A 144,179-nucleotide genomic window follows, 5' to 3' on the forward strand; every position below is an offset into this window, starting at 1 on the left:
CAACTGCAGTAAGCAAGCACAGTCACTAAACTTTTCTAACTTACGTCAGTAGCCAGGGCTGGCAGAGAAGCATCTTAAGACTCAGAGAGATATAACTCATTTCCTCATACACTTTCCCCTCATACCACATAAGGGTACAAGAAGGTATCTGGGCTAATATCTTTAGCTTAGGTCAAGAGCCTGAGAATTTGAGTAGCATAACTTGAACACAGTCTTTTAAAATGGTCTTCAAATCTCTTTTGGATTTAATCAAAATTGATCAATCTGCCACTCTCTCCCCTGCCCCAAGGTAATTCAATGCTTTTATCTAGAAAGCCTACATTGGAATTGAAACCCTACAGTATTTGCACAGATCTCAGAATAAAGCAACGGGATATAACTCAGCAGGCACCATGTTTGTAATTGTATCGTCTATCGCTACTTGTATATGTCATGCAGGTCTTTAAGTTTCTTGTTCCTTATACACAGCATTAACCTGCATTAAAAACCTTTAATTTCTTAATACATTCTTTTGAAGGTGCTACATATACTTCATTTTACCTGAGTACAGACTACTGTAGTAACAAAATGTTTTAAATTAATAGGAAACAGGAACAGTCACTCTTGGGAAGACCCAGTTTGGAAAATACTTTCCCCTCACCCTCGTACATTGAGCACAAATTCTAACTGAACTTGAAGGCGCTTAAATGTCGGGATTTCCCTTCCTTTATTCATGCCTTTTTGTTTCTGTTGGTGTGATTCTTGTATTGCAGACATATTCACATTAGCTCTCACTGAGCTAGCACATTAAAAATAGAAGCATAGCCACAGGAGCACGGGCAGTGGAGAGCTGCAGCATGGGCTAGCTGTACAAATATGCCTGAACCCATGTGTATGAACTCTGCATGGCTAGTCCGTGCTGCTGCTGCTGTCTATGCGACTCTGGCTACACTACTATTTTCAGCGTGCGAGCAAGATGAGGAGTAGTGCCAGCATGTCTGTGAAAGCTGGGAATCATACCCCTAGCTCCAAGTACAGATGTAGCCTGTGTTCTGGTTGGGACAGGAACCTGAAATGTCTGAACAACATGAAAAATATTCTCTTGAGATTTCCAGCCCAGTTTTATGGGCTCAGGAAATTTAGGACCAGTTGGATTAATCTTTTGACAAACATCACATTCTGCAGATGTTTAGCTGAACCAAAACACAATTTTGAAGGCTTTGAGTTTCATCCCTTGCTCGATGAAACCAACTGTCATTTGTTAGCTGAGAAGTTTGGGGCTAGATTTTCAAAGGCACTGGGTATCTAATAATTCCCATGCGGACACCTACGTGAAGTGGCCAGATTTTCAAAAGCAGTAAATACCCATTGATTTTTATTGTTCTCCATGGGAGCTGCTGGGTGATAAGCACTTTTAAAAAACCTAACCAATTCATTTAGGTGCCTAAATAAAAGCTGAACTTTTGAAAATCTGGTTCTTAATTAGGTTTATGTTTCAAAATGAAACGTTTTTTTATTTTACTGGAAAATTAATCTCTCTGAAAACCCAGTCAAGTACAATAGCAATTCAGTTTATAGCCTTGTTACCTCCCAGACTCTCTCTCATATACAGTTATACCCTTAGTCTGATGAAGGTAAATTACCCCTTTTCTTCAGACTTCAAACTACTTACTGTGCACACATTAGATAATACGTAGGAAAATCTTAATTCTGTGGCACTGGAACCTCCTTGAACAAATGGAGGATCAACTGAATTAGCCAAAGGAGCAACTGGTTTGAAATATGTTCCCCGACTGGACAGTTAACACGCTACTATCTCTATAACAAAAAAGAATAAAAAAGTCCTGAATGAAGAATGTCACTATCTGTCAGACACTGAAATACAGCCCCTTGAAAATCTTATCAGAAAATTGATCTGTAGAATAAGAAAATATTTACAATAAAGACAACATAAATTACAAAAGGAATGAGTCAATATTCCCATCAATCCACCCACCCAGCTTCTTATAACTACAGGAACAAAGACATCTTTATTTGTAAGATATTTAAGGTACAGAATAAAGGGCCTGATTTTCTGATCTCTTCCAATAGCGTAAATCAGGAGAAACTCTACTGAAGCAAATAGAGCTGTAACAATGTATCACTAGTGTGATCTGAGATAAATTGGAAATTTATCACCGAGATGAATACAAAAAATGCTTCATTGACTCTCCATAGTTTCAGATATTTTCACATATATATGCCTACCAGTCACAAAAACCTGCATAAAAACCCTTACAAACTCAATAATGTTCTAAATGTAATAGGTCTTAAGGGAACATTTTGCTGAAATTATTTATGCTTATGTACTGGATAATTATTTTTGTTATGTTACATATATATATATATATGACTCTGCATTGTGTAGCTCTAAGGAATTAATATGAAATTGGAATTAACCAACTCAGATTATAGCATATGCTGTGCCATTAGAAATCAAGCTGATATATGATCTAGCAGAAGAGAAACTAAACCCCAAAGAGAAAATTATAATGAATTATAAATATGAAAGAGTATTTTACAAAAAAGCTGGATGCATGATGTAAAGTTCAACCAATTCTTTTTCTGCCTCAAGTACCTAGTACCAGGGTGAAACACAGTCCCCATCCTGCCCTATCCTGCCCCATTTACCAGGAATGACATTTTTCAAATGCTAACACTGGCACAAAAATACTTCAGAGAATACTGTCATGTTGTACCAATGTACAAAGACTGCAACAAATTGCCAGCATCAAAATGGTTAATTTATAATGAGCAACTAGAACTTACACTGCACATAATTCACATAGTCACTGTCCTTGGAAAAGAATATGGTTTTATGGTACTTTTAATAGTCAAGATATCTAAGATTGGTTTGATGGATAATGAGTTAATAGTAGCACAATGACAGTGCATACAAATGAAGCAGCATTATATATGGGCCCAGCAATAGCTCACTCAGGCTTGGATATTAGAATATGTTTTATTGAAAGAGGGAATGTTGCCCGAGACCCTGGGTTATCTCCAACTCTTAAAAAATGTGTCATGGGATCTTTAACTTACATTGGGGTTGCTCATTTTAAAATTAAATTAAAATTAAAAAGGATACCTCCTCTAACAGTGTAACAGTTGGTGGAATCACAACAGTATCCTAAAAAACCAAACTCCAATGCAAGACCTGTGCAAGCCCCACAGGTTACTGGTTATAAGGGGCGGGGGGGCTAAATTTGTACTGATCAATTACAAAACTGCTTTTTTAGTGTCCTTTTACAGCTAACTGTCCATCTAGGTATTTCTAAGGTGCATACCTTTGCAGTATCTAAGGTAAATGTGCACCTGCTAAACAGTCATAGCTATATAACAGTAATGTATTCTGATTATACAAATATTCTTCCAATGCTAAAAAGAAAGTGTCTTTTGTAAGTGGGTTTGACAATGGCACCTACATTCTGACACATAAACAATAATTTACAATGCTTGTGATGTTCTCTGCAGCATCTTCCTCTTAAATAATAAAAAGTACATCAAGGAATTTTTCATTAAAATTCTGAAACCACTGAAGCGAAAAAATATCTTGGGCAAACAAAGTATATACAGTACAGTACCCACAATCCTAGCACAGTCTATGTTTCTAACGGTAAGATATTAAGGAATATTCATTGGGCTCTGTCATTTGGAAGCATGTTTTGTTTATATTCCCCTTCGTTAAGAAATGCAAAATTCTGGTTTTGTATTAAATATTTTATTTATTTTTGAGTGAGTTTTGTACTGCCATACTGACAGCTTTTGAGACCAAAGTCCTCTTTTTATCCCCAGAACAGGCATAGCAAAGGCAGAAATAGTGCATGTTTCCTTATACAAACCCACCTATGTGCCACATCTGTTTTATATGTACTTGCTCCAGAAGAGAACAGCAATCTATTTTCCCTCTACATTCAGGCTCTGATTCAGCAGTACCTCACTATTCAGCAAAGGAATTAAGCCCATTCCTATTTGAATTGAAACCTCAGTCTTTGCCCTTTGGTGAAGATGCTAACAAATGTACAAATTAGAACAAAAATGTTGTGGTGGATTTTTGTGCTGACCTGTTATGAGAGCTGGAATGACATGACTGATTCACTTCACGTAAGTCACCCAACCACCTTCAGATGCCAATGACTTTTTGCTGCTACTGACTTGGGGAAACTGGCTTTAATTAGGCCAAACGGTAGAAGGAGCTGAATGACTGAAGCTCGAAATGAAAGTTAATTCAAGTTTAATCTGTACAGTGTCATAACATAGTCTGAAAGAATATTCATCTTGTTCAGGATCTAACCAAACAAAATTGTGTACTGACTGCAAAGTTATTTGAGAAATCAGGAGACGGTAACAGAGATCAACGTTTCATATATCTTACAGACCTAATAATGGCAAGGATCAGAGCTAAGCAATCTGTGTAACTCTGTTCAGCAATTCATCTTGTCTGCACCTCTCGTTTTATGAGGAAAATCAGATTAAAGAATGGCTAAAATGCTGGATAGAATAAACTTTATCATGAGTTGAAAACATCACATGTTAAACACATCACTATGGTTGCAAAGGAATAGTACAGATACATATGGTACTTCCCTGGAAAAAAACACTACCTAACTTAACCCTGACCATACCAGCTCTAAGACTTCCTTTTTGTGGTTTTGCACAAAACTGATCACTCTAACATCACATTAAAAGCAACTGATCATAGCAACAATCATAGAAAAACTAAGCCCTTACTTATAAAAATGAACTTTTGGAAAGCCCAGGTACCATGCATGCTGCTGGAGATCACAATGGACCTGGAGGGTTAATAGACTTAAATGTCTCATGAGAGAGACAGAAGATGACCCAATGTGTATAGAGAGAACTTACAGACTTCCAAGGAGGGCTTCATCTGGCAATAGGGAACAGACAGAAATCATGACTTTCATGCGGTCTGATTTCAGTGAGTCACAGTCCTTGCTTCAACCAGGAATTTAATAGAAATCAAATGTATTAAAGAAGGAATCTATATTGTCCAGACATGGGAACAAATAGCCAGGCAAAAAGGAGCCCCTTCTTACTGATCCAAAATGCTTTCCCGGAGCTGAATATTGAGGCAAATTTATTATACCTAGTTAAATTTTGAATAAATACGGGGATATATGGCCTTTTTTTCAAAGCAGTAAATTTTAGGGTTTTTTAATTTATTTGTTTTATTTTTTCCCAAAATTGTGCATGTTCTTTACATTAAACTTGAACATGAAAATAATCAGGATTGTTGTCCCCTGCCTCCAAACCACCACCACCACCACCACCACCACCACCGTTTCTTCACCACCCATTGTCACTTGCAAAATGAAATGTGGGAGCAGGGGTCTCCTCAAGTCCACTCCAGATCACACTTTAGGCCCTTATACTGTCTTTCTTTTCCCCCAGTGGTGGATGCCAAGGGGATCGTTTGAGCAAACAAAGGAAAAGTTCTCCCCACTCATTTCTCCCTTATGGGAGGGGGGTGGCTTGTGTGGGAAAATAAAGAGAAGTAAGGGTGACCTAGAACTTCAGGCAGGCTTCCTGGGTCAGTCTGTAGAGCTTAGTCTAGATGGAGTCAACTTTCAGCCCCTCCTCATGGGCTGTGCTTCTCTGAGGCTGGGTTCTACAGCTATGGGAACAGTGAGGCTTGTTGCTGGCTCCCTCTCGGCAAGCCTGTCTCAGGCGGGGCAGTCCTCTTCCCCCCCACAGGTGGCAGGTTTTCTCTGTTAAGCTCCTCCCTTCCTCCATGCCAAACAAGTCTTGAAGGAGCTCCTGGTTGGTGTTGAACAGACCCAGAGGAGCTTGTCAGTCCCCTCTCTGTCGGCGTGAAGGCACGTCCCTTCACAGGAAGGACGGAAAGGAGAAAAAAGGGGAGAAAAGATGAAAAAATGCTGGGGAAGAAGGGCCCAAAAACTGAAAAGTTGGATTTTTTTTAAATAAAAACTGTCCCTTGTTCACATTTGTGAAATCTGTAGAATGAATATTTAATTTTTTTTGAAACACAACAACAACACAAAACAAAAACAAACAACCTTTACCATTTTTCTATCTGATGTAATGAAAGTTCTTGAAGAGAAGATTCAGGAGACACAGATATCAAATGTTTGACACAGGCACTTACAGAGGGTAACGAAAATGAATTTCAATATTGGAAACCAGAGATAATGAAGCATTTTATGAAAAAAGTAATATAAAATTATGAAGTATAATCTAAATCCTTACAAGGTGAAGAATCATATTTATTTTTCTTTTTTAACCTTTAGCTGAATTTCAACCTTCATATTATGTGTGTATATATATATACACACACATACATACACACACATACATACACACACTATATTATATTGCTGTTTAAAAGGCTTCTGAATTCTAAACTTTCTCTTTTGCCATCAACATTTCATAAAACAGATACATTACAATAGCTTCAAATTTTGATAGAAAGCGAGTTATAAAAATAATCTGGAGAAGGACATGTCATGTGTAGTTTCTTAATAAAAAACCTTCATATCTTCAAAATATTTCTCATAACTCAAAACACATGTAGAACACTTTTACTTTCCCCTAAGTTTTAATTATCAAACATCTATATTTTTCCAATCAAATTAAGAATAATTAAAGAACGGTGGTGAAATTCTGCACTGCACCTTTAAGAGCCTGAGTGCAAAACTCACAACACAGTGGGAGGAGAGCTCTATGCCACCATTGCACTGCCCTGATCTTGGGCTGTTCCAGGGACTGGACAGGCTCCCAGCATAATTTAGACAGTCCTGGAGGCCTCTCTAAATTATGGTAGCCTTCCCAGGCTGCCTATGGGCCAAAGCGTTGCCCAGAATCTCTGCGTTTGTGTCCTGAGGCCCTGCCCTCAGACCTGCCTCCAGCATATCCCCAATGCCAGGACATGTGGTGGCTCCTTAGAAGGGAGACTTACGGCTATCTTCCACAGTGCCAGTGACAGAAGAGTCCTCCTCCAGCCAGAATTGGAATTTTTAGGGCTCCTTTCTGCCACTGTGACCCTTTAGTTGTTGTAAAGGAGACAGGAATGAGGCTCTCACCCCAGAAATATGATTTTTTCCTCTCACTTTTATGGCACTAGGAAGTTCGTATTGGCACCTTTCAGTAAATATTTTCAAATGAATAACTGCATGCAGGTAAAGGGATGGAAATTCTGATTGTTTTGATGGTTCCCTACTTTGAGTATGACTATGAAATTATATATATAAAACATCTAGGGCCCAGAGGACAATGGCTTGGTCAAGCCTTGTTTGCTGGAGGATAGCTCACAAGATCAAGTCTAGAGAGAAAAACAAAGTAAGCCTATGAATCTGGCTATCCAACAACAAACAGAATAAACTCCAAAGCTCAGTTTATTCCCTCCTTTATAAAAAGAGCAAGAAAGAGTTGCACTGAATCAAAATTTTAAAGCATTGGCTTTTTTTACCCGAGACGATGGAGATTCCATAGGCAATTTGACAATATAGGCCTCTAACAAAGAATAGAGTCTATTGTGAGAGAACAGAAGATCAATATATTGATCTGCTCTTTGCTCACGCTAACCAATAGAAAGTTTGACTACCAATGATTATCTGCCTGAATGAAGCATAGTTGTAATGAAAAGGCACAACCAAAGAAGAGAATGTGATTAAGATGTTAGATATAGATAGGACAACTACATGCCTAATCGCCCATAACCTGCACGTGCTACCACACTTGTTTTTCTTATCATATACCCAACATGCAATATTTTGTTATTTACCAGACATAACACCACTAGATGTATCAAGGCAGTAGCATTAACCATGATGATCATGGTGATCTGTATAGAGCTAACAGTATGCCAGGCACTTTACAAACAGGTATAAAATGAAGACAAATTTCCTGCCAAAAGGTTACAATCTAAATGGACACTTTAAAAACAAAAGGAGGAGGATGTGAAGCAATTAAAAGCTGTGTAAATGAATGGCGAAATCAAACATATGCCTGGTTGGATCTGCAAATTCTCCTCCCTGCATACTTCACCTTTTTCCGTTACAAGGTATGGAGTTTATGATTTTTAGTTGGCTGTTTGTTAACATTTCTGTGCAGGTAGGTGGGTGATGGGGAGAAGGGCAGTACTCCACCAAACGTTACAGCTTGCATCATAATTCCATAGGGAAACTGTAGGTAGAAAGTAATCTATGTATTAAAAGGTTTACACTATAAACATTTGTCTAGTTATAATCTAGTGTCTGCAGGGCTAAATTTGTTCACTTGATCCAGTGGGTGATTAGAGGGGAAAAGCTCTGCAGTTCCTTCATATGGAATTGAAGTAATGGTGTTATCCCTGTGTAACAGAATCTGATCCTGCTATCAGGCTGGAGTCTATCCAACACCAGAAAGGATAAGATGCATCATTCTTTCTGGTGTTGGATAGACTCCAGCCTGAGTAATGTTTATTTGTGCGCCCATGTGAGTGATGACTTATGGATGAAGGATCTCTTTTCTTTAGGCTCACAATAAACCCCTGTTCCCAAAGACGTGCTTAGGCTCTGTATGTTTCTGATTTAACTTTTCTAAACAGGAAGAGTCTGATGAGCTTGTTGTCCAGGAACAGGTATATGTGAGTGATGTGTGATCTGAGAACCAAAGCTTGTGTTAATTCTGTTACTTAAGAAAATAGTTCAAAGGGAAAATGTACTAGAGGTGTAGATCATCGTATGTGAACCTCAAGAATTGGCAATGGCATTGGCTGATGTGTAGGTGTGCTTTTACCAAGTTGATTGACATAAAAAAATCTGTTGGGGTTATAATAGCCAAAGTCAAAGCAAAGGTCTCCATTGTTAATTTGGAACTTAGATTTTTTTCAGTATCTCATGGAACCATTTGGAATTATCAGCAATTGATCCATTCTGGCAGAGCTACAGCAATTATGCATCAATAATCCTGGTCTGGGCTGTGGAGATGTAGAAAAGCCTGAAGGTACATTTTTTTTTCTGCATAATCCCCTAATTTGAAATATTTGAGTACACTTCCTTCTTGCAGCTTTGTCCATGAAACCAGGCAACGTTTGAGAGGTATCAAATGAGTCAAAGTTTATTATAGAGTGAGTGAGGGCAACTGGAAGCCCAGAAACCTTAGGTTTGTAACAATGAATGTTTTAACAAAAAGATGAAAAGAGGGGATGAATGTTGAACATTTGGAAGCAGAGGTATCATTAACACTGAATGTACTTCATCTATAAGCTGTGCATGTGCTAGAGAAGAATAAAATAGGCTTGTTCAAACTTCTTTCTTCATTAGAAATTTCTTTATTGATTTTAAAAAATGATAAAGAAAAAAAATGTGGACAAGCAACAAAATAACCAAATTCTTAGAAAATACAGTCCTCCTGAACTACCTCTCCCCGATAAAACCTCCCTAGCAATCATATGAGTCTTACTCTCACATCTGGTTTTGCTTGGGACATAAAACACATTTTCCATATCACATAGTATTCTTCAAATTTGTCATTATTCCTGTCCCTATAAAGCAATTTCTGTAATGGCAACATACCAATTTTTTTAAAAGTGTGACAAAACAGTCTTTTGCGCCTTCTAAGAATCAATCTTTTTGCATAACCAAGGGCACATGCAATCCATTTTTAAAACAATTTGTAGTCCCAAATATTGAAAAATGATGTAGCAATTATATTTCTGACTCAACTGGTAATTTATAATGCTGTGCTAATTCTATTACTTTAGAGCGAAAATATCTACTATTAAGACACAGGCACATAAAGTGTGTCAAATTATCACCCTGATTCCCATGCCACCAACACACATTTTCCAGGCCACATTTTAACAAGCATACAGAAGTAATGCATCTTTGCATCTGGGCAAAGTGATGTTGGGGTAAGGAGGGTTGAAGATGGCTGAGTGTACACCACTCTGATTTTAGGAATGGCGAGGGGCAGTTCATTCCGCTTAATGATTTAGAGCTCTAATTTGTACCCACCTGTAGCAACTACCAAGGGACTAATCTGGCAGCTGGGAATCACTAGAACTCAGCAATACACTAGTCAGGGTGTGACAGGCTTTGCCAGTTCTACACGTCTGGAGGATCCTCCTATATTAGGGTAATCAAAAGTTGGCCATTTGAACTGTTTAAGTCTGTTTTATATTGCTATAGCAGCAAAGGGATAGATCCTCTGTTCATTTTCTATATATAGGTGATGAAAATCTCACATTTCTTATTCCATTCACCTGTGGTCCATTTTGGGTTTTGGAAAGCTGAATAATTGTCAATGCTACAGTGTCTGATAAGGAACCAGAATATTCTTCATCCATGATATCAAAATGCTCTTAAATCCTTTTGTTCATATCTTGCAATTTAGATTACAAATGAGATTCCAAAGATGGAAGACCATCGGGCCTGATTCTCAGTTATGCTATGGCCCCTTTATTCTACTCTAATAACATGAAGGGTATTGTCTAAATGTATTTTATGTCCACATAAAGACTACTTTAGGCTTCCAGAGCACCAATAAATAAATCACCGAGCTTCAAAGTCTCACTACTGTCTATATCGGTCCCAAAATTCTGACTAGAAATGCATTATTTAACCTTTGCAGTTTTTTCATTCATTATTCACCATTTACCTATTAATTTTTTTTCAGTTGTCCAATCAGGGAGCAGAACCAATGTCATGTGATATAAGTGACTAAATACACAGCAGGAATTATCGGGTGGAATTTTCAAAAGCATTCATTATAGGTCTACCTCTGCTTCTACTGAAGTCTGTGGTAAAACTCCCATTAACTTCAGTGTGAGCAGAGTTAGGCCAATCCAGAGCACTTTTAAACATCTCACCCAAAGTGAATAATGGACAGTCAGAATGGACATCCATGAACTATCTATATAGCTTGAACGCTGTTTAGATGAAATATTCAGTTAATATTTTCAAATAGCAAATACATTTGATGAAAATCAGGATTGATTTGCAATGGACTGACTAATCAAAAATAGATTCAAAATGAATATTACTGATAATAAATAGTTGACCTAGCTCTGCTGAAACAGACTTAACTATGCAGTTTCTACCAATGCCACCATAATACAGAATAAATTCAAGCTGACTAGCAGTAAACTGACTTATTTCCATGATCCAGAGTGGCACAATGCATGGTCATTTTGCCAAGGTAAGAAAAAGTGAAGTGCACGTTTTTGGTTAAAAAAATGTAAAAGTGTCAGAATTGTAAATGGGTGAGATTCCCTTATCTCATAAATAATGAAATACGTTTTATCACAAAAACTTTTATTGCATTCACCCCCCTTTCACCTTTGCTCACTACCCCAGTAATAACAACCCTCAGTTAAAATACATTTTTAAGCAGTAAAAATACAATAACCTCCTTATAGTATGGCTGAAAAATCCTATCCGATTTATAAATGTCATTATTCTTCAACAGAATACTTGTTGAAATTGGGAGAGTTAAAGATTCACAACCTAATGATCAAATCCTCTACTGCTGATGGACATTCAAATTACAGAGCCTGCTGTCCAGCAGCCCTAGATAAAGACAAGCAGAGAAAAAGGAAGAGAGAAAGACGAGCGCACCTCAGGGACTATAGTAGCTCCAAATAAATCACTCTTTTATTCTGAAAGTTAATCCATGACTCAGCTGTCTAATGAGCAAGAAGACCTTGACATATATGAGATGGGTAGAAGCTTTTCTTCTTTCTTTGCCTTCACCTTCTCAGATACTGATGCCATTGGATTATTATAAAAGGTTAAAAAGCACATGCCAGCTAGGAACTTGGAAGGTATTCTAATACTGACAAGGAACCTAGGAAATAGGCTAATGTGAACCTATTTAAAAAATAAAGCAAGATAAAATAGTTTCGAGTGTTCATACTAGTTCCTGCATTTGGCCTTCTATTTTCATGTTTTTGGGACATAGCTCATTCTAATGCTGTGTGTGCTACAGAATTTGATTTGTACATGTAAAATGTGATAAACGCTTTTGCTGAAATATCTACACGTATGTTTGTGCTGCTCCATTATTGTATATAGCATCCACTTCCTCCTGTCTGTGACTCCCTAGCACTGCCGCTACAGGTGGGCAGTTTATCAAAGCACATCAAAGTGCACTTGTTAGGAGCATACACTTAGCTGTCACAGCTGCATTTTCTTTGATGTGCTTTTATTACTTCTGTACTCCACCATCATCATATCCAATCTGCAAATACCCAGCTTGGACATTAAATTGGCCCCCAGCTTTTAGGGGAAAGAAATTTCCTGGATAAAAGATTGGCAGATGACAACACTAATTGATTGGCGCATTAGTAGTTCTTTCACATTCTCCTGGCATGTATAATACTAATATGAAGGGAACTTCTCTGACTGACCTAAGGATGCCTTGTTAAAATAGCCTTTTAAAATTTTAACAAGTAGGAAAGGAGGTCAAAGATTGAGCTCAAATATAAACTGGAGATAAAATAATATAATACTGAGAAAAGGGAACTTTCCGACTCTATATTGGGTCAAATTTTAAAAAGCAGCCTCTGACATTGTGACTAAGTTTTTGCATGCCCCCAAACTCAGCTCTCTGTGCACAAGGCGCACATGAAAGCCAGGGAGATTGATTTCTAAGTCTCAGATCTCTGCTTTCAAATACAGAGTATACAGGCAACTTTTTGCATGCAAATTTTTGTCCCTAAATTCTATGCAGCTGAAAAAACTTGGGCATCTGAAATAGCATGTAAAAAGACTTTCTGAAAAATATATGCTCTATTAAGTATATAGGGAGCTCTGTGAGCAAGATCCTGCAAAGTGCTGAGCACTCTTATGAGATGATTCCCATTAATTCCAATGGAAGTTGAATGGGCTCAACATCTTTCAACATCAGGCCAAAGAAATATATTCTTATATCCATATGTATGCCCTTATCTCTCACTAAAAATTATCTGTAAACATAAATTGTTGTCTAATGAATAATTACCAAACTACTACATAGTCCAGCCTTCCCCACCCCCTCAGAGGTCATACTGAATTGATCATGCATATATTGAGTAAAAGGCCATTAAAGGGTTTTTGTTGTTGTTGTTTTGTTTTTGCCATTACAGATACATAGTTATGAAAAAACTCAGAATTTAATGTCTTCCAAGTTACCAGTTTTGGTGGATAACCTGAAATCATACAGTTAACTGAACATATATTTCAGTGCTCATATTAAACAGCTTAAGAAACAATGTGTGTTATCTAGAGAGAAGAGCTTTCCCTATGACCTGGTAATCCAGTTAACGAGATGTTCAAGTGCCTAATTAGTGTTCAGGATGGAAAATAATTGACATTACCCACATACAGGTGTTGGCTACCTATCGGGAAGTAACTAAATTATTACAAATAAAACTGATCTGGGTGACCGAATCTACTGTGAGCATGTATTTTTTCTAAACAATGTCACTTTTAACAGTGTCATACTAATCTTGGTAGAATAGTACCATCCTGCTTCTTTCCCTCTTATTGTAGGACTCGTTTTTGTATTGTCTTGCTATTTTTATTACATTCTTTATTCATCCACAGATCTTGTCAGACTCCCTTTCTTTCTTCTTCTTTCCTTCCCATTTTACACCTCTCTACTACTTCATTTCTCCCTAAGGGCCTGATGCAAAGTCCACTGAAGTAAATGGAAAAGTTCCTATTGATTAACATAGGCTTTGGAAAAGGCCCACATTTTCTCTCTAACCTGAAGCACTTTCCCTATGGGTAGATTAGTCCATAATTTCTCATTAGTGGGTTTTCTTGTATCTTCCTCAGAAACATTTGGTACTGGATATCGTCAGGGAGGATACAGTACTGGTTGGACCACTGATGTGATGAAATATAGCAATATTTATGATCCTATGTTCTTATATGCCATACATTTTTGATTCAGAGTTTTTTAGTTCCACTTCTTTTTTGATTACTCTCTATCCCTCCTTTCTCTGTTCCCCCTTACACCTTAATGAGTCAGCTACCTCTCTCTGTTATATATCATCTCAGAGAGACAAGGTTGGTGAGGTAATATCTGTTGTTGGACCAACTTCTGTCAGTGAAAGAGACAATCATTCAGCATTGAAATTTTATCAGCACATGCACAGAATTTACTAGCACCATTTTTACCAAGATGATTTATACCAATGAAAAAACTAAGGGTAATTTGCCTCACATCAAACAAACAAAATAAATACTTGCTAGGAAAAAGCGAGAAAGTAGAATTTTGCAGTCTTGATCTATCTTCCTTTCTGCCCTCCGTATAGTCCATCCTTTAATTCTTCCCCTTACTTTAAGGCTTAATTCACTGCAGGAACTTGGATAGGCAGAAATGGCAGCTGTCTGTATAACCTTAGCAGGCATCCTGCATGGGTACAATGGCTATGGAAACATCTAGGTTTTGTGCAGTGACAGATACTGTACTTCATCATAAGAAGTAGATTTTTGAGAGTCCCAGCACAGGTCAGCAGTGATGCAGTTCCAAGTGTGAATTCCTGAGCTGGGACAAGGAGGACATGGCTACTGGCAAATTGAGTGTGTCAGACCTTCTGGTTATTCCACAATCTCTTCACATTCAGTGAATGTACAACAGTGAGAAAAAGTCACTGCAGATTAAGAACTAGAATAGCACATGTTGCTTCAAGAACTAGCCTATGTAAATGCAGTAGATAGGCCACCTATAATTTCACAAGACCAGCCCTTTCCCCTGGAGTGACTCACCAATTGTGCTGACAGGTACAAACAAAAGCTAATTCAGCAGTCTATTTGTTATTGACACAGGAGGCAGATAGAGTGGCAAGCAGACCCCAATGAGTACTGTACAACATACTGCCATCCTGCATACAAAGTGTGTTTAGATTGGGGATTTTTTTAGAATTTTACCCATCCAAAATATGCATCCTCTTTGCCATTCAGATGCACCCTAAAGAATCAAACTGTAAAAATTATATCCTATGTACTTATGCCTGATCATCTCTTCTTATATTAGTCTCAGTTTTTCACATTATCTTTTTTGATTTATTGCCTGCCTGGTTTACAAAAGTACACTACAATATTCTACAGTAACTGCAATGGCAATACTGTTCTGTTATAAACCATTATTTCTGAATACTGTATTATCATCATAAGAGGTATTGCCAATCTCCTAGGTCTACATTTGTTCCAATTGCTGTGTGTGGTATTTTTGTATATTTTTATTATTGACAATATCCAGATTTCCTATGTATTATTATTATAATATTTTAACTCTGAATATACCATGCTTTATATTTTTAATACCACAAGGGCCAAAATAAATCCATTAAACTGAATTTAATACGCAGCCCCCATAAGTCAATAGAGAGAAAAGTTGAAATTCCCACCTGGGAGAATTGGAATAGATGCATGTTTCCAAATTGTCTGGTAAAAGCGTCAGGGTGTCTTTAGTTACATGCAGTTTCCTGTGAAGAAGGGTGGGATAGAGAGAGCGAGATCACTACAGTTAAACTGAAACTGATTAATAATTCATTAACTATTCACCTCAATTTCACCACAACTAAAAATATCTGAGATTAGCTAATAAGGAGCGAGAGACGGTTAAACATTTGATTCCCAAATATAAAAATGAGGTTGCCCTACAAAACCACACGTTAGGGTGGAAGCTAACGAGATACAGTTCAATTTTATTGGGGGTTTTATTATTTTTGTATTAAAAATGAGGGGAGTAGAAAAAATGTTCTCAGGTATCTCCAATGCCTTCTATCTTGCAATTATATGTTTCAGCTTTAAATACTCATGGGCGATTTAATCCATATTTCTACATTAAGCTCAAACATTTTCTTTGTGAAATTTTATACATAGCAATTGGCTTCACTGCAACTAAAGCACTTTTGACTTTACAGTCGGTTTCTTTGGGTAAATGCAAGTGAAAGACCCAAACTGCAAGAAAATCTGTATCAGCTAATGCTAGTAACTAGAAATCTGCTGAGCTGTATAAAATGGCATGATTTGTGAAAAATTGATAGTTCTAAGCCTATGGTAAGATATAGAGTGAAAGTAGAGAGAATTCTCAGCGTTTAATAACCATGAAGATGGAGCTCTGTGATGGTAGAAAAGGAAAAACAGATTCAAAAATCTGTTCTCTATACTTGAACTAGGAAGTCCCAACTGCTTTATTGTCAAACTAAAGGATGGTTAAAATTTATTGCCCATCAGAGGGCCTGGCAGAGATACCTCTAAATAGACCTTAGCATTATAACTGACCAATTTTCTCCAAACAGAAGGTGGTACATGAAACATTTCTCTTTAGACAAGCATGACAAGATCAGGTGGGACTCTGACCATCTTTACGTAAGGTCGTGCCAGCTGAACTCAAATGTGGGTTTGCTGTCTTATATTGTGAAATCAAGATGCAAACTGTATAACATTGTCAGCCAAGCTTCTCAGAGGAAGCACTTAGTAAATCAGAACTTACACAGGACACAGGTTAGCACATTGAATGAGCTACGGGAAGTGGTAGAATTTCAGAACAGTCCAAGCACAGACAATGGCAAACATATGTACCACCTGGGTTCTAGCAGCAAACAAACCTATAGTCCCAAGAGGATGAGTCTCACAGAGACAGACTCGATTTCAAAACACTTTTCAGAAGACACAAGTTGTGGATCCCACTTAGAAGGTTACACAGTTTTGCCAGCATTTGGAAAGAAATATCATACATGTGCAAGAGAAAACACTTCATGACACAATGTCTTTCACAAATAACACAGTTCAACCCCAAATCAGGAATAAAGACTTCCACTGTGGACAAGATAAGCAGATAGACAGGTACAAGAAGTTCAGGTTGGTCAGGCAATGGTTATCAGAGAAGACAGTACTGATTTAGAGGAAACTGAACACATATACATAATGGGAAAACACTAGCTAATGGCCTCCCAGAACTACACTTTCCTGAATTAGAAGCAAATGAGAGCTCTCAAACTGTAACAGCAGCATTGCCAGGAATGTGCTTATGCTTTTTAGAGAAATGAACAAAAAGTGATTCTTGAGGGAAAAACCCCAGCAACCACTGGAAGCTAAAGTGAATACATTGGAAGATGCTGCAACAAAGCCAAGTTAAGATGTCAAGCAGCTGCACGCTGAAAAGTGTGCTTGGAAGAGACTGAAAGGCGGCACATAATGGATTTATAAAAGGGAAGACTAAAGATGTGAAAACATACAGACACTCAGAGTGCAATTGAAGATCTGCTGGTAAATATAGGGGAAATAAAATGTCAGTTGCAGGAACTGTGGATATTCACTGACAATATTATAGAGACGAGGCAAAATTGTGAAGGTAAATGCATCCTGCCTTTCGTTCCAGGTTATTCAGGGATACCAGACAAGAAAAGAAGCAAATTCTTTATAAAAAGAAAAGGAGTACTTGTGGCACCTTAGAGACTAACCAGTTTATTTGAGCATAAGCTTTCGTGAGCTACAGCTCACGAAAGCTTATGCTCAAATAAACTGGTTAGTCTCTAAGGTGCCACAAGTACTCCTTTTCTTTTTGCGAATACAGACTAACACGGCTGTTACTCTGAAACAAATTCTTTATGGAAGTATAAAAAAGATGCTGACTATTGTTAGGATATAGATATTCAGGCCTGTCTGTAAAGGCCTATACTCTAAGAATTTAGGTGTATTCTTATCACTTGGCTAATTATAAAGGTATAAAAGAAAGAATCAAAATCACTGTCTGCCAGTTGAAGATCCTTCTCTTACTGTGACAGTCTGAGGCCCTGTTCTTAGGCTAAGGCCTTTGCAAGGCAGCAGAGGCAGCCATAAGCTGGGAAGCGACCGGTCACCTCCTCACATTCTAAACTAGTCACACTGAAATAAGGTGCTATTGGGCTGTTAGGAATACAATCCTGTCCTGATAGTGCCTATCACCTCCAGAGAAAGGGAAGTCCCTAGAAGATGTACTCCGAAGTTCCTGTTAACTGCTGGAAATGGCCCACCTTGATTATCACTACAAAAGGTTTTCTCCCCCCAGCTCTCCTGCTGGTAATAGCTCATTTTAAGTGATCAGTCTCCTTACAGTGCGTATGATAACACCCATTTTTTCATGTTCTGTGTATATATAAATCTCCTCACTGTATTTTCCACTGAATACATCCGATGAAGTGAGCTGTAGCTCACGAAAGCTTATGCTCAAATAAATTTGTTAGTCTCTAAGGTGTCACTAGTACTCCTTTTCTTTTTAGTTTGATAGCATCCTGTCTGGCAAGAACTCACTTATCAATAGCTGGGATGTGAAATCCTCATTTCTGTGTTTGTTCTATCACTGTAGTCCCCATTTCCCTATTGTTTGTCTGTATAATCTCTCTCTGTCTGGTTCTGTGATTGTTTCTGTCTGCTGTATAATTAATTTTGCTGGGTGTAAACTAATTAAGGAGGTGGGATATAATTGGTTACATAATCATGTTACAATATGTTAGGATTGGTTAGTTAAATTTCAGGAAAATGATTGGTTAAAGTACAGCTAAGCAGAACTCAAGTTTTACTACATTGACTTCAATCAATCAGGAAGTGGGTGGGTGTGTGGGAAATGGGAACAGGGGTGGGGAAACTGGAATCATGTTTAGCTAAAGGGGGAAATGGGAACAGGGACACAGGTAAGCCTCTGTGGTGTCAGAGCTGGGAAGGGGGACACTAAGGAAGGAAACTGGAATGATGCTTGCTGGAAGTTCACCCCAATAAACATCAAATTGTTTGCACCTTTGGACTTCGGGTATTGTTGCTCTCTGTTCGTGCGATAAGGACCAGGGAAGTAAGTGGGCGAAGGAATAAGTCCCCTAACAACTATATATGGTTTTATGTAAATCTGTTGTTGTTTCAAACATTCAATAGTAGCCCATTAGAAATGTTTGAAAAGCAAATCTCCTTACAAACTGAAGATTTCTAGATATTGCATATGTAAATGGGGGAATAGTCCGGCTATTGTGGGGAACTTTCTTGGCTTCTGCACTATCCCAGTGAAGTGGGCTAGCAAAAGGATCTGAGTCCTCGCTCCCACTTCCTTTACCCAGTGGCCTCCCTGCCCTTGAGGACTCCCCTTCCACTCTCCTGTCTGGCAGAGTCCTCGTAACCCCAACAAGGCTGGGCCCAGGATTCCTGGGGTGCTCGACCACCAACCCTGCTGGGGTCACCTAGGACAGGGACTAGGGTGTCCCCACTCTGGGGTACTTTCTCCGCACTGGGCACTTCTCTGACCCACTGATTATTACATACAATTTGAAGCAAATGCAAGTTATTTAATCAACTATTAATTTTAAAAAGAATTAGGGGAAATGGGAAAGGTTAAAGGAAACACATCACCCCGCTCTGTGCCAGGGAACATCACAAACAGTGTCTCTGGAATGTCAGGGCAGTTCACAGTCTGTTCCTTGAAAGTCCCAGGCCTCCTTCTCAGGCCCTGGCTGTACTGCAGGGATGCTGTGGGTTGGACACTCGCTCTGGTGGTGGCCATAGGCTCTAGGTGGCAGGGCCCTTCTTCCCAGCGTTGCCTCCGCCCTGTCGGGGTTACCAACCCCCCTTCGAGTCTGGCCTGCAGAGCCTCCTGGCTGAGGCATCTCCCTGTGCTGGGCCCACCGCCCAGGGTCCCCTCTCGCTCTCCTCAGCTGCTCACGACACCCGACTCCGGACTGCTCCAGCCCCAGCTCCAGCTCCACTCTGTCTTAGCTCCAGCTCCACTCTACCTCAGCACGGCTGCTGCTCTGCCTCCAGCTCCCTGGGCTGCTTCTCTGGCCGCTGCAGCTCTCCTCCCAGGTCAAGTCTGCTCTCTCTGGGCTGTGTCTCTGGCTTTGGGGCTGCAGCTCTGCTCCCAGGACAGGGTCTGCTCTCTCTGGGCTGCTTTTCTGGTCCCTCTGGATCTGGCACAGCTCTGCTCCCCAGCTCAGCTCAGCCCCACTCTGTCTGACCCAGGCAATTCCAGCTCACACGGAGGATGGGACCTCCCTGGCCTCCTGACTCCCTGATTAGCCTGCTCGCCCTGTCATTCAGGCTGACCTGGAGCACTGGCCTCTCCCCTTTGTTCCTGGGGACTGTCAGTCTCAGGGTCCTGATTCCGCATCAACCCTTCCCCTTTGAATACTGGGAGCTAGCAACTAAAACACCGCCACTGAATGTTAGTAAGGGGGCAACCATCCCCTTACACATACATTAGTGGGAAAGCATTATTTTGAATAAGAACATGGTAAGAAAACAGACATTGAAGAACTGCACTGCAATAGTATTTTGTATGAAGATAAAATTAGGGAGGTATGTTTATTATCCAATGGTTATGGAAAGCAGAAGGGTTGTTATGAACTGTCCCTTTAAGACTTTTATATGGTAGACTGAGAACCCCATTTCTGCAGGAAGTTGGTCTAACACACAAGATGTTAACAGACTTCTAGAGTTCAGTTAATGAAAGCATTAAGCCTACATGGCATGTGTGGTCCTCTGACATATTATTCACCGGGTCCTAGAGAGGAAGACTGTGATGGCATGTACAAACACCAGACTGGGCCTGAAGGAGTTAAAGGGCAATACAAGGTCCAGGAAGTGCCACCCCCCTGGGCCTGCAGCATGCTCCAGCTGGAGGAGCAGGTTAAAAGGAGCTCAAGAAACCCAGACTAGTTGAGGTTGGTGTGACAAGAAGACAAGCCCTTCTGGAAGTTAGGCAGAAGGTTGAACCTGGGATGGAACACATTGCTGGTAAGGCCCACAGACAGTGCCTTCTCCAACCCCCCTTTGAGAACTGGCTTATTGTTTGGACTATAGGGAACCAAGGAGAGTGTAAGTAGGGAGTGGCCCGAAGTACTGGATTAGGAGTTTCAGTGGAGAGGACTGTGTTGGTATGGCTCCCTAACAGGACCCTGGGCCAGGACTCAGTGTAGAGGGAGGGTCCAAGTCCCCCTCCCATGCCTGGCTGAAAGCAAGGCTACAGATTGTGATGCCCAGGGTAAGTGGCAGACATACCTCCCCCACCATCCTTTGCCTGGGATGCAAGTGACTAGAAACTGGGTGCAATGCCCACTAGGCAAACTGGCCCTCTGAGGACTCTATTACAAAGAAGAAATTCCAAGATTTCACGGCAAATACTTTCTTTATATGCAGCTTGTATTTTCCTTTGCTCACTTTTATCTCAATGCATTTAATTACAGGATGCTCATCATCATCAAATCCCTTCTCCCTCCTTGATGTTTCCACCCTCCAGATACAGTAGTTGCACAACCCATTCAGCCTTTACCCTCCAGACTCTTAGTAAAAGTATTTATCGACAAGGTTTTCATTATTTTGTAAGGTTTGGTCTACACTAGAAAGTTTTATGAACACACCCATCCTAGTGATGGGGGGCGGGGAGAAAGAGAATCACCTCCCTAACCAACACGGTTATTTCATCAAAACCCCTAGTGTAGATGCAGTTATACTGGGGGGGGGGAAATCAATCCTTTTGCCAGTATAGATTATTCCTTTCATGAACTTGGTTTAAATTATACTTTGCTAGTTCTCTAGGGTGTGCCAGTATGTACTCCTATGTCTATACTGGCAAACCCTTTTAAGCGTAGATGAGGTTTAATGGTGCCTATCTCTTTCTTGTTAAAGGCAGATTGAGAAAACTTCAGTGTCTCAGCCATTTTAGAAGCATAGTTGATTTCAGTTATTAAAGCATCACTATTTTTCCTTGATATGTTTGTAAATGTCTTTGTACCCTTGGTTTAGCTCTTCTATTCTGCAACTTAAAGAGGCTACCCTGTGCTCCCTCTGCTAGTGGAATAGTACAAGTTAACAATATTTCTGTCTATGCTGACATAACAGATGCAATCATCAATGATGCAAATTCAGAAAAAAGCAGTCCTATTCATGTTGATTTGCTTCTAAAAGAAACAAAGAAAGAAAATCAATTTTTTGCTAAATGCAAAAGACACAACTTATATGGGGAAAGCCAGCATTAGGTTTTTGGAGAAGGATAGTGAGATGCCCCTATTCCTTTCACTAATTGACTTAAATAAAGAGGGGTAGCAATCTTCTGCAGGAGAATTGGACCCCAGCTGTGTGTACATGGTTCCATACATGTTAACTTCCCACTATGGTTGAAGATCAGCTTGTGGTTGGCAGGCCCAGATTAGCGCAGGGGCTTTAGGGGCTGCAGCCCAGGGCACCGGGATAAGGGGGCCCTAGCGCAGCAGGGCTCAGGCAGGCTGCCTGCCTGCCTGCCATGGCCCCATGTCACACCCAGAAGCGGCTGGCTGCTGGCACATCTCTGCGGCCCTGGTGGGGGTCGGGGGCGAGGTGGCTCCTCAAGCTGCAGGAGAACCGGCTGGGAACTGACCAATGGGAGCTGTGGGGGCAGCGCTTGTGGGCGCAGGCAGCGCATGGAGATATACTGTCCATCCCCCAGCCCCAGGGGCGCGCAGAGACGTGCCAGCAGTGGGCCATTTCTGGGAGCGGCGTGGGGCTATGGAGGCAGACAGGCAGGCAGGCAGCCTGCCTGAGCCCTGCTGCACTGACGGCCGGGAGCCGCCTGTGGTAAGCACCTCCCGGCCGGAGCCTGCACCTCACACTCCCTCATGCACCCAAACTGTCTCCCGGACCCCGCACCTCCTCCTGCACTGGCTCAGAATCCTTTCCTACACCAAACTTCCTCCCAGAGCATGCACCCCTCACCCTCTCCTGCACCCCAACTCTCTGCCCCAGCCTGGAGTCCCCTCCTGCAGCCAAACTCCCTCCCAGAAAGAAACTAATATAACAGCTGTTCTAAGGTAAGAAGCAGGCTATTTTGAATTAACTTAACTAAATTCTACATGTTTTAAGACTGAAATGTAACCACAGAATGGCTTCATGTTAATTAAAGACAAGTTTAGTATAGCATTAATAGCCTCGATGCCATAATTGTGATAATTATGTTTTAAATTAGGAAAAAGACTTGTATACAGGGGCCCCACAAAATCTAATAGCGCGGGGCCCACAGGAGAGTTAATCTAGCTCTGGTGGTTGGATGGGTACAGGTGGCAGTAAGTCAGGAAGTCTCTGTCCTTCTTTGTGGATGCGAGCCCCAGAGAAAGAGGCCAAGCTTAGGGATCACAGATAACCAATCATTTGTTTTGGAAAGGTCTCCATAATGAACTTTCACCAAAAGCAGTTGCTTTGAAGGCTATAGGCTAAATTATGGCTGGCCATGTGAGAGTGTACTCAGTGGGAGAGGGTACAAAGAGGCTCTTTTCCCACACCAATGCACACAATCTGCAAGAGGCAGCCATAATTTCGTTAGGAGTGCTCTGGAGCACAAAGGGCGAGTGGCAGGTTAGCATTGTTGGCACATCTACTAGAGTGGATGGTGCCTACCACACAGGGCCAGCAGAGGGGAATAGGTTTTGAAGATGAGGCAACATCTGCTCCTTTTTGAACTCCGCCCCCACCCTCCCTCCCCATGCTTAGAAGCATTATGCTTGTATATATCTCATAATGGCTCCCTTTACCATTGTCAGTGGTGGAGTGGTACTGTTCCTGGCTTACAGAACCTTACAAAGGTATAATTTGGAGCTATCTTTGAAAAACAAAGGACTAGAAAGCTACCTTTGTTTAAAAATGAAAGACTTGATTCTTAAAACATCCTGAAGATCAGGGGCCCCTGCAAATTGTGGGTTTTCAAGGCCTAAAAGGCCAGTTTGAAGCAGGCCTACTAACACCAATTCTGGGCCGCAGGGCCCGGGCAGTCCCTGGGGGTTGCAGGGCCTGGGGTGGAAGTGACGAATCCATCACTTATGGGACTCACCGCGCTGGCCAATCGTGCCAGCCTGCCCCCCCCCCCCCCAAGTGCACGGCCCAGAGCTAAGAGCCCTGCGGCCCACCCGGGCCATTTAAAAGGGCCTGGGGTTCCCAGCCACCACTGCTATGGCAGCAGCTGGGGCTCCCGGGCCCTTTTATGTTGCCCGGGCCCCTGGGCAATTGCCCCCTTTCCCCACTCCCCACCAGCAGACCTGGCTTGAGGTATAAATATAGAGAAAAGGAGGTGTTACACTCTAGTTTCTACAGACATATCTGTTAGAGAGCAGATCACTAATAAAGTTACTTCATAGTATCTCTTTTAAACACAAGAGCTCACAGAGAGAGGAGGGGTTAGCAGAAAATAAATGAGGAGCAGTTTCTGCTCAGTCAACACAGAGTTTTTCAAATGTGTACAGAGGACTCCTCTTAATATGTAGATGTGCATTTGTAAGTCAGATATCAGAAATGTTATACCTTAAGTGAAAGGGCAGAGAGCTGTAACCACACCAGTCTTGCTATACACAAATCAATCTAATTCTGAAGACCAACGAAACAGCTACTGAATATTCTGACTGGTTTAGATTTTCCACTTGAAAAGTAATTTACAATCACTTAAAGATAATGTAATGCACCCTGGATAGAGGTGTATTGTTACATTCTGAATAAAACCAGTGATCTTTATGACTCACATAAATTAGGGACTTGACTCAGGGATAATTCATGCAGACATTGTAATGCTTCAGCACCAGCTTTGAGATACACCATGCATCACAAGGAGTGCACAGAGAGTAGTGAGGGTAGGGGCAAAAGCAGGTTACTGTCAGAAATCAGTTGTTCTTCTAAGATTTCTGCTGCTTTAGATATGGAATCTAAATCCAAATTCTGATTTTTTATTAGTGGTAGGATCTGGAAAATGTCCAGATCCCAAAATTTAATCCTGGTGATGTCCAGATCCATATCAAAACATCATCACTATGATGCATCTCTGTCAATGCTGGGTGCTGGTTCACTGATGCTCAGTGTTCCTATATTAATCTTGGCAGTACTGGGAAAGATTAATTTCTTAATTCTATACAGTAGGGGCCAGATTGTTCCTGCCCCTTGCGTGAAGCAGGAGGAACAGAGGAAACAGGCTCCATATACACCACACTTCACTTGATTCATTCCTGATCACCCTTGGTCCAAACTTCGCACAGGTCTATTTTTATTAAATGGAAAAAAAAATTGGCTTCTTTTTCTTTTAATTGAGCCATTGCACAACACATGGAGTAAAAAAATGTAATAAGAAAGTCAATTGCAATTGTTTGCCTTGGGATTTCAAATGTGTGAACTCACAAGAAGCACATTTTGGCACTTCTTTTGGGTACATCAGTTGGAATATGCACATCAAGCACTTACTACGCACAGTCAAGTGGATTAGCAGAAAGATAATTGCTAATAGCAACAAGTTTGATTTTAAAGTACTAGAGGAATCTATATTTAGCACTGTTAGAACATTGCAACACACCTCAGAAAGTTCTGTTGTGTCTCTGTCTCACAGTAGGGGTCAGTATCCATTGACTCTTGTAACACCAACACCACCCTTCTCCTCCATCCGGATTCCCACAGAAAAGCGTCCCCCACTATCTAATTAACCAGTTCCATCTTTGAAGTCAGGATTATATAACCACCCCTCCAACAGAAGTTTCAGGAGTCCAACTGGCTGACAACCATCCTAAGATCCAGAATTTGAGCCCATCTCCAAGGTTTTTGGTTCTATCCAGATTCAAAAATACTGTTCCTCACTCAGCTCTGTCTGTAACCCAACCTCCCCACCACTTTCATTCTACTTCTGTCCTTCTAGCCACACTAACACTGGACTCTTATTGGGGTAGGGGCAGGGAGGAGAAAGAGCAGGAAAGCTTCTCCCCCTTTCTGTTTCCGTGATTTATTGAGAAGAGTTTCCAGACTACTAGGGAGTGACCTCGTTCTGCTCCCTTCTGCAGTCCACCAACTCTACGGCTCAAAGGATAATTCCGACTCCATGTATTCTCTTGCTCTGTAATCCTCTGTGCTGAGACAAGCAACAACGGTGATGTTACCTTACCCACTACACCCTTGAAACAAATACAGAAGCTCATTCTCAATTTTTAGCTTGTGCTAGAATCCCTTTGACATCAACAGTACTTGAACATATGCATTAGTGGTTTTGTGAATCAGGATCTAGGAACTTTGTTGAGGCCACTGATTCATTTCTCACTAGTAACTAAATATCCCTCAGATGGTAATGATTTGGCATCACTACTGGCCTGGGCAGAATTTAAACTGGTGAATTAAGGATCAAAGGATTGATTTCCTATTCCAAATCTCACAATCAACCCAATTCCTTGGCAGCATAAAATAAATTCTTGTATACACGTAGATTTGTGAAGTACATTATCCTAGCATGGCATCCAAATACATCGCAAATGGTACTTTCACAGTAGATTATGGTTTGGGGGTTTTTTTGTTTTGTTTTGTTTTTTTAAGAGAACTCGCCTGAAGGTTTTGGTGTTCTACAAATCAATAGTAGAAGTGGAAAACAGTCAGAATTTCTTGACTAATGTCTGTTAAAGTCAAATTTGATTAATGACAAACACTAGATGCCAAAGAAGAATTGATTAGTTGTCTACATTTCTTTCCAGATTTGTAGTCTTTTTCAATTTAAGAAATTACTAGCATTTAACATAGGAATTGTCAAACAAATCAGACCAGCGGCCAGTATTTGTCTCTGACAGTGACAAGTAAAACATGCTTCAGGGAAGGTGCAAGAAACCACTTAGTGGACAGTAATGGAATATCTTGCCGCTGGGGAAAGTTTCTTTAAATCCTGCAACAAAAGGGTTTGTATACATCATAAATTTTTATCCTAATATACCCGGTCATAAAAATAAAGGGAAGGGTAGCCACCTTTCTATATACAGTGCTATAAAATCCCTCCTGGCTAGAGGCAAAATCCTTTCACCTGTAAAGGGTTAAGAAACTAAGGTAACCTGGCTGGCACCTGACCCAAAATGACCAATGGGGGGACAAGATACTTTCAAATCTGGAGGGTGGGGGAAAAGGCTTTTGTCTGTCTGTGTGATACCTTTGCTGGGAACAGATCAAGGATGCAAGCCCTCCAACTCCGGCTAAGTAAGTAATTTAGCTAGAAAATGCATTAGGCTTTCTTTGTTTTGGCTTGTAAATTCGCTGTGCTGGAGGAAATGTGTATTCCTGTTTTTGTGTCTTTTTTTGTAACTTAAGGTTTTGCCTAGAGGGATTCTCTATGGAAGATAATCTTATAGGCAGTCAAATTCAAAACATTCTGATCTTACAGAGTTGTTCTCTTATCTTTTTTCTGTTCTTCTAATAAAGTTTTGATTTTTAAGAATCTGATTGGGGTTTTGGGTCTTAAAAATCCAAGGCTGGTTTGTGCTCATCTTGTTTATTCTCAAGCCTCCCCAGGAAAGGGGGTGTAAGGGCTTGGGGGGATATTTTGAGGGAAGCTGTCTCCACGTGGTCTCTTCCCAAATTCTTTGTTAAATTCCTTGGTGGTGGCAGGGTACCAGGTTTTAACCTAAGCTGGTTCCCAAGGAAGAAAGAAATCTGTGCCTTGGGGAAGTTTTAACCTAAACTGGTAAGAATAAGCTTAGGAGGGTCTTTCATATGGGTCCCCACATCTGTACCCAAGAGTTCAGAGTGGGGAAGGAACCTTGACATACCTGTTCCTACTAATCATATAATGTTTAATTCTTTGTAACCCCATTAACCTCTTGGCCTTAATGATATATTGAGCCAGGAATTCCAAAGATCAATTATGTGTTCAATAAATATTTCTCTTTCATCAATCTTAACCTTGCTGCCTTTCAGTTTCACTGAACGGTCTCCATTCTTATATTTTGAGAAAGGAGGAAAAGGAGCGCCCATTTGCCTTCTTTGCACCATTCATTGTTTTATGTACCTCCATCATGTCCTCTCATGTCAACTTGTCTCTCAGTTGAACAATCCCAATCATTTCACACTCCCTTCATAAGAAAGCCCTTCCATATCTCTGTACAATTTTGTCCTAGATCTATGAACTCCATCTGTTGTCCCAGATAAAATGAACTGCCTGGCTTTAGCAGTTCAATGCCTGGTTGGGACCGGAGGAGCAAGGAAGGGTACTCCTCTCAGGCCACAGGATCTTGAAGGATAGCCAGAGATTGTTGTCTGCATACATTTTCCATAACTGCATTTGCAGGGAGAGAGAGGACCGAAGAACCTTAATCTGGGATAAGGGTGAAGCTAAAGGAGCCAGGTAGGAATAGATCCAGAGAGAATTAGCAACTAATTGAATGAAACAGTACATGGCTGCTGTTTATAGGATCCATAGCTGGACCCCAGAGGAGTAAGCATGCCTGAGGTAAATTGGCATAAACCCCCAAAAGGGGACAGGACTGAATTTAAAAGGGTCCAGAGCTGGAGTGGAAGACCCTAGTGAGGGGGAAATAGTCTGTTTATTCATAGGCCTCTTCAGACTTTTTTGATTTGGCTGGAGGGCCAAGTTACTGACAACCCAACAAGGTGAGCTGACAGCCTGCAGGAGGACTCATGGGTGAGAAAAGGACTGATACCACACCCCCACCACTGAGAAGCTCTCCAGAGGTGAATGCCCCATTATAGTGCATTACCATACTTTTATTATCATGCTGCCCATTCACCTTACTTTGTAAGATCCCGCTAAGGTTCCTCACACTATTCTTTCATCTTCACTGTCCTAAATGATTGTGACATCTGCAAATGTCTCCTCTTTCCCAGATCACAGGTTGATAGCTGGTTCTAAGAACAAACTTGAACATGCCCCACTGTCCCTGTTATAAACTGGCTACTTCTCCTGGGTTTTGGTCTCTATTTTAGCCAGGTGCTAATCTATGTTAGTAATTTCTCATTCATCCATGACTCTCAACAAAGGATCTACTTGCTTTGAGAACATATAGGGGTTACATCTGAGATATAACTAAAATCTCCAGAGAAGAGACTCTTTCCTTCTCTGGGTTCCGTGTACTGGGGACAGCAGTTGTAGTGAAGTGATTCATCTGTTCTTCAGGAATTATTCTTCTCTCATCAAATTTGGGATAAGGATATCAAAATCTGAATCTGGCTCCAGATCTGAATTTTACTTATGGCTCCTAATGTATATGGGTAATGGACTATGCCCAATCCCTCCTCTAAACATCTTGAGCTTTGGGGACATGAAGTACAAATCCAGATCTTAACCTTGCCATTTAGGAGGATATCCACAATGTGATCATAGTGCTGTAACTGTGATCCCATAGAGTGATCTGACTCAACCATTTCTGCCACAATGAACACGTCTGCTGTTAAATGGACATTCACATAATATCAAAGAGAGCAATGAAGGAGTTAAAATACATTCGTAGAACATCTATTCTTAAGCCAATACTGCAAATGCATTACAACTTCCATCAGCTGCCTCTACCAGACTTAATAATCAAAACAAGGTGGTATGGTCTATTTGTGCACACAAGACAGCTGTTTTGTGGAGTACTTGCTATGCCTGCAGGGAACTGAGTGACCAGAGCTACCAGACAACATTAGATGTAATCTAACCACCTACATGGATTCCCTCTAAAGCAAGACCTAGCATGCTACAGACAATACTAGAAGTATTCAATGGGTTTTCTTAGAATTCCTTGGAAAACGTTTGTTAAAATAGAATTCAATCAGCAAAACAAACAAACAATAAAAATCACTCCATTCCACCCTGAAGAAATACAAGAATGGAATACAGGTTTACTCTTTCAGGCTTAACAAATCTGGCACAATGTAAAATTCACTTTATTCTCACCCAACATATGTCTAACTCAACTAACCAGATTATAGGACATAAAGCTCACAGAATGTTCAAACAGCTAAAGATGCATCCAGTCACATGCCTCACATGGTCAGGAATCAATGCCTGCAGCAGAACCTGGGACTAGATAGTTGATCTATAGCTGGATACCCTGATTGGCCAGACCCCCGACTGGCTAAGAGGCATCACCAGGCCTGCTCTTTAACCCAGCAGCCAAACCAAGCCAGCAGCTATTCAACGCTTACACCCACAGCTGCAATTGCTCCCGTGTCTGCCTTGCTCTTAGCCTTACTCCAGGCTTTCTCCTGTCCTCTTCCATGCTCAGTTTCTTACTCTTGGTTTATGGCTTTGACCACTAGGCTGACTGCCCATACCCTGGTCCATGACAGTTTGCGTTGATCCATGCACCATATTCTCCATTTGTCCTCAGTATTCCCCGGTTCATTGACCTTGATACACATATCCACTGGCAGACTGGCATGGTATGCTTTAGTTCACTATATGTCTGGTAGTCTTACCTCCTGAAATCCAACCACAGACCCAGAATCCTCTGTCTTTGTCTCCAAGGGCATTTTGAGATAGAAGGGGTTAGCCTGAAGTGATTCTTGGCTACCCCCCGCAGCTTCCCCAACAGCATTGCCAAGTACCAAGACTTTGCCAGCTTGTTTGATAAAAAGAAAGCTGTCATCTTACTGCCTCACTAACTATGGATGCCCATCAACCTCCAGCCTGCAGCAGAAGTCCCTTTTGAACATATCTATTTCCACTCAGTGCCTGAATTACAGGCTTTCCAGAGCTATCTCCAAGAAAACTTGCAAAAGGGATTCATATGTCCCTCCACATCTCTGGCCAGGGCTCTGCTTTTCTTTTTGGGTTAGAAGGATGGCTCTTGCCATCCTCATCTGGATTACTGGGCATTAAACAGGGTTGCTACCTGGAATTGGTACATTTTACACCTTATCAATAAGCTATTTCAGAGCTTCTGCTCTATCAAGGTCTTCACTAAATTGGACCTTCGTGGAGCTTATAACCTGCTTCAGATTCCAGAAGGAGACAAATGAAAAAACATCTTCTGCACATGGTATGATATTTTGAGTACTTGGTTATGCCATTCAGCCTGTACAATGCCTCCAACATTTTCCAACTCTTAATGACATCTTTAGGGACATGCTAGACCAATTTGTGATTTACCTCAATACCCTCATTTTTTCCCCATGGATCTGGTTCTTCATGATCAACATGTATGTCAAGTTGCAGGGAGAGTCGACCAAAATCGCCTTTACGTAAAGCTTGAGAAGTGTTAATTTGACTTGGTTTCCTTAGGTGTATAGTCTCCCTGAAGAGACTAGCAATAGACCCACAAAAAGTAGTGGCCATATATGAATGAGTGTCTCCAAAAGATGCACAAGGGGTACAGCAATTTCTGGGCTTTGCCAGCTTTTACTGGGGGTTTATCAAGGGATTCTCTAGCTTGGTTGTCCTGATGACTGTTCTCCTGCAAAAAGCAGCCTGTTTCATCTGGTTCTCAGAAGCCCAATCCATTGTCGATCAGCCAAAAAGGGAGTTTACCACAGCATCCATAATTATCTACCCAGATCCCACTAAACCACACCTGGTGGAAGTTAACAGTAAAACTTTGCCACCAGTGCAGTGTTATCCCAAAAAGTGGGCCCCCACAGCCAACTTCAACCCTGTACCATTTACTCCCAGACTAACCCCTCAGAGAGAAATGATATCTGGGACAAAGAGCTGTTAGCCATCAAAGTGGTTTTCAAGGAATGGCCTCATCACCTGGAAGGAACCTGGTTTCCAGTCCATATCTTTACAGACCATAAGAACATGGAGTATGTCCAAACGGGTAATCACCACAATTAGTGCCAGGTCCCCTAGTCCTCCTTCTTTGCCTGGTGTGACTTTATAGTAACCTATCACCCAGAATCCAGAAATGGAAAGAAGGACTGTCTCAGAAGGACTAGCATCTTGAATCTGTCAAAGAACCTCCTTCCACAGTTCTTTTGGCATCCAAATTTTGTCAATGGATCAATAGACAGTAGCCTGATATTCTCTGCTATATATCCGGTGATCCATTTGCAACCCAGATCTGCCAGTCCCTGGGTGATGCAGATGTTCAGTTAGACTCAGTGTTCAGACCTCAAGATGGTGTCCTCTATCACAGGGATCCCATCTATGACCAGCCTAGACTTCAGGTCTTAAAATTGTGTCATGACATACTGCTCACTCACTAATCACGTTGGCCAAGTCAAGACATGGAGTCTCTTTTGGAGGAATTTGGTAGCTAGTTCTACATGCTTATATCAAAGAGCATGTAAAGTCCTGTGACCTCTGCTCTTGTACCAAGAGTCTTTGCTCGAAGCTGCTCAGCTTCCTCCAGCCCTTGCCCATTCTACCCCAACCTGTCTACCATGTCTATAGACTTCATAGTGAAACTGCATTAGTGTCATGGACTAACAATGATCCTAGTCAGAGTTGATCTCCTAATAAATGTGGCACACTTTGTTCCATGTTGTATGATTCCTACTTCACTGGTAACAGTATTATTATTCTAGAGCACGTCTTCCATTACCACCGTTTACCAGCCAGCATCGTGTCGGACCAAGGCCGCCAGTTCACCTGTTTTTAGTGGGAGTTTATAAAACTTTTTGGCACTGAGTCTTTCACCTCATTTGTCCCCTATGAGTTCCTTGGTACCTGCTGTCGTGGACTTGGCTAGACACCTACAAGAAGTGCACGAAGAACTCCAGGAACATTTGAGATCCACTAAAGAGGCTTACAAGCATCTTACTCACTAAGGCTGCCAGATCATCTCTAACCTTCCATAGAGGCAGAGTTTGGTTAACCAACCAGAATCTTAAATCAGCCATTCAAGATTTTGGAACAGGACAACCTAGTAACATTGAAGCTGCAACAACCCAAGTCCCTAAAGATCTATCCTGTGTTTCATATCTGCCATTTAAAATGTACACTAAGAACCCATTCTCAAACAGCTCCAGCCCATTGCCATTGCCCACAACTGTTCAAGGGCAGGAGGGATGCTTGGTCTGATGAATTCTCGACTCCCAGTGAGTTAGGGGTAAACTCCAGTACCTGGTGGACTGGGAGGGCTATGATCCAGATATCCTGTCCTGGGAGCCAGTGGAGAACATCCACACCCCAGACATCCTACCGTCGAAAGACATTTTTTCCATTCTGTAAAAGTAACTTGATTGTATTGCACTGTAGGTCCCCATCATCCAGGCTAGTCAGTGTTCACTTGGCATTTTATCCCTCATACTCTTTCTTCTCTCTCAGTTCATTTTCTTTGTTTCACATGAACCTTTTAAAATTCTCCAGATTCTTCCTCCTTTTCAATTTTAATTTCATACAGAAATTGATCAGATATTAATTTAATATTGCTAACCTCAATTAAAAGGATACTCTCAATTTAATTATTTTGCTCTTTTTCTCAAATCATGAAACACTCCCAGACCCAGCTGAAACTTTAAATGTTTCCCTTTGAAATTTTCCACTCATTGTTTACTCACAGTGAGTTGAGTTTATTTGTCTAGAATTTGTCCATGTGAATTTTGCAGTACATTTATGAAAAAAATAATAAAGAGAAGGAAAAGAATGTGCTCTTTGGAATGCAGTAGCCAAGACATTATCACCTCCTACCACTTGAGGCATAATTGAATCTGTTAAGCATGAAATGTCAAGCTTAAAATCAATTTTCCTTGCTTTTGCTGGTTTATCTATCTGCTTTAACTCAGATGATTTGTGCAATTAATCTCCCTTGTCTTTTTCACAGTTACTTTTAAATGAAGAAATATTACCACAAAAAATATTATGATCAGTTTGATCTGTTGCTGATGTTGCCCTGACTAAGGCTGTTTTTCAGCCCATTGGCTTATGTCTACCTGCCTGCTGCCTACTACCTGTCACTCTAGATCCCTTCTGGATGCCCCTGCATCCCCTCTCAACATTTTAATTATAAGTATGCAGTGTGGCCGAGTGACCGACTACATGGCAGGAGCTTCCCAAATAGAATGAATCTGCACTAGGCACTTTGTGTGCTTTAACCAGCTCTACCACCTTATTCTTTGGATTCTTTATATATAGACAAGTATAATTTTTGCCTATTCAGACATATCTTCAGTCTTTAGCAGGAATTTTCTTGTTTCTTGCAAACTGACAATCCCTTCCTTTAGAAACATACCCATTATCCAGAAAGATATAAGGCAACTCCTGCTGGACCCTGCCAATACTGTTACTGAGAAAAGGTCATTCCCAACCTCAATCAGAAGTGATAATTATCTGGAAGTCCAAGAACAGCCTCTCAGTTGGTAGCACTGAGCACCACCCATAGCTGCTGTGCCATGTGCACAAAGGGCAGCATGTATGGTGAATAAATACTTATGAAAGTCATTTCAGTAGAGTTTCAAAAACTAAAGCATCGTGAGGGCCGAATGTCAAACTCCACCATTTTCACAATGAAGTCTTTTCAAAATGAATCGTTTGAACGATGTGCATTTAAATGGTCAAATATTCATTTTCAATTGCAAATGGCTAAACACAGAAATTTCATTTCTGATCTTACAACTTTTGTGCCAAGTTTCAATCCTCTGTACATTTTCAACACCCTGAATAACAGGGCTGATAATGGAAACACTGACACCCTTGTAACTATAGATGTGCTAGCTAGTACTACAATAATCAGCAGATAATTGCTTTTAGCTTTCCACTCAGTGAATTGGGACAGATGACATTTTTCATTAAAAGAGGAGTTTTGCTGCAAGAAGGTTCATTCCAGGACATGTTCGCAGTAATAAATTTACTGCGATCTGCACTGTGGTCTGTTTTTTTCCCCCCTTTCTTTTTAATCTTGAAGCACCAGTAAGAATGGGAGACAATGGTCAGAATGCAAGAGCTGGCCTTTAGGTGTGACTCTAACCCATCCATCAAGCACTCTTCATGAGTGTGAAGTGTTAATGCTACACAGGACTGTGTGAGGAGCTGAAATGAACTGAAGTGATGGATCAGCCTGTGTGGAGAAGAGCCCTGGAGACATCCTGAAGATGCTCTGTGGGAAGTTTCACTTAGAGTGCCTCTCTATTGTACTTCAGTGTACGCTCCCTGCTGAAAAAAATATATATTGGACAAAGTGGAAAGCATTCAAGTCAGACAGTCTGTTATGCTAGGCTACTGATTCTAAGACGCATCACTTTAATTTTGAAAAAAACAAAAAAAAACCCAAAAACCAACCACCAGGGCTACAATATATTAAATCTCCAAAATGGTTATTTAAATGGTTAAATATTCACTATTGTGGGACATTTTACATTTTAGTTTTAGCTTTGCTATATTCAGAATGTGGGTAAACCATTCCTTTCCTAATTTTACTTTTTAAAATGCAAACTATTTTAGATCTAAATATTATTTGAGATTTTTGCTTTCAGAATATGGTAAAAAATAATCACTATATAATTGCGCTGATTGGGGAAAAAAACTGATACCATTCATGTAAATTAATAGGTGTTAACTTCACATATGACAGCTCTCGTAGTGTGCCCTGTATGCAACAGAAACACATTAATGGTTACTAAGAAATAATTTTAAAAAGTACAAATTGCAGGTCAGATCTTTAGTTGCTGTGTTTTAGTGAGGCTCCATTGAAATCAATGGAGCTATGCTAATTTACAAGGGTGTGCGAACACACACGCCCTTTGTAAATTAGCATAGCTCCATTGATTTCAATGGAGCCTCACTAAAACACAGCAACTGAAGATCTGACCTGCAATTTGTATGTGTGTGTATATACACACACACACGTGTACATTAGTAACTTTATTCATGTGAGTAGTCTCATTGAGATCAGGATCAAAATGTATAACCCAGTACATATCAAACTGTATGCAATATTTCTTGTAAATTTAACAACCTCTTCTTTAATTTCCTGTTTTGCTTTTTCATGGAGGTGTGTGTGTGTGTGAGAGAGAGAGAGACGGAGGGAAAAAAATAGACCTTTCAATCTGTATCAAAACAAGAGGAAAACGTATTTCTGGATCTCACTCATTTATGATCACAAATTAAAACAGGATTGCAATCAGTCTGGAGTTTGGGGCCTATCTGAAAAATGTAATTTGCAGCCATCATTCAAGACTCAATTTTTCAGATGAGTTAGTTCTTGCACTCTAGCTATCCAACAAAAAAGTAACAGGAAGTTTTCTATGCCACAGAAGGAATCAAGTTGAACCGGCTTACCAAAGCACTGACTTTGATTTAGTTGGAATATTTTTTACTCTGAAGCAACATATGTACATTGTATCTGTGGTATGTGCGTTTCACTGTATTGAGACATTTAATTTTTTTCCTGAAGTCCAATTTGGGTGACAAGGATAAAAAAAAGCATCCACTGGAAATATGTTGAACTGTCAGTCAGTCAACATGCAATTCATTAAAAGATGAGTCCTGTTTACGTATTATGTGGAATTGGAATTAAACCAGGAACAAAGTTATATTGAAAATATTGTCCCTTTTTTCAACCAGTTCTATTTATGTTACCCTGATGTAGCATAAGAAACCTATCAAACGTAACAAAGGAGTGGGATAATTGTGTGATTGGGTTTTGTGTCAATTGAGTTTGATGAAGTGGTGAATTTCAGCATAGTTTACCTCATTTAAGACTAGTCTGTAACCTAGCTACATGTGCCAAGAGAAAAAGAGGGTATGAGAAACCTTCTCTCTTCCTGAATTCCTGCAGCAGAGACTACCCTGACCATGATGAGAAGTCATTTTATTCTTGGGGCTGCTGAGCGCCCTCAAATCAAAGACTTTTCACAGGATCAAGTTATTGGCTTTGCAAGGCTATTGCCGATCACAGTGCTAGCCACCCCATTCAAGGTAAGAAGGGGACAAGCAAAGGCCCTGGTGTCACCTCTACTGGAACTGTACAGCACAGCAGGCCTGATACATCATGACACACATGCTGTGATGTTTCAAGCAGCATAGCAGGATCAACTCAGAACCATGCTCCCATAGTCTGAGCACTGCCTACCTCTTAGGCTTGTGGCTTAAAACCACAATTTAACCCTTAATTTTGGTAGCGTAAAAATGTGCAGACCAAAGGATTATGAAACAACATTTGACATAGAAATCAGGACCTAAATTTTCATAACATTATTAAGCAGATGTGAATGAACAAGATAAGTGGCAAATGCTTGAAATAATAACTCACAGAAGAGGGATCATGCTACCTATCTTCTATTGAAACAATTATATGTGAGAGATGTGCAACATTTGTCAGTATCAGGATGTACCACATCCCCTAGAATCTATACTTTTTGTTCACCCTGAAGTAACAAAGAGCACATCCCTGTATCAGTGATATGAGAGAGAGAGAGAGATACCAGGTTTGTCAGGAGAAATGCTAACAATATTGAAAGATCAGATTTGGTCACATCATGATCTGGGGCCATTGTCACCACCACCACAGAGTGAATCTATGTTACTTTGTACTATTGTTAGCACCATGCCCGCATTGCACAATGCCTTTTGATTTATGAAGAGTAATACCAAACAAAGAATGCATCCGATGAAGTGAGCTGTAGCTCACGAAAGCTTATGCTCAAATAAATTGGTTAGTCTAAGGTGCCACAAGTACTCCTTTTCTTTCTGCGAATACAGACTAACACGGCTGTTACTCTGAAACAAAGAATGATTTACTTGGATGTTGAACAAAAAGTTAAGGGAAGCGGATCCTCGTGAACCTAGAATTAGAAGCAGCATCACCACCACTAGAACTTTGATAAATTCCTATTCAAGACAGTAATGCTACTCCAATACTGAAATCAAAGTTGTAATGGAAGTTGATTTTTAGCAGGTTTCCTTTCGGCAATACTAAATATTTCAAGCTTCTTAGTCCATCCATGCTGAAGTCTCCCTTTGATTAGAATTTAAAGGATGTCACAACAAGCAATACAATGGGACTGAGATTTTCAAAAGAGCCTAAGGGAGTTAGGTGCATAACTCTCACGGAGTTTCACAGGGGCCATCCGATTTATAAATAGTGGTATCAAGCAAAGTTTAATTGATTGCTGAACAAGCAGTCCAGGAAAGGAGATATGCTAAGTTCCAGGACTGAGTTTCAAAGGGAGTTGAACACCTACCTCTCAATGCTCCTTAATCCCATCCTAGAACTTTAGCCAGAGAAGGTGCATGGCTAATCAATTCAACACAAAGCAGATGGGATTTCTAACTTTTACTGAATGTTCTCAGCAGAGCTGTCTGTACTCTAGCTTTTCCTCAGTAGAACATTGAGACCATAAATGCAACACTACTCATACGTGTCTGATACTACCAATACACCCTATAATAATCAAAATAAATCAGATGCCTGGCTTTCATGAGCTCTCATTTCCTTCTTTTAATCAACCTGCTGTGCCAGTTCCTGAACATTTGCCGCTAGTTACCCCTTGAGAGTAAATTTGCAACATGCATGGGGATTTACAATGGCTGTGATTCCCATTCACATTAATAGAGCACCATACTGAAGTTCCACTCAATTGCAGGAATTATTCAACTTTCTTTAAATTTGGTGCTAGTGTTAAAGAAGGTGGCATGTCAGTTTTAAAGTGGCCAAATTATTTAGCCAGCTGAGCTAAAAATAAAAGGATAGATAAATGTCCCAGTGTATTAATTCCACCAAGTATAGACAATGTACGTCATAATCATCAGGAAAGACTGACAACACTGCAGTGTTATTACTACAGTAATAATCCAGATAAGGTTTACATTATGAATTACATTTTGATCATTAATAATTTTCATATAGTATACAGCAAGGTTTCAACAAAAAAGCCTATTTGCAGACTGTCATTCATTCACTTGTACCAAGTTCATCCACTTGCATGGAGTAAACAACAAGTCTTTTGTCCACTATATGTATAAAATATATAAAAGGGAGACTGTCTGTACTATTTTATACCTTAGGATCTTTGACCTTGGTTTGGAAATACATTTGTTCAATTAAGGCTGCCATAACTACTAATGGAAGTAACAGTACTAACTAGGGAAAGATTTTAGTAATATCACAAGTGAACACACAGAATAATTCTTTTACTGAACTAGACTGAGTTTACATAATAATGTATATGGGTTACTCGCCCACAGGCAAGACAGGCCCACATTTAGTCATGTACCTGCACAGTTGGGGATTTGTGTGTACATGCATTTAGGTATGATCACATAAGGCTGGAACATATTTGCACACATGCAAGTACATGCAACCTAAGGGCTGAAAATAGCCTAGCTGTAACCCAGCTGGTTTCCTACTTCCTTGTTGCACTTTACTGATTCTGGCCCATGTGTCACTTCCAAGCTCTCTCTTTGTCAGTTCCTCCACCCAAATCTCTTTTTATGTTTGGTTAAGAATTTGAGTCCTGATCTTCAAAGGTATTTTGAAATCAATGGGAATTAGGTGTCTAAATACCTAGGAGGAGCTGGGCCTTGGTGCCATAGTGTAATCTATGACCTAGATCCGTTTCCCACTAAAGGTAAGGACAACATTTCCACTGATGTCACTTAAAAAGGAATAAGTAACCTAATAAAAGCTAGAGTATCAGACCCATTTTCCCTGTGATACACGATCATATTAAAGCTGGAAGTAAACAGTCCTGGAAATTATGAATCTAAGTTTATTATTTGACTGTTGTTGCTAACTCAGCTCTTTTTACAGAAAAAAAATGGACATGTTTCTATCAAACATTCCGAATCTAAATTAATAAGGATATATATCTCAAAGGTTAATAATGACTGCTTGTAATCGACAGTGATACTGTGCAACTGTTATTCAGTGTTGGCTAAAAATAAAATAGAAAAGAATGAGTAACATACAGGGTACATTATTGCATTTTCATAATGCAGTTTAATTTTGCAATCCTTCAACAATAAAAATGATTCAAGTTTAATAGAAAAACTAGAATCAAAGTGAATGAAATATCTTACTTTTTTACAGCCATGGGAAAAATTCATAATGTACAGAATGCAAGTGCAGCAATAAGGTATGAGAGAAAAACTGACAGGAATGAAATTTTATAGTGTTAGATCAGTTCTATTTTTAGCACTGAATTACACTCATTAGAGGAACAGTATCAAGCTATACTTGAAATCATATTACCCAAATTATTTATATGCTGAATTAACAAACTATGATGTGTGTGGTTTGTTTCTTTTGCTTTCCTCTCCTGTGTGGTGGTGTGTGTTGTATTGTTCTCTATACACAAATGTTGTGTGGTCAAGAAGAAAAGTGGGCACAATTCAAAGTCCATTGAAGACAATGCCTAGTATTGAAACAAGCCATTTATTAATTTATTGGAATGAAGAACTGTAATAGATTATTCTGTTTGGAGAGCCTATGAGAGCTCAATTTTGGAGTGGGTGGGGACAGAAAAGAGACCAGGACCTGAGATTCCCATGTACTAAGTATCTCTGGGGAGATGCACATTACCTTTCAACATCCATTGACTTCATTGTGTCAACTGCATTTTGCAGGATCAGTAGTTCAAGAATCTGAGTGACTTCAGTGAGCTTTGGCTCAGGCCCCAAGTTAGGCTCAACTGGCTTTTGTTTAAATTGACTTTGTAACCAAAAATAAATAAATTGCAAAAATGCCTAAGTCACTTAGCAAGCTAAGTCCCAATTTCAAAATAGATTTAGGCTCCTATAGACCAGTTTTTCAAGAGTATTTAGGTGCCTAAAAATACAGCTAGATGCCCAGTGGGATTTTCAAAAGTGCCTAATTTTGAAAATCCTACACAAAGCCCCTACCTGAGTCTTTAGACAGCAAAATGTGAAAATCTAGCCCTTGGGAACCTAAGTCCCTTTTAAAAGCCAGTATAGTAAGGCCTAAGGCCAGAATTTGAAAGGGATTTAGGAGTCTAAGCAAGCAGATAGGTGCCTAACTCCACCATGTAGGTGCCACTGATATTTTTAAAGTTGCAGCTGAAGCACCCCAAGGAGCTTAAGTCCCTATTTCTGCCAGTTGCCATTTTCAAAGCAGCCTAACTGCGGCTGACACCCCACAGCTAATGAAATGCTTGGAGTCCTAGTTCTAGCCAAAGCCAAGGAGGGCCGAAAGTGGGCATTTAAACTAAACAGGGGAATGCCTAGCTTGTCAATGTGGCCCGATACTGTTGGCATTCTCTGAACATGCCTAAGAAGATACCTGTCAGCAGGCAGGCCTGATGCAGGTCTCTCTGGCAACACAGAAGTCAGTTGTGGGCACAGACAGAGAGAGCGTGAAAGGTATTGAATGTAAGCAGGAGGCAACAAGAGAGACTGTTTCAGGTGAGAGGACATGGGATACATAAGCAGCTGACCTGACTTAGATGCTTAACTCCAGGGGAGGATTCACGAATGAGGATCCCATCTGGAGGGTGACATCTGATTATCACAACAAAAGTTTTTTTTCCTCCTGCTGTTAATAGCTCACCTTAACTGATTACTCTCATTATAGTTTGGTATGGCAACACCCATTTTTTCATGTTCTGTGTATCTGTTTATCTTCCTACTGTATTTTCCACTGCATGCATCCGATGAAGTGGGTTTTAGCCCAGGAAACTTATGCTCAAATAAGTTTGTTAGTCTAAGGTGCCACAAGTACTCCTCATCTCTCAGCTATCAGCCAGGAGAACCAGTTCAAGCCCACAGAAACCTACACTCCACCTTGACATTTCACTGCTGGCTCATTAGGTGACTTTCCACTCAGCTGGCCATTTTTTAGGTGCTTAAGTATCCCCATGCATTCCATAGGAAGCATAGAGCTGCTCACCTAACTCGAGTTTCAAAATTCCACTAGGTGTCAGGCCAAGTTCTTTAAAAATCTGACCTGTGTGACTCGGTCACTACTGGGTTTCAATGAGACACAGGCATCCAAATGCCTGAGTCACTTCTGAAAATGAAATTTAGGCTTCTAATGCTATGTGAAGTAATGTGTAAATACTAGGGCTGTCAAGTAATTTAAAAAATTGCGATTAATAACGCAATTAAAAAAATCATGTTTAGTCATGCGATTAATTGTGCTGTTAAAAATAGAATACCATTTAAATATTTTTGGATGTTTTCTACACTTTCAATTACAACACAGAATACAAAAAATGTACAGTGTTTGCTTTATATTTTTTTTTATTAAATATTTGCACTGTAAAAAAATAGTATTTTTCAATTCACCTAATACAAGTACTGTAGTGTAATCTATCATGAAAGTTGAATTTACAAATGTAGAATTATGTAAAAAAACTGCATTCAAAAATAAAATATAAAACTTTAGCGCCTATAAATCCACTCAGTCCCATTTCTTGTTCAGCCAGTCGCTCAGAAAACAAAGTTTGTTTACATTTTCAGGAGATAATGCTGCCCACTTTCTATTTACAATGTCACCTGAAAGTAAGAACAGGCATTCACATGGCACTGTTGTAGCCAGCGTCACAAGATATTTATGTGCCAGATGCACTAAAGATTCATATGTCCCTTCATGTTTCAACCACCATTCCAGAGGACATGCGTCCATGCTGAAGACGGGTTCTGCTTGATAATGATCCAAAGCAGTGTGGATTGACACATGTTCATTTTCATCATCATGAGTCAGATGCTAGCCGCAGAAGGTTATTTTATTTTTTGGTGATTCCGGCTCTGTAGTTTCCACATTAGAGTGTTGCTCTTTTAAGACTGCTGAAAGCATGCTCCACACCTAGTCCCTCTCAGATTTTGGAAGGCATTTCAGATTCTTAAATCTTGGGTCAAGAGCCGAAGCTATCTTTAGAAATCTCATATTGGTACCTTTGTTTTGCCAAATCTGCAGTGAAAGTATTCTTAAAACAAACATGTGCTGGGTCATCATCCAAGACTGCTATAGCATGAAATATATGGCAGAATGCGGGTAAAACACAGGGCAGGAGATATACAATTCTCCCCAAAACAGTTCAGTCACAAATTTAATTAAACACATTTTTAACATCAGCCTGGAAGTATGTCGTCTGGAATGGTGGTCAGATCATGAAGGGGTATACGAATGTTTAGCATGTCTGGCATGTAAATACCTTGCAGTGCCTGCTACAAAAGTGAAGAGGCCTGTTCTCACTTTCAGATGAGATTTAAACAATAAGCAGACAGCATTATCTCCCGTAAATGTAAACGAACTTGGAGTAAAATTATGTAACAAAAAAAAAAATCTACATTTGTAAATTGCACTTCTACTATAAAGAGATTGCACTGTAGTACTCGTATGAGGTGAATTGAAAAATACTGTGTCTTATTTTTAGAGCGCAAATAATAATCAAAAATAATAAAAGGTGAGCACTATACACTTTGTATTCTGTGTTGTAATTGAAATCAATATATTTTAAAATGTAGAAAAACATCCAAAATATTTAATAAATTCACTTGGTATTTTATTGCTTAACAGTGCAATTAAAATGCAGATTATAGCAATTAATTTTGTTAATTGTGATTAATTTTTTGGAGTTAATTGCACGAGTTAACTGCGATTAATTGACAGCCCTAGTAAATACCTATACAATTGTGGCCCAGGTTTTTTTACATACATACACACACACACACTTTATATAACTGAACTTTGAAAGATTTTGGATCAGCTACATATTACGGAAGAGAAAACAATTCCATGGAGATTGCAGACATCTGAAAGATATTATGAGTAATAGATGATACGTATCCCTGGGTTGCTTTGTTTAACAACTACCTTATGTAATGTTTGGCACTGTTAGATTACTCTACTGTGGAGAAACCTATGTTGCATGATGAAAAGATGAACACCTTATAAAGGCTAAGAAGAGTGATTTCAGAGAAACATTGTGTGTGTTGACATTACTGTGTGTCAATCTTTAGGGTGTCTAAAGCTCTAAAACAAGATGACCATTAAATCTCATTTAGTGCTGAAAAAAAATGAATTTGTTTTTCTTTTGAATACTTCTTACTCAATTTAGATTTCTGTCCTTTAACAGGTCCTTATACAGTTCCTCATTACAGTTCCTCAGAGTGTCTTTTTCTAGGATGTAAAAATTCTCAGTAAGTAAATAAATAGGTAATAGAATACATTAATTATATTATCTGTGCTGAAGTGACTGAATTACTGAATAGTATTCCTTGGGTATGACACCTTTTTTAACTCACATGCATATGCTAGTTCTAAGGTTTCTATGTTATACTCATCTGGCTGAACTCTTTTTTGTAAATGGTATATACATGGTATGTTACCATTCATGCAAAAGACAAACTATCTTGAATAAACATACAACTCTTAGGTGAAACACAGGGTTTGAGTGACAAATATTTAACAAAAGGAGTTCATTATCTTTGATCAGCTCAGTCAATATTTTTCATATGAGAAACAGAGGTTCCTTCTTATCAGTCCTCCCTCAATAAAATGAGGATCTCCATCTTATTATTGTTAATTTTATAAACAAACAAGAATGGTACCAGATTGATTACACTCAAACCTGAAGTTCTTTATGTTTCAATAGGCTACAGCGGTACTACTCCCAGCATTGTGCATCAGCTATGTTATGCAGGCTCTCTACCTCTAAGTGTGGAAGGCAAGTCCAGGTTTTTTTTGCTAAGTTTGCCAGAGGTGAATTGACCTAAATTACGCTATTCATGTAATTGGAGTCATTGTAGTTTAGGTTGACTTACTGCGGTGTCTACACCTCTCCTGTTGACTTACCTAACTCCTTTCATTACTGGTGGAGTACTGGAGTCGACCAGAGAACGCTCTGCTGTTGATTCAGCAGGTCTTCCCTAGACCAGCTAAATTGACCCCCCCCCCCCCGGTGCATCGATCACAGCAGAGTTGATCTTGCAGTTGTGTAGACATAGCCTGAGATCCTTTCTGCTCATGTATGCAGCCAAGTGAGAATTAAAAAGCCTAAGGCCCTTATTTAAAAAGAGGAGAAGGATGAGTGTGAGATTCTGACCAACACTTGTTCTCAGTAAAAACAGTTGTTATATTCATGCACTACTGTTGATTACATAGAGGGGAATTTTCAAAAGGGATAATTTAAGCATGCAGAAGGGAATTTGAGAACTCAGTTTTGGACACTGGAAATCGCAGAAATTTTGAAAGGGGAAGGTAGACTCTGCTGAAGTTTTGAAAATCTGCTTCCAGTTCTAAGTGTGCTGTATAAGTTGTCTGCGTACTCTGGTTCTAGCTGTGCACTCAGAAACCAGGATTTTCAGAAGGCAGCTGTCATGTGAAGTTATAGTACAAAGCCCAAATGCCACATAAGTCCTTTTCTATTCATTATGGATCCTTTTTGGTCTATATGGGAATATTTCCAGGATGTATACCAGCCCCACATCTCAACCAGTCACTAAGAAATTCTATATAGACATATTATCTTCTCTAAGTATGGGGCCAGTTATGACAAATCAACTCTTTGGGCACTGCAGGCAGAACTATGCAGAATTCTTTCAGATTACTTGACTCTAACATCTTCACAATGGAGTTTGAATCCTGGGACAATCACCAGTCCCAGAGATACCTGAACCATTGTGTGTCACTTTGTAAAGATGTGGTGACTCACCCCTGTGGCACCTCCTGCTGGTCATTGGGAATTAGCTTTTTTCCAGCATGGAGCGTCCTCTGCAGGCTGGTGGTCCACCACAGCGCTGGCTCCAGTGTCCCTCACAGACCCTGGTACCCCTTTCTCTGGGGTTCTGCCCCCTGGCAGTACCCCCACACTCTGCCTCTGGGTCTCCCCTTTCTGGGGAACCCCCAACCCACTATCCCCACCTTGCCTCAGTCTGGGCTACTGCCAGGCATCACCAAGCCCTCACTCCCTGGGGCAGACTGAAGTTTAAAGACCACTCATCATAGGCAAGGGGGTTCGGTCCTGCCGCCTTCCTCTGCCTCCCAGTACCTCTATGGGCGTTGGACCAGGCCCTACAGCCTGGGGAGTTGCCAGCCTGGAGCGCTGCCACTCAGCCTGCTCCTTTCCCAGCACTGCACCACCCTCAGTACCCTGTCAGGGAGGCAGCCAGGCCCTGCCATCTCCCAGCCTGGATAGACACTCCTTGGGCCTCTGGCTCACAGCCTTTTTATACAGGCCAGCTGGGGCCTGATTGGGGTGTGGCACAACTGTGGCTGCTTCCCCAATCAGCCATCCCGAGCCACAGCCCTCTCCAGGGCTGCTTTTAACCCCTTCTATTTTAGGAGTGGGGTAGCCACCCCACTACACACTCCTTGAGGCCAATAGCCAGGGACACTGGTGATATTCTCTGAGAATCTTATTCAATGCAAAATGTCTGCTTTGAATGACGCAGCTACCCACAGAGGTATGGCCACGTAGAGGTCACATAGGGTGACCGGTTAGTCATATGGATACTGGTGATAAGGTCACTGATATGCTATCACCAGTTATTTAAAACTCCAATGAATTAGTTTGTGGTCCAGTTTTAGTTAGGACTCTTCCCTATGGGAATATTGAAGGACTATGGCAGTGCAAGCAATCTCTAAAGCAGTTCATGCTACCTGTTCCATTACCTGCAGCATAAAGGAAGCAGGTTGGTGCTGTAGATGGAGCACTAGCTTGAACTGAAGATCTAGGTTCTATTCCCAGTTCTGCTACTGAAGGCTCTTGAACACAATGGGTGTGAGAACATAGACAGAAGACTGTTGGGATCATTGATGTAATTGCTCCTATTTTTCCATCAACTTTAAGGTTGGATTCCACGTATAAGTTGCTATTTAAAGGATATCTATTTGAGCCTTAAATTCCACAACCCCTGACTGGTATTGCCTAGTACATCAACTCTGGACAACCCTCCTCCACCCCCCGATTTAGTCAGTTATGTCCCTTTTTCCTCAAGGAGAATTTTCTCTCTGTCACAAACCAAAGAATTAAACCACCAGAATGAAACAAATAGCAACCCCCAATTGGGGAAAACTAACACCCCAGCTTGTGGGTTCAGAGACCAGTTTTCTTCCACTCAACCTGTCCTTCTAGTCCTGTAGTAGCAGCTTTTTGAACCCCCCTGTGCAGCACCTGTATGAGCCCGAGTTGGCCTTAACTCTATTTGCCAGTGACAGGAATAGTGACTGCACTCTGCAACACTGTTATATTGCTATGCTGGTATTTCTGTACTTCAAATGGAGATATAGATTTACATTCCATGTTTATTTTGGATAAGGCTTTTATTTTCTATGAAGTACCATATATCACTTTCCCCTACTATAAACAAGAAAACCTCTAAAGTTTTATTGAAGTGCACTTATCATTAGTTATATTTAAATAACTGTATAATGTGTGACATAGGTTTAATATTCTGCATCAGATTTTCTCAATTCGCTGCAATACTTTAACATACCAGAGTAAAACACTTTGATTAAAAAGTGAATTTATTACATTATTCCATCCTCATTATTCTAAAGAGCCCATATTATTGCTTCTCTGTTGCCTTCCAATTTAATTCTATCTATTGTGCAAGCTCAGCGGCCATGTTGTATGTAATTTGCTTGCTAGTTTACCTATACTCAAATGCATACACTGTGTATATAGACTATGGAATTAGAAGTGAGCTCTATAAAAATCAAATGTGAGTCTATGCTGCAAATTAGGGAAAGGGGAATAGTTTCTGCACTATGGGATCATTACTTACTAATGCTTTGAACATACACAACTGGATCAAGAGATTATTAAGTACAGAGCTGATGGCTGGTAATGATGCTTCAAACAGATTTACAAATTTCTAGAACCTCTGCTTGAAGAGTTATCAGAGAACTGTAGCTAAGTTGTAATGTACCTACCTATATTCACCGATCCCTTAAATAGTTCAAGTTACTTAATGAAGCTAATAGCCCCATCAAATGTCTTCAAAATAAATGGGGAGAAGCAGGCTTTTTGACATTCCCTATCATTTCAGCACATCTCATTCCCTTAAAATCCTGCTGCATGTGTTTGCCACCTCTTCTCCTTATAAACTTTGTCTTTTAAGGACAAAATCCTGGTCCCACTGAATCAATGGGGTTTTTGCATTATTAATTCCACATATTTATTTGCAGTTACACAAACTAACTCCCTCATCCTGCAAGCCCCACTGAAGTTAAGTGTCTGAATTCTCTCAACAGCTTGATAAAATGAGATGTTATGCACAACTTTTATTTTACCTCTCAGCCACAATGAGACTTGGTGTGATATCTCAGGATCCATTATAATAATATCACACTTAAATACCTCATTCTTCAAGAATATCTTTTCCAACCTGTACTATAGAAAAGCTAAATAGCCACTTGATCACCTGCATTTGCAGCCTGTTCTTCAACCTAAGCATGCAAAACTTCTACTGTTTCAAAATCTACTGACTGATGCCAGCCTGGTTTTGCCACACATTCATTTTGTGCCTACTATATGGAATAAGCCAATTTTCATGTTTAACATTGGCAAACTACTAATCTTTTTGCAAATGCTTGTGGCAGAAAGTTAGGCAATCCCAAGGCTATAACCATTCTGTGCTAACCTTTATTTCCCAGAAAAGAGTCACAAGTCAAAGGTAGAATACATTTCTGAGTCAGCAGCAGTGTTATAGCACAGATAAGTGTACCTATGAAAAGAAAAGTCTCTGGAAAATACCTCTCAAAACTACCTCTTAAGAAGTAAAATATCCATCCAGGGAAAGATTTCTGGGGAACACAACTCTAGACAAAATACCCACAAAATATTCTGAGTTACAAGCCACACCTGAATCCCCTTTGATTAAAGCCTCCTAGCCCCTCACTTTCCAACTCACCTCCTAAAGTGAGGCTTTTATAAATGCAGGCAGAGCCCAGATAGCCCACAGGTGAACCAAGCCCTCCTATTACTCCATCCCAATTAGTCCCCAACAGTATCCTTTAAAAAAGTGGATTCAGCTACTTTTTTTAAGCTCTTTTGGCTTATAAATGACTATATTACTACTATAGTTCACTTAATGTCAGCATATATTTAGAAATACACTTTGTTCTTTCATTATAATGTAACAAACTAAATTATAGGCTCTTGCTTTGTACATTTAATAAGAGATCTGATAAAGGAATTCATTTCTCTATCAGTATTAGTGTGTTATTCTCCAACTATATGTTCATGGATGTGCTTTGGCTTTGCATTTCTTTGCCACTTGTGCTGAGAATGCTTCTTTTGTAAAATGGCTGCTTATACTGAATACTTAACATGTCTTGTACTGACCCTTTGCTTCATACTGTGACAGACTACATACTTATTGCAAGCAAATTGATCTCTGCCATTTGTTTATCATTGAAGTCTGGGTACTTCAGCTCTTTCACGGCCAGCTAGCACGGCGATTTGTGAAGCACAGTCACCACTAGCTCTGCAAATGTCTCCTGCTTTTTGCAAGGTCAAGTCCATTTCTCACAATAACCTTATTTTGGCCTGGTTGTCAGTCATACCACAATGAATTTTATTTCTAATCAGTTTTGATTACCATTCAAGTTCACCTGACATAGCTTTATTATTCAGATCAACAGTCTCCCCTGGTCACTAGTGTCTTGTTAAGATAATAGGACTTTTCCAAGTGACATTCTTATGGGATGCAAAGTATTGAAGTTTAAATGGAATTTTTTCTACCACTTTGTAGTACATTTCATGGTCCCTCTGGAATGTATTCTAGAGCTCCAGTGCCCCAGGCTCTTACATAGGTAGCAGTTTGGAGGATTTCACCCCATTCTATTCTTTACATTACCACTTACTTCCAGAAAAATTTTGAAATGCATCTACTTTCCATCTCCAGTTCTCTGCCCAGTTTCCTTCTTGACAAATTCCAATGCCTTAATTTACTCTATTTTTGCTTTAGTTTACATCTGACGCCATGTGATAAAGGTGTGATAAACAGGAGTGTTGGTAAAAGACTAGTTTTTATTTCCTGAACCTGGTGACATGCCATGGGTCAGTGTCTCCAGAGGGACAGTGGTATATCCCTGTCTCAGAGGAGTCAATATTCACTGACTTCAGGGAATATGCCAGCCAGGTAAGGTAACCAAGCTATTCTTATGTATGCATTGTGCAGCACATGCTAGCCAGTGTGCATGCTGCTTTTTCATACTAGAGAACAAAAGTGTGAATTTACACACAATTCACCTAGCCCATCCTTCCCTGCACCATCAGGATGGTTCTTGTTATGCTCTTATGATTTTTTATGCATCACAGTCTAGTCCTCCATTCCCTGCCTGGCTCCCAGTAGTAAAGGCAAGATTAAATAATGAATTCCAAGCCAGTTTCATACAGTAACATTGTTCTCACCTACTAATATTTGTGCGGTGTGCACCTGGCACTGAATTTGGTTTACATGTGGGAGAGCCCCATATCAAAGTTAATAATGTATATATTATTCTCCTTGTCAGCTTCTATGAGTTTTCTTCTAAACTTTATATAGTTCTCTGTCCTTGTCTAGCTATACTATCAGTATGTTAAGGAACTACTATGCCTCTTTGGGCTACTGTAAAATATAAATACAGAAAAAAAAAACCACAGGTGTGATGGGTTTGGTCAAAAAGACCCCCTTGGGACGGTCACCTGATGTGCTGAAACTACCTGTGAGTCCATTTTCCCTGCCAGTCTGGGATTCCAGACCCCTGTCTTGTTGAGCCAGACATGCTACTGTGCTGCAACACAGACCCAGAGTCTGAACCATGTCCCCAAAGCTGCAGGCTTTACCTGAACCACACTCAGCAGGTACTCTTGTCTCCAGCACCCAAGCGCCCCCCCCATCCGTTTTATTCTCTATAAAGCTTATACAGGGTAAACCCAGAAATTGTCCCTCTCTAGAAGACTGATGGAGAGAGATATGCACAGCTGTTTGCTCCCTCAAGTATTAATCACTTACTCTGAATTCAATAAACAAACAAAAGTGATTCAAGTAATAACAGACAGAATAAGTAAGTTACCAAGCAAAATAAAGCAAAAACATGCAAGTCTAAGCCTAATACATTTAAGAAACTGAATACAGGTAAATCTCACCCTCAGAGATGTTCCAATAGGCTTCTTTCACAGACTAGACTCTCTCGTCTGGGCCCAATCCTTTCCCTTGGTACAGTTCTTGTTAGTTCCAGCTCAAGTGGTAACTAGGGGATTCCTCGTGAGGGGCAGCTCCTTCTGTTCTGTTCCACCCCCTTTTATATCTTTGGCACAAGGCAGGAATCCTTTGTCTCTCTCTGGGTTCCCACCCTTCCTTCTAAATGGAAAAGCACCAGGTTTAAGATGGATTCCAGTACCAGGTGACATGGTCACATGGCCTGTGAGACTTCGTTACTCACTGGCTGGCACTCACCGTATACAGGAAGGCTTACAAGTAAATAGAGCCATTTACAACCAATTGTCCTAGCTGATGGGAGCCACCAAGATTCCAAGCCACCATTAATGGCCCACACTTTGCATAATTACAATTGGACTTCAGAGTAATACTTCATATTTCTAGCTTCAGGTACAAGAATGATACATTCATACAAATTGGATGAACACACTCAGTAAATTATAAGCTTTGTAATGATACCTTACAAGAGACCTTTTGCATAAAGCATATTCCAGTTACATTATATTTATGCTCATAAGCATATTTCCATAAACATAAAAGTTAATAATGTATATATTATTCTCCCTTTTGTCAGCTTCTGTGAGTTTTCTTCTAAACTTTATATAGTTCTGTGTCCTTGTATAGCTATACTATCAGAATGTTAAGGAACTACTCTGTCCCTTTGGGCTACTGTGAAATATAAATACAGAAAAAAGAAACACAGCCACATACATTTTACAAAGAGAGCAGAAAAAAGATTCTTTAATATTTGCTCTAAATTCAACAGGCAACTACTAGATCACTCACCAAAGGCTAATATGAGAAGATTTGTACTCTGTTAAACCATTTCATAATGGAGCAACAACGTAATTTAGCAGAGATTTTTTTCTGTAATTGTGATACAGTTGGGAAAATGTAATGTGGTTCAAGGATGCAAAATCCTAATGTGTCTACCTGCAGGGAATTCTAGCATTAATACATTAAATTGTGATCTACAATACACTGAAATATTCACTCATTCATGAGGCAGTACTGGCTACTCTGATATACCAGCTCACCCACTTCAGCTTGTTTTGGTTTCACCCCTTGTGCACATTTGTTTATTTTGGTGTATCCACTGCTTTGGTATTTATGAAGAATAATACATATTAAATGGCAGTGTGGTTGTTACCACGATACAATTGTAATTTACATGTTGACTAGTAATCTTATTTTTGAAATGCTGACAATGTGACAGACATAAATTGGATAGGGTCCTTGCTGAGTCTAAAGGGCATTGACTTCAATGGAGTTCCATCTGCTAACATGAGATGTAAATTTGTGCTGAAGTTTTTGAACTTAGGCCAGTCCCTATCTCCCTGGTACCTTACATAAATAGGTTTGAAAAGGAGGTGATTCTGAGGGATGTGCTACGAAATCTGAATCTAAGTGAATTTTGCCTAAATGGCAAGTCCCTATGAATGTCAATAGACTATGTGTCCTTAAGTTTGGAATTCATGGCTAAACAGTAAAAGAGGTGATTAGAGACAAAAAGGCATCCCTTAAAAACTGGAAGTCAAATCCTAGAGAGGGAAATAGAAAGGAGGATAAACTCTGGAAACTCAGGTGTAAAAGTATAATAAGGCTGGCCAAGAAAGAAATGAAGAGCAACTAGCTAAAGACACAAATACTTACAGATCCTGCTGTACTGAAATCAATGGGAGCAGGATCATACCTTAGATATTTGAACTGCCCAGACCCATGAAGAATGCAAGCTTAAAGCCTTAGGGCTGCTGTTGCTCTTGCAAATAAAAAAAGAGGGATGAGAAAGCTGTGGACTGAAGGAGAGTGACCCAGAAGAGCAGAAAACAACGTAGTTTGAGAATAGGAAGAGCAGTGAGAGAACTGAGTGAGGAAGATGAGGGCAGCAGTGAGAGGTTATAGAAAAAAAGTGAGGACCCGGGGCTGCAGTAGGGCACTAGGATGAGAGGGACAGAGAATGGGAGCAGAAAAGCAACACAGGTGGGTGACTGAGACAACGAGAGTCCTAATTTATGGGGCAGATAGTATCAAGAGACCTGCAATTTTTGTTGTTTTCTATGAAAAGTAGTCTAGAATATGATGTCTCAGGAGGGAAAAAGGTAGGTGGTTGAAGTTCATGAATGGAAAAAGTATGAGAGCCCCTTGTAGGGAACTCTGAGCTGAGGTGAAATTCCTTTGGGCTCAGTTTCAAAGCATTCTCCAGGTTTGCTAGGCTCATAAACAGACATGTTTACTGAAACTCAATGGAGCATGCTAAAGTCAGACCAAAAAAGCAGACTGATTCAGCACAGGGGAGACCAGAGTGGCTGGATGTCAGTCATCACTGCTTCTCAAGGTTATCAGGAATGCCATGAGAAAAGTGAACAGGGAATTCCAATGAGACACAACACAATCATAGAGAGGAGTCATCCACCCTCTTTCTTACAGCAAAGTTGCTAGCTCTCCAAATCCCTCTGCCTGGTGGCTTTTTTCTGTCAATGGCAGAATTATCAAAAAGTTGCCCCCTGAGTATTTTCCATGCTATAAGCCATTGTATTTCTTATTAAACCTACTCCATCCAGCTATTAACTTGATGGGGAAGACCCAAGTTTCAATACATTCAACTTCAGATGCTCATGTGTCAATCCTGATGTGTGCCCAAAGACTCAAAATCAGCCATGGGTACTCACATTGGGAAATGGAATCACACTGATTTATATCAGCTGAAACTATGGCCCATTGAATAGTACCTTATTCTGCAGAGTGCTGTTGGTTTCAGGCCCTTTGCATTTTGCTTTATAACCCCTTTGTAATAGTACAACTTCTGTTCTTTATTCCCAATGGATTAAAAAAGCATAAAAAGAAGAAACACCAAAACAGAACCAAAAATACTCAATAATATACCATGTGTACCATGATTAAGCACTGTAGGATGTGCGCACACAGGTAGATTTTAGCAAACACAAGTGTTCATTAAGAATTCAGTGTATCAGGAAAATAGGCACAGAATGTGAAGGCTGTTCAGAAAGTGATGGTGAGGGATAGAGAGATGAAAGGAAAGCCCTCAACCCACAAACCCAGAAACAAAACTCAAAACAAACTACAGTTTGATCCAAAACAAACTTCTATTGTTTTGGGGAATTGTTAATTCTATATCCTGAGTTTTTTTTAAAAATGAATCCCCTGCATTTCATGGTTCTGTGAATACTGGTTGCCTTTCTAACAAGACTGGAAGGATACTATACAGTAACAGAAGAAAAAAAATTTCTTACAAAAGTCCCAGGTAAACATCCAAATTGCTGAGTACTTTTCTGAGCTCATCCTGAAAAGAAAACTTCTTGAGATTAGGCCAGAAACTCTTGCAAAAACTAAAATCATATTAGACAGCACATTGTGCTAAATTTTCCTAACATATATTTGCTATTTTTAAGTGTTATACGTTTTCTGGGAAAACAGATGGTGGGAGCTCATAACCAATGACTCAGACCTTGTAGTCCTTGCTGACAAAACTTCCATAACATTCAAGAGGAGTTCTGCCAGCAATTTGGGACTGTGTAAAAACTAAGTAATAACTTCAGGATTTCGGTCCAATGCATTGTTACAATGCTGTTGCTTCCTCACATACAGAGACAAATTATAAAGTTGCTTGCTAATTCTTTTTTTGTTTGATTAAATCTAGGAAGCCCAACCAACTAGTCAGGTACATGGGCCTGATCAAAAGCCCACTTAACTCAGTAGGAGATTTTCAGTGACTTCAGTGGGCTTTGCATCAGTCCCCCATAAGCATAAGTACTGAAATAATGTGGTAAACAGTGTTCTCACACAACATTTGACTGAGCCTGAACCATAAAACAGCAGAAGTCTAATGAGAAAACTTACTCCTGTGAAAATTTCCAGCCCAATTTCTAGACCAAGGATTTGGATAAATTCAAGAAAACATACATCTCATCATATAGAGGATTCAGACAGAAAAATGAAACGTTATAAGGCAACATCCTGATATTGTCAGAATATTTTATAAGGGGATCGCTAACTGAATGTGGTTAGTCACTGTGTGACCCACAACTGAATAAATTCTTTAAAAGTTATAAGTATAATCTTTAGAAAAAGCACTTAATTTAGCCATATTTCTACCATATTTCTCTGTGGTGAAAAGGAAAAAAAAGGCTTCCAAAGTTTTCTTCTGCAAATGTGCACAGAATTTGAATAAGTTGAAGACGAAACACAACAGGTATCCTGTGTTATCACTGTCCCTGATAATCCTTAACAGGACTATCAGTGGCCTGGCCTTCGACTGGATCATTTTATTAATCCATTTGTGTCACTATAGGTGATTTGAGGTCAGGTTTGTTGATTTATTTTCCACTACCAGTACCTGGAGTATTTTTTGCTATGGGGCTGATCCTGTTCCAATTACAGTTAATGTGTGTTTTTCCATTGACTGCAATGGGAAAAGAAATGGCCTCTACACATCTACTGTAATTCAGTGATTGTATTGAAGAGTACACAGTATGTCATTCCCATCAGGGAACACTAACAGGAAAATGGTTTTTTGGTGCCAGCTGCAAACCTCATGGTGCCCTGCTACTGTATTGAAAATGACACATAAATTCCACTGATCAGAATATATTATGGCAACATGCAGAAAGGAACAAGTTCTGTTTTCCACGAGACAAAGGAAGGTATTATATATAAAAGCTAAGTGTTTCAAAAGACAGGTATCCTGGGCATTTTATGGGTAAAAGACAAATGTCCTAGGGCCACTTTTTATTAAAGAGACTTGAATGTCTGACAGCAGTGCAGACACATCACACAGCATAAACTGATTGAAACATTAAAGGGGGGAAAGCTAATTACATGTTTGACTAAATCCATGATAAAAATAAGAGATTTTTTACTTGATTGATAGGTGGAAACTGGGTCCTGAAAGGACATCCTTATTATTCATCTTAATCAACACCTTTCAAACAAGCTGAAATCTCAGAGGCAAGCATAGCTTTAAGCACTTTTTTCATGCCCCTGTAGACTCTTTTGAAGGTTAGGTAAGCACCAAAATGTTACCTTTTGTTTCTCTTTTGATTTCTATACGTACCGCAAGATTCCATGTCTTCTTCTTTGAAGCTTAAGCTGTCTGCTATTTTTGTGTTGCTTGTATCCCCTTCTAGTCCCTCTTGCTTTTTCTAACTCTTTTAGCTTTCCTTTTCTCTTAGAGCTTTGTGTAATTCCTTGGAGCTTCATGCTGAAGAGGCATGACTTGACTGCAGGCTTTCAAGAGTCACAAATGAAATGAGCTCAGGAACTCTGTCTCCTGATGCCAACTGTGAAAAGCTTTCCTAAATGCTGCACTTTTGGCGGTCAATTATTGAAGCCAGTGAGAAAAGAAGGGAGTAATAAAATGATGGGTAAATTGACACCAATACCAGACAGCAAAAACAGTTTTGATTTAATGGACAGTAGCGTTATTGATTCGTGTCCCGCACAACACAATTTAAAAGCAAATAAAATCCATTACTTTCAATGGCAGACATTTTAAGAGACACTGACTGTCTAATGTTTACAATATTTCATTGGGTTTGTGTTGTCTCTTTAATTCTGTAGATTTTGTCACCACTGACTCAAAGATTTGAGGTCACATAATTCCTAGAACTATTTCATTAATAGTTACATTTCAGTAGAAATACATACATCCACAGAATCCATCTAGACTTTGATTGTCATCTTGACTGATCATCTCAGCCAAGCAGGGCTACCACTTTGAAATGAAATCTCCAAGAAAATCCTAGAAGCTGCAGAAAGAGGTATTGGACTCTCACAAGGTGGCAGGCCTCAACAAATGATGTATGTCCAGCTCCCCTGTGCCAGAGCAGGTCAATGAAGAGGGCCTGGGAGCACCTGGGGGCTATAAAGGATCAGTGAAGGAGAAACCCAGGGAAGGGAGATTTCATAGAATATCAGGGTTGGAAGGGACCTCAGAGGTCATCTTGTCCAACCCCCTGCTCAAAGCAGGACCGATCCCCAATTAAATCATCCCAGCCAGGGCTTTCTCAAGCCTGACCTTAAAAACTTCTAAGGAAGGGGATTCCACCACCTCCCTAGGTAACGCATTCCAGTGTTTCACCACCCTCCTAGTGAAAAAGGTTTTCCTAATATCCAACCTAAACCTCCCCCACTGCAACATGAGACCATTACTCCTTGTTTTGTCATCTGCTACCACTGAGAACAGTCTAGATCCATCCTCTTTGGAACCCCCTTTCAGGTAGTTGAAAGCAGCTATCAAATCCCCCTCATTCTTCTCTTCCATAGACTAAACATCCCCAGTTCCCTCAGCCTCTCCTCATAACTCCTGTGTTCCAGTCCCCTAATCATTTTTGTTGCCCTCCGCTGGACTCTTTCCAATTTTTCCACATCCTTCTTGTAGTGTGGGGCCCAAAACTGGACACAGTACTTCAGATGAGGCCTCACCGATGTCGAATAGAGGCGAATGATCAGGTCCCTTGACATGCTGGCAATGCCCCTACTTCTATAGCCCAAAATGCCATTGGCCTTCTTGGCAACAGGGGCACACTGTTGACTCATATCCAGCTTCTTTTATGAGAGATACTTGGAGAGAAATCCTAGTGAGTCAGAGAGGACCGGTTTAGTCAGGAAGCATAGGTGAGAGCTGCCAGAGATCAGGGGACTGGAAGAGTCCTGGGAAGAAGTAGAAGTTGGTAGAAGGCTGAAGGCAGGAGCACAGCAAGAGGTGTTTTCTGGCTGGAGTTCCTGAGCCAGAGCTATGGGCTAGAGAGGGCTGAAGGCAGGGGAGCGGAAGGCAGGGCTGAAGGAGAACAGCTGCCAACTTTCACCCCAGAAGTAGACATTTACTTTGTGGATGAAAGGATGCCCTTGGCAAAGTACTGTTCAATTCTCTTGTATCGAAAGTGTTACCCAATTGGTAGGGTATTATGTTCACATTCTTTTTTCCCCCCAACTTGCTGTATTCTATATAATATGGCACATGCTTATTTTTACACACAGAGACCTGTAGCTTTTTGGGTTTCCTGAAAATTGGCTATACCTTTGAGAGATTGAAGCAATGTATCACCAGAAGGAAGCATGCTATCATTCCATTAATCTGAACAGCATTAAATGTAAAGGTTTAGTTTTGACTATTAAAATGATTACAGTTTTAGCCCATATGTTTACACTTCTTGGCTAATTTGTCCAAATCAAGAACCACCAGCTCTTGTCAATCAAACTTAAATTGTGTATTTAAAATACATATTTAGGGCCAGATTTTGAGCTGTTGTAAATTGGAGTAGGTCTATTGACACCAATGCAGCTACATTGGTTTACAGTAGCTGAGAATCTGATCTGAAATTTTAATGTTAAAAATAATTGGAATAGACTGAACTGTGGCTTGTAACATGTAATTTGCTATATATTCATATACAGAAAATTGTAATGCAGCATTACCTGTGGGAGGTGGGGGGAGGCATATCATATGGGGTCCCACAGTTGTCTGTTCTGGATCTGATGCTAGCCAATATTTTAATTAATGAGTTGGCTTGGATAATGGAATGAAGAGTATGCTTATTAAATCTGAAGATGACCCCAAGCTGAGAAGAGTTGCTAGCAGTTTAAAAGACAGGATTAAAATTCAAAATGGCTGATTCTCCAGTTTGTCAAGGTCAGAAATCAACAAGATGAAATTCACTAAAGATAAGTGCAAAGTACTACTTAGGAAGACAAAATCCCAAATGCACAACTACAAAATGGGGAGTAACTGGCTAGGCAGTAGTACTATGTAAAAGGATTTGGGGTTATAGTGGATCACAAATAGGTTATGAATGAGTCAGCAATGTGAGACAGTTGCAAAAAAGGCTAATATCATTCTGGGGTTTATTAATAGAGTGTTGTATGTTAGCCAGGGGAGGTAATGGCCCCATTCTGCTCAGCACTGGTGAGGCCTCAGTTGGAGTATTGTCCAGTTCTGGGTGCCACACTTTAAGAAAGACGTCGACCACCTGGAGAGAGTCCAGAGGAGAGCAACAAATATGATAAAAGGTTTAGAAAACCTGATCTATGAGGAAGGTTACAAATACTAGGCATGTTTAGTCTTGAGAAAAGACGACTGAGGGGGGACCTAATAAGTCTTCAAACATATTAAGGGCTGTTATAAAGAGGATGGTGATTGATTGTTCTCCATGTCCACTGAAGGTAGAATAAGTAGTAATGGGCTTACTTCTTACTTACTGCAGCAAGGGAGATTTAGTTTCGATATTAGGAAAGCTTTCTAAATCTAAGGATAGTTAAACACTACCATGGGCTTCCTAGGAGGTTGTGGCATCCTTCTCATTGGATATTTAAAGAATAGGTTAGACAAACACCTGTCAGGGATGGTCTAGGTTTACTGCCTCAGTGCAGAGGGCTGGACTAGATGACCTCTTGATCTTGAAATCCCTTTGAGCTCTGCATTTCTGTGATTGTGATCCATTGTTCTAATTTATATTAGAGATTTCCTGATTTACATAGTTCATATGCATGTACACAAGGTGGGTAGTATACATCGCAGGGAAGAATAGGGAGCAGTATCATAGCTTCAATGTCACAAGAATTCTAACAGGTGAGGGCAGCTTTACAACCTTGCTGAAGCTCCACAGAGCAAGATCACCACAGGCTGCCCAGGGGAGCAACTGAATCAGTCTATTTCTTGTATGATCTAGCCCTGCCTAACTTTGGGGCAGCACCATGTGGTTCAAGGCCCTCCAACAGATTGGGGTCTTGTGAACACCTTGAACAGCAGTGCTCTGCTACTGCCAGACTTTCTGCAGAGCCAAAATGCCATTTGCTTGGTGGAATTCATGGAGTAAATCAGCCTAGCTCCTTCCCCATTTTTATAATATATTCCAGCCTTGTCACAAAAATAATCAGTAAAGGGACTTCTTCCAGTTCTTCCTAATAGAGGAGGTTTATATTCACTCTCTTCTTAAATTACCTCTAGAACCTCTCGTTATTGCTGCCAGAAATATTAGCCACTGAGCTGGCATCAAAATTGAGTCAACCCAATGCAAATTATCCATACCTACAGATTTGGTATATTCAAACCCTCTGTTCAACTTTAGTCAATTATTGACAAGGTGATGGGCTGTTACTCTTTTCCATCTCTGACTTCTGTGATTCTATGATTAACACATTTTCCAGTTTCCATGGTTATATGATGAACTACCAAAAAATCTGAATTCTTACTCCTAAGTAAATTCTATTTTCATAACTGCCTTTCTAGATTCAATTTCAGATGGAAGCTTAATGATATCAACAACTTAGAAGTGACATACATGGCTGACCTGCAAGAAACAATTACTCTCAGTGGGAGATTTAGGAAGAATATAATTCAGGAGGCTATCAGCAGCTGGTCCCCTCTTAGTTTTTCATAACTGGAAAGAGCTGAATCAAAATGGCTTTAGCTTCCCAGATTAATTACATCTTTACAATGGTTCCAAATTAATTATGTGTACAAGTTTTGAACATATTATTTTAGAGAAATTAAGGCGGGCCATTCCTCTTTATTTATGCAAAGTTGAATTCATTTTTATGAATGGCTGTGACAAAAATGAACACAGAAAGTTGTGAAGGTATGCAACTTAAAAGATAATCCAAATATGCTTAAAAATATTGGTGAATATTTTCCCAGCTCTCTCCTTGACATTCCCAAAGGGTATGTCAATAAATCCATAATGAAAGTAACCCAAAAGTCTCTTCTTAGTTAGAACATCAAAAATTAACCACCATCTTGCAAGCATGCATTTAATAAGTTTGGGATAAATAAAAAAAACTGAACAAGTTTGATAAGTGGATCTCAAAACAGATCTCCTAATGATATGGAATTGTAATTGCGCCAAATTAGCAAGAGGATTTACTGTAATTCTGCAATAATCCAGACATTATCATTTATATTACACTTAATATAAAGGCGTATGCTGTCCAAATGTATGGATAATGTGTCATGCTGACCTTTTTAAAAAAAGACCAAGAATTTGATCTCTTTGTACAGAGGTTTGTTCACAAATTTGATCCTTTACATAGGGAATGAATATTCCTGGGGATATTTCCAGAATCATAGACATTCTAAAATCAGCAGCCCTACAATATAATTTGAAAGCACTGTTGGACTGGAATGATTCCATCAGTTCATCTTTTGGGTACAAATTGGACATGAAGTCTGATCACAAGCCATTCGAAAGCATGAAGAAGTCACAGCTGAGTGCACCCAAGAGACTACAGTGCATGTTGAGAAGCCAGCACTATGTTGTGAGGATAAGGTACTCCCCTGAAAGTCACAAGAGGAGGCAGATATACTCGGCACAGCATACCTTCCAGCATACAAAATAGATAGCTCTGTGGAACAGGAGACCGACTATCAACATGCTGCAATACCTTTGCATCTCAGATGGGAGGCTCCAGACAATCCAACAAAGCACAAAACAGGATGGGGTGCAATAGTGAAACAATTAATGTTCCAGGATCGGACAGATCACAAGGAACAACCGCCACCGGAAATTACACAACTCATTCCTCACATGGTAGGATATTAAAGACAGGATTTTATTTAAAGGGAATCAGACAGAAAACCCAATAGACTTAAAAGTTACCCTCATGAGATGGATACACACTTCACTCCCGTGTATAGAAGCATGCCTGAGATGACGCAGTGAAAGTATCCATTAGCTAAGCATAAGAATTAAGAATATACATGAAACAGTGTGAGGTGTGCAAAGAGCATTGTAAGAACCTGCAGAACTAGGACATTGGATCATGGGGGGTCCTAGGCTGCCAGTGCTTCCACATTGCTATTGGAAGCTTAAGCTGGGTTTTTGCTAGAGGACCCTATGAAGTTAGAGACTGCAGGAAGTACCTCCCAGCAGTTCCTGAATGGAACCTCTGCAGCTCACTGATTGGCTCATGCTGATATATAAACCAGAAAGCCATAAGGGGGAGATGTCTGAGCAACACAGACTGTCTGCTCGCTTCCAAACTGGACCTTGCTTTGCTGTGGATCCTGACTTCTGACTGGTTTGTCTCCAACTCTCTACTTACCTGCTGTCTGTAACCTAGTGCCTGGCTCTGACTACTGGTACCCTAAGCCAGCTCAACCTCAACCTCAACATCCATCTCCTTACTGCAACTTGGAGCTGACCAGTGTACCCAGGCCTCACACAGCCCAGCCCTGACAAGTATACTGAATGACAACAGCCTTTACAGCCTCATGAGTGCCTCATGGTCCCTTCCAGTCCTACGATTCTATGAAATTCCATGCTGACCCTGGGAAAAGGTAGACACAGAACTGTTCACTTTTAATCACAGGAACTATATCATCACAGTAGAGTATTAGTCCACCTCTCAGAAACTGAAATATCTATAGGATGTTCAGGCTAAAACTATGATCAAGAAACAAAGCACATTTTGCATGGTCTGATGTACCTGACACGCCATGCTCAGACAATGGGCCACAGAACAGTGCAGTGAAATTCTAGTGATCCAGCAACAAATGGGAATTTTAACAAAAGACATCTTCCCGGGCTACCCAAAAAGTAATGGCAGAATCAGCAATAAAGACTGATGGCAAAGGCAAAATAGACCAGAAAGGATCTCTACCTGGTAATGTTGGACTATCAAAATAAACTCTTCCAGGGACTAGATAGTAGCCTAGCACAGACACTGATAGGTCACAGAACTAAGGCTCTGCTTCCTAGGAGGGGTAGTCTGCTGCAGCCCAGTGGAGAAACAACAGACAGTACACAGAAGCAATTAAAAGAACACCAAGCTAAGCAGGTAGCCCATTACAACAATGGAATCAAGGGCATGAGCCTACTGTCCAGAGGTGAGCAGGTCCATCAAATAGTCACATAAAGCAATGACAACACAAATAATAATTGCTTATAAAGAAAGGTCCAAATTTCAATACTACAGGTCATATGAGGTTGCTACAGACTCAAGACAGTGGTGGAGAACAAACTGAAGACAACTGCAGATAGCCAGCACACCCAGGGCCTAGGCTAGGACCAGAAGGACATAGAAAGAGCTTCAACCATCAGCTGGCCTGATGTAGGAGAGTTAAAAACCAGTTATATGAGCAATATAGAAAACTAACAGTTCACCACCTAACAGAATGAAGGCAACAATAGGGTGGAAAAAATCCCTCACCAACAGTGAAACACAAACAAGCAGGAGATTGATTTGAAGGGCTATGATGTCTAAGAGGCCATAATGGGATGGTGGTAAAGGCCATTTCCCATTGATGAGCTATGTACTAGTAACTTTTGACCCAGCAAATGCTTGAATCAAAGACAACAACAACAACTAATCATTGCAAGGAAAGATATATCAACATGTATGGTATTTGGCAGGAACGGCACAGATTGCAGGAGTTTGGTGGAGGCCCAGGAAGTTAGTCTGTGTGCATATGGCTTGAATGCTAGCTTCATTTATAACACCTTTGTTAACATTCTCTTAATAAAATCTTAAATACATGTAATCCTCCCATATTATTACCCAGCTGCAATAGGGTATACAAACCCCACACTGGACAACACAGGTTAAGGAACTGTTCTGGGCTTAGCCAGCTGTGCCCTGCCACACCTGCAAGGCATGCACAGGCTGGAGAAGTAGATAAAGTGGATGCAGAGCAACTTACTTGTCGTGTGGGCAGTCCAGGAAAGAGAACAGACCTTCAACCATCTGCTCCTGAGGAAAGGGTAGGGTTGCCAACCCTCCAGGATTGGCCTGGCATCTCCAGGAATTAAAGATTAATCTTTAAAGATTATGTCATCTGATGAAATCTCCAGGAATACATCCAATCAGAATTGGCAAACCCTAGGAACTTGCCTGACAACCATTGCCTGATGACCCCTCCCTGAGGTCAGGGAGGGCCAGATCCTGAAACACCCGGAGTGGGAATCATTCCTTGCTCTCTCTTACTAACTCAGTTTATTTGTGTTAACTTCCCTTGTATTTTGTGTATAGACTACCCTGGAAGGGGAGAAACTTTGAAGTACTCTGGCCAGAGGGCCAAGTCACAGGAAGAGGCAGGCCACTGCAGAGGCTGAGCAGCCAGTGGCAGCAGACCACAGCAGAGAGAGCGCTGCCATGCCATGCCATGCAAGGAGGAAGCACCAGCAGTGAGCTGACCCCTTCACATCCGCTTATGGTACATGAAACAATTATGAGGGATAAATCCTCATTCCTTTTTAGAATATGAAAAAATTGTATTAAAATATTTCTACAAAGACTGTTTACAAAAATTAAAAGAGCAGATATCCATTTATATATAGAGACAGAGGAGTTGTACAGGGTACTACTTATGAACAGAGATGGAATGTGAAACTTCCCAAGATACAGCATGTACGTGCAAATATGCACATACATAGCACATATCTAGTGTGATTTACACAGATTAATAGTAGATAGTGCTTCTAAGATATGATGTAGCTGACAAAGTGATTGGAAATGTATCACCCTTTTAAAATATTCTAAATTATCCCATTTCTCCATTTTTCAAGCTTAACTGTCAAGCATACTTTATGTAGATAATTATTTTAGTCTAAGCAGTTAAGGTCCTAGCAGTTTTGCATGATGATACAGAGAGCAATTGACTAGAGATTATCACCTGAGCAAGCCGATAGTTCCTTTTCTACATGAGCATATACTTTTCTGTGTCTGACAAGACTACTAGCAAATGCTATAGGCTGGTGCCTTTGCACCAGTGCTGCTCCTAGGCCTCCTTTTGGGGTACCATACCATGTCTCCAGCTGCTCTGCATAGTTGTAGTACTTTAGGACTGATGCCTTGCTGTAGTGAAGTGATGACTCACTGGCTCAGCACCTCCTGCTGGTTGTCCTTGGAATTAGCTCTCCAGCCTAAGGAGCACCCTCTTCAGGCCAGTGTCTTGCCTGCCACTGGCCCCCCATGTTCCTCCTGGACCCCAGTGCCCCTTTACCTTGGGGTGCTGCCCCCTGGCAGTGTCCCCTCACTCTGGGTCTCCCCTTCCAGGGAACCCCCAACCCTCTAACCCCACCTTGCCTCAGTGGCTACTGCCAGTCACCATCTAGCCCCACTGCTCACTGGGGCAGACTGCAGTCTGTAAACCACTCATCATTGGCAAAGAGGTTGGACCAGCTGCCTTTGCCTAACCCTGGGCAGCTCTTCACAGCACCCATATCTGTATAGGCCTCTATCAAGGCCTGCAGCCTGGGGAGTAGCCAGGCTGGAGCTCTCCAGCTCTTCTGACCTTTCCCCAGCCCTGCTCCACTCCAGGTACCCTTATCTTTCAGGCATCCAGGTCCTTCTCCCTCAAGAGCGAGAGAGAGAGAGAGAGTGAGAGTGACCTAGCTCCTCCCTGAGCCCTTATAACAGGACCAGGTGTGGCCTGATTGGGGTATGGCCCCAGCTGTGACTGCCTTCCCAACCAGCCTACCCTATTGGCTGCCACTGGGGCAGCCCTTTCCCAGGGCTGTTTTAACCCCTTCAGGACTGGAGCGGGGTGACCCTCTCTGATTACTTTACAATGCCATTTTCTGGAAGTGCTACTACTAACTTGTCCAGTTTCCTGTCAGGTTCCTTTCCAGCCAGGTGAGTTTAACTGGTTTCATTTGCTCCATCTTTGCCAAAGACATAAGGGGGAGAGTAAACTCATCCATGATAAGTATCAACTAGGGGTAGCTCTCGTAAAATCAGTGGAGTTACACTGGTGAAGATAGGAAGAGAATGAGGTCTTACATTTTCTTGTGGCAAAGTGTAATAAAGGACTAACACACAGGAGTGCTAATAAGATACTTGTCTTTATCTCTTGCCTCCAATTCTACAACATATCTCACAATCTGAAAAGCTGAAAGTTCTCTCAGATGGCAGGGAACAGAAGCCACTGACTCAGTGGTTATTATTACAATCTGTAGTCATTGCTATTAATTTCTCACTTTCATGAGTACTAAATTCATTAATAAATTCAAAAATAAAATGAAACTTTCAACCCTTCCTAATACCGGAAATGAAGTGATGCTCGAATACTGAAGTTAAGAATGTGGTATTCTTATTTCAGTTGAAATCTTTGCAACCATAGAAGAATTTAATCTCTGGGGAACAATTCTAGACCAGCTGATAAATCAAGAGGCATAACTGATAAAGGAGAAGACAGATCTTCACTAGGTTCAAGAAAGGAATCCACAGAGGAGGTGCTAATATTAATGGAGGAAAAAATCCAAGATCATTGAAGTATTTGTATTCTATTAAACTCCTTAATAAAGAAAAATAATTACCAGTATAAGGCAATTGAGACTCCAGACTTTGGTGTGCTAAAGCTAAGATTGTGTAATTGAAGTGATTACACCAAAGGGCTTCACTTATAACTCCTTTTATATTTTGTGAGGAAGAGAAAATTGGAAGTAAATGTAGAACAACCATCTGCTAGGGTGTGTCCTTATTATAATGCCTTAAAGTGGAATTCCCAAGTGATATATTATATCAAAATAAAGAAAAAAACACAACTGTGAAATATGTGCTTACTCCCCTTCATCCAGCTTGTCAAACCAAGTAACAGTTACACAGTACATCAGAGGGGGTGGTTATGGCATGATTTTATAATTTAATTTCCAATAAATAAAGTAATTTGTTAGCCCCCTGCAAGGGAGTCAGTGGAATGCTGTTGTACACAAAATATTTTAAGAGACTACTTAGTATTCCAGGCGTATTCTGAGTTCGGGGGAAAGCAGTCAAAGTGCTTCATGTGTTAAACACTAAGGCTGTAGACCCTGAAAGATTTTCAATAGTACTCACAAACAGAAGAAAGGAATATTTAGTACAGCTTGCCAAAAGGGAAGGGTGCAAAAATCCTAGGTAAAAGTGGATGGGAACCTGGGAGGGAGTGACCAAGAGATGGTCGAGTTCAGGATCCTGACACAAGGAAGAAAGGAGAGCAGCAGAATACAGACCCTGGACTTCAGAAAAGCAGACTCGGACTCCCTCAGGGAACTGATGGGCATGATCTCCTGGGAGAATAACATGAGGGGGAAAGGAGTCTAGGAGAGCTGGCTGTATTTTAAAGAATCCTTATTGAGGTTACAGGAACAAATCATCCTGATGTGTAGAAAGAATAGTAAATATGCCAGGCGACCAGCTTGACTTAACAGTGAAATCCTTGCTGATCTTAAACACAAAAAAGAAGCTTACAAGAAGTGGAAGATTGGACAAATGATCAGGGAGGAGTATAAAAATATTGCTCAGGTGTGGCGGTTCAATGACAAGACAGAACACAGCTTTTAGCAAGCAAGCAGGCTGGTCTCTGCTAACGGGCTTCCCCTGTCAGCTTTTCACCTTCCCCTTTATTCTCTCTCTCTCCCCCTGCGCATTACATTCTCCAACAGATAAAAGGAATACACTGGCTTTGTTTAACATTCTTATTTACCAATTTCTGTCTACCGCATTCCTTGCTCTCGGGCCTTGAGCCCAGTCCTGAGAGGCTTCCCACGATACATATCATCTTGGCGAGATTCCAAGGTTGATGCCCTTGAAAGGAGCTGTGTGTGCACTACTCCTACACAACACTCCGGGTGTGCCCTGAATGTTGCCAAGCGCATAAACCTTTATGAATCCTACATCCCCTCCTTTTTTGTTTATTTGTGCTCGGCCATCTCATGGTAGCCATCAATTTGCATTTGCAAGCCAATTAACTCCCGGACAGACAAGGTCATAACTCGTGGAGCCTGCCAGGGCGGGTCTCGACAAAGCCTTAACAAAAAGGAATATATTGTACACAGCAGCAGCAAAAAATAAGCTTAAAAAGGTAAAGTGTGATTGGCCTGGCCCCGATTAGCCATGCTAGAGTACTGGGAAGAGAGGTTCGAGTAAGCGGCGAGCATCATCTCATTCCCAATTTCCTCAGGGTGATGACATACTGGAATAAGGCACGTACCTAACGATTCTTCAGCTGCTACAAAATCAAATAAACAAAAGTGGGTAACATTTGCTATTGAAGCCAATCTTTCCCATAGGTTATATGTCATTCGGGCCTGTAACGGAGAAAGCGCTCCCGAATCAACCCCTCCAGGAAATAGCAGGCACAAAAGGCATACAATCAGTACAGAATTAGCAGTAATTTGGGCGAGAATTGCCACAAACAAAGTCTCAAGAGTCTCTGGCTGTTGGTTTGCTGCCAGTCTTCGTTGAGCCGCGGCGACCAATGCTTTTACTGCTCCCCATGTCACGGGCTGGCTTGGGACGCTACGCCTCTTCTGTTTCCGTCCCGCCGTTGTCGACCCGGGAGGCACCGCGGTCTCCTCCAAGGTCAGCTGAAAATCCGGTATGGGGTTCGACAGCCCTGGTGCCACGCCATGCTGTTTCAGTGCCGGTCGCACACACCAGGCCGGAGCCCACAACGGTCCTGCAGGGAGAAACACAGCAGCATATCCCCGACCCCAAGTGATTAAAGGCACTGGGCCCAACCATTGCGGATCGGGCAGCTGATGGTAATAGACACGCGGTCTTTCCATTTGTGAAAATGCCGATCCGCGGGGGTCTGCTGATCTGCGTTCAGCGTTAAATTATTTAAAGTAAACAAAAGGATATGCAATTGTTGCTGAATGTCTCCTAAGATTCGGAGACGCAGCTCCCCTTGTTTTAATTGTTTGTCGAGCAAGATTTTTAGCATGCGATTTGCACGTTCAACAATAGCTTGGCCTGTGGAATTATAAGGGATCCCGTGTTTGAGACGGATGTCCCATTGGGCACAAAAGATGAAAAGTGCTGTGGAGCAATAGGCTGGGGCATTATCCATTTTTATCTGGCTCGGGTGACCCATAACAGCAAAACAGGCTAGCAAATGGTGAATAACTTTGGGAGTGGCTTCCCCACGCTGTGGGGTCGCCCAAAGGAATCCCAAATAGGTATCAATGAAAACATGTAAAAACGAATAGGGGTGGAATTGTGGCATGTGAGTGACGTCCATTTGCCACAGCTGATTCGCTGCGGTACCTCTAGGGTTAACGGCATAAAAAAAGGTAGGGGCAGCAGCGGCACAGTGGGGGCAGGAATGAACAATAGAACGTGCATGATCAGCAGGAATATGAAACTGCCGGGCCAAAACAGAGGCAGACTGATGAAAAAAGGAATGGCTTTCAATGGGGTCAGAAAAAAGGGAATTTACCTGACCACGTAACGTGCGATCGGCGCGCGCATTGCCTTCAATGAGTAGCCCAGGCAGAGGGGTATGACTGCAAATATGAGCAACAAAATAAGGGAAATTACGAGTGGTGATGAAATACTGTAAGGACAAAAACAGGCGAAGAAGGTCCGCATCGACCTGAGGGGTAATGAGGGCAAGGGGTAAATGATCAATTACCTGATAAACATAATGCATGTCCATGATCAAATTAAAGGGACAATCAGCAAAAAATTGAAAGGCCAAAATAACAGCAGCTAATTCCAAGGACTAGTAAAGCTCTCCAAGCGCTGTGCATGCAAATATTGTTGTACAAGTGAATGAAGCGCTTTCAGCTTTTCTAGAGGGAGCGGCCACTGGTCAATCCATACGGGCTCTAAGGATTGCCATACCAATGGTAATGCGGATGGCAAGGTGGGTGAGGGAGGATTTTGGGCCATTATATATTAATATCGAGGGTGGTGTCCAGCTTTGTAAGTAAATCGCGGCCCCAAATACTGAGGTGGACAGGGAGTACAAAAGGGCGGATTGTAGCAAGGGCACAGCCTCCTGGTTTAGAGACCGTGACCCAAGACAAACTTTGGCGCCCGGGTTTGCTACCCCCGATCCCCCACAACTCTTTAGAAGGAACTGTTGGCCAACCGACTGGCCACTCCGGATCACGAATCACCGTAACGTCAGCTCCAGTGTCCACCAGCCCTGTAAAAGGAACATTATTTAAAAGAAGTGTTAACTGAGGTTTCGAGGGGTGGACCGACATTGTTAGAGCAACAAGTGGAGAGGACGTATTGTGAGATGGCGACTGAGACAGCGTTGATCCAAAGCCGTTCCCGCCCCGGGTTCGATCCTCTGCGGCTGGCACCTGATAGGGGACTAAAATCAATTGTGCAATTGACCGTCCACGCGGGAGCGATTGCGGAAGATGGGTCCACACCTGAACCTTAATAACACCAGTGTAATCAGCATCGATGACTCCTGGGATGACAAAAAAAACCCTGTTTCCCAGCGTGTGAGCGAGGGAGAACCAGACCCACAAATCCGGCAGGGAGAGGTCCCGTCACCTGTGTAGGTATGGCGCAAACCTCCCCTGGCAACTGAAAATCAGCGTCCTCCTGCATAATCAAATCAAGCCCTGCACTTCCAGCAGTCGCCGCCCTCATGGAATCTATGGATTGTAAGGCAGAGGAACAGTTGTCTGAGTGGGAAACACCCCCGTTTGGCCCTGGGTTCGGGGGGGACCCGTCGTGCGGTTTCCCGACCCGCTACGACACTGATTAGCCCAGTGATAGCCCTTCCGACACTTGGGGCACTTCTTTGAGGGGCGGGCGGGCGCCGTCGATGAGCAGCACTCCCGCTGAAAGTGACCCTCCTTACCACAGCGGTAACAACGCTTCCCCTCCTTCCCGGTTTTTCGCAGGGCGGCAGCCAGAACTCCAGCCTTATGTGCTTGGGTTCCGATGTTTTGGCACGCCCGCAGCATGTCCGACAGCTCTAGAATTCCAGAGGCTTGTGCAGCCTGGAGAGCACGGCGGCAATCCTCGTTCGCATTTTCAACCGCCATTTTTAACAGGATCTCCTGAGCTGCCGCAGGGTTATCCACCTGTCGGAGGATAGCCTCCTGCAATCTGTTGGTAAAATCCATAAAGGACTCTGATGCACCCTGACGGATACTGGCAAAGCTTTTAGTAGGCCTGCCCGAATCCGGGACCTTCCGGAAAGCATGCTGGGCGCAGGCGGAAATAATGGGGAAGACGGCCTGAGGGAGTTGAGACTGTAGCTGAACAGTAGCAAACTGTCCCTCCCCTGCCAAGTGCTCATAAATGACACCTTGCTCTCTATATACCTGGGCTTGGCGTTCCGCCATCTGCCGATACTCACTAAGCCAAATAACATACTGACTAGGTGTCAGCATCATGCGCAACAGCGCCTTCCAATCTTCAGGGATCAGGGTGTACCCAGTACCTATCCCTTCAATGAGACCACGCACATACGTGCTAGTCAGGCCGAACTCGCGAATTGCTTTCTTTACCTCTCTGATCACCGAGTAAGGCAAACTGACCCAGTCTGCAACCTGGTTGCCCTGGCCATCATCCTGCCAGGTCACAGGACAAACTGAGACCAGATCAGCCAGCTCCTCTGCTGTAAGATCTGAGCGAGTCTTCGCTGCGTGAACCATTTGTTGCACCAGCGAAAGCCTCTGAGCAGACGCAGACGACCCCCCGGGGGGCCCCGGAGCATGGGGCCCCACGGGCGGAGGGTAATCACACACCGGCTCTGGTGGGGAAGGCCAGGGAGGCGGTGGTAATAGAGGCACTGGGGGCGAAGCAGGGGGAGGGATGATTGCAGGAGCGGACGGGGGTGGTGGGATCGGCAGCCCCTCTGTTGGCGCGGGAGAGGGTCTTTCTGAGGTGACACACCGTGTTGCATCGGTAGGAGTGGGGGTGGCTGCAGGAGCGGACGGGCGTGGCGAGATCACCAGCCTCGCGAGGGAGGGCCTGTCCGAGGCGACACGCTGTATCGCGTCGCGGCAGAGGTGCCAGGCATGTAAAGCCTGCACGGACGCCCGAGGCTCTTTGTGCAATGTCTGGCCCAACCGCTCCCAGTCCGCTAGCTTAAGGGTTCCGGCTTCAGGGTACCACGGGCATTGGGCACTCACCTCCTGTAGCAGGAGAGTGAGTTCTCGAGTGGGGCAGTCATGATGAGCCTTATGCAGCAAATACTGTAGCTCATTGCGGTGCTGCACTTGCAAAGCAGAGAGGGAGCTTCCCATACTTACCACAACGAAAAATACTCACCGGGATCCACGAAGCGGATGAGTGACGCGTCTGAAACCCTTGCCGGGCGAGGTGAGTGCTGAGGGCCCCACGTTTGGGCGCCAGTTGTGGCGGTTCAATGACAAGACAGAACACAGCTTTTAGCAAGCAAGCAGGCTGGTCTCTGCTAACGGGCTTCCCCTGTCAGCTTTTCACCTTCCCCTTTATTCTCTCTCTCTCCCCCCGCGCATTACATTCTCCAACAGATAAAAGGAATACACTGGCTTTGTTTAACATTCTTATTTACCAATTTCTGTCTACCGCATTCCTTGCTCTCGGGCCTTGAGCCCAGTCCTGAGAGGCTTCCCACGATACATATCATCTTGGCGAGATTCCAAGGTTGATGCCCTTGAAAGGAGCTGTGTGTGCACTACTCCTACACAACACTCCGGGTGTGCCCTGAATGTTGCCAAGCGCATAAACCTTTATGAATCCTACACTCAGGCATGCAGGAGTGAAATCAGGAAGGCCAAAACACACTTGGAGTTGCAGCTAGCAAGAGATGTTAAGAGTAACAAGAAGGGTTTCTTCAGGTATGTTAGCAACAAGAAGAAAGTCATGGAAAGCATGGGCCCCTTACTGAGGGAGGCAACCTAGTGACAGAGGATGTGAAAAAAGCTAATGTACTCAATGCTTTTTTTGCCTCTGTCTTCACGAACAGGGTCAGCTCCCAGATGACTGCACTGGGCAGCACAGCATGGGGAGGAGGTGAACTGCCCTCTGTGGAGAAAGAAGTGGTTCTGAACTATTTAGAAAAGGGGGACGAGCACAAGTCCATGGGGCCGGATGCGCTGCATCCGAGAGTGCTAAAGGAGTTGGCGGATGTGATTGCAGAGCCATTGGCCATTATCTTTGAAAACTTATGGCGATTGGGGGAGGTCCTGGACGACTGGAAAAAGGCTAATGTAGTGCCCATCTTTAAAAAAGGGAAGAAGGAGGATCCGGGGAACTACAGGCCAGTCAGCCTCACCTCAGTCCCTGGAAAAATCATGGAGCAGGTCCTCAAGGAATCAATTCTGAAGCACTTAGAGGAGAGGAAAGTGATTAGGAACAGTCAGCATGGATTCACCAAGGGCAAGTCATGCCTGACTAATCTAGTTGCCTTCTATGATGAGATAACTGGCTCTGTGGATGAGGGGAAAGCAGTGGACATATTATTCCTTGACTTTAGCAAAGCTTTTGATACGGTCTCCAATAGTATTCTTGCCAGTAAGTTAAAGAAGTATGCGCTGGATGAATGGACTATAAGGTGGATAGAAAGCTGGCTAGATCATCGGGCTCAACGGGTAGTGATCAATGGCTCCATGTCTAGTGGCAGCTGGTATCAAGCGGAGTGCCCCAAGGGTTGGTCCTGGGACTGGTTTTGTTCAAAATCTTCATTAATGATCTGGAGGATGGCTTGGACTGCACCCTCAGCAAGTTTGCAGATGACACTAAACTGGGAGGAGTGGTAGATACGCTGGAGGGTAGGGATAGGATACAGAGGGACCTAGACAAATTAGAGGATTGAGCCAAAATAAATCTGATGAGGTTCAACAAGGACAAGTGCAGAGTCCTGCACTTAGGATGGAAGAATCCCAGGCACCGCTATAGACTAGGGACCGAATGGCTAGGCAGCAGTTCTGCAGAAAAGGACCTAGGGGTTCCAGTGAATGAGAAGCTGCATATGAGTCAACAGTGTGCCCTTGTTGCCAAGAAGGTCAATGGCATTTTGGGATGTATAAGTAGGGGCATTGCCAGCAGATCAAGGGACGTGATCGTTCCCCTCTATTCAACATTGGTGAGGCCTCATCTGGAGTACTGTGTCCAGTTTTGGGCCCCACACTACAAGAAGGATGTGGAAAAATTGGAAAGCGTTCAGCAGAGGGCAACAAAAATTATTAGGGGACTGGAACACATGATTTATGAGGAGAGGCTGAGGGAACTGGGATTGTTTAGTCTGCAGAAGAGAAGAATGAGGGGGGATTTGATAGTTGCTTTCAACTACCTGAAAGGGGATTCCAAAGAGGATGGATCTAGACTGTTCTCAGTGGTAGCAGTGACAAAACAAGGAGTAATGGTCTCATGTTGCAGTGGGGGAGGTTTAGGTTGGATATTAGGAAAACCTTTTTCACTAGGAGGGTGGTGAAGCACTGGAATGCGTTACCCAGGGAGGTGGTGGAATCTCCTTCCTTTGAGGTTTTTAAGGTCAGGCTTGACAAAGCCCTGGCTGGAATGATTTAGTTGGGGATTGGTCCTGCTTTGAGCAAGGGGTTGGATTAGATGACCTCCTGAGGTCCCTTCCAACCCTGATATTCTATGATTCTATGAAAAAAAATCAAGATTGTAGTTCCTAACTTGGACCGTAGGGGACAGTCCAATAAAGAGGTATAAAAATAATCCTGCCTTGTGTGTCTCCTCAGATATTGTACCTGTTTGTCCTTTGCAGTATTGTGAGCCCAAGTATTCAAAACTCTTGAGTCCAGTCCCCCAAAACCATGAGATTTTTAAAAATAATTACTTAGGTTCTTTTTGAATTTTCATTTTGGTTTTTTGGACCTTTAGGATTTAGGGTTTCAAAGCTTTTTTTGCAACCATAAGGGATAGAAAATTACTTTAAAATAAAAATGTGAGAGAGAGAGCTGAAGTTGTCACATAGCCACTTGACTTCATGAGCCATGACTTTAAGCAAAATGTTAAATATTGTGAAACGTGCAATACAATCACAAGAGCTGGACATACCAAGTATGTGCTGTTAAGACACCAAAGGAATGGACACTGGATGTCCCACTGCACCCAGAAGTAGTCCTGACTGCTGTGTCACTTTCTTGTTGTCAACAAAAAAACACTTATCTTAGTAGTAATTGTTCAGAAATGTTATATTTTCTGTGATTTTTTAGCAAAATAAAAAATTCTCATTTCATTTGAAATGTTTAGCAGGGTTTTTATTGTTGGTTTGTTTTTGTTTTTCTGCTTTTTGGTGAAACAAGAACCAAAAAAGCCTCCAAGGTTTTAAATTTGTTGTTACCCTCTACCCCGCCTCCTTTCTCTCCCTCTTTACCTTTTTCCCTCCCCACCCTGAGAGGGAAAAGGAGGAGAGGGGAAGGAAAGCACAAGAGAAAAAAGCTCAAATGAAAACCATTTTTAAAGACTCATTTAACTGGAAAACAAAAGTTGAATGAAACAAAAATTTTCTACACCTTTTTTCTTAAATGTGATTAAAAAAAAATCACCCAGCTTTAGTTGTCACTGCACAGGCTTCTGTATGCTCCTTATGCCTAGGCTGAATGGCCCACTGGCCCGAGTTCAGTCTCATGGGGGCACCTGCTAAATATAGCTTGCTTACTTCATCAACTCTCAGCTTCTCACCCAACCTCTGTCCCAGTGCCTCGATTTCTGGCTGAAACTGTTACTTCTGTTGGATGGCATGATCACATTCCTTCTTCTGACCTATAACTGAGTCACTCCTTGGGCAAAGAAGAAAAATAGTGTATTTCTGCTCTTCAGATTAACCACAATACATTTCTACATTATTTTAGCCAAGTATGTGCTTGGCCCATCTTCTATGGCTCAGTCATGTGCAGGTAGGTGAAATAGTGGGTGTAAAACTGGTTGAAGGACAGTAATCAAGGAATAGTTATCAATGATACACTTTCAAACTGGGGGAATGTGTCCAGCGGATCCTGCCGGGGTCCAGTACTATTCAATATTTTCATAAATCAATTGGATAATGGAGTGGAAGTATGCTTATTCAATTTGCAGATGACACCAGGCTGGTAGGGTTGAAAGCACTTTGGAGGACAGAATTAGAATTTGAAATGCCCTTGATAAATTGGTGGATTGGTCTGAAATCAACAGGATGAAATTCAATAACAATAAGTGCAAAGTACTACACTTCGGAAGGAAAAATTAAATGCATAACTAAAAAATGGGGAATAACTAGCTAGGCAATAGTACTGATGGAAAGGATTTGGGGATTATAGGGGATCACAAAGTGAATGTGTCAACAATATGATGCAGTTACAAAAGAGAATAATATCATACTAGGTTGTTGTGACATACGTTGCAACCTTGTGCAGTATCTATGGGGATACATACTGTATGATGTTTCTGAATGGCTTATGTATCACTGTGGGCCAGGGACTGTATGCAACTTGGGGTGGGGGGAGGGGAGAGGAAAGAGAGTGAGGGGGAATGTTACCATAGCTCCTTCAGGAACTAAAAGTAGTGGATGGTGATTTAAAGTGAATCACTCAGGTTGTAAAGACTTCCAGAGAGGTACCATACCTGGGGACGCTTGCATAAACTGGTTCAAACTAGGTTTTCCAGAGACCAACAGACTAAGAAAGGGCTTTTGGCATAAAAAGCTGCATTTAAACTGAGTCAGGGCCTTCTTTTGATTCAGCAAGCAGACAAGACCTTCTGACCAAAGAGGCAATCCTTGCAGAAGGGCTTGAAGGACTTTGGCTTACAAGGGTCCCCATCAGATTGAGCGGTGACATCAGATAAACTTTTAGAGTGCATATAGGAACTTACATATATGTAATGCTTTTGACCTAAGAATAAACGTATTTGCTTTGATAAGGCTGGTGAGTAACTGGTAGAAACTGTTGTAGCTCCTGGAGAAAGGTTAACCACAGATGCTGAACCTAGTCAGACCTGCTGGGGAAATCACAGTGAGGTATTGAGGAACTGCAAGCCTAAACCTCTGGTCTGGAGGGAGAGAAAGACACAGGTCTCTGCCTCCACGAGGTCAGGATTGGAAACCTGAAACCATAAGCAGGTGCCCTCAAGAAAGACCACAAGGGGGGAAGGCAAGTATCCAGTTAATCCTGAAACTGTGACAGGTGTATTGACAACAATGTTGTATGTAAGAGACACTATTCAGCACTGGTGAGGCCTCAGCTGGAGAACTCTCTGCAGTTCTGTGTGCCACACTTTAAGAAAGGTGTGGACCAATTGGAGAAGGTCCAGAGGAGCGCAACAAAAATGATAAAAAGGTTTTAAAAAACAGACCTTTGGGAAACGTTAAAAATACTGGGCATGTTTAATCTTGAGAAAACAAGACAGAGGGGGGACCTGATACATTTTCAAATATAATAAGGGCTTTTATAAAATGGATGCTGATCAAGTGTTCTTCATGTCTCCATGAAGGTAGGACAAGAAGTAATGAGATTAAGCAGCAAGGGAGACTTACATTAGATATTCTGGGGGCGGGGGGCAGGGGGGGGGTGGGACACAGTACAGCTGTAAGGATCGATAAGTACTGCATTAGGCTTCCAAGGGAGTTTGTGGAATTCTCATCATTGGAAGTTGTTAGGAGAGGTTAGAGAAATACCTGTCAGGAATGGTCTAAGTATATATGGTCCTGCCTCAGTGCAGGGTTCAGGGCTGAACTAGATGATCTCTCAAGGTCCCTACCTGCCCTACGTTTTGAGGAATCTATAATAGTGAGAGTTCCTTGAGTATTACAAGATTTGAAAACTTCAGGATTACCTTTCCTAGCCCTTCCACTCCACTCTTCTCCTCCTCCCCCCCATTTAAAAAGAGAGTTCTATGAGATTGCGAGGTCATGATTTTGAAGGCAAGACCAATATTATTTGGAAATATTTCTCATTTTCCCATCTTTGAGGAATTTCTACTATTGACCATTTTGTTTTGTACCCTTCCCCTGGCTTCAAGAATAACTTAATCTCTTTGTTCTTTGGCGGAAAAAAGTCAATTTTTTAAAAATCATTCCATTTTTAAATCCCCCCATCTGAGATCCATTCACAGCCCCTAAGCCTTGACCTTAAGATAAAACAGACACTGTATAATTATCTATTCAGGTAGTTAAAACGCTGCAGCTTTCAGTAACATTGTTCATATTCCGTAGCTTACCTGTAATTTGTATTTGACAGCATGTCCTAAATACTATAGGGCTGTATGAAACCTGCAAGTTTTGACTGACCTTTGTAACAGAGAATAGGGGCTCAGCAGGAAGAAAGAGCAGCTGGTAACAAGCAGAGGTCTTTGTTATACAGTATTCGTTTATATAATATTGTTTTTTAATTAATTGTTTTTATTGATGCAATGTTGCCAGATGTCTGAAAAATGGGCACACATACAAATGTTTAAATGTTGAATATAGGACAACATAGAGAAAATTGTTGATGACAAAAAATAATGGATGATAAAAAGTTGGGCCAAGTTTGTCAAAAATAGAAGCTTAAACTTAGGCTCCGACATCTGTGTTTTGGACTGAAGTCAATGGGACCTCTTGGGTTCTCAGAATTTCTGAAAATCAGACAGATGTCTAAATATAAATATAAATAGAGTTAGGTGCCTATTTTTGAAAACCTCAACTCAGATAAATAATACTGGAGAAGATTTTCCATGGCACAAATGACAGTGAAGAGCATTACTCCCATTGGAGTTCATTGAAAGTTGGGCACTTTATTTATGCCTCTGGAAATCAATCGAAGTGTACTTATGTACCATCTTTCACTCAACGATCTCAAAGGAAACTGGGCAAGTTAAGTCCATGTGGAGCAAAACTGAAGAAAAAATTTGCAGAAGACCCGGTGAAGCACTGGAATAAATTGCCTAGGGAGGTTGTGGAATCTCCATCACTGGAGATTTTTAAGATCAGGTTAGACAAACACCTGTCAGGTATGGTCTAGATAGTACTTAGTCCTTCCATCAGTGCAGGGGACTGGACTAGATGACTTCTCGAGTTCCCTTCCAGTCCTATAATTCTATGAAAACCACTGTATCTTGGAGACTTCTAATCTCTATCATCTGATCAAGGCAACCAAAAGGACCACAATGTGAGTAGCATCCCAAGAAACTACAATCTGTGCAATATGGTTTACACTTCTGATCATTAATATTATGATAAAATAGAGATGGCAAGAATCAGAAAATTAAATCCAAATAGCACTGAATTATGGGGACTTAGAAAACTGCACCTAAACCTGAATCTGATTTTTGTAATTAGAACCAATCTCTCTGCAAGGGGCTTAGGGCCCTAAATCCGAACACACATGAACTTTGCAAGAACTTCTGTTGAAAATCCAAAGTCAGAATTGAATGTTGTAACTTGAGTTCAACTAAGAAAGTTAGATTAAATCTAGATTTAAACATTGCCAGAGAGAACCTCATGCCCTTCTTTTGGGGCTGGTACCCTACCTTGCTTGTCTTACACAATCATCATCTTGTACCACCTTGGGTATTCGTGGTGACACACAATATCACAACAAGTCAGAATAGTACACTGTTACCAATAATAATCCACATAGTACAAAACTTAGTGACAACTTGGAAAATAAAATGAGCATCCGGGCAGGTCTATACTTAAAACACTGCAGCTGCTCTGCTGTAGTGCTTCAGTGAAGATGTTACTATGCCAACAGGAGAGCTTCTCCCTTCCGCATAGTTAATCCACCTCCATGAGAGGTGGTACCTATGTCGATGGCAGAAGGCCTCCTGTAGACATAGGGCTATCTACACCAGGGGTTAAGTCAGTATAACTGCATCGCTCGGGATGTGGATCTTTCACACCCCTAAACGACGTAGTTATACTGACGTATGTTTGTAGTGTCGACCTGGCCTCAGTAACATAGTAATATGCTAGGCTCCCTCCCCCGATACTATTTTATAAAACAACCCATACCTGAAAATCATCTATTGTACACTAACTAGATCTGATTCTAAACTGAGTCCATATTCTCAATGTAACTACAGAATCTAGGTTAACTTCATAACAGCTCCATAAAGTGAATTGATACCATATAAAGTATTGTATTATGCCAACAAACTATTACAACCTATAATTTAAAATATTTCCTTGAAAGTCGCTAAATACAGATTAAATGGTAGATGGTAACAGCTGCATCATTTATCGAATAGATCAAACCAAATATCAATGAACATGCATAGGTATCCTTCATTGTCACTTCCTGCATCCTTGGAAAATAGACAATACTTTTGATTACCTAAGAAACTCTCATGGAAATTTATATTTTTATATATTTCAAATTCTCTATGGAGTAACATAAATCTCTGTCACATTATACTGGGATATGACTATGGAATATAGCCATTGTTGTTGTCCTTTTCTTGATAGAATTATAATTACTTTATGACTCTGAATCTTTTCTTGCAAAAAATGCCCCACCTCTTATCAAGCAAATAAATACAGTAACAAAACCTATTGGTTTATAAAGTACATATCTATGCTTGTAAAATATGTTTTTTTAACAATGGGGGGGATAATAATCATTATGTATTATTATTATTATGTTGTGTCTGAAAACCACAACTGGCTTCAGAAAGTGAACTGATTCAAGTTCTGTAGCAAGTATGCATCCTGATGGAATAGACTCATTAGAAAAAACAGTTAGGGATATTTAAACTATTTTGCTCTTGATTTTGATCAATAGTCAAAAACAGGGCTTACACCAGTGTAAAATCAATATGTGAGATCAGAATGAGGAGTCGACTCATTATTTCTCCAATCAGTCATAGAGACTAATCCTTGGAGGTGCTGAGAACCCTATTGAAGTATGCCCAGGAACACTGCTATGGCTAGCAGCAGTCCTCCGTGACAACCCATAGCAGCTCCATTGGATGCTGAAGGAAGAGACGAGCTAGTGCTCTCTTACCTTCTTCTTCCTCCGCTCATTTTCCTGGCTCTACCTTATATGCTCACCCCCCAATATGCTCCAAAACCCTGCTCACTCTTACTGTCCCCTATAATCCAGCTCATCCCCCTCCTACACACACAGTCAACATCAATGTCCCCAAAATATTTCTTAATCCCCATGCCTTCCCTAGATGCCAAAGATGCACTAAGGCAGGGTGGGAGAGGGCTGAGGAGCAGCTGAAGGGTGAAAGACAACAATGCAGATAGAAAGCACTGGCACTGTCATAACTTCTCATTCTCCCCATTCCCAGTTGCCCTGCCACTTCACTGCCCTTTCCCATCCCAGCTTTCACACTCTAAATTCCTTAAACCTCTCCCCCTCAACCTCTGCCTCCATAGGCCTGTTGTAGCCTGTGTCCCTGCCTCCTCAGGGTCTGTAGCAGTGGAGATGCACGGGAGCATCAGAGAATGGAAATGGCTTGCTTATCTGGCTATCACTTTGCAGAGTTAAATTAAGTTATGTCAAATAAGCAGAGTACCTTTTTTCATGTTGGATTGCAGACATTAAAAAAGTGGCCAATCCCTGAGATAACTATGTGAAAGTATGGAGTTTGCAGTGACCATGGTTCTTTAGGTACAGGAACATCCACAAATTTAGCTTCTCAGGGGAAATGACAAAAGTATATTTTAAAATCATTCCTCTGTGAAAGCTAGTAAATTTTTACCCAAAGAATATTATAGGAAATGCAATTGCCCTTGCAGAGTTACTGTGTTAAATATGAAGATGTTCAAACTGTAAAATAGGGAGACTTTCAGCCTGCTTTCAATGACAAGCTTAGGTACCCCATTACCACAGTACTTCTCAATCTGCAATGTATCTATTTTCATAATACCTTGGTGAGGCAGGACAGTGCTATTATCCCCATGGTACCAATGGGGTACTGAAGCACAGAGAGACTAAGTGACTTGCCCAGGGTTTTACAGAAAGTCTGTAGCTGAGCAGGGAATTGAACCTAATCATTAAACCATCCTTCCTCTCATAATCTCAACACAGATCTACTTGTGGTGTTGCTATTAATGTTTCTATAACCCCAGCTGAAGTGAAATAGTAGACTAGAAAACAGAAGAATCCAAAATAGAGAAAAACAGCAAACACAAGCTGCAAGCTGTAGCATTCATCAAGCACTCCTCAGGAGATAAACAGCATCATGTGAGGTACAGTTGGCTAATGAAAACCAAATGTTAAAAACATATAGAGGTTCCTCACCACATTCTTTCAAAAAATCTGGTACAAAGAGTTGTGAAGTAACCACCATCTGTTGAAACATCTGCTACATCAAGGTCCAATTTTGCATTAATGATCACTGCAGTATCCTCTTTCTTGAAAACACCTACTCTTCCCTCAAAAATACAAATAAATAATATATTTTTAATATTGATATCAGATTTACAAAACATATAGCGCGTCCTTTATTCACCTTCCTACCTTAAAAAAAATCATATCTGCCAGTACTGATCTGAAAAGTAAAGGACGGGTGTTATACTGGGGTGATAATTCCATAAAGTACTTGGCCAAAATAAGCAGCTAGTGAGAAGAGAAATATATGTTTCTCTGCAAACTCCTTCAAACTTTTTAAATCAAGGAAATAGAATAATGTAAGTACTCCAGCATTATATCATTCACTCTAATACAACATCTAGTTGCATATGCTACCAATCATTCAGGGGAAGGATTTTCTTATTCTGATTATATATACTATTTTCCAACATTAATTGCTACTTTATTGCTCGAAGGGGTTAAAGCAAAGGTTTAACTGATCATTCCAATAGCCATTTATAAGGCTCATCATTTAACTTCTTCTTTTGATATGCTGTATAATGCTGACTACAGGGTTTCTTCAATCATTCAGGGATGGAATCAAAGTTCTCTTTTAAAAATTTCAGAAGAAAACAAAAAAGGAAAGTATAACTGCACCCCTTTCAGGTCTTTTGATCCTTTATACCAGGAGGGAGCCTAAATATTCTGAAACTCCTTCTCTTAATTTCATTTGCCAAGTCTCCACTTTTCTTTACAACAAAGAAATTGTCTTAATCAATGACTCATTTTCCGCTTATCTATTTCCCATTTCTTCTGCTGTCGTCTGAGCAGGGTCAAGTGTTGATTTACGTTTTTCCTCCACATATTCTCCCCTGGAGTATCTTCTACCCTAGAGATCCTAATAGAATCCATCTTGTCCTCTGTAGTTTCTCAAGTGAGTAGTTTGTAAAAGTCAGATCTGAAGGTGAATTTATTGTAAAACTTTCTTCCACTCTTCTGGCATTTGCTGTAATAGGATCTTGGGATTCTGGCTTCTGGCCTCTAATTCTTCCTTACTCCTCTGGAGAAATTTCTGTACAGGGAAATTTTTGTCAAATATTTATTTCCATACAGGGCTTTATAATGTTACCTTTACTCGTGTATGTAAAACACATTGATCCTCAGGTGTGCTTGAGGTATAGTTAGTGCACCTGAAAAAAGTGTGTAGTGTAGAGATGGCTTTCTGATACCTTTGTCTCCCCCTTCCTGGGAGATGGCAGGAACAGCCTCTAAGAGTCAGTCATTCAGCCTAGAATCCCCAGAACATATCACACTCTGGCCTTCCTACCAACATGGCCCCAGAATATACTTTACACTGGGAAGACCAGGAATAGGTTGCACAAAGTCAGCTATGCTGGCTTTACAGTGCAAACAGAATCCTCAACTGGCCCCAAAAGAACCTTTATGAATGGAACACCTCAAAGATATGGAACAGGATCTGCGATCTGGACAGCAATATGCACTATGAATTAAATGTATATAATAAAAATACTACATATGGCTTTGAACTAAATACACTGCATATATATTGAAAATAAAATTTAAAAATGAACAATACATTTAAAAACAGCAAATGGTTTATGCTGTCATGAAGCTAGAAAACAATTGTGTCTGCCTTCACCTTAATTATGGGATATTAATCAGTATTATCATATCCTGCAGGGTTTTAATACTGTTACAGCCAAGTTAAGGGAAAAAATGTATATAAAAGGATTTGGGAAATTTGTAGCTCTTGCAATGTGATATTTTGCGTCAAAACTGTTCGGATCAAAACCAGAAAAAAATCCAGGGTATTTATTTTCTTTTGTGGGCAAAAGAGAAAGTCCTGATTAAAACACTATTTTGTTCATTGCTGCAGAAAGATGTTCTTGGTCTCTTGCCACTCACTTCTTTTCTTCCTTCCTAAAAAGAGTGAGTATTCATTTAAAAATAGATGAGACTTAATCCAAAGGAATGAAATATGTTCTAAATTAAGGCTGGAAGCCAATTTTTTCCCCAACTGATTGTGCTGTGCATGGTTCTATAACATATATGGCGATATTTCTGACTACACTGATGCAACAGTATGTTTGAAAGATGAAGTTTCACACTTTATACACAAGTTCTTAGCTTGGCTTTGAGATAAAGTCAGATATGGATTATTAGCTGAATGAAACTTTTTTGATTTAATTGAGATGTGGTGTGTGAAAGCTTTGTGACATGATTTACGTGTCTTGATTAATGTATGAAAAGAAATGTCATCGTCCTAAGACATGAAAAATGTCTAATCTCCTAAGCTTTCTGCTTATTTGTGATTTGGTGAAAAGCTCAGGCCTTAAATAATCAAAAGGAAATTCACTAGTGTGTGCAGCTAACACACCAAGAAATTTGGATAGATGGTAGGATTGCCTGCAAGGGTCAAAAGCAAAGTATTTTTCCTCCTCCATAGCCAATACTATGGGCCTGCTCCGCAGGAGGGATTGGCTGATGTATCTGTAGAGTGGTCGATCCAATGGCCCCGTCCAAGTTCCTCTTACAGTTCCATCCACTTCCTAAGTTATTTCATTCTCCAAACACTCACTGCACACAAGGACACTGGAAGCCCGGCTCTGCATCTCGTTGTGGATTCTTGGCATAATGCCCCACTCTTCTGAAGCAGAACTACATCGGTTTTGCTGTTGTCGAGGTCCTCCATGGGTTAGGCCCCTCCAGGGTTCGTGCATTCATGTCTTAGACAGGTTGCTGTCTGTGTCGTAGGTGCTTCTTCAGCAGATATCCAGATCAATCTTTGCTAAAATATTCTCTGTCATGAACTTCCATTTTAAAATACATGTTCTTAAAGTCCAACACTGCTGATATTTATCATAATACTAGTGGTGTTTCTTTTCCTGCTTAATTTTTGTTAGAAAACCTGTTGTTTAGCCTGGAGTGCAGTACTTACATACATTTTCATAGCACTGACTTTAGATAGCATCTTCAGGCACAGAGATGTGATTTATCCAGGGTGTCAAAGGGTCATAGTCAGCACAGAACCCAGGTCTAGTTCACAGAAGCCAAGTCTGCCTTTCATGCTGTTATGCTGTTTTACACCTCTGTACTCAGTTTTAAACATATACAAAATCCCCACAAAACCTATTTAAACAATATAACTAATGGCATATATCCAGCGTATTATTTATTTTGCCAAGTCTAATATATGTAAAACCTTAAAAAACAACACATTAACCAGGAGTATTAAACTCTGGCCAATTCACCCAGTCCACCTGTAATTCTTCAGTACCACACTCAAACCAGCCCACTCAGGAAAAGCCTACCAGAATACTGGGGTTTTGCAGGAGGCCTAGCAGATCAATAAACTCATGGTCTGGTAGACCAAGGGAAGAAGTGAATCTAAAAGTTGAACATACTCTTTTGAAAATGCTCTGCTGCCAGCTCCCTCTAGTATAACAAGATATGGTAGAGGGATAAGCTCAAGCACTCCAATTGGTTTGAACCGCTGTGGCATATCATCTGAGAGAGGTGATCTTTAAAATAGCCAAATCAGATCATTTAGAACTTTAGAGGTAAAATCAATACCTTGAGCTGAACCAGGAAACTAAGGGTAAGCACTGGATCTGGAGGCGTAATTTCCAGCTCAGGGAGACATACCTGCACTAGCTTTGATCAAGCTAACATACTAAAAATAGCAGTGTAGGTGGGGCTGCATGCTCAGTGGAATGGGCTAGCCACCCTGAGAACAATTTGTCTGAAACACTAGGTACATACTAGAGCATTTGTTGCCACTCCTACATTGAGGATCACTTCACACACTACTGAAAGGCAGCCTCTTCTAATGAGTGCCAAGCAGCACTGCACATCAATTTAGAACATAAAGTGAATGATAACATATCCAACTGAAGCTACAAAAAGAACTTAAAGTAGGCAGAATATAATTACTCCAAACAAAATTGTCTAAGAACACTGGATTTAATACCCCTGCTGTTGTGAAAAGTGCCAGGGATATTAAATTCACTGACTTGAGTGAATTGAAAAGTGACGTTACAGATAAGGTGTATGAAAATGATATACTTTCTAGTAAAAAATAACTCTGGTCAAGTTCTTCTTTATAACTATTCAGAATAAGACTTGTGGTTATGAGAAATGATACTGAAATTGAATTGTCTCAGCCAATCAGAGTGCAGGGATGCCGTGCAATTACTGATTCCTAACTCTACATTTCCCCCTCCCAACTCCATTATAAAATTCCCTGAACTCTTATTGGCTGTGGATGCCTTATTTGCATAATCACTCTCCAGTTATTTCTCAGTAACAATACAGTATGAAAATCCCTACTCTTTGACTGCCTGAGAGCCATCATAGCCAATCCAAGTATGGAGATTTGCATAATAAGTGTGGCTATTTCTTAATCACTATATTGTGAATATTCAAATCTCTCTATGACTGGCTACTATAATCTCCCAACTTTGGCTCCTGAGCTCAGAATGGTCAAGCTGCCTGAACTTGAAAATTTACAAAAGCATAGAGAATAGGGCTTTCAAACTGCAAAAAGGCAAAGTACTAAAGAAAAACTTTTTTAAAAAAACTTTCCGATTAAATTCCCTTCCTCCATCCCTCTGTTCCCACCCTTCCCTTTCTTCACACTGGCTGGGCTGTTGTCCTCACAATCATTGTCATATACTTGTGTCTACAATGAACTAGACTGTGTTCTTGTCTTATTAAGCTAAGCAGAGGAGAAAGTCTCGCCCTCATCCTTTCCTTGCTGCCTTCTCCATCCATTCCTCACTCAGTAGTTGCAGTCAGTGAGACCTACACTACCCTCTGCTTGGGGCTTAGTCTGGTGTAGCGTATAGCCCCTCCTCTTTGGCTATTCCCCTTTGTGAGTGAGAGGGACAGAAGAGATAGGAATGGGCAGAGCATGGCTCTGTCCTCCTCTGCTCCCAGGCCAGAACAGCTGGTCAGGTATAAGACGGAAGTAAGTGTAAACGCTTTCAAGGCCTATAGTAACTTACTGCTCCCTCATTTCTCCATGGTATGAAACATCAGAGGAGAACTGTGATACAGAACAGTGTCTCAGGCACAATGTTTCCTGCGCTGCTGCATCTTACACACACCCCCTTGCTCAGGGAAAGGCAAATTCCATCCCATTATTTGTTTACAAGGGGAGTATCCTACTCCTCCCACAGCTAGGGAGGGAAGAGGGTATAGGTGTGGAAAGAATGGAAGAGGAAGGTGAAAGGGAAATGAGGAAAAAAGAAAAAGGGAGGTAGCGAGTGTGAGAGGAAGAAAGGTTTAAAACAAGTATTTTTACGTTAAAAAAATCAGTTTAACTTTTTGGAGTTTTAATTATTTTAAATCTAAATATTTAATCGGGGAGAAAACTAGTATAACAACATAATGGTGCTTCTCGCTAGCTCAGTGACGAGTTTATATTCTGAACTAGTTTCCTCCTGGGCCTTTAGACTGAAGAGGTTATTCAGCCCAGGATCTGCTTATCATCTTATAAAGAGGAAGTACTTTCAAATTATTAATATAATGGGCCAAGACTTTCAGCTGACATCAGTGGGACTACTCATTTGCAAGAGGATTATTCACATGACTAAGGGTTGCAGACTCAGCCAAATCTGACTGTAAAAAAATATCATCATTTCCAGTCTTGCATAGAGAAGCTACGCTTTGAGTACACAGGAAAATTGAACATCATTCTAATATGTAGAGGGTGGTGCCCCCAGGTCACAGCTGTGCTACTGAGTGCCATAGAAAAAATACATAAAACATATTGGTAAAGCAGGATGAGAAAATCCACATTGCCATTGCTTATGCTGTAACTATTGTGTGGATAAATACAGTAGAGAACTTTTGTTCCCAAGGCTGTCAGGCTAGCAACTTTCATGAGCATGACATTTCAAAAGGAAAAAAAAATGGCGTTTCATTTTTTCACTTATCTTCTCCCCATGGTACAAATTGTCAGAGTTGCCTGGGGTTTTAGCTGACCAACTTCTATTGACTTTAATGACAGAAGCATAGCTAAAACTCTATGCACGCCTATAAAAATTTACCCCATGAGTCGTCCTAATAGTCTCTGCTTAGTTTACTGACAAGAACAAGTTGTTATTACTGTTGTTTCAGCAGAGCCAATAGAATTGTTAAAGAGCAAGTTGAATGGCAGTCTGCCTCACATATCATCAATACAATTATCGGTCAGCTTTTGGATTCCTTTGTAGCGCTTGTGCTGATTAGTGATAGGTACAGCTAAATGACTGGGCAGTTTGGTTTGATCTGGATGAAATTCAGATGTTTATCTGAGCTGTATGCAAACTATCCAAGCCCCTTGGTTCTGCAAAACTGAGCTGGGAATCTTGTGAGAACCAGGTGTCTCAAAAGATTGCCAGTACTTTTTCTTCAGGTCTGGCTGAAAACGCAAGGAGTGAAGAGGTGTATGAACATGGACAATATTTTTAAGAGGTATTCTTCATTACATCTGAAAATAGCTTTGTTTTGATATTTGTATTAATGTTTGGGTCAATTTTCATTTTATCTGAAGATTGCTTGTCCCTAGTAAGTCCATCAGTTGAGGCAGAAAGAACACAGATTGCCCCTGGGAAGATGCCAGGAGTGTAGGAAATCTCCATAGGTTCTGTTACATTCTGGGGTGCAATCCAGATCAGTGAAGAGTTGTCACCCCTTATCCTATAACTCTTAAGTGCCTTAAAGCTTTGCAAATGTAGCTCTCTGCATGAGACACCCACAGCCAGCAACAAGCATCAACTTTATGTCTACGCATTGGGCAGCCCTGGACCAACTCCTGCTTGGCTGGCAAACACATTTTAGAATTATAATTTCAGTGTACGTCCATAACTTTGCATCAGTTCCTTCCAGCTGCATAATGCTATGATATTAATAAGCAGTGAGTCATGAGCTTTTCATTGACACGTTGCATGACACTTTTTGGATAGGTTTCATGACACTGAAGAATTAGGGTACACTTGAACTGGTTATGCCAGGTGCAATTCATTACCAGTTACCTGGGTGTCCCTGGTGCTCTACCCTTGAGCTGTCCTTAATATCACAGGTTTCCCTTATAGAATTTTCTCTAGTAGAATGGGGCAGGCTTCTTGGCAAGCAGATCTTGGGGGGATCTACTGGAGGTGAGCTGCATCTATGCAGAGGCCTGTTTGTATCCATGCCAGCTCTTCACTGCTCATGCTGTCCTGGCTCCATGACAGAAAGTCTGTACTGAAGTCACAATGCCAGGGTCTCTCTTGATATTTACTGCACCTGGAGCCTTCGCCGTGAGGTTCTTCCATGGCACAGAGAATGTGCTGTAAAAATGGCAATATAGTGCCTTCATGACAGGCCGCTGAATGGTGTTTTATAGAGGTGTGTACTGTTTTGCATAAAACCATTGCAGGTGAGCTTGCATAAATGTATGTGCTAACAAGACTTTTAAATAGTTACATTTCAGATCAAATGTGCAGAAAAGTAAATCCATTAACTCATTCATACCAAATGAGCTTTCAGTCTGGATCTAAAATTAGTGGTAATACATTCAAAAGGGAGTTGCTTTCTCTCTGTCTCACTCTGAAATTTGTACTATTTATTCTTGTATCTTCCTGGACAGAAATGATTGAGGTAGGAAAAGTACTGTAAATAGACAACCTTGAAGATCAGATTGCATTTTAAATCAATGATATCTGTCATGGATTTTGTAATGTCAAACAAGGAAGTACTGAACTAAGGACACAAGTACAGTATATAAAGAAAATGAGAATTGACACCTTCAAATGTGTGCTTGCTTTTATAATGATATAGATGTGTGTAGTGCTGTATAGACAAGGTAACAAAGGGAAAAAAGACTTTTCTTTCCTTTTCCTAGGATCTTGCAATCATAAAAGAGAAAGGGATGACAGAGGATTGAATGGGGGTATAGGAAAGAAAACAGACACACACTCAAAGATAATGATATGCACTGTTACATACATATGTTGTCAGTTCCTTATTTTTGTTTTAATTATTTTTTGTTACAACAATATATTGTAATTTCAGAGGACCAAGGCAGGGAAGTTGTCAGAAGTGAATGTCAGCATTGGAAGGCTAACAAAAAGAAAAGGCGACTACCAGGCATAAAGGGCAGCATGATGTTGCCCTTTGGAGAATTCAAGGGGAGTAACAGCAAATGTGTGCTTTCCAACCTTATAACCATATCAATAGAACTACTCCCATGAGTAGGCTAAGCAAGATTTGGCCCCTGCTGCCATTCCTGAATGTCTTGCTTTTTGTATTGGCTCTTTCTAGAATCATTACACTGAGGATGCCCCGCAATTCCCTACTTACTTTTCACATTTCTCCCTGTAACCAATTTGCACCACACTCTCTGTCCCTTTTGTAGGGGAGATAATGGGGATAATGGGGGGTGGATGGAGGGAGCATTTTCCCCTGTCCTCCTCTTTTTTGTGGCCCATGTAAGTGCCACGCAGAATCCCATGCCCTGTACTTGGAGAGGTGAAGAGGCAGTTCTGCCTGTACTCCCACAGAATGTAGGCAGGAGATGGGGCCATGGAGCCTCCCCACCTATACATCAGCCAGCAGCACTGATTGGTTGCACAGTGGACAGTAAGATGCATTCTGCATAGTGGTACCCAAATATGCTGCTTCTACATGCTAAGGGACTCCAGGGAGCTTCCTGCTACTGCCCTAGTGTGTTGCAACAACTCACTGCCTCTTGTTATGGGCTGTGCATGGGCACAATCTAGCCCTCTGAGACTAACCCATTTGTCCCATCTTTAGTCCTTAGCTTCTAATCATTCAGGTCATGTCTATATTTTATACTAAGTATGTCAGGTTGCAACAGCTTTAGATTCTTCTTCCTTTTTAAAAAAATAAATAAAAAAGAAATCTCAGGAAACATTGTTCAAGGGTGGACTTGAAGTTACCAGAGGAAGGAACATTTGACAATTTAGTTCTATAACATAACAGAGCTTATCAAAATCTATTTCTTGTGCTAGAGCCGCCGTTTAATGAGCATACTAACATTTCAGCAGCCATTGTGCACTGAAAAGTGTTTCCAATAATTAAGGATAATTGGCAATCTAGCAATAAAATGAACAGATGATAATGGCTCTGCAGCAGACTTCAGCAGGCTGCTCTTTCAGCATGTGTGGAGTAAGACAGCAGAGGCAAAGGTTTTTAAGTAGCAATCCAAAGTGGTCAACTGCGTCTTGATTGTTATGCACCTACATTTTCAAACTCTGTGCCTCTGCCTCCATCTTTAGTCACTTTGCTAGTTTTCCTAGATTGCCCACAGTATAACATTCCGGGTTAATTAGCAGCCAAATTAGGTCTACATTTAAAGATTATGCAGTGTCACATTTTAAGCTATTAGCTTTTTCTCTAATGTCATCAAACATAAAACAAGTCACTTTCAGCACCCTAACTAACCTGTAATGCCAACTTTTAGTAGGTTCTCAGATGAAATAGTCTTAATACATAATAATGTTGAAAATGTAAGGAATTTTATAGTCTGAACAGCATTTTCCACAGCTTACTGATTTCTTTTATAGTGGAATATGGTAGAAGGGGATGACATTAATTGCACTTTTTATCATGGTAGTGCCCATTAACTGCACAGAATTTCCACTCTATTACCTTGCATTTTCATTCATTTACATCTTGGCTATAAGAGTTGTGTTGTGGGTTGAAGCTAAAATACAAAAGGGACACGTTCAACATCATCTTTACAGTATTTGTTTTTAAACTGATAAATTCACTGACCTGTGAACCTTAATCATGATCTTTAATGTGGCAAAATGGTGCACGTATAAAGAAGCACTTCCTTTTGCTTTACTTTTAAAAACTATGTATATAGGCCTGATTCAGCGCTGTTATACCAACTATACATTGGTATGACTCCATAGAAATCTATGAAGTTACACAAGCCTATCATAAAACTTATGCGTAGTCTTTTCAGTGCATAACAACAGAGCCCAAACCACAACTCACTGAAGTCAATGTGGATTGACTGATTCTAGTGAGCTTTAGATCAGACTCATAGTGTATGTATAAAATACATGGTGGTTTGGGATTATCACATTACTCTTGAGTAAGAAATCTAAAATGTAGTTATGAAGGCCATTTCAAACAAGTGAAAATAAGATCTTTAAACCACACTCATCTTTATTATCTCTATATGTATCTCTATATGTGTTACAGAAAAGTTATTTTAGAACTGCTGAAGAGTTTTAAAAATTTAATTGGAACTATTTTTTATAACCTTCCACATGTAAAGGCAGGTTGATATGCCCTTCCAGTCAAACTGGAAGAGCATATCAAGTGAGGTCCCGCTTTGTTCAGTATCTTCATCAGTGATTTAGATAATGGCATAGAGAATACACTTATAAAGTTTGCAGACGATAACAAGTTGGGAGGGGTTGCAAGTGCTTTGGGGGCTAGGATTAAAATTCAAAACGAGCTGAATAAACTGGAGAAATGGTTTGAAGTAAATCGGATGAAAATCAATCAGGACAAGTGGAAGGAAGGAATAATCAGTTGCACACATACAAAATGGGAAATAACTGCCTATGAAGGAATACCTGCAGAAAGTGATCTAGGGGTCATAGTAGATCACAAGCTAAATATGTAACACAGGTTTGGGGGTCAGGCCCCCTACAATTACAAGACTATGAAATTTCAGATTTAAATAGCTGAAATCATGACATTTACGATTTTTAAATCCTGACCATGAAATTGACCTTGAATTTGGTAGGGTCCTAGCTATCACATACACATAAAATGTTGTTTTTAATATGACCTCAGGGCCTATGAAGGCAAATTCTGAACAGTGTTTTATGACAGTTGTTCAGAAAGTTGGACAGCATAGGATGGTGCAGGACGAGCTACTGACAGATTGTAATTTTTTTTTTGTTTTTTGTTTTTTGAAATATAACACAAATACTAATCATCAAGGAATAATCCAAATGTATCAGATATTATGGTACCGTATATCCTTTTCAGGGAAATGAGAGACAATAAGAGACAACAAGAAATCAATATGTACAACGTTGGTATATTAACAAGACAGAAGTCCTTTAAAATGTATCTCTTTATATCTTTTGGATATAGAATGATGTAATGTTAGCTGTCCACTGTTTAGTTATATTTTCCAGTTTTTACTTTACAGATACTGTATCTCTGAGGTCCAAATCAATTCCAAGTCTGCAGGAATTTTCCTTGGCTGTGTATCTTGCTCTAAAAGCAGGGGTGGGGGACACAAACAAACAACAAAATTCTGTTAGAACTTGCTATTGAACCTTGGTGGTGGGGAGAATGGGATGTCAACTTTCCAGCGGATCATAATTCTTCTCTTCACTGTTAAGAAAAAGTCAACATTCTGATCACTATTTCACATTGCGACACCCTTCCCATGATGTACGTGGCAAAGCTGAGGATGAACTGAAATTTTAGAACCCGCTTGCCCCCAAACAAACAAACAACAAACTACAGATCTCTACAGAGTCCCATTTACTGCAATTGGATGTCTTGTGGGCACAAGGGTCTGCATTTGCACACCCCAATTTGAGATTAAGGTCATATTTTATTGGTGACAGACTATACCCCGTCAAATATAAATGCTACCTGCTGCATAAGTATGGATGATTTTATTATTCAGTTTTCTGTAGTTCTGCTTTTATATCCTGACTTATGCTGCATATAACTAGCTGTGCATAGTAATGAAGCACTGTTCAAGTTGTTAAGGAAAGAACAACTTGACATATATGCACAAATGTTGAGTATTTGCCATGGAAGAAACCACCCGTTTAACATTTTGAAAAAAGCCTGTCTTGAAGATGTTTATGGTAATAAGACTATTGAGATGCCTTTCTCAAGCAGTGCTCCAGGAGGGCAGGAGAGAGTTATTGTGGATATGAGGTGTTCCAGCATCAATGGGTTTGCCGAATGCTTTTTAAGCAGTCTGGATCTAATATAGACTCAAAAACATCAGGGATCTTCATCTACCTCCCTCCCAAGGTTTAGAGGGGAAATACTGTGAGAAAGCAGAGGTACTTCCACACTGCTAGAGCCAAACTCTACTCATGCACTGTCAGTAAAATTAAAATGTCCTCTTCTATTCCTCTCCCCTGCTCTGGAAAGAAATAAAAACTGAATTCCTGGCATTCAGATCCCTCATCTCAGAGAGAATACTCATGAGTAAAATGAGCAGGACTTGTCCCCAGTTTGTAAAGAATTGGTTAACAGAAAAAATCTAAAGGAAAGCTTGGAGATCATTATTATCATTTTTAAGTGATCAGGTCAAATTAATCCTAAAAATTTAGTCTAGAGTTCTAATGTACAATAACATACCCTTGGTAGGATAAGGGGACATTAGAGTAACCAATTTATGCAAAAGCATAAAGTGTAAAATGTCCTTAGTACAGGTAAGAATAAGGCCCTTAATTTAGAAGATTTCAGACATTTTTAGATGAGAAAAAATTTAAAAACTAACCCTAGCATATGTTTGGTTTTCAGAGTGTTTTATTTAAACATATAATTCAAAGTCAAATTTAATTTTACAAACTAAATGTGAAGTGATTAGTTTGTAATGTTCACTAATCTCTTTTGGTAATTTCCCTCATCTTTCAAAAAGGACTTTTACTATGCCGCTTAAATCCGAACAGTCCCATTGAAGCAGTGGCTCTGAAGGAGCTGGTATGGTTTTTTAAAAAAAAATACCTAGATCCCCTAGGTGTTTAGTCAGAGTGAGAAAGTCAGTTCTGCTGTTAATTGTGTCACTGTAAAGATGTGGGGTAGGACATGTAACTGAACTGTCACTTGAAAGGACAGTCTAAGATCTTTTCCATCACTAATGCAAAGACTGTCTTTTCCATCACTAATGCAAAGACTTATCATGCCAGACTGTCTATATCATAGACGTCAAATTTTGTGCAGTTCCACATCTGACTTTTGTGAACATTATTTAATATGAAATTTTGTATATCTGCAAATTCATTGCATATAACCATAATCTTGGGTTTTGTTTTTTTAAAAAACAACCTTGTGTATATCTTGTGCTGATGAAGGGAATTGTTTTGACAGTCCTGGGGAGTTAAGTTCTTTATCTAGAGGACAGAAGCTTCCCAATCACACTGTCCTGCCATCATGACTCAACTCCATTGCTTAATTTGTGCCCGGGCTTGCCAAGGCTGAGCCCCAGAACCTCTAGACTTGGCAGTTCATAGCCCCAGCACTTCTGGGCTTGCTGCATCAGTTATGAATTTTTAAAATTGCTTGAGCCAGGGCACCTCTTTCATTACAAATTAAGCACTACTGAACCCTCATCTGAGAGGGACTTCTCATGGTAAGAGGAGTTGTTCAGTCTCCACTGTCTACCCAGATTTGACCTCTCTTCTAGGTCTGCCAATTAGTGTAGAAGCACAGTAATGAGTTTGTGATATAGGTCTGGAACTGAACCAACTGACCCCGTCTCCTAGAGGGGTCACCAAATATCCATTAGACAGAAAGAACTTTTAATCCCTATCGGTTCAAACTTTGTGTGTACATTGTTAGTTAGCAATGACCTAAAGCATCACTTCCACAATAAATGGCATTCTCAAAAGGTGAATTTATTAAATCAAGTTCTAACCTTTGTGGCACTTACATATGTAGTGTCTTTCTCTCTCTCTGGACACACAGGAAAAAGCTTTCTACACACTGCTGTCAGTCCCCTGGAAAAAAACACTCTATAATCAAGTGCCCTGAATGTGATGGTTACACTTAAATTGTTTGAATTCTGGTTAACATTAGAACAGATATCAAAATATCCAATATTTGTGTATGATGTAAATAAATACAAAACAAAAATACAATGCTTTGCAATATCAGCTCATTTCAATAACTGCAATTATTCAATGTTCTCACTGTCATTGAAGATTATATATAGATACAAGTATATATAAATAATTTCATGTTTGTGGTGGTATGTGTTACAGAAAAAAACTCCTTAATCTTTAAAGATGCAAATATCAAGCATTTTAAATTAGAAATGCCATGGTCCCCAATCTACATGCCATCTTCCCTCTCTCTTGACCCACACATCAAGGTAGTGTCCAAATCTTCCTTCATGACATCTCTATGAATCAGTCCCCTTTCCCCTCTCCACTAAAGAGAGCTAAAACTCTTGTTCAGTCTCCATCACCTCCTACCTTGAATACCACAACTTTCTCTTTGCTCCTTGATACCCATATTGCTCCCTTCCAGTCCAGCTTCTAAGATCATCTTCCTTGTGCATTGCTTTCACTATGTCACCTCCTCTTTAAAGGCCTTCACTTGCTCTCTCACCACATCAAGTTCAAGTTTCTTCTCCTTTCCTTTGAGACCCTTCTCAGTTCTGCTTCTTCCTACTTATCTGTCTTCATATCTCATTGAGTTGCTGTCTGCCCACTTTGCTGTACCAGTGGTAGCAGCCCCAGCTACCCACTTGTCTGCTTTTGACACAAGAGAGTCTTTACATTTGATACATAGAGGGCGTGTCTTGAATTAGGCTATAAAGCCATTAACCTTTCATCCTTCAATTTTCTCTTCAAGACCCACATATACAATGATATAAACAGGACATGGTCATCTGCTAGTGGACAGGCATAGAGCCCGGTGGGGATTGCTGATGTATTTTAGGCATTTTAAATGCTCTAGAACCATCCGGTTATGAAAGTACAGTAGCTAACATTTGCAAATACAGTTTATTATTGCTACCTTCCCTCGCACACCTCTCTTGCCTGGTATATTTGTTACCTCATTGTATCTTGTCTTAAATTAGACTGAAAGCTCTTCTAGGCAGATACCATGACTTTCTCTGAGTTTTGTACAGTACCCAGCACAATAGGACCTCAATCCTGTTTTGGACTCTGGGTGCTACAGTCAAATAAACATACTCACAATGTCATTGCTCACTTGAGTTTAAGGTAAATACTGAACATTAAATTAATGTTGTTTCAAAAAGTAACATTTATTCCAATAATTATATACATAACTTGAAAACAATTCTTCTGGTACAGCAAAGAAGCGCTGAAATTACCAGTTGTTTTTCCTATAGAGCAAATCAATTTTATTTATAAAAAAAATCAATGTTTTCCTGCTAAAGCCATCCCAAGGAGTTTCAGATACACATAAAAGGAAAGGCAGTTACAAATACAATATAAGCCCAATTGAACATTAATATAAAATCCAAATCTACGATAAATGCAGTGCAATGGGGAAAGATATTCACAAGTATATTAGACTTATCTATTTGAATACCTGAAAATGATTACACCAGCAGCCCCATAACCAGAGAGAATCCAGGTTTAAGTATTAGGAAAAACCAGTGGAGAAAAACATTACCTTCACATTTCTCAGTGTGAAAACATGATGGCTAGACTGTAACTTTACTCTGAGCAAAGGGACGCGATCCTTCCCTTTTCTGGTAGAGGAGTAAATTACTGCACTCTTATTCTATCAGGCAGCTTATTCCTTTCTGTGCACCTGGCCAGCTAGATACAGGACTCCTCCCACTCCTCCCATCCCTACTGGCTTGTTTGCAGTTGGGAGTATTTAGTGAGTAGCCATTTGTTCTTCCCTCTGAGGTCAGTCACACAAAGATGCACAAATCTTGGTAGTTATGGGGCTGTTAAGTGGAGATAATCTTTGTAACTGTGAATGAGAGGGGTCATGATCCGTGAGATGAGCTCTCTATTAAGTTGTAGTCCACAATAAAAAACTTCGAGAACCCATCTTAATGGTTTCAGACGTTTCTGAGCAGTTTATACGTGGAGGTGTTGGGGAGGGAGGGAGATTAGCAAGTGGTTCATTTGAGCCTCATCATTTGAGCCTCATCATTATCTTTTAAAATCTAAATTTTAATAGCTTTTAAAAAGAGCATGACGAGGGACAGCACAGGGACAGTTTTACCTGTCTATGTCCCATAGTGAGTGCTTGTTAATTAGTGTTATTAGTTTGTGGTTTCAAGGAATTTATAGTGGTGAAGAAGAAAATTCACAAGGTGCCGTGCAGTGAAGTTATGTCATTTCATGTAATGGAACTTCTTCCTTGATCTGCCACTGTACAGCTTAAAAGTCTGTTTTACAGCCCATAATTTTGAGGGGGGAAAATGAGCATAATTTACAGAACAAAAATGAATTAACTTAGTAAATCTTCCAAAGCCATGAAGGATTCACTTTTGATCACGTCAAAATGATAGGGAGAATTGAGTAACTACAGTTTCAATCACCTAATGTCCTCAAGACCCATATTAACATGCTGAGAGTTAGCTATTAAGACAGATATCTGTAGCTGTATAAATTCTCTGTGAGGAAAAAGTACCTGAAAAAAGAGGAAATTAGTACTGAAATGTTGTAAAATCCTACATTGTTAATGTACCCTGAGGACGGTGTTACAACTGAAGGTTAGATGTACTTATATGAAGCTCCCTATCTCAGAGCTAATGAAGAGATACTGATCGTTTTGCTGCAATGTCTGTGAAATGGTTTAATGACTGCAGATTAATCAGTTTCCAAACCAGTAATCCCCACAGATTGTACACCCCCAAAATCATAACCCCAGACAGGAGAATGGATGTCACAAATAATTTGAAAATAAAGAAACAAAACAAGGGGAGGGAACCCTGACCTCTATATGTCATGCAAGCTGGAAATGTTTACAATGACAGTCTCAACGGAAATAGCTACAGATAGCACTGGATTCAGTGGAGCAGTCACTCAATTGTTATGCCTAGGATTTTAATTTTCTTCTCAGTGTAAAACCGCAATTGAGGAAAAGCATCTGCCACCTCAGATACTTCCTGGGTAGTAAATTTAAATGGATTAATCACTTTTCTTATTCTGAAGTTCTGAAGAAAGATGGGCACTTGTCAATGGGCTGTAGAATCTCTGGTTCATTGATTTTTGGTTGCTGAGGGGTGGGAGCAGGGAATTGGTAGGGCTGTGAAATCATTTAAATAGAAATTTAAAAATAACTCTTTCTTAGACATTCTCCCCACCCATTTTCAGTCCTATCATCAGCAGAAACTGATTGGAATATATTAATAGATACAGTGTGGGCTTGTTAATGAAACATTAGGGTAAGATTTTACTTGATCACTATTAAGTAAGGAACATGACATTGACTTCACACTTGAACCTGATTATCCATCTAAAATTACCTGTTATAACTAGGGCCTGAGCCAAATACCACTGAAGTCAATGGGAGTCTTTCCATTAATATCAATGGGCTTTGGATCACATCCCTAGTACAATGGTTGCCAAACTGTGGTCCATAGTCTCTTGGTGATGTGAAGAACACATGCTGGTAAACCATGGACAGCTGGCTAGTCACATGGTACTGGCTCTTCTCCTTGTTTCAAGCCACTAAATCACATATTTAAAAAAAGGTAAACACACATTCAATACTTCCCTATTGCTACTTTTCTGTGGCAGCAATGACTGCAGCTGACACTGGGATGTAATAAAATCATGACTGTGAGAGAAGGTGGTCTATGAGACAATCCCTCAGTTAAGGTATGTTTAAGCCTCTTTGTTTTCAGTTTAAACCAATTTTTACCAAAAAATTCCCAGGTTTTACAAAAAGTATTAGTTTTTTTCCGATTTTCACTCTACTTTTGTATCATTCAAATATATAAAAATAACTTGTTTTATTAAGAAAATGCAATACATTGCATGAGATATATGTACTATGATAACACATTAGTCTATGTGCATAGGCAAAGTTGCCTGTTGAAGTCAGGCTATGTATTAGTCTAGAAGGTACACACAATAAACAAACAGGCACACATGCAAGCTCTGAAGTGTGTGCACATCTGAATTCACTGATGAATCTCACCCCTACCACGTACACATTTCAAGCTGTTAGCAGATAATGGTTTAAAGATCTGACACACTAAAATGGGAAGAAAATGAAAATCTGTCTCAGAATACATTTCAGAACATAAGGAAGTATTCGAAAGTTTAAAAATATCAAAAACAGGAGAAAAGAATGAAGTTGAGTGTATGCGCTGCAAATGGTGTTGCCCAAATGTAAATATTTATAGGCTAATAGTTCTAAGTCTACAACAGTAAACTGTTTATTCAAATGAAATGTTTTATTTGGGGAGTAGAGATATATTGTTTTATAAACTCAGAGGTGGCGTGTTTTGAGTTCTGTTTTAATTCTGCAGCAAACCACGTTGATGAAGGGAATTCAAAGCGACAGGTTTCAGAGTAGCAGCCGCGTTAGTCTATAGCAGCAAAAAGAACGAGGAATACTTGTGGCACCTTAGAGACTAACAAATTTATTTGGGCATAAGCTTTCGTGGGCTAAAGCCCACTTCATCACATGCATGCTGAATTCTATTTTCCCGTCTTTCTGTCCACCAGAATAAACCCTGATATTTATCACAAAAATTGTTTTTTGAACTGATTTTCACCTGTTTTTGTTGTTGTGTTAACAAACACTGATACATTCCCAGGAAAAATTACATAAAATAAAAACTGAAAATGAAGGGCCTTAGGTATGTCCCACACTCTAAAAAAGGACCCCATAATCTACAGAGAGAGACTGGGTAGTTGAGAATTAGAAAATAATGTTACTTTTTAACATTACAGTAAAGCATCCTTTATTTTTTCAGTCAGGATTGCATGATTTTACATGACTCCTCTAGGGCTTTACTTATCTTTTTTTCAGAGTACATCTTTGCTTCACATTCTTCCTACCCTTTTTTATTATTTATTTTGCATTGTCCCAGAATATATATATATATATGACCATTCATTATTTTCTCAAAATATAACCATTATGTCAAGAGCCACTGATAGCATTTCCATGTAGCTTTTACAGTAAGTCTTTTTTCAGCTTTTTTGTATGCTTGAGCTAAACTTAATCATACTGAATGCTCATAAGCCATTTAAAATAAAAAACTCATCAAGTTTGGCAGTACTGAAATATTATGAGGATAAATAGTTACCTCTGAGAGATTAGTTTTTTTATTTGTATAATGGAGAGAAAGATCACATAGGGTTGGACCATAGACTGTATGGCTGAGCTCAGTTCAGTTCAGTATTCAGCTTCTGACTTGCTTTATTTTACGTGTGCTAGCTTAATTATCCTAATGAGCAATACAAGGTACAGATAAAATGCTGCTTTGACTGTACTTTTCTTTCTTTTTTTTTGAGATACTAACAATGCCATGCAGTTATGATAAAGAACACATTCCATCTGAAGATCTCAAAGCACTTTACAGAAGCTTCGCAACCACTTTGTGAGTTAAATAAGAGATATAAAGGGATGATTTCATACATGAAGCCATATTTAGGTTGGAAGCCATTAGCAGTTTATCAGCTCACAGCTACCTTAACTAAGAAAAGAAACATTTCATAGGCAATTGAAAGTACAGCTGAAATTATTATGGATTTTATCAGGACACTGGTGTCAAGACTTACTGTTACAAACATTGCCATGGGATACAAGCAGTCAGAACTTTCTGTTGTGTCACATCCAAAAGAGAACACCTCCAGTGGCACAATGTCCTCTGTCTCATGCCGTGGTATTGGTAGTGTAGTGACCTAAAGGAAACACTGCACTCTACAGAATTGTCTTTAGGCACTGTCTATAAATTACATAACACATTTTTTGGTGGTTTTCAAGACCAACCCACCCCTTCTAACACAGAAACAAACACAGAAAATTACAGACCCATCCACCCGCTAACACACTATGTAGTTTATGGATAGCCCCGTACCACTTCCTACACCACCTAGGTGCTCCCTGTTTCTCTTCCATGTGCAAAACCGCCCTTGCTCTTCTCAGCTTATTATATCCAATGAGACCACAATGCAAGGTGACATGTTTGTTATCAACACATAGAATACAATTTACAAGTATGAAGGAAGAATAGACCCATCCAGTTACTAATTAGTAAGTGTTAGTGTGTAGAGCAGTATATAGAACAAAGAGGAAGACACAGTCCATATCCTAGCAAGTTCACAGTTTAAGTAAGACAAACTGGACATGACTGATGCATGGAACACACACATAAAACAAATAGATGATTAGATGATGGTCAAATCTCCAAGCAATTGTAGAAGATAATTTTTAACTGCAATTCTTTTCCTGGAAATTTTTGTTGGGATAAAACGGGGCTTTGTAATCAGAAAATATTTTGGATTAAAATCTTCTGACCAGCTCCATATCTTACCATGGTTGATGAACAATGACAACCACCACAGGAGATGTCTGTTTTGAAGTGGAATTTGAATGAGGAGAGATTGGTGGTTTGTCATACAAGGAGATGGAGAGAGTTTTGGGGCAAGGGATTGTATGGAAGAAGACACAGTGATGGGAATGTGAAAAGTTATACCCCTTCCTGCAGAGCTGACAGCTTTAAACATCCCACATACTCTCCCCTACCTCACAGGGGAGAGCTCCGTTAGCCAACTAGGAACCTCCTTTCTAACAAGGCTTTTTTGGGGCCCAACTTGGCTGGGGCAGTATCCAGCTATGAGGCTAGATTTTCAGGTCTTGTGAGTTTGAATGTACATATTGGGTCAACTTGAGTTATTTGGTACATACTTTTTTAAATAAAATTGTTTATGCACAGGATAGGTGCATTGTATATGTCTAAATAGATGCATAACTAAAATAAACACATACATGAAAATAAAAGTGGTGGTGAGGCTGCTTGCTTGACATGATCCCAAGCAGCATAAGGGAGGAAAAATGAACAATGAAAGGTAGCACCTGAAATATGAGACAGAAGGAAAGCCGATGAAAAAATATACAAAGGAGACTGACATGGTCAGAGACATGAGAAAGACATTTGGGTCAGCAGTAAGGATGTGTGACTCAAAGAGGAGCAAGGGGAACTCTGTCCTTTATCTATTTATTATCTCTAAGTAGGGAGTGACTGAGAATCTGAAGGTAATAAGTGTGTTTGGGTCCACAAGGCAACTGCGTTTATGGTAGTGAGGGGCAAAATCAGAGAATATGGTAATACATACATTTTAAAAAGGCTTTTTACAAAATAAAATAATGAAAATGAAATAAGAAGATGGGGAATGGGAAGAAGTATTATAATCCACTAGTGGAAAAAGAAGGCTTGGGGAATCCTTACAGATAGTATAATTTAGACAAAAGAGACTACATGTCCTCTTGTAAAGGAGACTATGGTTTCATGAGAAAATGATCAAAGATGTGAGGTGGAAAAAAATAAAGGCATGGAAATGGAAAAGAGGGAATAATCCAGGCTGGTGGATCTATGACTGACTGGTGAATCTGTGTATTCTCTCACACAAGAGAAAACATGCTAGCTATAGGATCAACAAGAATGCCAAGGCTGCAGTTGAAGGTCTGGTGAGATTCCTCTATCATTCTGTAGCCTGTGAGGGAAGGACTCATTTCACATAGTCTGTGAAAGACTTTCAGCATAGTCTGGCCACTTTGACTATGTAATGGGACTACATTTCAAGTCACATTTTCTCCTAGGGATGCACACCTCTTGTATCAGAAGGAAGTAATTTACTGCAGCCCCCAAAAAGGTTCAGATAACTTCTGCCCACATGTCCAACTAGCTCTGGTAGCCGATATGTGGGGCAGGTGATCAAAGTTTCTGCCAGCTCTCTGATCACTTGCCCAGGATGTCGAGAAGTGGCTGTGCAGTGACTCACAGGACCTGGGCCAAAATCCAGGCAGCCCTAGTAGAGCTATGCTAGGATGTATGGAAGCTTGACTCCTCACTTCTGCAATTCTAGTGTGACTGGTAAGGTTGCCTCCTAGACTGTAAATTCATTGGGCTCTGAGTATCTCTGATTCTATTATCAGGCAGTGTCTAGCCAAATGTACCCTGATTCTGGTACTCTAAGCACTTCTGTAACAAAAATAATAAATAGCAGTAATGACAGTGCTTTGACTCTGAGAAAATACTCTTTTAAGAGCTAAAATATGCTGCTCATTTTAGAGAATTTCTTATACAAATATGGTACCTGTTCTCAGCTAAGTGCAAGATCATAAATACTATAATTCATAAAGCAAAGCAGAGGTTCAGGAAGTTAATACAATGTGTTGATTGCTTTATGAAGTAGTTGCAGGCTTATGAATGTTTAACACTATGCAATTAGTGACTAACGGTGAAAACACCCCCTCCTCAGGACATCAGCAAATCCATGAATTTCAATAAAGTAACCGACTAAGCCAATTAACAAGTGAACACAAAATCAATTACTGCAAAACGAGCTAGAACAAAACAATGACAAATGCCAGTTCTGAAGCAAGATGAGAAAAAACAAAATTAGCATTTCAAACATGTGCAGTAACTTTCCTCACATAGTATATTAATGCGTTTAAAGATCATACATCTCAGAGGCTGGTTTATATTTGCATACAAGACACATTTTAAAAATATGAAATTTTAAAAACAACCCTGCCTACATCTACAGAGCTGTGAACAAGAGCGGTTCACTCCTTTCTGATCTTCTTAAAGTAACACAAGCCATTTCAAATCCATTTGTTTAACCCAAAGAAATGCAACCTACACAAATGTATGATGTATAGGATAAAATCTCTTCCTGGTCTACACATTATTTTGTATTTTCAGTTTATCAAAGCAGCAGCATGAGACTGAAATGTATGGAACTTTCCTTTAAAATATGTGGCATGTGAGAGATCCAAAGGACAAAAGCCCAGATTTTTAAAGAAATTTAGGCATCTAATAATATTTTCAAAAGCATGGAGGTGCCTAAAACTCATTGATTTCAATAGGTGTTAGATGTTAGTCCCTGTGATTTAAAGGAAAGAGCTCCCTTGCTGTCTGAATATCATCTGAATATGGCTCAAAGTTATTTGGTTTTTGTTGAATTCATTTCAGGGGGCAGGTGGCCGTGTTGCCAACTCCCGTGATTTTATTTTCAAAAATGTGTGGTGTTGCTCTTTAAAGGCCCAGCTGTTTTACTAACAGGATTGCATGAGAATCTCAGTTTTCATTTAAAATAGAAAGTTTCTAGCTTTCATGGTTATGCAGAAGAGTTTAAAAACATGATCTCAATACACCATAAATGCTAGGAAACCAGAAGGCAAACAAAAAGAGCATAATATTTTAAAATCAATTTTAAGACAATCTCTTGATTTTATATGCTTGACTCATCATTTTTGACTACTTGGGTTCACATCATTGAGAGGGTGAGAGGAACATGGGATTCTGAGGCGAAAAGATGAATATTTCTTGCCCTACTAATTAGTTGAGTCTGCTGAGGGCTGTAATACTTCAGTTTGATTGCAGTTGTTGGACTTGGTGAAGAGATGGCTGAGAGGTGTTAGCAGTCTATGATATATAGAATGTGGTCCTTTCTGGCCTTAAACTCTATGGGTACGTGTACACTGAGATAAAAGATGCACAGCTGGCCCAGATCAGCTGACTTGGGCTCACAGGGCTTGGGCTGCAGGGCTATAAAATTGCAATGTAGACATTTGTGCTCAGATTGGAGCTTGGGTTCTGAAACCCTCTTCCCTTGCAGGATCTCAGGTCCCAAACATCTACATTGCAATTTTATAGCCCTGCAGTCTGAGACCAACTCAGCTGACCCAAGCCAACCACAGGTCTTTTATTGCACTGTAGATGTACCTTCAGAATCTAAATAATTAGTAATCTACAGGGGTCCCTTCCAACACGACCACAGTGAGGGTGGGGGAAACCCCATATCATATCTGCAATTGGGGGAGCCAACCCCTGTAGCAGGAAAAAGTTTTGTCCTTCATCACTCTCAGGAATTGTTATTTTAGCCATGCTGACTGGGTGCCAATCAGCTTACTCATCTCCAGAGCATTAACACCTTCCTATTATTATCCTTTCTCTACTATGGTCTGTTGGCATTTTAGATAATAATCCTCAAACTGGGGACCTCTTCTCTTTAAGAATGATACCTTCTCTTTTAAGAGCCATACACATCCATGATACTATATAAATGAATAATATTAATAATATTAATAATGTCAAGTATTCATTACAAACACTGTCACAACAATCTTCCAGGAGTGGATTCTCTTTATACTTTTAGGCAGCTATGAAATATTCATCTGTTGCTGATCCTGTATGCTGCAGTAAATTTGTCAGTAATTATATGAAAAAAGTTACTAAAATTACACACTTAAATGCTTATGTTGCTACTAAAGTTGTACTTGGATTATGTGATATCCACTACTAGCCTCCAGTTAAATATCTAATTTAGCTCTCATTGTTTTTCAGTTTCTTTAAATTCCATGAACTTTTCTCATACTTACACTACATTTGTTCAGTTATTTCAAATACGTGACACTCTTTACACAATAAAATAATTCACAGTATAATGTATTATTACAAACTCTTTAAAACTAGAACTTTTCAGCCTTGTTTAAATATACTGTAAAACAATAATTCTGTCCAATCCCATAATGAAATTATAACTGAAATGGTTAGTAAATGCTCCCTTTTAGATATGCTTTGGTTTTGACACTTCTTCATCTAGTCTATTTACATATTACAGTGGCCTTTTGCACAGTTATTGCACACATTATTTTTCACTTGTAGATTATCTCTATCATCTTTCACTGTCTTTTGGACAGAAACACGGATTCCCAAACACTCTTAGAGTTTTGGAGAATTCAGTTTAGATCCTAACTCTGGTTTAGGCCCATCTGTGTCTCTAACATAGTTCAACCAGTATGACTGCTAATATAATTGTGAAAGTTGCTGCCTAATTATGAAGACACAGAGGATTCATATAAGCATTCGTACAGTACTTCTGGATATTTGTCTGCCATGAACTTATGTCTCTGAGGCCTGGTCTACACTATGAGTTTATGTGGGATTTAGCAGCGTTAAATCAAATTAACCCTGCACCCGTCCACACAACAAAGACTTTTTTTTTTACATAAAGGGCTCTTATAACCGATTTGTGTACTACTCCCCAACAAGGGGATTAGCACTGAAATTGACATCGCCGTTTTGAATTAGGGTTAGCGTGGATGCAATTCGAAGGTATTGGCCTCTGAGAGCTATCCCACAGTGCACCATTGTGACTGCTCTGGACAGCACTCTGAACTCAGATGCACTGGCCAGGTATACAGGAAAAGCCACGGGAGCTTTTGAATCTCATTTCCTGTTTGGCCAAGTGAGCTCATCAGCAAGGGTGACCATGCAGTCCCAGAATCGAAAAAGAGCTCCAGCATGGACCGAATGGGAGGTAGTGGATCTGATTGCTGTATGGGGAGAGGAATCCGTGCTATCAGAATTACGTTCCACAAGACGAAATGCCAAAACATTTCAAAAAATCTCTGAGGCCATGAGGGACAGAAGCTACAGCAGGGACCACAACACAGTGCTGCGTGAAACTTAAGGAGATCAGACAAGCATACCAGAAAACCAAAGAATCAAATGGACACTCCAGGACAGAGCCCCAGACATGCCGCTTCTACGCTGAGCTGCATGCAATTCTAGGGAGGGCCGACACCACTACCCCACCCCTGTCTGTGGACTCCGATGATGGGGTACTCTCTGCCATGCCTGAGGATTTTGCGGATGGGGAAGATGAAGAGAGAGAGGATGAGCTTGAGGAGAGCGCACAGCACACCGTTCTCCCTGACAGCCAGGATCTTTTTATCACCCTGACTGAAATACCCTCACAACCCAATGAAGCTGGAGAAGGGACCTCTGGTGAGTGTACCTTTTTAAATATAATACATGTTATAAAAGCAAGCATTTTTAATGATTAAGTTGCCCTGAGGACTTGGGGTGCATTCGTGGCCAGTACAGCTACTGGAAAAGTCTGTTAACGTGTCTGGGGATGGAGTGCAAATCCTCCAGGGACATCTCCATGAAGCTCTCCTGGAGGTACTCTAAAAGCCTTTGCAGAAGGTTTCTGTGGAGAGCAGCCTTATTCCGTCCTCCATGGTAGGACACTTTACCACACCATGCTAGTAGCAAGTAATCTGGTATCATTGCATGACAAAGCCTGGTAGCATATGGTCCCAGTGTTTGCTGGCATTCAAGCAACATCCATTCTTTATCTCTTTGTGTTATCCTCAGGAGAGTGATATCGTTCACGATAACCTGGTTGAAATAGGGGAATTTAATTAAGGGGACATTCAGAGGTGGCCGTTCCTACTGGGCTGTTTGCCTGTGGCTAAAAAGAAATCCTCCCTGCAGTTAGCCATGTGGAGGCGGGGGATTGGCGCTGAGCTGTTCGCATTTTCCCTGATACCAGCCACACAGTCTGGGGGGGAGGGTAAAGCGATCATCCCAGAGAATTGGCTGTGGGGGGGGGTTAGTTTGGTTTCTGCTGCTGCACATTAAAAGGAAAACCACAGTACTAAATGGCCAACTCAACGTGCTTTGCTTGGTATGGGAGAGGAGGGTGCTGCTGTTATGAAGGTTGCAGAAGCCGAAAGACTATGGCTTACCATGGCCGCCTGCAAGCCGAATTCTGTTGCCCGGCCCTGCGTGTGTGATCTCAAACACCAAAGCTGCAGGCACTCAATATAAGATGCAAAATGCGACCTTGTACCAAAATCACATGTGCTATGTAACGTGGATAGTGTTGTTCACCGTGAAAGAGTATAGCCATTGTTCTGTAAAAATGTATCTTTTTAAATACTTCACTCCCTTTTTTTCCTCCAGCAGCTGCAAATGTTTCAAGCCTCCCTCCTCTGTCCCAAAGGCTATCTCAGATAAGGCGGCAAAAAAAAAATGCACGCACAATGAAATGTTCTCTGAGCTCATGCAGTCATCCAGCACTGACAGAGCTCATCAGAATGTGTGGAGGGGACACAGTAGCAGAGTACAGGAAAGTGGCCGATGAGTGAGGAGAGGTGGCAGTAGGAAGATCAGAGGAGGGATGAGGCAATGCTGGGGCTACTGCGGGATCAAATGGACATGCTCCGGAGTCTGGTGGAGGTTCATGAATGGCAGCAGGATCACAGACTGCCGCTGCAGCCCCTGTTTAACCTCCCTCCTCCCCAAGTTCCATAGCCTCCTCACCCAGACGCCCAAGAACGTGGGCGGGGAGGCTCCGGGCACCCAACCACTCCATGCCAGTGGACAGCCCAAGCAACAGAAGGCTGTCATTCAACAAGTTTTAAAGTGGCCTTTTCCTTCTCCCCTACCTTCCTCCCACACCCCACCCAGGTTACCTTGTGAATTATCTCCCTATTTTTATAATAAATTAATAAATAATACATGTTTTTTAAACAATAGTGACTTTATTTTCTTTGTAAGCAAGCTGTGATCGAAGGGGGGAGGGAGGGTGGCTTACATGGAATTTAGAGGCAACCAAGGGCACAGGTTTTCATGAAGGAGAAACAAACAGAAGTGTCACACAGTACTCTGGCCAGTCATGAAATTGGTTTTCAAAGCTTCTTTGATGCACAACACTTCCTGCTGTGCTCTTCTAACCGTCCTGGTGTCTGGCTGCGCGTATTCAGTGGCCAGGTGATTTGCATCAACCTCCCACCCCTCCATAAACGTCTCCCCCTTACTCTCACAGAGATTGCGGAGCACACAGCAAGCAGCAATAACAATGGGAATATTAATTTTGCTGAGGTTTGAGCGAGTCAGTAAACTGCACCAGCGACCCTTTAAACATCCAAATGCACACTCTACCACCATTCTGCATTTGCTCAGCCTATAGTTGAACAGCTCCTTACTACTGTCCAGGGTGCCTGTGCACGGTTTCATGAGCCATGACATTAAGGCGTAGGCTGGGTCCCCAAGGATAACTATAGGCATTTCAACATCCCCAACAGTTATTTTCTGTTCTGGGAAGTAAATCCCTTCCTGCAGCTGTTTAAACAGACCAGACTTCCTGAAGATGCGAGTGTCATGGACCTTTCCCGGCCATCCCACGTTGATGTTGGTGAAACGTCCCTTGTGATCCACCAGTGCTTGCAGCACCATTGAAAATACCCCTTGAAGTTTATGTACTGGCTGCCCTGGTGGTCCGGTCCCAAGATAGGGATATGCATTCCTTTTATAGCCCCACCACAGTTAGGGAACTGAACGATAATGTGCGAGATGTTTACAATGGTCATAACTGCTGCGGTGAGCTGAACAGGCTCCATGCTTGCTGTGCTATGGCGTCTGCTCGGGCAATCCAGGGAAAAGGGTGCAAAATGATCTTCTGCTGTTGCTTTCATGGAGGGAAGGAGGGTTGACTGACGACATTTACCCATAACCACCCGCAACAAATTTTTGGCCCCATCAGGCATTGGGAGCTCAGCCCAGAATTCCAGGGGGCAGCGGGGACTGTGGGAACTGTGGGATAGCTACCCACAGTACACCGCTTGGAATGTCGATGCTTGCTATGATACTGTGGACGCACACCGCTGAATTAATGTGCTTAGTGTGGACGCATCCAGTCGACTTTATTCAATCTGTTCCCAAAAATTGACTTCTGTAGAGTAGACATGGCCTAAATCAATCAATTTGTACTGTACTAGGGAAAGTATGTTGCTTGTTTGCCCATGTATTATGGATTTGAATGTCTGGTATGCTTTGTATATTGAATATAAATGGTTCAGGTGTATTTTCATGTATTAGACATTAAAGCTGTTTGGGAATTTTCCATGGAAATTATTTTCCAGTGGAAACTGCTGTATCCACAAAACTATAATTTTCTGTGCGAAATTTTTGATTTAGCAAAAAAATAAATAAATTGACTTTCCACTAGGAAAATCAAAATGAAATATTTAATATTTGGCTGTCTCGACATGAATCAGAATATTTCATTTTTTTGAATTGATGTAAATCAGTTCAATAAAACATTAAGCTGCTTTTCTCTATCAACCCAATTCCTTGTGGGAGTTGTAGTTCAGGCCCCACTTCTTTCCTAAGGCCAGAGCTCCTGAAGGACTATGTTTGCCATAAAGCAATGCGGATTTGCCTTTGACCAACTTGCATGGTGCTTCATGGGAGTCACATAACTCTGGATGAATTAGAGGAGTTATAGTGGTCACAGAGCCTGGAGAGGCTGGGAGCTGAGGCTCATGTATGGCAACTCCCATGAAGAAATGCACCACTATGGGAAAATACAGTTTATTATTGAACTGACTCAAAATGAAGCATTTCAGTTCAATAAACCAAAATGAAATATTTTGATTTCTGGAATATTGAAGTGATTTATTTCAATTGAATATGTCCAAATAAAATATTTTGACATTTCTGAACTGAGATTTTCAGATCCATGAAAAATTTTGAAATTTCAACTTTTGGGCCCAATTTGGGAAGACAACAAATATGAAGTGTCTGAATTTCCCACCAGATGGAAATTCCAAATTTGAACTGCCCATTGATTGAAATGCAGAAATACTGAAATACTAAAATGCCATAAATGGTGCAAGAAAATAAAAGGATGAAAAATGCATAGACCTATGGACCTTGGTCCTATGGACTCTGCCATGGTAACACATCACTGTGACTTATGTTTGCCCTTAGACATACTGAATGCATTTTCTAATAATGTAACTAATAATGAATACCCAAGATACATAGTCAGGTTAATTCATTTGAAACTGTATGTTTACACATTTATAAAAACATGAATATGTAACATGTTAATGTTATTATTCTTTGTTAATTTGGTTACTGTTTACACAGCTGTGTTTTGGAAAATCACTTTCAACTACAATGTATCATTATTATAATATGGTACCAAGAACAAGTAGCCATCTATATTGTGACCAAGTGATTCATAGCAAATGCAAATATGTTCCATCAGTGCTATTATGTAAAAAAAAAATGCAAATATTTGGGACAGATCCTCACTATCTTCTCCCTTACGTCCCTTCCTACAGGAGGTGTTGTGGGGAGGGGATGGAATGTTCTGCACTTAGCATTTCTGGGCAGGTCTATAGGGTGTCATTCCCTGCACTTTTAATTAAAGTAGACTTGAAGGCTTGAGGGTCAGTTCTCAGGACTGGGGCAGGTGGAAAGTTAGCTTTGAGCATTTTTCTTTCCTTCTTCCTTAGCCATACTGACCATGAACTTCTACAGCTGACGCTACAAACCTTTCAACATAAATTGGGGAGCTGGAGTTTTCACTCTCCTGCTTCAAATGCCATTCAGTCTAGAAGCACACCCAGCATGAACACTGATTGTTATTCCACTTGCTCTGCCTGGCAAATTTTCTGAATCCGCATGAAGATCAGCTAGTTGAGGACTATTTGTCCAAACTCAAATAATATTCAGAAGTATTCACTCCAATAAATGTACTATTACACTTTCCAGTTGCTTATTGGAAGATGAGTACTCTTGGAAAAATAAAAGGAGACTAATGATCTAAAATACAAGGAGTACTTGTACTCCTTTTCTTTTTGCAAATACAGACTAACACAGCTGCTACTCTGAGATCTAAAATACAGATATTCAGATACATGACAAGTAATAATAGAGATGTGGGGTGATGATAATGGACCACAAATTAAATATGAAAATGCAGTGAGGTAATTTAAAGCAACATCATGTTAGGCACCATTCATATAGGCGCCATTTCATAGGTAAAGGGAGCTGTTAGTCCCTCTTTATAAAATACTGGTGTGATCATACCTGTACAGAATGTGATTCTGAGTGGTTCACCACAACTGTGTTGATGAACTGGCAGTAATTCAGAGAAAAGCAGCAAAAATTATGAGGGGTCTGGCCCATGAGACAGATAAATAGATTGAATATGTATAGCTTCTCCCAGACAATGATTTCAGGGGATACAATAACTATATGGCTCAAAAATATAACCGTCAAGGAGGGAAAGCATGGGAATTTAGAGGTGAATTCCCAGTAACATTCAGTTTCCTTGCCACAAGAGGAAACTAATCAGCAAGCCACCTGTCCCTCTGGGGGCACTGTTTGGGGGCATCAGATCAGGGTGGTCTCTAAATTGTCAAGTGTGGGTGGGAATTGAAGCTCACCCTTCCAGACATGGCTGAATATTGAAAAAGTGCCTAATAGTTGGGACAGCAAATTAAATGTGGGTTTTAAGGGGGTCATATAAACCAATGTGATTTTAGGCAGTACATTGAGAATGATTATGTCATAGACATCCATGGAAAGGGTGGCATTCTCATCACTTGCATCATTTAGGACTAAGCAGGACAAAATAATCAAGAGTACACTGTAAGGAATAATGTTACACCAAAAGGTGGCGGGAGTTAGGGGAGGAGAGGGAAATGGACATAGTACCCTGACACTGGAAAATCTTTTACATCTCTAATGTCTATGATTCAAGGGATGTTTTCCTCGATAAAAAAAGGACTAAGGACCTCAGGATTTGGATCTATGCCTTTCTGGTAACAGTAGTCTTCTTTTCTAATCTAATCTGTCTCATCACAATGTCTCTCAGTAATACTTGCACATCACATCCCCAGGGAATGAGTATTAAGTGAATTATTTTAACTATATGCTCAGATTCCAGAAAGACGTTGATTTAATTTCTATCTTTTTTTCTGTTTGTACTGAGTTCAGTTTCTATTTTCCATCCACATTTTCAGATATCAGCTTGCTTGTTAGAAACTGAAGTGAAGGATTTGAATTTCCAAGCAAGTTTTTTAAGGGGGAAAAATTACATTCTGCTCTTGATAATATCCTATCTTGATGAGCCTCCAACACACAGCAGAATGGTGCATGATATTTGGGAAAGTTGATCCATTATCCTCAAATGGTCACAAATGAAATAAAATAAGCAAATAGGGGATTGATACTAAGGAGACTTAGAAGTCCTCAGGGTGATCTACTGCTTAGTAATGCATTAGCTGCCTGTTTGTAGTCAAACAGAGGCCAGAAATGATTTAATATTCATTTAAAGCACAGGCGCAGTGTCTACAGCTTTGGCTTTTGCTTTATCATATTGCTAATATTTACACTGATAAAAAGAAATGGTTAAGCTTAAGCTTTAGCTTTAGGCATGTATTTCAGTATAAAATTGCATTGCTTCTAAATACATCTAGGTTCTCAGATGGCAACACTTTAATAAGCACCTATATTAAAGTTTCAGTTAAAATGTAAAAAAACTCAATAGGTGCCTAGACTAGTTAGTTTTTTTGTCTATTTATTTATTTGTTCTTTTATTCATGAGATGCTCCGCCCAAACCTACAACTCTTCCACCTCTGTTTAGTTTAACAGTCCGATTTCATGAAAACCTTTCCATTGATTTTGAAGGGCTAGATGTGACATTCTGTGGAGATTCTCAGTACTACACCTTGCACATGTCAGGTGGCTGCACTACAGGCTGATGGGTCCTCGAGAAACAAAATGCTTCTTCCCATCAGAGGATCAACATGCTGCCTTCACAGTTTTCTCGGACCATGCCATATCAACCTGGGATTTTGAGACTGAGACCAAAAATGGAACCTGAATTCTCTAGCAGACACTATGAGAGCCCTATATTTACTGATTTACACTGGGTGAGGAACTGACCCTTCATTACCATATCTCAGTGGTTCCCAAACTTGTTCCACCGCTTGTGCAGGGAAAGCCCCTGGCGGGCCCAGCCTGTTTGTTTACCTGCCATGTCCGCAGGTACGGCCGATCGTGGCTCCCACTGGCCGCGGTTCGCTGCTCCAGGCCAATGGGAGCTGCTGGAAGCAGTGGCCCGTACGTCCCTCAGCCCATGCCACTTCCAGCAGCTCCCATTGGCCTGGAGCAGCGAACTGCGGCTGCTGGGAGCTGCGATCAGCTGAACCTGCGGATGTGGCAGGTAAACAAACCAGCCTGGCCCGCCAGGGGCTTTTCCTGCACAAGTGGCAGAACAAGTTTGGGAACTAGTGCCATATCTGTATTCAGAGCTCTCACTCCGCATTTCTTTTCTCAATTTCATTGATATTTTAAGAGCACATATAGTAAAATTACTCTTTTAAGTGCACATTTTACTGGTTCTTCTCCTCTCAGGTTCTACTGTCTAAATATGTGTAGCTCCTGTAGCCATTCTGTATGCATGTGCAATTATGCATGCGTGCAGAGGAGAGACTATAGCCCAATTGCTCTGTGATAGCACGATAGCTCAAAGTGCATCACTGTGCTTTTGAGCTTCCCTCACATGTTGCAAAATGCTGAGACCATGATAACACTTTAGCAATCTCGTTCATAACATCACCTCCCACTTCAGAATCCCTTAATGGTTCCTCTGTATGGAGCAGTTTGAATTTCCTGATGGCTCAGTAGTGTATTTTTTGACCATTATTGCATAGGCTTGATCTTGCTCAAGAGCCTAATAAGCACTGATGCTTACAGTGAAGAATGAGGCTATCTAGTGAATTAAAGTAAGTCTGCAAACTTTATAGAGTGACTTGTTTATCAGAACTCAAAACAATTTGCTTCAGTCTTATATTGTATACTGGCAGCCTAAAGGTATATTTTATAATGTATAAATCAAATCAATTAAATCAAAATACAACTAATTATTCTAGAGATGGATAATATCCTGGACTAGAGTTAGAAGGGCATCTAAACCTGGCCCAGGTTCTAAAAGTCCAATAAAAGATTATGAAACAAATTCTGCTTTTGCTGCATGAGAGTTTGCGAAATGAATACATAGAGCAAAAGACTCCATGGGGACAATCAGGGGTCTTTCTTTGTTAAACTAATTCAAATAGGAGGCACTTGGATACCGCAGTGATGGACACCACTAAAAAACTTGGTGACTGCTAGATAAGTCAGATGTCTTGTCACAGTGGGGTGGATTGTGCTAGAAAGTAGCCTGTTCTCTGGCTAACCATTTTAAACTGTGGCCATACACTGAAAAATTATGTATCATACAATTCTTGGTTTTGTTTGTTTGTTTGTTTGTTTTCCTGGGGACTTTCCTATAATACATGCTCTATTTGCAAGCAAAAACATTGTTTTTTTCCTAGTTGTCAGTACAAACATAGTGAGGGAGAACATCTAATTGGGTTCCTTTCTAGCTTGCACACCATCTCTGTTACCATTTTAAAGGTTCTGCAACTGGATTTTTTTATACTAATTCTGCTGATGGTGAAGCAGTCAAAATAGAATCTATTTTACATCTATCTTTTATACTGACACTGTATATTGGCTCTACAGCACAATGGTTTGCAGTTTCAGGAGGAAATGCTAGAAATTACGTTAAAATAAAAAGAAAAAAGAAAAGGAGTACTTGTGGCACCTTAGAGACTAACCAGTTTATTTGAGCATGAGCTTTCGTGAGCTACAGCTCACTTCATCGGATGCATAGCTATGCATCCGATGAAGTGAGCTGTAGCTCACGAAAGCTCATGCTCAAATAAACTGGTTAGTCTCTAAGGTGCCACAAGTACTCCTTTTCTTTTTTCTTTTTACGAATACAGACTAACACGGCTGTTACTCTGAAACCTGTTAAAATAAAAGAGCAGGAAGTCTCCTTTAAATTGCTAGTTCCCCCAAATTGAGCAGGAGGTAGGGAGAAAAACCATGGGTTTCCCAGGATATAAAGTTCAGGTTTGACCCTTTCTCTAAACCCAAAGTTGAACGTTAGATCTATAAGCAACCAGTGCACATCCATACCAATTAGCCTTCACACAAACCCTTACAAATTAAACCAAAAGGACAGGGACATTAATAAGGAAAGGTTGTGCCTCTCCCTCTTATTAAAATTGTGAATTCTTTCTAATGAATACAAATTACCACCAAGGATGGTGAAACTTTAGAAACAGTCTATACATCTGCATATCAGCTTCATTGTAGAAATTGAGCAACTCACATTTCTGGCTCAGATCTGATTAGCTATTATGTGGGTGTACCATGGTTAGAGAGAGTATAAGATATATATAAGATAAAGTATATCTCTTTTGTGGCTGGATAAGGATAAGGGAGAATTGCAGTCCACTCAGTGGAGAACAAGGGTTGTTTTTTTCCTAACACTCTGTAGGAGCCTTGTCGTCTAAAGGAGGTTTGGACTCCACCCAGCCAGTGGACCTGGCTAATTGCATGAAGGCAGTAAGCTACACTCCATGAAGGCATGTAGTAGTGGCTGTGAAGAGGCCACTCCACATTCTGAGACAGTATGTATCATTTACTCCAGCTTTGTACCACCTCTGTGCAATTTGCACAGCCTAGCCCTTTGATTTTTCATGGAAAATACCATGGAAGCTGAACTGGAAACAGAAATGAAAACAGTGTGTATGTTTGGGAAGGAGGATGATTTTGAAAAGCTTTTTTTAAAAAAAATTGGGTTCTCAAATGGACTCTCAATTTTTCAAAAAATGTGTGTTCTCAAGAGCAGCTTGAGAGGCTAATTAACCATTGGATCCAGTAAATTCTCCATCACTTGGAATCTTTAATTCAATTTGGGTGTCTTTCTCAGAGATTCTATAGTTCAACCACAAGTTGCTGGGCTAGATGTCGGAAGCGCTGGATGATATTCAATGCATTGTGTTATGCAAGAGGTCAAACTAGAGGCTCATGTTGGTGCCTTCTGGCCTGAAAATCTATGAATATGCTTGCATGAGCAAGAACTATTCAATGGGATAGCAGTGGCAGGAACAATCTGTCCTGCTCTGCTTGGCAATGGTGAGGCCTCAGCTGGAGTACTGTGTCCAGTTCTAGGTACCACACTTTAGAAAAGATATGAAGAATTTGGAGAGAGTCTAGAAGAGAAGAACAAAAATAATAAAAGGTTTAGAAAACCAGACCTATGAGGAAAACTTAAAAAACAGGAAATATTTAGAGAGACCTGGTAAGTCTTCAAATACATTAATGGTTGTTATAAATAGGACTATGATCAATTGTTCTCCATGTTCACTGAAGGCAGGAGAAGAAGGGCTTAGTCTACAGCAAGGGAGATTTAGGTATTAGGAAAATCTTTCTAACTGTAAGGATAATTAAGCACTGAAAAAGGCTTCCAAGGGAGGTTATGGAATGCCTGTCATTAAGAAATAGGTTGGACAAACAGCTGTCAAGGATAGTTTAGATTTACTTGGTCCTGCCTCCGTGCAGAGGGCTGGACTCTATGACCTCTCGAAGTCTGTTCCAGCTCTACATTCTATGATCCTATGATTTTTCAGTCTGCTTCATCCATTAGACTGGAACATAATTTTCCCTCTGGTGTGCCAGCTGTGCTCCCCACACCTATGTAGAGGAGGGAGGGGGTCACAGACCCCATAGCATTATCCATATTACTTTTCACCCTCTTTGTGGTTCTTGATGCCTAGGGATGGAGGTGCAGGAGAGAACAGTCAATGTGCTTTCTTGACTGTAGGGACTTATACTGTGTGAAGCCCATGCACAGCTGTGCAGTGGCTGCATGGCCCCCTTGTCCCTGCACAGTTGAGCAGGGTCTCAACACAATGTGTCCCAAAGTGAATAGGAGTGTCAGAAAGAATCTGTTAGCGGGGAATGGAAATTGTGTCTTGGCCATCTGGCACAATGTGTGTGCTGCAGTCTTTGTAATCTGAAATGTTCTTTCACATTTCTAATTGTCAGCAAATTCACTGCACAGGCTGTTGCTGTTGTGAAGCAAATGAGCTTGACCTACAATTGCTAAGGTTATAGACAGTTTAGCAGCTGCAAGGGAGATAGCCACTGTGTTGTTATTGGAAAGAATAAACAAAATTCAGCAACCGTGTTTCAGACATCTCATGATACCCAGGAAGCCATTTTGGGAGGAGGGACTCCAGTGTATATTGACAGTCTGACTTCAGGACTGTAAAAGCCCATGGCTCAATTTTCAGTGGTGCTAAGCAACCACAGCTGACTTCAATGACCTCTGTGAATATCAGGCTGCTGCTTAAAAATAAACCATGGAAACTGATGGAGTTAGTTTTATTAGTAGTATAAACTCCTTGTAATTGTAGATATCAACAAATGTGTACCTGGTGTGCATTAGACACAAACAGCTCAGCATGCCTTCTACTCATATTCAATACTGCTATAATGTTGCACATACCAGTTGTTCTGATTTCTTTTGTTCATCCTCTGCTGGAAACATGAAGAAAATTAACAACAGTCGGGTTTACACTGGCAGGGGAACTGTTTAATCCTCAGTCTTAGTTCTCCTAAATCTCCTGATTTAATACAGTATACACGGTTTAAGTATGAGCTAAAATGACAGCTTAATCCCCCGATCATTTTCCCATGTACTGTAGGCCTAATGTTATCTACCGGAGCATTGAAGTCCCTCTAGTTTCTAAATTCTTGGCTTGGAGGAAACACTTTCCTTCTCACCTGCTTCAAGATTAATAATATCACTCCAACACGATTAGTGTCATAACTCTTCCTGACCTGACGTGAATGGTACACATGGGATTTTAAAGACAGTGTGTACTCAAAGATCCAGTAGAATGATGAGGTGCATGGAATAGCTACCACGAGGAATCAGCTATGATAGACTGTCATTATTACAAAGAAGATACACTATTCAGTTTACTTATTATCACAGGAAAAGATTATAATCAGAGATCCTGACTTTTTACTACATGCATAATTACAAAGACAGTCAGATGCAGAAACATAGACAGAAACAAACTATTGCACAAAAACTATTGCCACTTGTACCTTGGTAGCTGGCTTCCAGGTTGGGTCAAGATGCATGGAGATTCCTTTCTCCCTTGGCTGGTGAAGCACATTAGCATGAGGGAAATCACACAGGCTGGAGGGGTGGGAGGTAATGGAAGAGTTGTTACCCGCTAGCTGGACAAATACTTTCTACTTTCCTACCTTCTTACAATGATGTGGCAAACCTATAGATATGTCCTCTGTCACAGAAATCCTGCCAAGCATTGCACTGGTCAGGATGTGGGGGAAGACGGGAGGAGAATGACAGGAATTTGATTGCATCTTTGTTTTTACTCTACAGGAGCCCTTGGCATCTGCTCCCTATCCTACATGCTTCTAGTCTACCCTTTGGGACACAGAACATTAGCAGGATAGTCAAACCCTCCTGCTCTCACCTAAAATTTTCTGAGTGCTAGAAACATGTACAACAAGGGGAAAATACCTGTACATACCTGTAGGAGGGGCCAGGACCTAGCCGAGACGGCAATATTCTCTAACTCTTACTCGGGCTGAGTATTCCCTTACTCCATAAGTAGTCTCACTGAAATCAATGGGGCTACTAGAGGAATAACGTTAGCGCTTCTGATTTTTGGTTTTAACTGATAAAGACTTATAAAATGTCCCTCCATGATTTTTTTTAAGTGAATTTGGTGTTTATCCAATTATCACCATAAAAACATCAGAATAGGTTACTTGTATCTAAGGGTTTGTCAACACAGAACAGTAATGAGGACGACAGGAGCATGATTTCTAAAGTGCACTAACATGTTGTGCATTCATTTGTCCGTGTAGACCCTGCTGGTGCAATCTAAGGTTTCCGAGTGTGCCTCACCATAGCAACATTACAAAAAGGATTCTCATAACAGTATGTACAAAGAAAAAGGCCTGCAAACCCCCAGTTTTGGACACCTACACAAAACTCAACAATTGTTAAAAATAACCCCTGTCAAGGTTCCTTCCCCACTCTGAACTCTAGGGTACAGATGTGGGGACCTGCATGAAAAACCCCCTAAGCTTATTTTTACCAGCTTAGGTTAAAACTTCCCCAAGGTACAAACTATTTTACCTTTTGCCCCTGGACTTTATTGCTGCCACCACCAAGCGTCTAACAAATATATAACACGGAAAGAACCCGCTTGGAAACGTCTTTCCCCCAAAAATCCTCCCCAAACCCTACACCCTCTTTCCTGGGGAAGGCTTAATAAAAATCCTCACCAGTTTGCAAAGGTGAACACAGACCCAAACCCTTGGATCTTAAGAACAATGAAAAAGTAATCAGGTTCTTAAAAGAAGAATTTTAATTGAAGAAAAAGTAAAAGAATCACCTCTGTAAAATCAGGATGGTAAATACCTTACAGGGTAATCAGATTCAAAACACAGAGAATCCCTCTAGGCAAAACCTTAAGTTACAAAAAGACACAAAAATAGGAATATACATTCCATTCAGCACAACTTATTTTATCAGCCATTTAAACAAAACAGAATCTAACGCATATCTAACTAGTTTACTTACTAAGTTCTAAGACTCCATTCCTGTTCTGTTCCTGGCAAAAGCCTCACACAGACAGAGAGAACCTTTGTTTCTCCCCCCCTCCAGCTTTGAAAGTATCTTGTCTCTTCATTGGTCATTTTGGTCAGGTGCCAGTAAGGTTATCCTAGCTTCTTAACCCTTTACAGGTGAAAGGGTTTTTCCTCTGGCCAGGAGGTATTTAAAGGTGTTTACCCTTCCCTTTATATTTATGACAACCCCCCTACCCCCAAAATGAAATAATAACCTCCCAAAACCAGAATCCCTAAACCTTAAGCATGCTCAAGTGTGGCAGAATCTAGCCGATTGACTATTTGTGGCAAAGTGTGACATGAATTCCCAAGCTCTTGAACATAATATAGAATAGCTTTTGAGAAGTTGACTAAACTGCTGCCTTTAAACACCCTTAAAAATTTGATGGGTCCAGGCTCCATGCTCCATTTAGTCTAAACCCCTCCCTATCTATAATTAGGAAGTTTCAGAATTCTGTTTATCTCCTTCCTTTTCCTTTTGCCAGCTCTGTCCCAGAATCTGTGAAAATACAGAGAACAGTGTGATGCAGCAAAATGTTTCAGAAGCTGAGAACTCTGATGAGGATAAAACCGGAAGTTAGAAGCTAGTTCAGTGGACATGCAGGAAAGAGCCTTCGTGTACAATATGAGAGAAGAAGTAGCTAAGGTTTCCAGACAATACTCCCTAACAAGCTAAAACAGATTCCACAGGTACTAAAAATTACCAGATGGCCTCCTTTAATAGCACGTCTTAAGGTTCTTATTACACAGAATCTATGAAATATTTTATATTTACCAGTCCAATGGTTACTCCAGAGTTACCCTAATATATACACTAGTCAGTTTATAACTGATTGTACCTACTGTAACGGAAGCTGAATTTGTGTGCTCTTCTGGACCTAGACATCCAGGCACAAAATGGCACCCTTCTATTCCATTATGGAATTGTCTTTAGGAATTGCAGAACAAGCCTGAGTCTCAACATCAACAAATCATTCAAGGATAGCTAATATATATATATATATATATATATATATAAAAACAAGAATTTGGTACCTTAAGGAAGCTTGAAGTTGTTCAACAGCTATTAGTCACATGATACTAATGTTTTAGTCCTTATCATCCCTTCTCACTTTCCTCCTTTGGATTGCCACTCTCTCTTGTTTCATCTTCTCTCTCATTAGACTAAAAGTGAGGCAGGAACTATGTATTTGTCCAAAATCTAGAACAATGGGGCCCAAATTATGATTCAAGGCTTCTAGTGCTACTGTCTACACTTTGCAGTGTGTGGCACCCAGCTCCTTCAATGCCCGTTCTGCAGAGGATGTGACTTCGTTACATCTCCTAGTTGTGGAAATTGGCCCCTTGGCCCAAATTGCAGAGGATCATGCTTTTGTCTCTTGAATACCATTGTTCAATCTCAATCACAACCAAGAGGGCTGTTGTCACATAACACTACTGCTTATAATCGTAACCCTGTGACTTTCAAACAGAAAAACAAAATAATATTGGACACTGAAGTGAGAAAATGGCAAAGCTATGTGGTAGAATCATTTAAAGGAATTGGCTTTCACTTCTGGAGGCCAAACTGTAAGTCATGAAGGGTTCATCTAAATCATACATTAAAATGAATGCCTCATGGTCTACTCCTTAGTGTAGAGTAATCTGAATCACACAACCACAATACATTGGCAAGCTCTAATTCAGAAGATGGGTATAGCAGTGGAGTTTGTAGGCAACGATTAAGACGTATTGGCAGAGATTTCTAGGGAGGCTTGCACAGCACCTAGCTGCTGCAACCATGGTTATAAAATTGCTCACTTTAGTGCATATCAAATTGACACACACATACAAGAAGCTAAATAAAGAAGTAAATACGGCAAATAGTAACAGGAAGATTAAAGATTCCATAATAAAGGTGAGAGCAATTTTAAGTGAGGAATAAACTTTCAAACAGTTAAGCAATAGTTGAGATTTGAAAGCCAAGAACCATACCCACACCCCAGTTTAGTTATAAATACCACCACTGTAGAAAAAAGAGAGTAAGGGAAACTATTCAGACACAGACAGGGTGGAGATTTCTGAAATGGAAGGGTTCACCATGCAAACCCTTCCTCACATGAGTAACCTCGTTGGTTTAAATTACAGTACTCACATGAGTAAAGATTTGCAGGATCAGGGTTAAAAAATTGCTGAGTATCCTTAAAATCAAGGACATTCAAGAAGTGAGGGACAGAACAATGATTCCACAATGTTAAAGATTAAATCAATGATCAAATATTAAATGGGGGATTACACAAAATGACCAAGATGTATTGCTCGTAACTGTGTAAATTATGGAACCAACTGCTGGTTTCATTTGCAAAAGGAAAATCATTTACAAGGTTAATTGCAGTGTCACCTTCCAGCCTCCAGTTGTTTTTCATGTTGTGCAAAGTAAGTATGAGCGGATGGACAAGAAGAACATCTGGCTGAGGATCTGGCTGCTGACATTCTTCACTGATTTCCTTTGTTGCATGCACAAAATAAATGGTGACAGAAAGAAAAGTCAGAAATAAACTTAGAAGCACAAAGTAAACCACTTGCTGATCCTACCAGTGAACAAATTGACTTCTGTAGTCTTTCCTGTCAAACCCTGGCATGCGATGAGAGTGTTTTAAAGACTGTGGTGATTACTAGCTTACTACAGAAATATACACTTCATTCACATTTAGTTTGATTTCTGACATTGCCATGGTCTAATTTAAGCTTCATAGGAGCAATTGGTCATTTCTGATCAAGATTGCAAGGTGTTCCTGCCCATTCAAACATTTGTGTGAAAAGGAAAAGCAGAGGCCTGAATATCTTTTACTTTTAGAATCACAGTTTGAAAGGCCATCTGAGATGTTCCTTAAAATAAACCTGGCAGACTTATAATTTTCTGCTAGAAGTCCTTTCAAGTAATTAGTACTTTTAACAATTTGTGTAGTTAGTTATAGGAACAATTACAGGCTAATGCATCCATTAAAGGGTAAAATTCTGCTATCAAATTATACTCCTGTAAATCCAGGCCAACTCCATTGAGCTCAATAGCCTGTTCCAGGAATGGGAAATGTTGGAGGGAAGGCTACATCATTCCAGGAGTTCTGCAGTGGGCAGAGACCTATGGAACTGAGAGACAGGATGTGGTCCTATGGTGTTGGTTTCTGGGGGGGAGGAAACTAGGTTTTTTGTTCTCTTTAGGATTGGGAACCAGGAGGAGCTTTGTAGAGAAGGGGTAGGGCTTTCCTCTCTCTCTCACCCAGTCAGGACAAGTTTCAGGAAAAACAGCAGAATATAGTTTGCCTCTTCCCTCATAACCAGGAAAAGGACTAATTTTCTGATTTGAAACTGTGGAGGAACATTGGGAAAGCCACATCTCAGTAGACATTCCTGGGGAGAAAAGGACATTTTGTTGTGAAGCTTTTGTTTCAAATTTTGTTATTTGAGAGGCTTCCTGGCCAGTGCAGACCAAGGTGGGTGAAAATAATGAAAAGGGCTAGATGGGATAAGCTGGCTCAGGCCTGTGACAAGACCCAATTTTCAAAAGTGCGTAATTATTTTGGCTGCCTCAATATTGGGGTACCCAACCTGCAACAGCATAAGAGTTCCTGATTTTCAGAGGTGGATGTCTCAAAGTGGACAACCACGAGTCACTTCTAAAAATCTGTGTCAGTGGATTAACTCAAGATTTATCCCAGTATAATTGAGAGTAGAATTGGGCTCTAAACATCAGAATCCTTCTTAGGGCCAAATAGGGTGACCAGACAGCGAGTGTGAAAAATCGGGACAGAGGGTGGGGGGTAATAGGAGCCTATATAAGAAAAAGCCCGAAATATCAGGACTGTCCCTATAAAATCGGGACATCTGGTCACCCTAAGGCCAAATTATGCCACTCTTACACATTGTGGACTAGTACTTTCCCCTGTGGTAGTGACAGTGGCTTCAAGTACCTTGTTGCATATAAATATGTATTTTTTGCATGAGAGCTTTGTGCTCCATATAAATCTAGATTCTACAGACTCCCAAGACTGGTTGACCTTGCCACTGGACTAAAATAGCTCATTATTTTCCACCCTTTTATGGCAAGAGGAGAGATACACCTGGTGATTTACTGTTTTGGATGGGGTCATCTCTTTGTACTTATTTTTTATTTTCTTTTTTTTCCTGCACATAAGAAACATCTCTCTAGTTATCATTCACAATGCAGTGGGCACATTTGAGAGGAAGATCAAGGGTGAGCTCTCCATTTGGCCTTAATTTTCCCTCTACAATGTACAAATAGTGTAGCTGCTGTCTTGTCAGAGAGGAAAACATTGCACATAACATATGTAATTAATTATCAACAGTGCTGTTATCACTGGGATCCAGCTAGGCATAAATTGCTTAGCTTTGTTGTGTTCCTTCCATGTATATCTTTTTTCTTTTTCTCTGATGGGAATCCAGAACAGACATGACTGGTAGGAACAAGGGACTTTTACTAGATATGTGGCTTTTTTCCCCCCAAGTATTTTGACCTTTTTCTCTTAGATGGATTCTCTGTCATCTTTCTTTCTTTCTTTCTTTCTTTCTTTCTTTCTTTCTTTCTTTCTTTCTTTCTTTCTTTCAGCTCTTAATTTTCATTAGGCTCAGACAAATCCATATGTGTTAGGAGGATTACAAAATAATGATCACCTTCCCCTGGTTGGTACGCTCACACTTTTCACAGGTGGTGCTGTGTAAGTAACAAAATAGAATTCTTGCTACTGGAATGTGAGCCTGTTTTCATTCAAATCGATTCTCTACATCAAAACTGTAGCTGAGACAGCAGCAAAATGAGCCGATTCTCTTCAATCTACAGCAGAGGGGAATTAGAGTTGTGTATTGTAGAGAGATGTTGCAGAGGGGCTTGAACAGTTTAGAGGTAGAGCTATGCAAATAATGTATTTTTTTGTTTGCTGGCAATTCCAGGAAAAAATCATTTTGGGTTTTATTTTTGAAATTTTTGGTGACTCAAAAGGGGGAAAAATCTTTGGAGGTAGAAGGAAATGTTTTGTTTAAAAAAAAATCAAAATTGTTCATTATTATTTCAACCACTTACAAACATTTTGCTGGTTTTCAAATAAAACCAAAGGAAATTTTTAAATTCAATATTTTTTTCAAACAGAAAATAATCAAGATGTTTCATTTAGAAAATGTTGAAACAAAACATTTCATTTTTTTGACTGAAACAGTTCTGCAAAACCAATGCAAATTTGCAAAATGTCACAGTATCATCATTTTTTACAAATAAAAATAGTTTTGGATGAAAAATTTTGCCCAGCTCTGCTTACAAGCTTGGTAAGGGTTAGGAAGCATTTAATCTGTTCTTTTACATCCAGCTGAGTCTGACAGTGGCCAAAAGTCATTACTGCCTAGCAGCGGCTCTGTGGTTTGCTGTATATCAAATGTTTCCACTTCTTAGTGTCTCCAGGTCTCAGCAGATGGCCAGTGACTGGCCATCCAAAGTGAAATACTCTTATCCCCCACATAGTAGTCCCTTCAAGTCAAGGCTGAGCTCTGTGGAGTGCAGGGATTTCTTGCTCCTAATCCAGGACTTTGACAAAGGGATTTGAAGGAGTTGGTGTCATGGCCTTGCCCTCCACAGCTGCAGCCAGTGAAGCAGAGCTCCACTGAGGGTGCAACCCACTTCATCCTACTAGAGAGAGCAGAGTGCACTGCCCTGCCAGTGCCCAAGGAGCAGCACCCAAGACATGACATCGAGCAGAGGAGCAATCTCTTTAGAGCTGTGGCTGTAGTCCACCCTGTACTCAGAGCTGTGACTTTTTAGCCCATGGCATCTGGGCATATCCTCCCTTACCACCCTTGAGCATGTGAGGTCTAGTACCACACACTGGGCCAAGAGAAAAAAATCCCAAAGGTTCAATAATAAGCAGCATTGCTGCACAAGATTGTAGGAGTGGTATGTCACACAAAAGGCAGATGGTCCATTGTTATCATGTTAGTAGGCCTTTAATAAATGAAGCTAAGACAATCAACATATTTTGGTGCAAACATGTCTAGCCAAGATATATTTACTTAGAAGAATCCACAAAATAGTAGTGTTATGACGGGCAGCATGAGATAGTTTTCCACAATATTTTTCTTAGGACCTGTCTACACAGTGGGATCATGTGCTCTATGGGGGTGTGACTTCTAAAGTGCACTAATCTGTTACACAATAATTGGTCCCTATGTATCCTGTTGGTGCGCTTTAATGAAGTGCTGTTTGAAATGTATGAATCTTTATTGTGAACCAGCAGAGTCCATACCACCCAGTTAATGTGAAACACGTTAGTGTTATTTAGAAATCACACTTCTGTAGAGTGTATTATTCCATCATTTACATAAGTCCTGAGTGTATAAGCAAGTTTTTAGTTTTAGGAAGACATGTTTGTTGTTGGGTGTTTTTTGAGTTTTGAGGGTTTTTTTGTTTGTGTAGTGGCAGCTTTGGGAGAGAGGGGGCTTTGTAAGTAGGAATAAAGTTTGCTTTATTCCTTCATCTCTGATTGTGTAAATTCTTGAGGCAGTGTTGTTCTCTAGGAACCAGGCATTGGTGTTGGGCTGAAATTTCTAGAAGAAGGGATTCCCTGCATGTTTTTGACTACCTCTGTTCTATGACTGATAAATATGTGTAAATAAAGCAACTTTGCTCTTAAAATATACCTGGACTCTGCATCGTTGATTTCTTCCCCACCAGACACCACAAAATTGTGCTTTCACTCAGAAGAAGGGACAATGCTGGTTCTGGTGTCAAAAGAAGGAATAGGATTTTGTGCAATCAATTATAATGTTCAAGAACTACGAGAGGGAACATGATATGAAAAATAAACAATATATTGATTTTAGTAATTACAGGAATTTCTCTGAAAATAAGTCACAAGTAAATTATAAGATATTCCAGGTCAATCTTCTTCTTACTGCATTGTTTTACAATTTAAATAATGTAAATATTTTCGTGTACATGTCTAGGGCTTTCCAATCTGAATCAGATCAGATTGTTATAATTGCACAGTGAGTGAACAGATTCTCTGCACAAATATAAAAATAGTTAAAGATTCATTGATATGATAGTGTTTTTCTGAACAAAGGGCGGAAAACAATAGCATAACCTGCCTGAGTGGGGCATAGCCCCCCATAGTGATTGGAGTTTCTGGTGGCAGCTGCATCTAGCAGCTTCCCACGCCACCAGGCTTTCCACGCCACCAGGTTCCAACCCAAAGGGCCTCTTAAGCACCATAAAGAAGCCATCCACTACCCTCCCCTGAGCCTCTTCCTACCACTCTGCCCCTCCTCAGGGTGCATCATGGCTTGCAGTTATCTCTTGCAACCCAGTTCATGGGCCTCTGCTGGTTAAGGAATCCTGGCTTTGCACAACTGCTCTCCTCCTGGGGATACCTTCCTGGCAGAGTCCCTCCATCACAGTGAGAGCAGCCTGTCTCAATCCACTCACTGCCCTGTTGTACTAAAGAGACTCCGTTTTAAGTCCCTCCTCCAACTGGAACATGCCCAACAGCCTGTGGGTGTGGAGCATCCTGGGCCCAAAATTGTTCCTAAACCCCTATCTCGCCAGTGTGGGGTTTATCCACGCCCCACCCACTGCCACGGCCTGCACATAAATGAAAGACAACTTTTAATTTACCAAAAGTTTAATTTTCTAATAAATACACTTTCTTGCTCAGACAAATATTTTACTGAAGCAGCATGTAGCATAGATGTATGAAACCCAAGTCAAATAGGGAATTTTCCCGTCATTCTAGTCTGCAAAATGTGTTCACTCACCTCATTCAGAGCAGGAGATCTAGATACTTTATTCCTTAATATATCAAGTTAGAAGCAATTTGCCAGTAAGAATCAACAAACATTTCTTGCAAAGATCTGGGCAGCACCGCAGTTAACAGTGACAGGTAATATAGTATGCCGGAGACTTCTCAGGAAAAAAAAATCTTTCCATTCAGTGTCAAATGGACACTTGTCATGCCAAGATGAATGCACACACAAGAATGTCGTCTATCCAGCCTGACACCTTCTGTAGGCTGAACAAAATTCAGTATGCCTTGGATATGATAGTGCAAGTAAATGTGTGAAGCCGCATATTAGAGAAGTGAACACCTGCTGTAAGGTATCACCTGGCAATATCACACGAGTCATATAGAAGATTGCTGACATAATTCACAGAAGGGACAGGGTTTACACCCTTCAGAAAAAAAAATGGTTACCTGCCTTACAGTTGACTTGGAAAATGGAATGATCCAAGATCCATCATCTTTCGCAATGGGTACTCCTAGTATAATGGTTGCCACTTGGTACTGGGTGTTTGGTCATTAACAACCAAAAAATGACCTCTTTTCCATTTGTTCATATGATCAATTTATATGGAGTGGGAGTATATGTTTACAGCATGTACTCCAGAAACCCTGGATCCTTACTTCCTACTACCAGGTGGCATAGCTAGTGAGACATCCCCCACCATCCACACGGACACAGATACACTCTTCATCCCTTTTACACTCCATCTTGCTGGTTCTCATATCTCCCCAGATCATGTACTAGTTTATGTGACCCATTGCCCCATCCTGCAACCCTTACTCATATAAAGTAGTCCTGTCGTAGTCAATGGGATTATTCATATGATTATGAACTACTTATGTGTGTCAGGGTTGCAGGATCAAAATGCCACATTATAAACTGTTTACGGCAGGGACGATGTCTCTCTGAGAATTGCCATGCATACCTATTACACTATATAACATTGATAGAAATACTGATAAAGTCAGTGGTATAATGATGAATTTTGTCTCAAATTCAATTACCATATGGCCAGATTGTTGCTTGGATGATGCACTTGCACAGGGAGAAAGACTGAGTAAGGCCTTGTTATGGGTGTCCGGGCATGCAGGGAGAAGTGGACATTGTGCACTTACCGCTTCTACCTTCAAGTGGGCAGAGTGTTGGGTCTGGCCCCCCTCTCTCCACTGAGCTTCGGTTAGTGTAGGTATCCTGGCACGTGGGCTAGTTGGGTAGTTAGTAATCTGCTATTTGTATGTGTCAGTAGCACATTACCATTTGCTGGAGCGATTGGGTGGCAGGAAAGGATTTTATGCACTGCTCCTGAGGCAGTGGAGTTTAATGCAGGGCAACATGCAAAAGCACAGTCTGGCATTTTGCGCCTGAACATTGCGCCTGCGTGTGCTAGTTTGTTGCTGTTACTGTTGGGCGATTTTTTTTTCAAAGTATGCATATGATGCCCAGTAAACATTTACGTTATGTGAACACTGCTAACTGTGAAAATAAAGAAAATGTGTGAAGACACACAAGTGCATCCAATATTTATTGTGGGGTTCATTATTTATTTATTTAGATTTACATAATAATAAAAATGATGCTTGTACAAATGCTATAGGTGCCTTCACATAATCTTATAGCGTCATAATATATCCAGCAGCATTAAAAAAAGAATTTCAGCAAGAACAAATTAACTCAGCTCTGCCAGCCAGCGAATTAGCTGCAAAACCCATCCTTCCTATTCTCCATTGTCTTCAGGAAAGAAGGGCTAGGGGAAAGCTGACAAGTACAGAGGAGCACAAGATTTGGACATTGACATCCCTGGGGGAAGATTTATTATAGGGGATTCACTATATCCTATTAAAAAGGACAGGCTAGAAGTTGATAAAGTAGAGGTAGGAACTGAAGAGAAGCAGCCAAATGAAAAAGAGTCCCATTCAATTACATCACATGAAGGCAGACAATTAATTACTGACAAATTTTATAAGTGCTTGTACATAAATGATAGAAGTCTAAATACTAAAATGGATGCATTTGGGTGCCTAGTATTAAATGAGGATATTGATATAATAGGCATCACAGAAACTTAGTGGAATGATGATAATCAACAGGACATAGTAATACCATGGTAGAAAATATATAGGAATGACAGTAAATTGTGCTGGTGGAGGAGTGCATAGACTTAAAACATAGTAAAAATCTTAAATGGATCAAATTGTATCATAGAATCGCTATGGATAGAAATTCCATGCTTGAATAATAAGAGAACAGCAATAGGAATATACTATGAACCACCTGACCAGAATGGTGACTGTGATTGTGAAATGCTCAGGGAGATCAGAGAGGCTACAAAAACAGAAAAATCAGTGATCATGGGGGGATTTCAAGTATTCCCATATTGACTTGGTAAATGTCACCTCAGGACAGGATGCAGAGATAAAGTTTCTAGACACATTTAATGACTGCTTCCTAGAGCAGCTTGTCCTGGAACTCATACGGTGAGAGACAATTCTTGCTTCAGTCCTTGGATCTGATCCAAGAGGAGAATAATGCTGAACCGCTTGGTAATAGTGACCATAATGTAATTAAATTTAACATCCTTTGCGGTGATGATGGTGGTGGTGATGGTAGTGAAATACCAAAAAACCCCACCACAGTAGTATTTGATTTCAAAAAGGGGAACTACACAAAAATGTGGAACTTTATTAAACAGATATTAAATATTCACTCTCACAAGAGTGAAATGCCTGTAAGTTGCAAGGAAACTTAAAAAAACCCACAATAATAAAGGCTCAAACTAAATGTATATCCCAAATAATTAAAAAAAAAAGAAAAAAGAAAAACAGTAAGAGGACAAAAAAATAAAATAAAACTCACCTAGACTAAACAACAGAGTAAAAGAAGCAGTTGTGGGGGGAGGGAGGAAATCAACCTTTCAAAATTGGAAGTCAAATCCTCTGAGGAAAATAGAAAGGAGCATAAACTCTGGTAAGTCAAATGTAAAATTATAATTGGGCAGGCCAAAAAAGAATTTGAGTAGCAGCTAGCAAAAGACACAAAAACTAACAGTAAACATTTTTTTAAGTACATGAGAAGCAGTAAGCCTGCCAAACAACAGGTGGTGCTACTGGATAATCAAGACGATATGGAGCACTCAAGGAAGAAAAGACTGTTGCAGAAAAGCTAAACGAATTCTTTGCATCAATCTTCACTGCAGAGGATGTGAGGGAGATTCCCACACCTGAGCCTTTTTTTTTAGGTGACAAATCTGGAGAACTGTCCCAGGATGAGGTGTCAGTAGGGGTGGTTTTGGAACAAATTGATAAATTAGACATTAATAAGTCACCAGTAACAGATGGTATTCACACAAGAGTTCTCAAGGAGCTCAGATGTGAAACTGCAGAACTACCAACTGAAACATGTAACCTATCTCTTAAATCGGCCTCTGTACCAAATGACTGGAAGACAGCTAATGTAATGCTGATTTTTTAAAAAGGCTCCAGAGGGCAATTGTGGCAATTTCAGGCTGATAAGCCTAACTTCAGTTCCAGGAAAACTGGTTGAAACTGTAGTGAAGAACAGAATTAACAGATTTCAGAGTAGCAGCCGTGTTAGTCTGTATCCGCAAAAAGAAAAGGAGGACTTGTGGCACCTTAGAGACTAACAAATTTATTTGAGCGTAAGCTTTTCTGAGCTACAGCTCACTTCATCGGATGCATGCAGTGGAAAATACAATAGGGAGATTTATATACACGGAGAACATGAAACAATGGGTGTTACCATACACACTGTAACGAGAGTGATGAGGTAAGGTGAGCTATTACCAGCAAGGGGGGGGGGGAGGGAGAAAACCTTTTGTAGTGATAATCAAAGTGGGCCATTTCCAGCAGTTGACAAGAACATGTGAGGAACAGTAGGGGGGGAAATAAACATGGGGAAATAGTTTTACTTCATGTAATGACACATCCACTCCCAGTCTTTATTCAAGCCTAAGTTAATTGTATCCAGTTTGCAAATTAATTCCAATTCAGCAGTCTCTCGTTAGAGTCTGTTTTTGAAGTTTTTTTGTTGAAGAATTGCCACTTTTAGGTCTACTGTTCCTCACACATTCTTGTCAACTGCTGGAAATGGCCCACCTTGATTATCACTACAAAAGATTTCCCCGCCGCCCCCGCTCTCCTGCTGGTAATAGGTCACCTTACCTGATCACTCTCGTCACAGTGTGTATGGTAACACCCATTGTTTCATGTTCTCCGTGTATATAAATCTTCCTATTGTATTTTCCACTGCATGCATCTGATGAAGTGAGCTGTAGCTCACGAAAGCTTATGCTCAAATAAATTTATTAGTCTCTAAGGTGCCACAAGTACTCCTGTTCTTTTTGAGAATTAACAAATACATAGATGAACATGATGTTGCGGAAGAGTCAAGATGGGTTTTGTAAAGGGAAATCATGCCTCATCAATCTATTAGAATTTTTTGAAGAGATCAACAAACAGGTGGTCAAGGGTGATTCGGTGGATATAGTGTACTTAGATTTTCAGAAAGCCTTTGACAAGGTCCCTCATCAAAGGCTCTTAAGCAAACTAAACAATCATGGGATAAGAGGGAAGGCCCTCTTGTGGATCAGTAATTGGTTAAAATATAAGAAACAATGGGTAGAAATAAATGGTCAGTTTTCACTGTGTGTGGAGGTAAGTAGAGGAGTCCCCCCAAGGATCTGTACAGGGACAACTGCTGTTCAACATGTTCATAAATGATCTGGAAAAAGTGACATGGCAAAGTTTGCCAACTCTACTAAATTAGTCAATATAGTTAAGTCCAAAGCAGACTGCAAAGAGTTACAGAGGAATATCACAACACTGGATGACCAGGCAACTAAATAGCAGATGAAGCTTAGTGTTGATAAATGGAAAGCAATGCACATTGGGGAACATAAACTCAACTATACATAGAAAATAATGGGGTCTAAATTAGCTGTTACCACTCGAGAAAGAGATCTTGGAGTCACTGTGGATAGTTTTCTGAAAATATCTGTTCAACATGCAGCAGCAGTCAGAAAAGGTAACAGAATGTTAGGAACCATTAGGAAAGGAATAGATAAGATCATAGAAAATAGAAAATATCATAATGCCACTATATAAATCCATGGTATGCCCACACCTTGAATACTGTATGCAGTTCTGGTCAACCTATCTCAAATATATATATTATAATTGGAAAAGGTACAGAGAAAGGCAACACAAATTATTAGGAGCATGGAACAGCTTCTGTATGAGGGGAGATTTAAAAGACGGGCTGTCCAGCTTGGAAAAAAAACATGACTAAGGGGGAATATGAATTCTATAAAGTCTATAAAATCATGAATTATTTACCCCATCACACAACATACAAACCAGGGCTCACCTAGTGAAATGAATAGGCAGCAAGTTTAAAACAAACATAAGAAACAACTTCTTCACACAATTCACAGTCAATCTGTGAATCTTGCTGCCAGGGGATGTTGTGAAGGCCAAAAGTATGCCTGGGATCTGCACCAGCAAATTCTTTTAAGGTATAGCATTGTGTAGACCATGTTACAGTGGTCTAATCTTGAAGTAACAATGGCCTGGATAACAATGGCAAGGTCCTCCCCAGAAAGCAAAGGTCACAACTTCCTGGAGGAGATGGTATAAAGCTGGCAGGGTTACTATTGTAATATGATAATCAAACAGGATTTAGAATCACCCCAAAATTGCAAATTCGGGTAACTAATACAGAATGCATTCTTTTGATCAGTGCTTAGCTGGATTTCATGGTGGAACATGGAGAGAGCTGTTATTGTGAGCCTGCAGTTAGAGAAGGTTGTTTTCCCAAGGCCACAGTTTAAAGTTATTTTCTCTTTCAGGTTTATTCATGACAAAAATATTCCTCCTTTCTTCCTACTAATGATTGCTACATTTCCTGTTATTTTCCTGGCTGTTATGTTTCCAGGGGTTTTTTTATGTGTGTCTTTTTTTATATTTATTGAGACAAAATAACCTAGATTAATCAGATCTGTGGGTTTTGTTTCATTAATATCCATGTGTGTGTGTTGCAGCAAATAATTTTGAAGTAAATATGCATGATTGTTTAATTCCAGGGTAATAACCTCTGCATCATCTGGAAGAGGGTTGAATGTATATAGGTTATTATTATGACCCCTGGAGCTGCATTCATTTAGCAATTTTTTCAAAAGTGTGTGTTTGCATTAACAATCAAATCATTTTTTTTTCTTCGCTGACTTGCTTTTGTTTTGGAATTGCACCCCCTCTGTTCTTGTATAATGAAGAGGGTCCATTCATGCACTGAGTGAAAAGGTGCAGTGAGTCATCAAAGTGGGGTAATTTTACAAAGAAAAGGTTGTTGTGTAATAATTTGTTGAAAAGTTGGAAATAATTGGAAGAAATGCGCTGAACACTTTATAAATATGGCATGCGGGGTAAAAGAATTATTATTATTTTGGAAATTAATCTCATTTTTTGACTGTGCATTGACAATTATGTGACTAGAACTTGTCAGTTTGATGTGTAACAATGCTTGAATAGCTTGTTTAATCAAAAAACCATTTGATTGTTTAAACCCAGACTAAATAACCATTTCAGTGCTGCCTCACTCATAGTATGTGTTTTAGGAGCAGGATTTTGATATCGTCTTGTATTGTTTTTTAAAAAGTGATACCAACATTATTATTACATAAGGATAATAGAGCAGCCATTAAAGGGACAGTCATGCCATGTGGAAAAAGCCAAGTACTGAGGACAGAACAGAATCCAGAGGAAGAATTCCAGGTAGTTTTCTACCCAGAGCTCCCTGGTAAGCTGAGGAAGCACACCCATGGCTACCCCCTTTCAAGCAGTGCAGAATATACCTTTCAAGTGTACTGGGCCCACTCCATTAGAATCAATGGGTTAAGTGCACCCCTGAGAGCATTCCTGTGTGCTCCCTAGTTCAGGGACAGTTGTATGACAGAGCACAAAGTAAAAAGAGACTCTTTGAGCACTCCTCCATCATGCCTTTGCCTGCGATAGGAGCCATACAATCTGGCCCAAATGAGTGTAGGGGAGATATTCAAAGGGAATTGGGGAATCAGGATCCAATTCCCTTTGGCTTTCATTGGGAGCTGATTGTGTAATTGCTCTTTGTACCTCAGAAAATCTCCTTCTGGAATATGCATACATACATGATATAGACCCAATCTATCTCCTATCTGTCTCTCACCCTATCAAAATTCCTTTCGACTTCAAACTGGAACACAACTGGAGAAGCAGCAGGCCCTACTGTACAATGGACTAGACTGAGTCTATGTGAGGTTCTTTTTCCAAGTCCAAAAGGTCATTGTAATGGCACAAGATGTCCAAACAAGATCAGGAGGAGTTTTCAGCTTTTCCTTTACTGGGACCCATGAATTCCAGCCCTTCGATGGGTATGTCTTTCTCCTTAATAGCTTTCTGCACGCAGAGCTGGTAGCGCTTGAATTGCTGCACGCAGGGGTCCCCCGCGTTCTCCCCCTTGAGGAACTTCTTGGCGAACCAGCGGTTAAAGCACGGTCATACTCGTGCTTCAGCTCTGTGCACGCCTCCCCCACGCTGTCCATGACGGAGCCTGGTCATGTGGCCTGGTCCTGCAACTCTTAATCACATTTGACTTCACTATTCCCTTGCTGTGATGAGACTACTTGCATGAGAAAGCCAACCCTTCCAGGAATAATCCTGACTTGGGCAAATACTCTCATCCAATGTGGTGGGACCACTCGTGTGTAAGAGGGAGCATGATTTGGCCTATCATGTATACTTCACAACTAATACACATATAATGTAAAAGCAGGAAGAGTAGTAACTGAGAGAGGGGCAGGTTTCAGTCACACATCCTAACACATAGCAATGTGTTAGTTAACAACAATTGTTAAATTTTATCAGTTGTCTCAATAACATTTACAAAGTCAAAGAGAAGAATGTTCAGACAAAACTAAATTCCCTGGGACCTACCAATGTGGTTGCATGCTACCTCCTGGCTATCCCATATCCGGATAGCCCTCAGTGCAACTGGGGAATGAGATCCTCTCTGGAACTGGGAGCAGAGCTGAAGGAAGGGAGAAGATGGAGCCAAGAAACAGGAGTTTTCCATGGCATTCGAATCTTGGCACATTTCTGTTTAGAAATCTACCCAGTAGTTGCTATTAGTTGAACTCCTGCTCTTCATTTTCAACCCATTTATTTTTCAATGATTTACTTCTCTGGGAGCTGCCAGTAGGATATCATGGATATACTGCTCCCAGCATTCTATAGCAATAGTTCCAGACATTATTGTTTGGCTCATAGTGGTGCAACTGCAGTCATGTTTGGAATTCTTTAACATTTTCACACGTTCTGTTAAGCATACATCCAAGCTTTGAAGTGAATCCAACTCAAAGCTTAGGGTTTTTTGGACGTTCAATAATATTTTAAAAGATGTATTTTTAGAAAAAATACATATATATACATAAAATTAAATATTTTGTATCTGAATTTCTATACTTCCTGGGTGTGGCCAAAACCAGAAATGGAAGTATATATTTATGCATGAAAGGTTGTTTGTGTGGTGTTTCTAGCACGTTAGAAAGGAGGAGTAAGTATTAGAAATTTTCCAAGATAGTCTGTTTTCAGTTTGCGAATTTGAGGCTATTTGCACCAGTACTGCACCACTGAAAATTAAAATTATATCCAACTTCTCTAGCGCTGAAGCCAGCATAAGATCACAGAAGGGGGAGATTTGTTACTGCTCCAATTTTGAAACAGTGATGGGAATATAGTGATCTGCTGGAGGTGCTAGTGGAGGACCCATTGAAAACAGCAGCGAGGAAGAAAAGTAGAGTCAGAGCCACTGAGGATTTTGAGAGGAAGAGAAGATGGGTGGCCTACTGGTTAGGGCACTAACATAGGATTTGGGAGACTTGAATACAAGTCCCTGCTCTGCCACAGACTTCCTGTGTGACCTTGGGCAAGTCATTTAGCCTCTCCATGCCTCAGTTCCCCATCTGTAATATGGGGAAAATAGCACTTCTCTACCATACTGGAGTGTTGTGAGGATAAATGAATTAAAGAATGTGAGGAACTCAGTTACTAAAGAAATGGGTGCCATATAAATACCTTAGATAGATTGTTGTGGATAGAAGGGAAGCAGAGAAAGCTTCCAGCCTTGTCCTCCCTAATGCCACCTCAGTGATGGAGAAAAGCAGGAAGGAACTTTGAAAACCTTTCATGATCAAGCAGGCTGGAGTGTTTTTTCCCAGCCAAAAAACAGAACAGCTGGTTAAACTGCACCAGAACAGGTCACTTTTTACACTAGCGGTTTGCTCCCGTTCAGCACCAGTAGAGCCACATTGGCATAAAACTGGTGCAAAAACAGCCAGCATAGACAACCCCCCATTGAGAAATATCTGTTAAAGGGGAAGCAGACAAAATGGGTGAAGAAACGAGTGAGGAAAGAGGTGAAAAGCTAACGTCGGGATGGGGGGGCAGGGAGAGAAGAGCAGAAACCAGGAACTCAGGGTAAAACAGGAAGGCTCCAGAAAAAGAAATGGGCAAAATCAGGAGATACTGGTGTATCACAGGCTTATGGAAGTGTCCAGGCTATAGGAAGTAGTGGCCAGTACCAGACTGTACATAGACTAAAGGATACAATATTTGTGGAAGGCTCCCTGTTACTATATAGGCAGCATGTCACTTCATCAATAAGATAGAGAACCATAATATATTCCCCTTTTCTCCTCCCTAATTTCAAGATCAAGCATAAGGTGCTTTCCTGATTATTTTTTCCTGGATCCACTTGAATAATGTTTCCATTCTTAGTGGAATAATGTTGCTTATATAAAAAGAAAAAAGAAAAGGAGTACTTGTGGCACCTTAGAGACTAACCAGTTTATTTGAGCATGAGCTTTCGTGAGCTACAGCTCACTTCATCGGATGCATAGCATATCGTGGAAACTGCAGAAGACATTATATACACACAGAGACTATGAAACAAAACTTCCTCCCACCCCACTCTCCTGCTGGTAACAGCTTATCTAAAGTGATCATCAAGGAGGGCCATTTCCAGCACAAATCCAGGTTTTCTCACCCTCCCCCCCCCCACAGACACACATACAAACTCACTCTCCTGCTGGTAATAGCCCATCCCTCTTTGAAACCTCTCTTTATAATGCGCATGATAATCAAGGTGGGTCATTTCCAGCACTAATCCAGGTTTTCTCACTCCCCCCCTTCCCCACACACACCCCCCTCCAAAAACCACACACACAAACTCACTCTCCTGCTGGCAATAGCTCATCTTACAATGTGCACAGCAATAATCCAAGTTTAACCAGAACGTCTTGGGGGGGGGTTTGTAGGAAAAAAACAAGGGGAGATAGGCTACCTTGCATAATGACTTAGCCACTCCCAGTCTCTATTCAAGCCCAAATTAATAGTATCCAATTTGCAAATGAATTCCAATTCAGCAGTTTCTCGCTGGAGTCTGGATTTGAAGTTTTTTTGCTTTAAGATAGCGACCCTCATGTCTGTGATTGCGTGACCAGAGAGATTGAAGTGTTCTCCCTATACCGGAAACCTACTGACCGCTATTCCTACCTACATGCCTGCAGCTTTCACCCTGACCACACCACACGATCCATCGTCTACAGCCAAGCTCTGCGATACAACCGCATTTGCTCCAACCCCTCAGACAGAGACAGACACCTACAAGATCTCTATCAAGCATTCTTACAACTACAATACCCACCTGCGGAAGTGAAGAAACAGATTGATAGAGCCAGAAGAGTTCCCAGAAGTCACCTACCACAGGACAGGCCTAACAAAGAAAATAACAGAACGCCACTAGCCGTCACCTTCAGCCCCCAACTAAAACCCCTCCAACGCATTATTAAGGATCTACAACCTATCCTGAAGGATGACCCAACACTCTCACAAATCTTGGGAGAAAGGCCAGTCCTTGCCTACAGACAGCCCCCCAACCTGAAGCGAATACTCACCAACAACCACATACCACACAACAGAACCACTAACCCAGGAACCTATCCTTGCAACAAAGCCCGTTGCCAACTGTGCCCACATATCTATTCAGGGGACACCATCATAGGGCCTAACAACATCAGCCACACTATCAGAGGCTCGTTCACCTGCACATCCATCAATGTGATATATGCCATCATGTGCCAGCAATGCCCCTCTGCCATGTACATTGGTCAAACTGGACAGTCTCTACGTAAAAGAATAAATGGACACAAATCAGATGTTAAGAATTATAACATTCATAAACCAGTCGGAGAACACTTCAATCTCTCTGGTCACGCAATCACAGACATGAGGGTCGCTATCTTAAAGCAAAAAAACTTCAAATCCAGACTCCAGCGAGAAACTGCTGAATTGGAATTCATTTGCAAATTGGATACTATTAATTTGGGCTTGAATAGAGACTGGGAGTGGCTAAGTCATTATGCAAGGTAGCCTATCTCCCCTTGTTTTTTTCCTACAAACCCCTCCCCAAGACGTTCTGGTTAAACTTGGATTATTGCTGTGCACATTGTAAGATGAGCTATTGCCAGCAGGAGAGTGAGTTTGTGTGTGTGGTTTTTGGAGGGGGGTGTGTGTGGGGGGGGGTGAGAAAACCTGGATTAGTGCTGGAAATGACCCACCTTGATTATCATGCGCATTATAAAGAGAGGTTTCAAAGAGGGATGGGCTATTACCAGCAGGAGAGTGAGTTTGTATGTGTGTCTGTGGGGGGGGGGGGAGGGAAGGGTGAGAAAACCTGGATTTGTGCTGGAAATGGCCCTCCTTGATGATCACTTTAGATAAGCTGTTACCAGCAGGAGAGTGGGGTGGGAGGAAGTTTTGTTTCATAGTCTCTGTGTGTATATAATGTCTTCTGCAATTTCCACAGTATGCATCCGATGAAGTGAGCTGTAGCTCACGAAAGCTCATGCTCAAATAAACTGGTTAGTCTCTAAGGTGCCACAAGTACTCCTTTTCTTTTTTCTTTTTACGAATACAGACTAACAAGGCTGTTACTCTGAAACCCGTTGCTTATATATTTTCTCATTTCACAAAATGTCAGGAATCCAGTATTGCTTGAGTTGGTGGGGTTTTTGTTGTTGTTGTTTATTTTTGTTTTGTTGTTAAAAAATTTCTTAACACTTTTTGTGCAATTCTGACAGCATGTAGGCTGTTAAAATACATTAATACCATGAAACTGTGTGGGCTTTCACAATTTGCTCCCTCTAACCCCCTTCAAAAGTAATCAACCTTAGATTCAAAGTGGATACAACAGATTTTCCATGAGATCCAGAGCTTTCACAAAATAAAATAAATAAATATAACCTGGCACTTATTCTGATCTCAGTTTCACCAGTGTAAACAACAGTAATTCCAGTGAAGTCAATAGAAATGCACCTATATAAAACCAGTATAGATGAGATCAGGTTCATATAGGCTCCCTTTTTCATTTTGGTACAGAGAAATAAATTGAATGGCCTTCCCTGCCTCCTTTAAACTTTCCTTTGTTCTCATGATCCTAAATTAATTTCAGGTAAAATAAGACATCTTCCAAATGGATTATTTTTTAACCTTTGTTATTAAAACCATTTTCTGTTGGGATCACCTGTTCAGCTATTAATGAGTCATAATTTATGATCAGTTTTGCCTTTCACAAATTGGTAGTTGAAGCCAGAAGTTCTCAGTCCAGCTACAGCTCAAGAAAAGCTAAGGGCTAAATAGATTTGTCAGCACAAATATTACAAATTGAACACTACAGCCTTACCTCTCTTCTAGGAAGGAAAGAATGTGATTACATATGGAATCCTGATGGCCATTGTTTCCTTGGCACCATCAAAGCCAAGTTACACACACCAGGATCCTATTTGGTAAGGGCAGACAATGGAGGAATGTTTAGGCGTAATTATATGCATTTGCTCAAATCACAGGAAATTGGTTCCAGTATTACTCAACATTTCTACCCCACTGGACAGTTTTGTTCACCGTAAGGACTTTACAAAGTATCTTTGACCACCCTCAGTCTTTTGTTGCCAGCATCTATAGCGAAACCAAAATAAACTGGCTGGCCTTCTTTCTCATTTGCACTAAGTCCCCCTTAATCCCACTCTAGGAGTGTGAATGTAATTCACAATGATTTTAAATCTCATGTATACTGTCAGAGCAGAGCGAAGGGGCCCTGAGAATGCATGAGAATTGGGCCAGGACAATTATTTTGTTACCCTTCTGGCTATGTAGTCAAACTTCTTGACCTACTGAATTTATGAATATTTGGTATGAAGCTAACATATGCATCTGACGTTCAATGGCAATGTTCTGAAATATATGTTCAGAAAAAACATTCAAATCTGTAGCCATAAACTTTTCTTCCAGAAGAGCTGTGGGAGCATGTTATCAGGAAACACCATGTGATGCCATTTCAAATGGGCGTGCTAGTTTTATTTATCTGCAGGCCTGATTTTCAGCGATGATGTATACCCACAGATTCTAGCCACTTTAGTTTGTGGTTGAGGACACTCAGCATTTCTGAAAACTAAGCACTGACCAAATAGCAGTTAGATCTTGGAGAAAGGGTGATGGCCAGCTATGATGCAGTACTTTGAAATGGTCAAGCCTATCATCAATAACATTCATTCTGACGGAATCTCTGTCTCTGATGGAAAATGCTTTCTTAGGTGTAGTAGATGCTGCCTTCACGTTATAACCACACAAACAAAACATTATATGGTTCCAAGAAAATACCATTTCATACATTGGCAAATGTAATGATACCAAATCAACTTCTCATATATCTTTATTTCACATTCATGACACGGAGCTCAACAATAACAATGTGTTTTATAATCAGTCTGTCAGACAAACAAAAATGTATTGCATCAATAAAGTCCAAATTGTCAATTGTAATACATTTTGACTTTAAAAAACCCACCTGTTTCATTATAGCAGACCTTTTTATTTATAATTGCCAGCATTATGATTGCCTTGGAATTCTCATACAGCAAACAATCATTTTTCCTTTGCTTTTAAAAGTGATACTTACTATGCTTGTGAGCCTTAAGGAAGGTTAATTAAAGTCAATAGAGAAATTTTAAAAGGGGGAAATATTAGGCTAACGTGCTCCCTTCCTACTCCAGAAATTAGTGAAGGAGAGAAGATAAAGAAAGAGCAGTGAGAAGAAATAGGTTGTTTACTAATTATGCTGTGGGCTTTCTTGCTAATGGCTCTATTCTCAATCTACACTGAATCAAGTAATGTGCATGGGGCTTATTATTATGCAGATAAATCAGCAGGGGCACATCTGTAACTGTGCATATCTGCCAAACAGCTGTTTGATTGTACATATTCTATGGAGCCAGCAACAGCCAGAGTTTTTAGGGAACTGCCCACCTTAGAGAGACAGGAAAGGAGGGAGGTAGAATATGAATGAACAAACTGTACAAGACTTCACTGTCAAACCAGTTCTAGCCTTAAATATTTGGGCCTAGATTCTCAGCAGAACCCAATATCCACGGGGTGTAGATGGGGGTGAAGGGACTGCAGAGGAGCTAGGTGTGACTCTCTAATGCTGGGGTTCAGGCATAGTTTTGAGCAGCCTCAGGATTGCTTTAAAGTATTTCAGTTGCTTAGCGCCCCCAGTGGCTGATACGCCAGCCAAGAATAGCCAGAATGCAGTAGCATTCCTGCCAGTCTGCTCGTCTTCTCCTTGCCACTGACATGCGCACTGTGCTTTGGGCTGCCTGAGTTGCTGCTGAGTAGGGGCTGGCTACATCTCCCTACACTGCTTGGGAGAATGTTCAGCTGAGGAAATTCATCAGTTTTGCAAGAAAGGAATTAAATTTTGCAGCACTGTATCTTGTCATACCAATAAACTAAACATGAAATAGATTGGGGAGAGTGAGAGGCGTAAGGGAAAGGGAACAGGTTTCAGTCACACTAATCCTCTTTCGCCATAAGCTCAGTGGCTGGACCAAAGCTGCTCTTTATTTTCACCTTGCTAACTATGATCTTAACCCTGCTGTCACTGAAAATATGCACATCTACTTCAATGTGACGCAGGCCCCTCTATTGCCTTTAGATCATCTGGGCCAAAATCTGCTCTCAATCTGGAGTAACTCCCAAGGTGCCAACAGAGTTGCTCCAGATGTATACTAGTGTAAATTAAGAGAGTTTGGACAGCAATCCTGTCCCACAACTTGTGTGTTTGGGCTAATGTTCAGGTTTGAAAAATATATCAGGTGATCTATTCAATAGCCACTTGATGCTGATGGTTGAGGGTGATGGTCAGGTGAGATTTTTTTTTTAAGAGCTACCACTTTGGTATTTAAAAGATGTTATTGTACAAGTAGATAATATTTTGCAGAAGTTGATCATTTCTCCAAGGAGCTAAAAAATGTAAAAGCATTTTGAACTCAAACAAGCTGACATGCATCACCAGTTGCACCCTGAAAGCTTTTCCCATCATGTTGCTTTGTTCAGGGTATGTACTAATTTTTCAGCACTAATACTTACACAGAGCACAACACTGGTTGAATTATTCATTGCAGAGACATTTATCCAAAAGATTTAGCCCTTTTCTTTTATTGTGAATCATTCCCCTAACCAGTCCTGATTTCTAC

At 40.6% G+C, this 144,179-nt stretch overlaps 1 protein-coding gene and 1 pseudogene across 1 annotated transcript; both read right to left on the reverse strand.

The window, feature by feature from the left end:
* Positions 1 to 31,389: 31,389 nt before the first annotated feature.
* LOC141981853 (uncharacterized) lies at positions 31,390 to 71,076 on the reverse strand. Its single transcript, XM_074943487.1, has 3 exons — positions 70,268 to 71,076; positions 67,649 to 68,116; positions 31,390 to 31,562 (listed from the first exon to the last, which is right to left on the reverse strand). Exons 1-3 carry the CDS (start codon positions 71,067 to 71,069, stop codon positions 31,390 to 31,392), a joined length of 1,443 nt encoding a protein of 480 aa, XP_074799588.1. The 5' UTR covers positions 71,070 to 71,076.
* Positions 71,077 to 135,903: 64,827 nt separating this feature from the next.
* Positions 135,904 to 136,133, reverse strand: LOC141981439 (TP53-regulated inhibitor of apoptosis 1 pseudogene; annotated as a pseudogene).
* Positions 136,134 to 144,179: the final 8,046 nt, after the last annotated feature.

This window comes from Natator depressus, chromosome 2, assembly GCF_965152275.1.
Source record: "Natator depressus isolate rNatDep1 chromosome 2, rNatDep2.hap1, whole genome shotgun sequence".
Lineage (NCBI taxonomy): Eukaryota > Metazoa > Chordata > Testudines > Cheloniidae > Natator > Natator depressus.

What these genes read in the sequence shown, in the direction of transcription:
- LOC141981853 (XM_074943487.1), bottom strand. Translation starts at nt 71,069, where the DNA reads ATGGTTCACGCAGCGAAGACTCGCTCAGATCTTACAGCAGAGGAGCTG. An exon ending in GAAGCGTTGTTACCGCTGTG is followed by an intron (nt 68,117 to 70,267) that starts GTAAGGAGGGTC and finishes TTCTCCCTGCAG; the next exon opens with GACCGTTGTGGGCTCCGGCC. An exon ending in AGCAGCTGAAGAATCGTTAG is followed by an intron (nt 31,563 to 67,648) that starts GTACGTGCCTTA and finishes TCTGGGTGATAG; the next exon opens with GTTACTATAAAGTCACACCA.